The sequence below is a fragment of the Cyrtonyx montezumae genome, unplaced genomic scaffold, assembly GCF_038088225.1.
Source record: "Cyrtonyx montezumae isolate F1298 unplaced genomic scaffold, pur_monq_1.0 scaffold_21, whole genome shotgun sequence".
NCBI lineage: Eukaryota > Metazoa > Chordata > Aves > Galliformes > Odontophoridae > Cyrtonyx > Cyrtonyx montezumae.
The window spans coordinates 6483567-6606640 of record NW_027071948.1 but is presented as its reverse complement, the minus strand read 5'-3'; the positions used below and the strand labels follow the sequence as shown (position 1 = coordinate 6606640).

The window sequence follows — 123074 nt, the reverse complement described above, 5'->3', positions numbered from 1 at the left end:
AGTCCCAACACAATTAACTTTCCGTTGCAGCCTCAAAACTAGTCTCTGCTTTCCAAGCAGGTACTTCTATTAGAACCAAGCTGTTCACTGCACTGGTGAAAGCAGCAGTCGTTCACCTGCTCTGTCTGTGCAAGCTCTGTATCAGTGACCAAGCAAATGGAGCATGAGACAGGGATGACCTTGGCATGTACCTCGACACTGTCTTTGGTTACTCCTTGCTAAAAAGCCACCCCGGAAGGCCCTTGACACCTGCTAATGTCCAGAGGAGCAGCAGCACTCACCTCAGGAGAGCTATCACTGATAAGAGAACTCGACAAAGAGCAAGACTGCCATCAAGAATAAGATGCTGGCTCAGAGCAAGTACATTAGCCATCAGGTGCACACTATCACTTCCCTGCCCCTGGAAAGGATGCAGAAAGGTAAGGAAAATCCCTCCTCAAAGTGACCATTGTTACCAGTAATCTTCCAAGGCATGGGTGTTTTCTGGAAGCTTACCTTAGGTCAGCATAACATGCCCTGAACGGCCAAAAGAAGATCTTTAGGATACTTCAGGAGGTGCAGGCAGACTGCTATTGTGGGGTGGAGAGGGAAAACTTCAGCCTCGGTGCCTGCAACCTGTGAGCAACTTGCTGCAGAGCTTCCTTGGAAAGAACAAGAGAGTTAGAATGGAATCTTCTGCAGAGAAGACAGCAAACTGGCTCAGGTTTTACCTGGATAAAAAAAACGAAATGGTTACAAGACTAAATCCGGCTTGAGCCCTAGCATCTTTGATGTTACCATACAAAAGCAGTAGACGAAAAGGTTATTCAGATGATATAAAATAAACCAGTTAAATTCTCATGCATATACAAGAAACTTAGAGCCAAAGTAGATTTGAAAAACTTCCCAAAATGATAACCACAAAATTTATTCAAAAGACTTGCAAATTACTGAGGGTGATTTCTTGAATCTATTATCAACACAAATGTAATGTATGTGCATCTATGCTCATAGACTGTTCTGAGTTTCTGGCGGATTAAATCAATTTCTTCTCCAGCTGAAGTGGTTGTCTCCGACTTGTTATCCTCTCGAGCTTTTCATTTCTTCCTATGCAGTTAATCTACCAAGGTCTTCCTAGTTGATTCCAGCACTTCAGCTGTGATATCCGTCAGGCACAAAGGTCTGTTTCAGACAAACAAAAAAAATATCATCATGACATCTACTGAAAAGTGTTATTAATTAGAACAGTAGACTAGAAAGGAAAAAAGGTAGAAGATGCTGGATCTGCTGAGCTTTCTTACACAGAACAGGCTACCCAGAAAATCTGTGGATGCCCCATTCCTGGAGGCGTGCAAGGCCAGGCTGGATGGGGCCCTGGGCAGCCTGACACAGTGGGGCACAACAAGCCCATGGCAGTGGGTTGAAACTAGATGGTCTTTGAGGTTCCTTCCAATCTAAGCTATTCTATGATTCTATGATTAGAAGGTATTGCAGAGTGACTTCAGATTCTGATTTATAAAAACGTCATTCTCTGGATTACTGTAATGAATGAGGAGTAATTGTGATAGTTTTCTGGACAGGACCACTACACCTAGCACTCAGACTTCGGATTCTACTCACTAGGTAGACCACGTTCATTAAGATTCACATGTATGCAATATGAAGACCTGTGAATTTGGTGTTAGGCACTCTGCTTTTCCAGATTGACCTTTCCTTTCCTCTGTCTCTTCCCGTGTGTGTCCCAAAATATACTCCTCGAACCCCCTAGATACATCCCATAGTTATTACATATTCCCTGACTGCTCCTTCCTCTGCTTACTATTAACCCATTAGTTAACAGCACCTTACAGTCTGTGTATTGTTCTGGTGAGATTAAGTTTACTCTCTTGACTTTTGTCTGGGTTTGAGTCAGTAGTCAAAATGGGTGAGTCCCTCTTCTTTGATAGCTTTAGGAGCAGCCTATTCCACATGCTCTAAAATTCACTGATCAGGTCACTAAGCTTCTTCCAGCTGCCGAACGTCTTCCATTTCTTAACAAGTTCTTGTGTGGAATGTCAGCAGCCTTTAAACAGACATCAGGAGTGACCACAGAAACATCACATTTGATTGTGTTATTCCACGTGAGAAAACGGATGCTTTGTAGCAGCTATCAACAGGTTACATTTGAGTCACTTGATGTCAGCTGTGTGCTCTTCATAGAATAACTGTCAAATTTCCTAGTTCGCGGTCAACATGTGAATATAAGAGGCACAATAGGTCCCTTTCCCTTGAAGGAACTTAAGTCTTTATGAGCAGAGAAAAATAGAAGAGACTATTACTTAGCCTGGAAACTTCAGAAGGTTTTATATGAGGAGAGAGACTTACAAAGATGAAGGTAAGGCTTTTACAGTTTAACAACAAAATAGTGAGTCAATGACCTCCTGTCTCCTCTGCATTCTCTCTTCACTACAGTTTATGTTTGGCCATGAGAAGTGTTTTAGATATATTCCACATCTTCTTTTAATCATATTTCACATCTGTTAAACGGCTTGGCTTTTTACACACCTTGTGAAGCTTTGGCCGTCGTGAGACAGGTTAGTTTTACCCTACTGATGATGTGTTGTTGCGCTAGTAATCCTGCTTTTCAGGATGATGACCTCATTATTTTATTATTTTGTTACTTTTTGAAAGTCAGATTTACATTCACAGTTAGTTATGCTGATGTTATTTAAAACTATAACAAATTGATTCTTTTAAAGTTCCATGCAAGCACATTCATGTTTTATCTATGTTTACAGGTTCATAGGCTTGTAGGTACATTAGGTTGGAAAGGACCTACAAGATCATCTAGTCCAACCATCCTCCTATCACCATCCCTACCCACTGAACTACTAAATCCAATCCCTTAGCACCTCATCTAAACGCTTCTTGAACAGCGCTAGGGATGGTGCCTCACCCACCTCCCTAGGCAGGCCATTCCAGTGCCTGACCACTCTTTCAGAGAAAAAATGTTTCCTCAGGTCTAATCTGAATCTTCCCCGGCGCTCGTTTGTGTGCATGGATTACATTTATGCAGATGACGAATATTAATGTACAAGCAATTTTCATTTGAAGGTCAGTACTTCATAGTTATCTGTCAGAGTAAGTTTTACTAGCCTGTATGTGTGGTATTAATCTCATAATTAATAAACTTATTCTCTACAGAAGGTTTAATTGATGCACAGGATGTTTGAGAAATCCTGTTGAGTCGAGTCAGCTACATTGCCGTTTTTCCTCTTCATTGTTCTCTGAAAGATCTTGCAGAAGCATTTAACCTTATTTTGTACTGTGGCAGTGCTATTTTACACTCTGATCAGAACACAACCATTTTAAAAAACCGATACCAGATGTAATTTCCATAACTTCGGATAAAGCAAGATCAAAATGCATGGTGGAAAGATAAATTTTACTGTTATTTATGATAACATATGAGGAATACTTCAGAAGTAATGCCTCCTATGTTATTATGTTGGTCCATGACATCAGAGGTGGATGTTGGGGGTATGGAGGTAGAAGCTGAACCTTCTCACCAATATTTGGTTACATTTTGTTGCTGCTCAGCTGAGGGAAGCAGAGGAGCCGTCTGAAAGAACGGTGTCTGATATGGAAGTGCACATGAAGCAAAGGTTTCTCACTGAATTTCTCCATGCAAAAATAAAAAATAAAAAGGCTCCCACTGACACTTATTGACATTTGCTGAATGTTTATGGAGACCAAACAGTGGACAAGAGTACAGGGAAGTAGCGGGTGATGCATTTCTGGAATGGCAACAGCAACATGCAAGATGAATCACATTCTGTATGGACAAGCAGAATTTTGCAAGTGCTGGCATTCAGGCTCTTGTTCACCACTGGAACAACAACAACAACAAAAAAGCAAAGCTAGTTCTGTTTCAAAGAGAATGTTTCATAGCTGAGAATTTGCTCTACCAAAAAGTGTTATTGTGCTCTGCTTCCGTTTTCCTGGAGCTAAAAAGGAGGCATTACGTTTGGAGCAACCTACAATGAAGTCAGTAGACCTCAGAGAAAGAGAAGAAAGATGAAATTAAGCATTTTCATGTTACAACTTAGGCTCTGTTAGCGAACTTGTAAAGTTCCAAAATCTCAATACGGCCATCCCAAAAGTTACATTCAAGTAACAGGTATTCCTCTATTTTTGTTTACTTTCATTGGGATTTTTTTTTCCTTTTTCTTCCTTCCAGTTCATATTTTGGTAGGGAAAGGTCCTGTCTAGCAAAATGAAATGAAAACAAAACAAAACAAACAAACAAACAAAAAACCCCTACCAACTAATCAACCAACCAACAAGCTTGCAAAAGCTTCACTTTTACCATCTACGGGCTCAGATCACTTACTGCATTTTGCCTATTTTTCATTGGGTATGACTTCCTACAGACAAACGCTTTATTTGCTTCTACTTTTTAAGCTGTTTTCCTCATTTTGTCTGTTATGATGTAGTATCACACAGCAAACTTATGATACTACAAAATGACAAAACTGCATGCAGTTTTGTTCCTGGTCAGTGGAATTTATAATATAAATTTCGAAGGTGCTTTGAAGGCCTCTCCGTTAATCCCACTTTGCATCTTGCTGCAGAGTGTGCCGTGCCTCCTGCAGAACCCCAGGGTGACAGAGCTCGATGCTGCCTGGCTGGTGATGCTCTGTGCCTTGCACTATGAGTGGCACAGCAGCAGCAGCAGCCTACCAGGACTGATGGCAGATCTCAAGAACAGGGGTGTTTCAGAGAGATATCGAAAGGTAATGCAGTATTTCTCCTTCTGCTGGACGAGTGACTGGGGCAGAGGGGCACAGAGTTGTCAGATCATTCTTAGTTGGTGGGGAGTGCCTGTTGTTTGCCTGGACGTAGCACAGTACCTTTTTCTGTTGAATTGCACTACACCTCTCAAAAGGAGCACGGAGCTTGACTGGGGCCTGTAGGTGTTAAAGTCATAAATAATTGCTTAATTTCCATTTCCAAAATCAGTGATATTATGAAGGATTCAACGAAGCAGAGATGGTGTGCTTGCCACGAGTCTAGACCTGGTGTATGGTATGCAAACGGCCTGGTGCACGCTTCCTTTCTCCCTCCTCCACCTCCTGCTGAGTGCGCAATAGCTGTAGCAAGGAACTTAACCAGAACAGTAAGGGGGGCTTGGCTGGGAGGGAGAGGGTGGCAGAGCTTGACAAATGTAGTGAGCAGCTGGAGAGGAGGTGGAGAGGTAGAATGATGTCTGTCGCTGTATAAAAGATCTGCTATCATTGCAGAGGACTGTGGAAATGAAAGCCTCTCCTTATGCAGGCAGAGCCATGGCACACACTTGCTTCTTGTATTCAGAGAATAATTCTCTTCCCTTGTTCCTCTCTTTGGACTGCGTCAATCTCTCTGACTTCTTGGTCATTGTTACAGTGCCTCTACTGAACCTGACTGAACAACTGCCTGGCATTTTGTTTCCCAGATTAATAGGACTCTGGTTTTACCTCTCTCTGTACAGTTAGTATCTGTTATTGTGGAATATGGAGGGAAATGGGTCCAGGGCAGTGACCTGTTTGGTCCCAAGGATGCCGTAGCCATCACCGAACCGCTTTTCAAAGGACTGAAGGTATGGATCTGCCCTAGATGAAATAGTGACAGCTTTAGTCAAAGTTACAGTAGTAGGGTTCTTATACCATGTGTTCTGGCTTTCAGAGGTGTCATGGTCTAGACCTAGGACTGTCTTCTTGACAGGGGGCCTACGTGCTCCATGGCCAGAAGGGTGGCGGTGGGGGGTGGGCTTAGGTAGAAGAGGAACAACAACAACAACAAAAAACAGTGGCAACGATCTGAGGGGAAAAATAAACCTTAGTTACAGTAGTGAAATACAAATTAAGTGGGATTGAAGCTAATAAATCAAATAAATGAAAGACAGTCTTTGATACTGAGTATCTGATGCTGCATCGATGACAGGGGAGCCGGAAAGAGACAGAGATCATATGACCTCTCTGCTCTTTTATCTTTTCCCTCCTGCCGGAAGACAGAAAATAAATGAAGTCTTCTGGGAGCGCCATTCTTTTCCTGGCCCATGGAGGCTGTAGTTCATTCTTCTCTTCAGAAGGTGGGGCAAAAGGCTTTGCATTTTTTGATCAAAGGGAGGCAGTTGCTTGAACAGCAGAGAATTTAAAAGGATTGTTTTTAACTTTTTCTTTTTGTATTAAACATCACGCTGTTGCGAGGGAAGAAAAGTTCATGGTCCAAATCTATGGAAGTGGGCAGCAGTGAAGGAGAGGGAATCTTTGCAAAATGCTGAGCAGGGCTCCTAGGAGTGTAGTAAGCAATTCTGCTTTCTTTTGCTTCTCTTTTCTTTCCTTCTGCTCCAGTCACCCCTCCAGCAGAAGGAGAAATACCGCATTACCTTTTGAGCCATACAGTTTTGATACTGGAGTTAACAGAAGGAAAAACACTGGAGCCAAATTGGTAGCTTAGGTGAGCAGTGGGGAGCAATAAGCTTCTTAATGCCAAGCCTGGAGACGGATCTCAAGGAAGAGGCGTCACTACTGACTGCGCCTGCAGGCATCTGGCTAAGGACTGGACTGGCACAAACAGTCAGGGTACAACAAAGCCTGCAGCTCTTTACAGAGGTAAAGAAAACATGCATTTAAAATCTGTTGAAATTTTTCATTTTTATGTTCTAATCAAAGTGTAAATAAGACCATTATATGGTGTCACTTCTATCCCAGATATAAAAAAATGAAAGATTTGCTTTCCAGTACTGAGTCAGTGATTGAACTCTGCTGTAGTACAGTCACTCACAACAATACTGCTGTTCTCTCCAAATAGCCAAATATAGTAACAATACTGCTATTCTCTCCAAATAGTCTCCAAATAGCAGCTATCTTTCATCATTGCTGACATACTGTCAGATATTAGGTCAGGTCACAGAATCTAACAAGCCAGCATGGGGTCAAAACTTCAGTCTATACTCAGCTATAACAGAAGTCTCTTCTAGGCTTTTTGAGTCCTCTCTGCCAAAGACATCTTCTACCTAAGAGGCTTTTCAGTGTTTATATTTAAAAAAGTAAAAATCATCACTTTAGGGAGCAGTCTGGTTTAGCCATGGATTTAATTTATTCTCCTTCCCAACAAGAAGCTTCTGCATAGGGGCCCAGGTTTTGTTTTACTGGTGACTGTGCTGGCAGCTTGTCAGATCCCAACCAACTACATTTAATGTAGGCATGTTGTATTGTGAAATGTAAAGACAGAATTTGCAGAGATGTTTCTCAAGCCAGTTATTAACTGTGGTTCATCTCCGTCTGAACTGAATGGGTAGGAGAAGAGTAATCCTAACATCTTATGTCCCTACCCTGTAGGACATCTGCATGCAAAACTCCCACTGATTTTCAGTATCAAACTTCCATCAGCAAGAGTCTTTCAGGAACCTCAAATTCAGAAAAAGACTGAAAGACTGGAGATTTTTGATTGTACTTTTTGTTTACACTCAAAATAAAAGGAAAAAAGTAACTCCAGAGACACTTCCAGGATACTTTAAATCTTTGGTAGTGACTAAATTAACAGCCTGTGCTGTGAGCAGCTGCCAAGCGACCCACCTCAGGTACAAAGTCCACACAGCCACACTGGGTTAAGCCAAGTACCTGGACGAGAGCTCATCGATTCAACTGTGGGGCTTCTGGAATCCAACAGGCTCTAAACAGTGGCTCAGGGAGCAGTCGGAATGAGCAGGCTTCTAGGCTGTGCTGCAGTGGTGCAGAATGGCCTACTGCAGGGTCTGACCTCTCCATGGAACTGTCTTTGCTCAGGGACCTGGGTCCACTTGGTGGGTGATGCAGAAGAATGGGGATGTTCAATGCGTACCACAAGGGAATTTGATGTTGGGGGAATGCAGTCAGTAATTCCATGTATATACGTGTATATATGTGGTGTGTGTGCGTGTATTTAATGCATGTTAATCATTGTTCTTCTGTGTATTTATCAAGCATGATGTAGTGATGTGCACTAAGGGGTGGAATGTCATGGTTTTGGGATTTTTGGTATTGGCATTCCACATCATAGCGTCATGTAGTGCATTAAGAGTTAAAGAGTTAATGCTCCAGCTCCGTGGATCATCGACAGTTATGGGTATGCCTGTCTCAGAAGAGAAGAACTACATTCCACAGAGGACTGTGCGATTTTTATGTATTTTTGTGTATTTCCACTTTGCATTTTTATGTATTTCCACTCAGAGGGAAAGATAAAAACTGTCTGGGGCCACGGGACAGTCTCTTGTGACCTCTTGGGTGTTGGAGCTGTACCAGGTGGTGCCTGCAAAGGTTATGAGATTTTGTGGAATATTTACTGGAGGTGACTTCTTAAAATGTCCACCTCTGGAGAGAAGACAAACCTCCAGGGAGGAATGTACTGGGTAATCCCTTCCATGATACTTCCCTAAGCAACGTGACCTGCAGCCATATCTGTTAGTCAAAACCAGAGAAACTTGGTAAGCTGACTGAGAAAAACCGTTGTGCAGTTCACATGCTTTGCAGACTGTGTTTATCTCAAAGAATCTGCAATCTGTTGCCTTAATAAACTGCACTACTCCCTAATCTAGCCGTGAGTTCTCATTGGGTGTGGTCGAACTCCTGACGTGTGGTCGTGAGAGCCCATCCCCGCATCCTAGAAACCCAGAATCCTGGAATCCTAGAAACCTAAGAAAACTGTACTTCTAGAAACCTAAAAGCCTTGAGCCTAGAATCCAGGAATTCTATAAATCCTAGAAACGTAGAATCCTATAAACTGAAGATACCTAGAATACCAGTATCACAGAATCCTAGAAACCTAAGAGACCTACAATTCTAGAAACCTCAATCCTGGAACCATCAAATCCTATAATCCTGTAATCCTAGAAACCTGGAATCCTATTAGTATAGAAAACTAGGAAACTAAGAAACATATAATCCTACCATCCTCCAAATCTAAGAAAAGTAGTAACCTTGAATCCTACAAAACAAGAATGCTACACGCTTGTATTCCTAACTCCTAACTCTTGAATCCTAGGAAGATGGAACCCTAGAAAAGTAGAAACCTAGAATGCTAGCATCACGCTAGAATCCTAATGTCCTGGAATCCCAGGATCATCCAGGTTGGAGAAGACCTCTGAGGTCAACAAGCCCAGCCAAGGCCGTGCCGTGCTGTGGAAGTCCCTGCACCTGCTCCCCAGCAGGGTGACACACCACAGACACGGTGACATGTCACAGATATGGGCTTAGTGGTGGACTTGACAGCACTGAGTTAGCAGTTGGGTGACCCGAGAGGTCATTTCTAACCTAAATGGTTCCGTGATGCCACGATGGGGAGATCGCTGCAGAGGAGGCTGCTGACTGAGCAGCCGGAGAACTTAGGCCTCATCACGTTTTACTTTTTCAGTGTTCTGCTGTTACAAAGCCTGAGTATTTCTTTTTAGGTGTCATCAAACCAGCAAAGGGGTTTTCCTGGAGAGAATCTTTAATGAGACACTTGCTATCAAGTGTCATCCACCTGCTTCGCATTTATCACAAAGACAGTCTGTACTGCACCTCTGTCAATATTTCTCCGTGAGGCAGCACGGACAATTCATTAGTTCTTGTAACAGTAACTCCAGAGTAGGAATACTGCGTTGAAATACAGTATTGAAAGACAGGCCACACTGCTTTGAAATACAGTGAATAATGCAGCACTGATAAGCTCTGACAAACACTGCCCAGAGCAGAATCAGCCCGAGGGAAACTCTTCCAGCTGACTGCTCTCTGGGCGATTCCCAAAGCAAACATTCAAGTGTTCTTGTCAGAGATGACCCACAACAGCTCTCTTATTTATGGGAAATGCCCCGTGAAGCTGTTACCAGCTGGCTGTTCTGACAGATGTATCCTTGAGTCGTTTGCAGTTCGGAGCCATTTATCAGTGTTCTGTTCTGTCTTCCTTTTCATCTGGGCAAAACAAGACTCACTTTCTTTGAAGCCATGACAGGAGGCTGCATCATCAAGGGAACAAAACCGGTAGGACACCTTTGCTCTGCTGAAGCTCAGGCACACAGCCCAGAGGCTTCAAAGCCAATTTTCACCCCTAGCCTTGGATTCCCTGCCTGCATGTCCTATTGACAAACTGCACCTATGGACAGAGGCAGTACTACTGCCATGTCAGGCACACTATACAGATTTCTGGATGTAACATGGTGTCTTCTAATGCGAGCGATCTAAAGAGAACAGAGAATGCATGACACATCTCCTGATGTGACCTTAGGGGCCTTATAGCCACCTAAATGATTCTACGATTCTATAGTTACAGTGGTGCTGTGGTTTTATGATTCCCTGACTCATTGGTTCTGTGAGTCTGTGACCCCATGGTTCAGGTATTCCATGATTCTTAGAGTCCATGATTTTAGAAGTTGTGGTCTCTGGGTTTTGCAGAAAGAAATAAGGAGGAAAGCCATCTTCCACAGCCAAGGTCTGTTATTCTCTCCCGACCTCCTGCATGACGACAAGGGCACTGAGTGGACACACTGCCAGCCTCCCTGTGTCTATGCGTCCCCGTCACCCGCCTGTCCCCACTGCCCATCTATGGAATTCCAGGTCCCTGTCACCAACCAGTTCCCATTTGTGCACACACCCCCATGCCCCCATACCTCCATTTTCCCATGTCCCCATATCTCCATGCTGACTCCATATTGCCATGATATTCTCATGTCCCCATGATGTCCCTGTATCCCAGTGTCCCCTTGTTGTCCCCATATCCACACAGTGTCCCCACTGCCCATGTCCCCCTTTGTCTTCCCTCTTCCCAGTGTCTCCAGATGCCATGTCCCCATTTCCCCAAGGGATCAGCCCAGCACTTTGGTGCCCCACAGGACTGGAGAGAACTCATGGATGACTCTTGGGACAAAGCCTTGATATGGGGATGTCTTCATCTCTGGGTGATCCTGGGTGACAGAAAGGACGGGGTTTGCTGGGTTCTTGAACTTGGTGGCTTTAGGCTACATGCCATTGGGATCCCAGCAGAGAGTGCCTGCCCGTAATCCCTGGCTCCTTCCTGTTCCCAGGGGCCAGGGCAGTGGCTGGCTGCATGCTGGGCTTAGCCCGTGCCAGGGGACTCTGTCAAGGCCAGGGTCATTAGGGATGGTGTAGGAGCTTCTGAGAACACTTCCCCGTGTCCCCAGATGCCAAGTCCCCATTTCCTCAAGAAATCAGCCCCACATCTTGGTGCCTCACAGGACTGGAGAGAACTCAGGGATGACTCCTTGTAGAAAGCCTTGATGTGGGGGCAGTATTATCTCTGGGTGAACCTGGGACACACATGGGGTGTGCTGGGTGCTGGCGGTGACTTTGGGGTCAATGTTATCAATGTCCCAGCACTCAGTGTTCTTCCTCTGATCCTTGGCTTCTTCATGTGCCCTTGGGCTAGGGCAGGGTATGGCTGCATGTCAGGCTCGGTCCATGCCAGGGGAGTCTGCCAAGCGCAGGGGCACTTGGGGTTGTGGGAGAAGCTCTGGGAAGATAAATGCAGCCCTGTCCTCCTGCTGCCTCACCCAACTCCCAGAGCACGGAGGAAGATGAAGGCGGCTGTGCTCAGCCTCGTGCTGCTCCTTGCTGCCCTGTGCCACACAGTGGAAGCTCAGGTGAACCATCCATGGGGGATGAGGGCTGGGGCTGGAGATGTTCAGTCAGGGGGGTCCCTGAAGCCAGGGTCTCTCTCACTCCCTCTCCTACTCCTCTCCCCACAGCCACTGCTGCGTCTGCAGCCCAAGGAAGATGATGTTGTGGTGAGTGTCTGGGCAGCCATGCTGAGAGCACCCAAGGGTGGCCCAGCAGGGAGTTTCACAGGGACAGGTGGGGTCTGGTCCTGCCTGGCAGAAGCCACCCCTCAATTTGGAGCTTCCAAATTTCTTCCATTTGCACCCTACTCCCCATTTCTTTTGGTCCCCAAATCTCCTGTCTTTGGGGTTCCAAATGCCCTCTCTTTTTGGTCCCCATAGCCCATCCCTTTGGCACCAACAAATCTCCTTTCTTTGACACTCTGATTCTCATCTCTTTAGGTCCACAGTTGATATGGGGACCTGTTTCATTTCCCCCCATTCTCCTCTTTGTGATCTCTGTACTTATCCATTTTGGACCCCCAAATCTCACTTCTTTGGCACCCCCTTGCCCCTCCCTTTGAGCCCCCCAATCTCCTCTCCCCTTCCCATGTCCGTCCCCAACCCTCGGCTCCTCCATGGGCAGAGGTGCACACAGACCTTGGCAGCCATGAGGCTGGGGGCAGCCCCGGGGCCAACTGGGGGGCTTGGATGGGGACACCTGGTGATCCCCCAGCCCCACAGTTCCCTCATGGCTGCCCCATGGCTCTTCTTCCCCAGGTGCAGCCACCTCCCATTGATGTCCATCCGCCTCCTGTGAGTTGTGGGGTGCCCCTGGGTTGAGGACGGGGTTGGGATGTGTTGCTGTCCTCTCTGTTTCCCTGGGACATGGGGACACCCCTGAGGCCCTAAGGCCTCTGCTGCGCTCCCTCCTGCTGTGGGCAGGCAATGAGCAGGGGAAGGAGGCAATGGGGGGCAGATGGGGCTGAGTAGGCTGCAGGACTGTGCCTTGGCCACGGTGTTCCCGTGCACACAATGGGTCCGTGCCTTCAGGGTGTCCCAGTATGTCCCGTTTTCCCCAGTGCTCCCAGTGTGTCCCAGTGCATCCCACTGCCCCCAGCGTGTCCCATTGTCCCAGTGCCCTCGGTGTATCCCTAGCATCCCCTTTCTCCCAGGTCGTGCTCAGCAGAACAGAGGAGAATCCCCTGCGTGTGGGACGTGCGGTCCTGGATCTCCATGTCTAGGTGAGCAGCACGGGGATGTCTGAGACTCCACAGGGCACCTGGGGGGAACCTGGGTGTCTCCAGAGCCCTGAGGACCAGGCATCAGGGGCTGCGGATGGATGCTATGGAGGGCAGTACCCGACCTGTTCCAGGTGAACCTGGGCACTGTCACCTCGAGACCTTGTCTTGCGCTCTATGGGGATGTGCTGAGGAGGGCATCTGGAAGGGGCAGGCACAGGGTGCCTTATGGATGGCCCAGGGTCACCGTGCAGATGGGACAGGGGCTGTGGCTGCTGTCCCCAGGGGACCCACCTCCTGCCCTGGGCCTGTTGGCTGCTGCCAGTCTTTCTCCTGTGCTAAGTCCTTGGGGACAAACCCTGCAGGGACAAGGCTTCTTCTCACCTGTGATGCCCTTTGACATCCTCTGATGACCAGTGCAGCCCTCTGATGACCAGTGTTGCCCTCCAATGACCAGTGAAGACCCTGATGATCAATGACACCCTCTGATGATCAATAAAACCCTCAGCAAAGCCAAGCTCTATGTGTCTGTGTCCTTGTTCCCATGCTCAGAAGGGACCCCTCTGATCTCTCCTTGCCTGGCTTCCCCCACCTCCTTCCTCCCACCTCCCTTTACATACTATGTATTTAGATACCTCGTTACCTTCTTTGGGTCTCTACCTCCACCCCAAATCCCCACATTCCAAGGACTCAAGAGGACAGGCTGGAATTTTCAACCCAAAGGCATTCTAAGATTTTATAATACTATAATAAGTGCCACCAAGTAGGGAGTTCTTGGGCCAGCACTCCATCCACTTCTGTGATTATTTCTGGAGATCTCCAGAAAATAAAAGAGCAGAGAGCGTCTCCTTGGCTGCATTGCTGACATCAGCTTTGGAAGAGACCCCAGGTCTCTGCTCTGAGCAGCCCCTTGTGTTCTGGCAGTGCTAGCTAGTGAGGTCAGCTCTGGCACATTGCTGCATACTGCCTCCTCCTGCCTGCTACGTCAGGGATGCCACTGTAGAGACAACAGGACTGCTGTGAAATCACAAGACCCAAAAGTTCCCAGGAGCAGAGAGGGACAATAGGAATGTACAGAAGTGGAAAGAGAGCAGCACTCAAAAGCCCAAATCCTGACCGTGCACATCACCATGGCCCCAGGAAAGAAGCAGCCCTGATTCCAAGGCAGCAGAGAGCAGAAGCCCACTGAGTAGTGAGGGGCAGCCCCCAAGCCCCCCCGGGGCTGCTGCTCCACTTGGCAGCTGAGTTCTTGGCCCCTGAAACCCTGCTTCATAAGGAGGTTTCTCCTCCATCTCCAGAGAAGAAGGGAAGAAAGGCTGAGATAAATGATTTCCTGCTGGCATCTTCATGTACATAGGAAGCCCGGTACTCTAGGCACATGAGATATCTGAGTCAAAGTACATAATTAACAAGAGGCTAAAAATATCTATATTTAAAACTAAAAAAAAAAACTAAAAATCAAAGTTTCAGGAAATACAAAACAGGAGTTTTAACAAAATATTGTCCTAATGTTTTCTGACATAGCTGGGGATTTCCCTAATTTTTCTCAGGGCATCCTTGAGCTCCTGGTTCCTCATGCTGTAGATGAGGGCGTTCACTGCTGGAGGGACCACCGAGTGCAGAACTGGCACCACCAGGTCCAGGGATGGGCAGGAAAGGGAGGGCGGCCTCAGGTAGTCACACAGGAAAGTGCTGACAAACAGGGAGAACACAGCCAGGTGAGGGAGGCACGTGGAGAAAGCTTTGTGCCGTCCCTGCTCAGAGGGCATCCTCAGCACTGCCCTGAAGATCTGCACATAAGACAGCACAATCAAAACAAAGCACCCAAGCTCCAAAGGGACACTAACCACAAGAAGCCAAACTTCCTTGAGGCAGGACTGTGAGCAGGAGAGCTTTAGTATCTGGGGGATTTCACAGAAGAACTGGTGCACAGCATTGCCATGGCACAGTGGTATTGAAAATGTATTGGCAGTGTGCAGCAGGGAATAGAGGATGCCAGTGCCTCAGACAGCTGCTGCCATGGTGGCACAAGCTCTGCTGCCCAGGAGGGTCCCGTAGTGAGGAGGCTTGCAGATGGCAACAAAGCGCTCATAGGACATGACTGTGAGAAGAAAAATCTCTGCAGAAAATAAGAATAATGAAAAGAAGACCTGTGCAACACACCCTGTGCAGGAGATGGCCCTGGTGTCCCAGAGGGCATTGGCCGTGGCTTTGAGGAGAGTGGTGGAGATGCAGCCCAGGTCGAGGAGGGCGAGGTTGAGGAAGAAGAAGTCCATGCGGGTGTGCAGGCGCTGGTCGCAGGCTACGGCTGTGCTGATGAGGCCGTTGCCCAGGAGGGCAGCCAGGGAGATGCTCAGGAAGAGCCAGAAGTGCAGGAGCTGCAGCTGCTGTGTGTCTGCCAATGCCAGCAGGAGGAACTCGCTGATGGAGCTGCTGTTGGGCATCTGCTCTGCTGTTCCTGGGCATGGAGTGCTGTTAGGAGTGCAGAAGTTAATGACAAATCAAGACCGTCCTCAGAGACATTCAGTTTCCAAGTCCCATACCTTCACCCTCTCTGCACTCAAAGCCCTCCTCCCAGACTCTGTGCACTTAGGTTTGTCATAGAGAAAGCTGCCTGTTGGCAGGGTAAGTGTGTGTTCATGTCTGCTAAAAATGACAACAGTTTCAGCCGGTGCTGTCCTTTGGGAGAGGAAAGGCTGAAAGCACCTTAGGAGATTGTTCACGTAAGGGCAGACTGAGAAAGGAACAACGCAGGATTGTCAGAGATGTGTTCATATCTCCCAGCTCCTTTCAGATTCCTGACTCCAACCCTTTTCCCTTTCCCTAAGAACAGGAAATGGAAAATCCCTGCCTTGCCTCTCCTCTTGCAAAGCACCATTGGAAACATTCTGGGGTGCAGAGGTGCTGTGATGCTCTGCCCCAGGCAGCAGCTGTGGCAGCAGAAGGCCCCTGCCCTGCCGGGGTGCTCCTTCCCCCCACATGTCTGCTCGCAGTGCCCTGGGCAGCTCCCCGGGCAGGCTGAGTGCTGAGCCTGGCAGGCGGCAGAGTCCCTGCCCCTGCACACAGCCCCTGGGGCACAGCAGGGCCGCTGCTCTGCACGACAGCCCCGGGCACCTGCTGCACCCCCGGCTGCACAGCCTGCAGCCGTCCTGGGACACGGAGCACTCAGGGGCTGCACTGCAGCAGTGATGCCCGAAGATGAAGCAGGTCTTTTGCCATGATAAAGGAACACAGAGCACATGCAGCCTGGGCTGCCATGGGATTTAGTGATCCCTCCAGGAAAAGCAGCTTCAATTGCTTGCAGCAGGAGATTTACCGTGTTAAAGGCCACGATAATTCTCCTCCATTAAGCTCACAGCCTGCTCACATCCCACACATCCTCTAAGCTCTCTCTCCTTTCTCTCTTCTTCCCCTATCACCTGCAGATCATACCCCCAGCCTTAATACGTGGTGCACAGGAGCTGCTCCTGGGAATAACTGTCTCTCTGCAGCGCTGCCTGCTTGTATGAGCTCTATGTGTCCCAGGGGACCAGTCCAACTCAGCAGGAGAGGATGTGATTTTCTTCTCCCCTTCTCCCTGGAGATGTTCGTAGTCGCCCTGGCCAACAGCTCCTGAAAGGCTGCAGAATCATCATAGAATCCTAGATAATTGAATTGTAGCACGGCTTAGGTTGGAAGGGACTTCAGAAGTCACCTACTCCCAACCCTCCTGCCATGGGCAGAGTTGCCAGTGACTAGATCATGTTGCTTAACAACCCATCCAACCTGCTCTTGATTGTCTTAGTGGATGGGGCATCCACAATCACTCTTGAGCAATCTGTTCCAGCTCCTCACCACCTTTCATGTAAAAATTTCCATTGGAGTCACTTGCTCGAGTACAGACACTCGCTGATGACCAAGATGCCTGAGGTGCTCCTAGATGTAGGCAACATTGCCTGCAAACTGTGGTAGATAACCTCAGAGATAGCCACTTCCTTTCTGAGCATCAGCTGGGGGGCAGACAGGGAATGGGAGTATTCTTGTATCTCATTCCAAAAGGATGAGCTCACCTGAAGAACCAGATCTTCCTCTCTGCTCCATCTGTGGCATATTCTAGAGTTCAAGGCATTACAAAGCTAGGACACACCTACACCCTTTCACTGATGACACCTGAGTTTGCTCTGGGCTCTCATTTGAATGGCAGTTCCCTGGGGTTTCCAGCACATCCACAGACAGCTAGCAAATGCAGCACAGGACCTTCAGGAAAGCCATGCCCTAGGAGTGTTGGTGCTGGCTGGACAGCTCCAAGCCCCACTATGGTTCATTTAATGCCTGCGTGCCACCTTCTGAGCACCATTACCATGGGGTAGGCACAGGATCCAGCCAGACTACGTCCTGTGATGCTTTGGGAATGGAAAGATTTCTCAAGTGTCTTTACACTAATGAGAACACCAAAAATATGACTCAATGAGCTAGAAATCTTTTTGCATTTGGAGGTCTAGGGGTCTTCTTGGGTCACAGAGACATAGCAGGAGAGTTCCCACCTCTGAATTGTAAAAAAACAGGGATATGGACTCTTCACAGAGGGTGGTCAAATAAAACAAGGATAGGCTACTGCTCTCTGTATGAGAGCACACCAAGCTCTGCCTGGGGATGGTGGAGGATCCAGCTGAGAACTGATGGAAATGGCTTAAAGAGGAGACCATTGGTGTCTGCTACTGGCTTCCTGATTAGGAAGAACAAGAGGAAGGGGACCTAAAAGGGCAAACAGGAGCTTCACATTTTGAGGCCCTGTCACAGTCTGGGACCTTACTCACTCTAGCATTTTCTGGAGGGACAGCACAGCAGGGCATAAGCCGTCCAAAAGACCCCTTGATCTTCTTCAAGTGTCTGCGGTGCAGACACACAGTCTGCACACCTTGACTTCTTCAAGTGTCTGCGGTGTATAAGGCAGCAGGGTAAGGCTCTAAGAGGAATAGGAACAAAAAATGTGTTAGCTACTTGAGGACGACAACTTCCATGCACAGTATTCCAAGTACTCCAGTATTCCAAGGAAGAGGAAACCAAGTAGCAATGTCAGAAGTGCTGCAGGAATGAGAAAGATTGCCCTGGCCAAACCCAAACACAGAAAAGAAGCATAAAGGAGGTGGAAACAAGAGGTCACCTGGCAGCAATGCAGAGATTTGTGCTAGTGTACCTGCTGAGGTGAGTTTAGCAAAGCCAGAGTTGCACTGCAATTGAATGTGCCCAGGCATATCAAAGCGAGGAAGAGCTTGTGGAAATATGTAGGCAAGAAAAGGAAGATTAGGGAGACTGTGGGCCCACAGTAGAATGGAGCAGGGAACCTGGTGAGGCAGGACATGGAAGAAGTCTCTGATACTCATTTCCTTCCTGATCTCACTGTTTATGAGTTGGACTGGGCTTCCTTATACTTTAGGTGCCAGAAACAGAAGGGAAATGATGATGCAAGAAGTGGTGAACTCCAAATACCCAAGCAAACAGGATCCTGAGTTGGAAGAGCCTGATAGAAATCACAGAATCCTTGAATGGCTTGGGTTGGAAGGACCTTGGACATCATCCAGTTCCAACTCCCTTGCTGTGTGCGGGGCTGTCACACAGTAGAGATGAATGCTCGGGGCCCTTGACATCTTGAACATTTCCAAGGAAGGGGCATTCACAACTTCCTTGGGCTGCCTGTTCCACACCTGTTCCATGTCTCACATCATGATATTAGGAATGCTAGGAATTCCTTTCAAACAGCTAATGTTCTCTTTCAGTTTATTAACATTCACCATTGTCCACTTATTCAGAAATGATGTAAGCAGTCAGTCTCCACCTATTTTATATGAACAAGACCATGGCTAGAAGATGGAGGGAAAGCATTATCCAGAGTAGTGCCTCCACATTTCAGATCCTCAACACAAGAAAGATGTCAGCAAGTTGGACTGGGTTTGGCAAGGCTCAAAGCTGGAACACTTCGCGTGCAAGGAGAGGCTGAGGGACCTCGGCTTGTCCAGCGTGGAGAAGGGAAGGCTGAAGGGGATCTCACTGCAGCCTGCCAGAATGTAGAGGAGGTGATGGAGAGCACAGGCCCTTCCCCATGGTGCGTGTTGGGAGATAAAAGTGAATGTGTAGAGAGGTTCGGCCTGTGCATCAGAAAAGCATCTTTTTCATCACCAGATGATACAAGAATTGGTGCAGGTCACCCCATGAGGCTCTGCAGTCTCTGCCCACAGAGGTTTGCAAAATCCATCAGGAGCAAATGCTGAACAACTTGGTGTGTCCCTCTTTCTGACAGGTTGGACCGCAGACATTCCCCTCGTTCCCTTCCAGCCTGGCTTATCTCATGATCCTACGTCCTCATGGCCGATGGCTGATGGGAAGAGAGCAGATGTTTTTACAGGACATGAAGTGTCATGTATGCGCTGCATGGGTCCATCTAAAACAAGATCAGAGGAAATGAAAAGAGATCAGTACCACAGTGTGACTCAGTCAGTGCAAACCCTGAGGGTTGTCATGGGCAGCTCTGGGCAGGGAAGTTTTGGTGGGCACTAGGCTCTGTGCGAGACACAAATGGGTCTTCTTTCCTTTTAGAAGCTGCAAGTCTGAAAGATGATCACCTCAGTAACATTGGGAAAAAAAGAATTGAAGACAAAGATGGAAATCAGTGAAGATGTGTTAACAGACTTCCCAACTCCGGATATGGCCTGTTTCCACTTAAGCTGAAAATACTTTGAGGGACTTTGGGGGGATTTGGTGGCTTAAATAACAATGTTTCCCAGAACAGTGTTTTGAGGACACAAGTGCCTACAGGTACTGTGACACAGACAGCGGTGTTTCTGCAATAACTGCAGGTCAGAGGTCCCACTCCATTTACAATGGCTGCGGATGACAAAAGCTGCTGCTGCTAATTGCTTCCCAAGGCTGCAATGCACAGCTGTGACACAGACCTGGGCTCCTTCATTTGCACCCATCACACGGTGCCTCCCTCTGCCTTGCAGGTCAGCTTATGCAGCTGGTGGCACTGCAGGAGCAGCTGCTGCTGGGAGGATGAATCCAGGCGGATGAGCTGTGCAGCAGCTCCCGGTAGGGTGCCAGAGGAGGCAGGAATGATGTTCCTCTGCAACGTGAGAAGCTCCCCTGCAGAAAGCCACAAACCCTGCAGAAACCTGCAGGAGAGTCAGAGCACGTGTGGGTGCCCAGTAGGAAATCCAGCCCTAGTGCTGGAGCAGCACCTGGCCGTGGAGAGCTGTGGCCCTACAACAGAGCTATTCTGCCTTAGCCAAGCTGGCTTTGCGAAGAAGGACTTGTGTGTCCCCATCAAACCCAGAAGGCTGGTTCATCCGAATGCTTGCTGATTGCTTGGTAGCACAGATCCTTCTGGCCTCCAAGCTGGAGGCAGCCCAGTGCCAATGTCTCCTGGGTCCCATTGTGCAGTGCCTGAGCGAGAGGATGACCTGAGCTGGCTGCACAAGACTCATCTGAAATTTCTCCATTATTTTAGTTTAAATAACCCCATTGGGTGACGCTGGTGTTGGTTTCCTAAACTTTGGAACTGAGAGGTGACCATGCCCTTTGCTTAAGATGAAGGCACAGAAGCGATGGGAGAACCCACTCAGGTCACAGTCATTGCTGGGGTGGGAGCATTTGTTCCCCAGGAGCACGGGGATATCTGAGACTCCACAGGGCACCTGGGGGAAACCTGGGTGTCTCCAGAGCCCTGAGGACCAGGCATCAGGGGCTGCGGATGGATGCGATGGAGGGCAGTCCCTGACCTGTTCCAGGTGAACCTGGGCACTGTCACCTCGAGACCTTGTCTTGTGCTCTATGGGGATGTGCTGAGGAGGGCATCTGGAAGGGGCAGGCACAGGGTGCCTTATGGATGGCCCAGAGTCACCGTGCAGATGGGACAGGGGCTGTGGCTGCTGTCCCCAGGGGACCCACCTCCTGCCCTGGGCCTGTTGGCTGCTGCCAGTCTTTCTCCTGTGCTAAGTCCTTGGGGACAAACCCTGCAGGGACAAGGCTTCTTCTCACCTGTGATGCCCTTTGACATCCTCTGATGACCAGTGCAGCCCTCTGATGACCAGTGTTGCCCTCCAATGACCAGTGAAGACCCTGATGATCAATGACACCCTCTATGATCAATAAAACCCTCAGCAAAGCCAAGCTCTATGTGTCTGTGTCCTTGTTCCCATGCTCAGAAGGGACCCCTCTGATCTCTCCTTGCAGAGATAAGACTAAGTCTCTAGTCCGGCTCAGTACTTTGCATCGACCCTGGGGCAGCAGTGATGATCTGAATCCCTGCGTGCATGCATGAGGCTGATGGTGATCTCTGCTCTACCCCATGCCTACAGCAGATCCCGAATGTGCACGGAGTCTGGGTCTGTGCCCTGGCCTTCATCCCTGGCCACCCCATGGTGCTGAGTACCTGCTGAGGAGGCGTGATCCATGTCTAGAACTTCACCCCGCTTGGGGAGACTGGTGCTGCACTGGTGCTGGCCCATGGCCACGCGCCTGAAGGACAATCTTGCAAAATAAAATATGATAAAACGTAATGAGAACTCAGTGTTAAACCTCCTTTGCATCGACTCCACCTTGCTGAACATGGAAAAAGAAAGATTTCTCTTTTTTTTTTCCAACAAACAGAAGGAAAGATGCAATTGAACGAACAGTAAAACACAGTTATGAACTGCATGCTATATCCAAGCTGCATTTCATGAGGTTTGTCTTTCACAGGGAACACTTGTTCAAGAAATGAGTTAGACAGAGATAGGAAAGGATAGATCTAAACACAGTTAAGGAGTTGACAAAAGAGTTCATTACAGATTGGAGAGAGAGATGGAGCAATTTCCAATCTCCCTGAAAGTCATGAAGCATCCACAGAGTTGGGATGTATCTGAGTGAAGAAGTAGCAAGGCATGGGGACAATCTGGAGAGCAGCGGGAAGAGCACATGTCCAGATGTCCTGCTGAAAACATGCCCTGAATCATGGTCTTTTATTTAGGAGAGCTGGTGACACCTGGAGGATGAGGGAAATCAAACACGCAGAGGGGTGGAACAGCGGTGGACGCTGGGCATTACTCACAAGGCACTGGCACCGCTGTCTGTGTCACAGTACATGCATCATCCAACCATCCATCATTTCAGCTATGAAAGGTCCTTTCATCATTTCAGCTATGAAAGGATGTCCTCTTGCTCAAGCAAGTGACAGCAATAAATCACCCCCCAAACCCACAGTGCTGGGATGGGAGCTTGGTGGTCCTAAGCTGCATGGACACTACTCCGGACCAAAAGCTGAGCAGCAGCTTATGGAACACTGCTGGACAAATTGGGCCATGGGCTCTTGGTGAATCCATAATCCAGGGCTGATTAGAGGGGGAGGATCACCTCCCGCGACCTACTGGCCACACTCTTACTGCACCCCAGGATCCCATTGGCTTTCTTGGCCACCAGGACACCCAGGTCCCTCTCCTCAGATCTCCTCTCCAGCAGCTCATCCCCCAGCCTGTACTGGTGCACATGCTCACTCCTCTCCACGTGCAAGACTCTACTCTTGCTCTGCTTAAACCTTAGCCGGTTCCTCTCTGCCCAAATCTGCAGCCAGTCCAGGCCTCGCTGAATGGCAGCACAGCCTTCCCAGTGTGTCAGCAGTTCCTCCCAGCTTTGTATCATCAGCAAACCTGCTGAGGGTGGACTCTATCCTCTCATCAAGGTCACTGATGAAGATGTGGAAAAGGACTGGACCCAGCACTGACCCCTGAGGAACACCACTAAGTACAGGCCTCCAACTGGACTCTGTGCTGCCAATCACAGCCCTCTGAGCTCTGTCAGACAGCCAGTTCTCAACCCACCTCACCATCCACTCATCTATTCCACACTTCCTCGACTTCGTTAGGATGCTGTGGGAGACAGTGTCCAATGCCTTGCTGAAATCAAGGGAGACTACAGCCACTGCTCTCTTCCCCATCCACCCAGACAGTAATGACCTCATGAAAGGCACAAGGTTAGTCGAGCATGACTTCCCTCTGGTGAACCCGTGCTGACTTCACAGCTGGGTGCTCTTGTATTACATCACTTCCCTGGGGTTTTACCATTTATTTTGTGCACTGAGAACAAGCAAGTGTGTGCCTGTGTTCACCAAGGACTCACCTCCACTCGTGCAGCAGCAGCTCTCAGAGAAGCCTTCATCATTTCTGCTCTCCTCTCTCGTCTTCTTTGTCGCTGTTGTCTTCTCCGTGCTACAGAGTGAGAAAACAAGATACATTCACTTTATCAACGTCAAAACTGCAGGAACGTGGGTACCGTAAAAACAGATGGCAGAAAAAAGACAAAGGAAATTGGACTAGGAAGCCTCTAGGGCAGGTTCCTCAGCACCTTCTCACCTCTTTGGAGATCTGTGCTGGGGCAGGCCCAGGGCGTGCTGCTGGAGCCGGCATGCTGTCACTGCTTTGACACATCCTCGTGATGTTCTCCCTGCTGTGCTCACCCCTCGCTCTCTTCTGGACAGGGAGTCGCTCTGCTGTTTCTTTCGCTTCCTCCAAGTCCTTGCGCTTTCTTCCAGACAGGTTCTTGGAGAGAGAGTGGGGGTTCACTGCAGGGGAAGGTCTTCCCCCTGGGCTGGGACCTCCTCTGCAAGGAAGCCCTCTGGTCTGGATGTGGGCTTTGGATTCTGCTCTTTGATGAGCTTTCTCAGAACAGACTGCATTCACATGGCTCTTTCTATTTGTCTCAGTGCCTCTCCCTGTCATCATCAAGAAAGGAGAAGCAACAAGGTTGAAAGAGAGTCCAGCACTGCAAAAAGCAAAAGGTCTGCACAGTGGGCCACAGTACTCGGAAATCCCATCTTGAGCATTCACGGTTGTGGATCTAAGGATCTTGGCTGAACTGTGAGTTCGCTTTTCAAATCAGAACAGGAAAGGTAACTGTAAATCCCAGGGATTCAGACCCCAAGCAACACGCAATGACAACAGTTCCAGGAAGGAACAGACAGAAAAAACAACGAGAAAGACAGTGCACAAAACCCAGATGCCTGCTGTGTATCTGTACCTCTCTTGGGGGCTGTGCCACACTCCATAGTCCTCCCCTGCCTTTCCGCACAGCTGCGCTTCAGAGGAAGACCACTGACATCAGCCTCTGACAGAAAGAAGACAAGAGTTATTTGAAGAGCATCTCTTGGGAGGATGATATTAGCACAGCCAACAACAAAATTCTCATCTTCAAGCCTAGCGTCTTCCATGTGCCTTTCTGCTGCTCCAGCGCTGCTCCATTTCTGCAGTCAGCACAGATCTGCAGGGACCTTTCCCCTCTCCTCTGTCACACACCCCTTCATGCAGCCCTGTTTAGAGGCAGGTACCCACACCATGGCTCACCTGCAAAAGCTTTCCGTTTCCCTGCTTGCCCAGCACCGTGACATGGATGCGCAGGCTCCATCCCTAAAACAAAATATCATTTGCTGATGTAACAGAAACCAGGAGGCAGTAGCAGTATTGTCCCATTAGCCCAAGGCCACCCCCAAAGAAACAGACACTGCTTTTACGGCCAAAACACAAACTGATGTTTAAACCATAACACGCTTACAAAAACCACTACGAGTCTCATTCCTGCTCAGGTGGCAGCAAAGGAAACCCGGTTTACCTGACAGCTCTACACTCTGCAGAGCAAAGGTGCATCAGTAAACAAAATGCTCTCGGGTGCACAAGTTGAGGAACGTATTTTTTTACTCTACAAAGGATTCACTCAACTCTAAGCACCACAGTTTATACACAGATTTCTGTCTCACTGATGCCACCAACTGCTGCTGTCAGCATCTCACTGTTTCTACAATGGTTACTTGACATCCCCTACAGCACTGCACCTGCTCAGAAGTAATACTCAGAATTCATTCTTGCACTCTTCATGTGCAGTGTGCAAGAAGAAACTCACTCCTGTGTGGTGGTAAGTACAGTCCACCTCCATCGCGTCTCACTGTGCGTCGAAAGGTGCAGTTGTGTCTCTGCTGTTCCCAAACACGCGGAACTGCACCACGATGCTTCTGGAGAGAGAAAGCAAATGTTGGTGAACGGGCAGCCAAGGTTTGCAGAGAGGTTGCAGATGGTGCCAGAGATAGGATATGAGATTGCTGAGACACTACTTATCACTAGGGAAAATACAGGCTGAGACACGTCTGTGCTATTAGCCCAGGCTGTGTGCAGCGAGTACACAGTCCAACTGGTTATTGTGCCATTGGGATACCCATGTGCCATTGAGACACTCATGTGCCATAGGAACACCCACATGTCATTGGGATGGAGGCCCATGTGCCATAGGGACATCCATGTGCCATTGGAACACCAGTGTGCAACTGGGAAACCAACGTGACTTTGGGATGGACACCCACATGGCATTGGGACACCCATGTGCCGTAGGGACACCCATGTGCCATAGAGATACCCATGTGCCTGCTCCACCCTTAGGGTTCTAGGGTTTCTGCTCCACCCCTTCCCCTTAGAAATAAGGAAGAAAACCCAAGCAAAAGAAACCCGGCCATACCTTTCCACTTGCAGAGCAGAAGCAGACTCCTTGCCGAGCCATGACCACTGAAGTCTCCGAAGAAGCTCAGGCTCTGAGGGCTCTCTTCACAAGAACTTCCCTCGCTCTCGGGTAAAGCTGGCTTCACTCCTTGACTACCTTGCTCCCTGAGATCTCCTTTCAAACGGGGAACCCTGAAGAAAGTATCCACAAGTGAAAAATCATGAGGAACGAGCATTTTCCCAGCTTTCTTCTGTCATGTAATTTAGCCTCTGGAGGAGGGCAATGTCTGCAAATCAGCTGGCTGCGAGAGCTGCCCGACACTAGATCCAGTTTATGTCTGACTGCCATGGCTTCCATCAGCAAGTATCCCTCCCCATCTCCTCGGCAGCTCTGCACACAGCTGGTGTTGCTGTCGTGAAGAAATCTCGCTCTGTCCTCTCGCTGCAGCACTTTGGGAATCTGAGAGACCTCCAGCTCTGGCTTACCAAGGCTCAGCAGCACTCCTCCCTCCTGGCTGACACACAGCACAGTGGCTGTGCCGCACGGTCAGCACTCATCAGCCTCCCCCTGCTCTCACCACTAGCCGGGATGAGGGCTGATGTAGAGTGCCCACCCTCGTGCACAGCTCACAGCCGTGACACTCCCTGGTGGCAGCCATGGCCCAAAGCACACAGTGCTTGACGTGTCCTTGGACAGTCCGTGTCCCAGCTGGGCACCTGGCTTCCTGCCATAACCTCAGAGAGCTTTTGTTCAATATCTCTTGGATATGCACACCCATGCATCACTAAGGCACAAGTTGCACTTTAGGAAGTCAGCGCTCTCCTTCCTTTTTAACACCTGACATGAAGGCGGGGCACTGGCAGCAATTTTCCCCAGGGGAGTAACGATAAGTTTCATCATCCTTAGTGAAAATGTGGGATGGGATCTCAACAAGAACCCGTTTCCCCTGGAAACAGCCATACAGAAGGGTGCTGCTGGAGCTGGAGCTCCTCCCCAGCCCAGCTTCTCTTCTGACACACCTCGTGGCAACCTCCCAGCACCAAGCCCAGCTCACCTGCTCGGCCTGCTCAGCCTCAGCTGTGCCCAGCTCACGCACACGCCGCAGCGCTGCTTCTGATGGGCTGTCCCAGGGTGATCACTTCCAAGAAGGCCCAGAGCTCGGTCTCGCTGTGCAGCACGCTCACCAGAGCACCAGCTCTGCTCACCTCCTGGGGAACAAATGCTCCCACCCCAGCAATGACTGTAACCTCAGTGAGTTCTCCCATCGCTTCTGTGCCTTCATCTTAAGCAAAGGGCGTGGTCACCTCCCGGTCCTTAATTTTAGGAAACCAACACAAGTCGAGCGGATTCTGGAGTCGGGCGTACAGGGGGTCTGAGGAGCGCTACACTCCAACTGAGAAGGAGATCATGGTATGGTGTTACCACTAAGACGCAACTTAGCTTGTAATTGTTCCTAAAATATCCTAGTTAATCACATTTGAAATTTGGTATTTCTACAGCAAAGGGGCGCTGAACTGAAAAGGCTGGAAGCATTGCTGGGAGAAAGCAACAAACAGCAGCACAACCTCAAGTGATGAGTCTTTAAAAAAAGAGGTAAGATGAATTATTTCCTATGATCAGTAACTTTCCCAGTTAGTGGTCACAGTGTGAATTGTTTGAACAGGATGTTTGCAGAACTGCTGGTTTTGTTTTTCTAAGATGTTCTGGTTTTCTAAGACATTTTTCCTTGTCCTGCTGTTATCTACCCTTGCAAAGAGTTGGCTCCCCTCCTGATTATAGGCTCCCTTTAGGTACTGAAAGGCTGCAATGAGTTCACCCCGCAGCCGCCTTTTCTCCAGGCTGAACAAGCCCAGCTCCCTCAGCCTGTCTTTGTAGGGGGGTGCTCCAGCCCTCTGATCATCTTTGTGGCCCTCCTCTGGACCCTCTCCAGCAGCTCCCTGCCTTTCTTGTACTGGAGACTCCAGACCTGGACGCAGTACTCCACATGGGGCCTCACAAGAGCAGAGTAGAGAGGGACAATCACCTCCCTGTCCCTGCCGGCCACTCCTCTCCTTTTGGAGCCCAAGATCCCATTTGCTTTCTGAGCTGCAAGAGCACATTGCTGGCTCATGTTAAGTTTTTCACCCATCAGGACCTGTGGGTAATGGCAAGAGTGTGAGCCAGACAGAGCTGCTGGCTATGCAAAAATTTGACCACAAGCCCTGGATGCAGGCTGTGTAAAGATAAGCTGACAAGGTCAAGATAACCGCATTTGAGGAATGAAAAGAAACAGGACACTGTAACAGAAGGCGATAGGGAACTGCTCATTTAGACGACCAGGAGTGCTTTGTATTGTTATGACGTTTAACCTTAAGGAATGTAACCTTTGCCCAATCAGATCTTAACAGACATTGCCTTTCTGTGTATATAAGTTTTGAGTTGTTGCTTAATAAACGAACATTAGCTTTCATCAAGCTGGGTTCCCATCCCTTCATTGCAGCAAGGACTCCCAGCTCCTTCTCTACAGGGCTGCTCTCAAGGACTGCTCCTTCCAGTCTGTGTAGATGCCTGGGATTCCTCCAGCCCAATTGCAAAACCTTGCACTTTGCCATGTTGAACCTCATTAGGTTCACCCAGGCCCAACTTTCAAGTCTGTTGAGATCTCTCTGGATGGCATCCCTTCCTCCCACCGTGTCACCCGCACCGCTCAGCTTGGTGGCATCAGCAAACTTGCTGAGGGTGCACTCGATTCTGTCATCAATGTCATTGATAAAGATGTGAAAGAGCACTGGCCCCATGACAGGCCCCTGGGAGGTGCCACTCGTTACCAGCCTCCACCTGGACACAGAAACATGAATCACCACCCTCTGTCTGCGGCCTTTCAGCCAATTTCTTATCCATCAAGTGGTCCGCCCATCAAATCCACATCCTTCCAATTTGGAGATGAGGATGTGGTGGGGGACTATGTCATAGGCCTTGTTCAAGTCCAGGTAAATGACACTGGTTGCCTGTCCTTTGTCCACCAGTGCTGTCTCTCCATCAGTGAAGTCCACCAGACTGGTTAAGGATGACCTTCCCCTGGTGAAGCCGTGCTGGCTGTCTTGGATCACACGCTCATTCCTCGTGTGATTAAGCATGTCATCCAGGAGGATCTGTTCCGTGATATTCTCAGGTACAGAAGTGAGACAGCTGTTCCGTGATATTCTCAGGTACAGAAGTGAGACAGCAGCTCTCTTCGGTGGTACGTGCATTTCTATGGTCCCTGTGTTTCTTGCTGAAGTTACCTGTTTGCTCAAGCTATGAGGCCTAGTTTTAACAAATCTATAGATTCAATCTAATTCAATTCCTTGATTCAGGATCACTGAGAAATTCTGTGATGGTATTGGGGTTGAACTGGGAAGCATTGGGAACTAGGGCTGAGGAAGGCACTAGGAGCGTGTGTGGGGGGCACCAGGAGGCACAGGGGCTCCACTGGAGGCAATAGGGAGGCAGTGGAAGCATATGTGGGGTAGACTGGGGGCTGCTGCGAGGCAGTGGGACCACTGCAGCAGGGAGCTGGGAGTGACTGGGAGCCCCTGGGAATGTGGCTGGTGATTCTGGGAGGCACTGGGATGACAAAGGGGTGGTTAATGGGAGCCACTTGGGGTAGCTGGGAGGCAGCAGAAGGCTGCCTTGTCCGTTCCCTTCTTCAGATCACATTGTATGCAGCTGCATACCACAGGAGTGTGTTCCCTTTGCTGGCCCTGTCAGTGTACCACACACCCTTTGGTATTTGCCAGGTGACGTATTTTCCTTCTTGTCCAGAACCTCCTGGTGGCGGAGGTAGCAGCTTCCGGAGAGCTGCTGTGAGGAGTTACTGGCCCTAATATTTTCTGTAATTCTTCTGTTAATGGAGAAGAAGACAAGTGAGTGCACTGATAGCAATGGGTGAGCCAGTGTGCTGCTGTTTGAGGTCAGGCTGCCCTGGCTTAGGAATGCGTGTCAGGGCAGGGAGATGGGCCTAGAAACAAAACAGTGGCAGTGAACTGAAGAGGAAATCTAATTTACTAAATAAGATATTGGAATGCAATAGCAGCTGCTGCCTTCTGCCGCTCCTCCCCTCAGTCCTTCAGTGGCAGCAGAATTGTGCATGGTCTCCCCCAGGCTGTTCACTGGGCAGGACTGGAAATAAACTCCGGCTTGTCGGGCGGCGAGGAGCGCAGGGTTACGGGTAGCCGTACTCGTCGGCTATGGCCATGTCTATCTCGCGCTGCACGAGGAACTGCACGGGGCCGATCTTCATCTGGTGGGCCGCCTGCTCCCGTCGGTCCCGGGCCAGCTTCTTCAAGCGCTCCCGCTCGGGCCGCTGCTTGGCTGTGATGGGCAGCGACTCCTGCAGTGGTGTGGGTGCCCCACGGCCACCCAGCCTGGGCCCCACGCAGGGCACAGAGTCCACGGAGCGCTGTGGCCGAGGCTGCTGCTGGTGCAGCTGTGAGGGTGGGTCCCTCGGCAGCGGTGCGCTCCTCAGCAGGCAGCTCGGTGCCGTCCTCTTGGCAGCGTCCTGCTCTCTGGCCTTGCAGCCTGCTGGTGCCGGCGCTGCCCCATCTGTGCTGCCGCGTTGGGGCCGGGGGAAAGTAGGCCCAGCGCTGGGTGTGGGTTGGGGCTGCACGGAGGGTGGCTGGCGCACCGGCCCCACCGCAGTCCCCCTGTGCCCCAGCGGGTGCACAGCCTGGATGGAGTCCAGCAGGTGTCTGTGCAGCTCGCTGGCAGGGCCCGCTCGCCCACTGCTGCTGCCTCCTGCGCTGACCCCAGCCAGCTTCGTTTGGCACGGGTGTTTGTGGCCTTTTCTTTCTTCCCTTTCCTTGCACGGCGACAGCTTTCCTTTCTTGGCTGGGGTGCTGCTGGTGGGCTGCTCGTGCTGGGAGCTCTCCCCTTTCTGGGGGCTGCCAGCAGGTGCAGGGCACTTGGCCCACTTGGTGCTGCCCCTGTTTTCCTTTTCTGCCGCCTGGCAGGGGACAGAGCCCGGTGACAGCAGCGAGTGGGCCTGAACCCCCTGAGGCCGCCATTCCTGCACCTCCTCGATGGGCTGCGTTGGTTTGACTGAGGGAGGTATGGTGATAATGAGGGGGGTTGTCTGTGGGCTGAGCTGCGTACCCACTGGTGGCACGACGGGGTGCAGCAGCGACAACCCACAGTACAGCTCAGACAGGACCCTGGGGGATGGTGGAAGCTCCAAGAAGGGGTCAGTGGGGGTCACGATGGCCTCCAGTCCCTCCATACTGAGCTCTCTGTTGTCCGTGGGGATGTGAGGGAGCTCAAAGATGAAGCATTCAGGGGCAGGGCTGCTGGGGTTCTCCTGAGGGACCTCGACAGCTCTTGCCACATCTGAAAAGGCAAGCACATCCCCTAAAATGGCAATGATAGCCTTACCACGTTCAATCTGGGCAATCACACACCTGCAGGCTCTGCATCCCCCAAACTCACTTTTGATCCAAGAGAACAGACCGTGAATGTCCTTGACATTGTCCGGCACATCCAAACTAGTCGTCACTGCTGCAACAGCAAGAAAATCCCCAAAGGGTCAATGGCAGCTCTCCCCTACTGTGTTCCAGGTAAGGCATCTTAGGGTCTTGGGTGAAAATTGGGTTCACATTACAGATCAGAACTGGAAAGGTAACTGTAAATCCCAGGGATTCAGACCCCCAACAACACACAAGGACAACAGTCCCAGGAAAGGACAGGCAGAAAGCCTAACTAGGAGACCGTGCACCGAGCCCAGATGTCTGTTGTGTGTCTGTACCTCTCCTGGGTGCAGTGTCACACTCCGTGCTCCTCCCCTGGCTTTCTGCAAGGCTGCGCTTCCAAGGAAGGCCACTTGCATCAGCTTCTGACAGAAAGAAGACAAGAAATACATGGAGAGCATCTCTTTGGAGGACGATGTTAGCACAGCCAACCACAAACTTATCGTCTTCAAGTGTAGTTCATTCAATATGCCCTTCCACTGTTACAAAGATGTGCTATTTCTGCAGTCAGCACAGATCTGGAGCATACGTTCCGCTCTCCTCCATCGCACTCACCCCTTCATGCAGCCCCATTTAGAGGCAGGTACTCACACCACAGCTCACAAGAGGTTCTTACCTGCAGGAGCTTTCTGTTTCCCCCCATGCCCGGCACAATCCCACGGACGTGCAGGCTCCATCCCTACAACAACAGATCGTGTGTTGATTTCACAGACACCAGCAGCCAGCAGCAGCCATACAGAAGGGTGCTGCTGGAGCTGGAGCTCCTCCCCAGCCCAGCTTCTCTTCTGACACACCTCGCGGCGACCTCCCAGCACCAAGCCCAGCTCACCTGCTCGGCCTGCTCAGCCTCAGCTGTGCCCAGCTCACGCACACGCCGCAGCGCTGCTTCTGATGGGCTGTCCCAGGGTGATCACTTCCAAGAAGGCCCAGAGCTCGGTCTCGCTGTGCAGCACGCTCACCAGAGCACCAGCTCTGCTCACCTCCTGGGGAACAAATGCTCCCACCCCGGCAACGATTGTGACCTCACTGAGTTCTCCCATCGCTTCTGTGCCTTCATCTTAAGCAAAGGGCGTGGTCACCTCTCAGTTCCAAAGTTTAGGAAACCAACACCAGAGTCACCCAGTGGAGTTATCTGAAGTCAATCAACGGAGAAATTCAGATGAGTCTTGTGCAGCCAGCTCGGGACATCCTCTCACTCAGGCACTGCACAATGGGACCCAGGAGACATTGGCACTGGGCTGCCTCCAGATTGGAGGCCAGAAGGATTTGGGCTTCCAAGCATACTGCAAGCATTTAGAGGAGCCAACCCTCTGGGTTTAATGGGGACAGACAAATCCTTCTCAGGAAGCCAGCTTGGCAGAGGCAGCAGCGCTCCACGTCCAGGTGCTGCATTTCCTCCTGGACACCCACACATGCTCTGACTCTCGTGCAGGTTTCTGCAGGGTTTGTGGCTTCCTGCTGGGGAGCTCCTCACATTCTCTTGCAGCTGCACCCCAGCATCGTTCCTCCCTCCTCTGGATACTGGGTTGTACTGGTGTGTACTGGTTCAGACTGGGTGGCACTGGTGAGTGTATTGGTGGAGGAATGGGTTCTCCCGGTTCCTCCTGGTTCCTCCTGGTTCCCACTGGTGTCTAGTGGCCAACGTGGATCCATACTGATCTTTACTGTTCCATACTGGTGTGCACTCCTACTGGTTCCCAGTGGTTTCTGTTGCCCACTCTTGGTCCATAATGGTGTCTACTGATGCATACTGGTTTATACAGGTCCATACTGGTTTAGAGTGGCCCACACTGGTCCAGTAAAATGTGGTGAAGAAATGGGTTCTGATGGTCCCTTCTGGTTCCTGCTGGTCCTTATGGATCTCCATTGCCCACTGTGGGTCCCAACTGGTTCGTACTGGTCTATAATGATCCTGTAGCCCTAGCCTGGAGAAATGTGTACTGTTGAGTCCTACTGGTTCTTACAGGGTTGTACTGGTTCATACTGCCATGTACTGGTTCCTATGGGTCTCTATTGACCACCGTAGGTGCATACTGTTCCTTACTGGTCCGTACTGTTGCTTAGTGGTCCGTACTGGTGTGCTAAGAAAGGAAATGATCTCCAAGGGAGATTTCTGAGTTTCACAGGGAAGCACTCATCACAACAGAGTGTTGTTTCCTCTGATACTGTCCCACCGAGTACACGGAAAAGGATTGTCCTGCTTTAATCTGGGCCAGATTTTTCCTTCCTAATGTCTGGCATGACGCAGTACTTTGGCTGCACGAGAAGAGCAGGGTCAGTAACACCGCGACGCTTCAGTTCCTCAGCTTCTCGTACTGCACATCCACCAAGGGGCTGGGGGTACAAGGAGCTGGGAGGGGACAGAACCAGGACAGCTGCCAAAGGACTATTCCATACCAGATGAGATCATGCCATAAAGCTGGAAAAATGATGGAGAGTTGGCCAGAGAGAAGCAGCTGCAGTTTGGGGATGGGCTGGGCATCACTCAGTGGAGAGTGAGCAAGAATTTTGTAGAATGTGTGTGTATTATATTATAAGCTGTCATTACCATTACTATTTTTTTTTGTCTTAGTAAACAGTTTTTATTTCAACTCTTGTGTTCTACTGTTTTTTTTTTTGTTTGTTTGTTTGTTTTGTTTTGTTTTAATTCAGTCCTGCTCCTCATCAGTGGGACAATGAAAGTTTCCAGCAATTCCTCCTGCATTCGAAGAGGAATGCTTTCTGGAGTGCACTCAGTGCCCTTGCCCAGGTCATCAGTAAAGGTATTGGACAGGATGGGCCCCAGTACCAACCTCTGGGGAACACGGCCTTGACTGGTCGCCAGCTGAGAGTGACTCCATTTGCCATCACTCTGTTTACCAGTACAAGCTTACCACTGCTTCCTACTGGTTTCCATTGGTCTCTGTTGACCACTATGAGTCCATTACTTGTACATACTGGTCTGCACTGGCTCATACTGGTGAGCCTTCACACAGTGGCATGCTGCCTGTCTTTTATCAGCCATTCCCAGGCCTTGCAGGAAGACTTCCCCTTGCCTGCACACAGACCAGTCCAAATTAAACTCTTTCTCCCAACAGCCTAGCTACATTAAGGATACCTTATCAAGACTAATTGGTACAGTTTAAGGTCCAGATCGTAAGCCTTTTGCCAGCCTCAGAAGGAGACCTTCAGCAGGGAAAGTTCTCATGCCAGTGTGGTAGCTGCATATTATTTGTGGGATGACCTAGGGCTTCCTTCCCCAGAGCTGCAGGCCAGGAACGGCTGACATTGGTTGCAGAGCTGTAGCACTCACACCCATGCTGGAAAAGGAGGGAAGGGGAAGGGGAGAGGAAGGCAGGGGAGGAGGAAGGAAAAAGGAGAGGCCGCAGTTTATCTTTCTTTATGCTTTACAATCAGGGAGAAACTGGTTTTCCCATCCTGCTTTCCCATCTGACAGCTTCAACCTAAGGGATGCGGGGCTGTGAGAGGGAACTGTGGGAGCGCGGCTTGTTCCTCCCTCTGACGGGGGCAGAAGGAATGGGACAGAAGAGGAAAGCAGAGCACGGCTGCATTTTCCGCATGGCTCTCACACCCTGCGTTATGCTGAGAAACGTGCTGAGCCACTGTGCCTATTGATGATGGTTAGCTCTGCACCTCTGCCATCGTCTTTATTCCCAGCTGTTCCTGTGTGTAATGCTCCACACTGGGACCCTGCAGAGCCCAAAGTCCTCCTTGGCTGCTGTCGCTCACCTGGTGGATGCAGGGTGCTGTGTGTATGAGGTGGTTCTTTCACTGAAAGAGATGAATTGGAATTTGCATTTCTCTGCTTAGAGAATGTTACCTGTAAGGCTGTAACTCCTCTAGAGCGATGCTCTTCATCTTTGCTTTTAGCATCTCTGTGTGCTGGGGCCACAGCTGAAAGCTATGGTGTTTGAAAGTACACCCTGCACTCTGTGCTGAGGCATGAAGACTTGGTCACATCTTCAAAATATGGTTGGGTTTTTTGTTGCCTTTTTTTTTTTTCCTTTATGACGGTAAAAAAATGTTTCTTCAATTTTTTTTTTTCTTCACAGTCATCTTGTTTCCTGTAAGCATCAAGGGGATCTTCACCTCATTTCTTATCCTTGTGTATGACCACAGACAAAATCTGTGCAGAGGAGGCAGCACGTGGTGTGTTCATGTTTAAAAATAAGAACAAAGCAATGAACAGGGATGTGTTTGAGAAGCTGTCCTTGCTAGCTGGTTGTGAAGATGAGGTAACAACTGGGGGAAACAAGTAACAAAGGGAAAAGATACTGAAACGTGCAGTGGGTAACAAAAGTTGCTCTCCAGCAACTGGCAGCTGGACCCCAGCGTGTGCATCTCCTGGGGGAAGAAAGAGCTGTAGGGACAAGGAGGTAATCCTTGGTACTGCTTTGGGATCACAAACAAAACAGCACAGGGAAGGAAAAGATGAAAGCCATGGAGTGCTGATGATGTGCTGGGTTTGGTTTGTCTGTGTGGCAGTGATCCAGGTGATCCCGGGCTCCTGGGGCTCCCTCCACTGAGGTGCTGCTGCCTCAGCACACACTGCTCTTCAGCTCTAGCAGCTGTGGATGCTCAATTAGTAAACAGTATAGAAAACACTTGAATAGTAAACACAAAAGCAGGAGCTGCTGTTAAAGGTTCTCACAAACGCACAGCACTGTGGTTGGTCTCCTGTGTGGATGTGCCTGTGGAGCTGAGCTTGGAGCTGCTTCTAAAGCCCATCCCACATTCAGGGCACCTGTACGGTCTCTCTCATGTGTGGATGTGCCAGTTGAGGTCAGAACTGCTTTTGGAGCCCTTCTCACACTCAGGACATTTAAATGGTCTCCCTCCTGTGTGGATGCGCTGGTGTTGGATGAGGGAGGATTTCCATTTGAAGCACTTTGCACAGTCAGGGCACTTGTACACTCCTTTGAATGTATGCTTGGAGTTTCAAGCAGACAGAATGCCTGTCACAGCTCTTCCCACACTTGACACATGGGTTCTGCCTTCTCTTCTGGCACACTTCCTTGCTCCTCGGGTCTTCATGCTGATTTTGAGCTGTGCTGGAGTTTCAAGGGTTCCTCGCTCTCTTTCATACATGGTTTCCCAGTGGCTTCTTGAACTGCTCTCCCTGTTCCAGGGTCCCTTGGACACCCCTTCTGGTTTCTCCCACTGAAGCACAACTGCTCTGCCTTTCATCCACACCACTTCTCTGCAGATCCTCCTTTATAGCTGTGCTCCTATCTCCTGCTGGAAGACAGAGGGAATGCAGGAATAGCACACACAACCCAAAATACTGCCCAGCCAGAGATGGCTTTTGCCAACCCCAACCTCCTCCTTTTGCCCCACCCCACCTGGGCTGAGGTCTCCTGCCATCTCCTCCTGGTTACACGCGTCTGGGATCCGAGACTCTTCCCCTCCTTTAAGCAAGGAGATCACTATGGGTTTGGGGCCTGAAAGAAGAACTTAGTTGATAGCGTGGAGATGAGAGCATTTCCATTATTTTTGCACAGCTACTTGTCCAGTAAATCCAAAAAGTGTTCCTCCCCTCTGTGAAACTATTATTAGGATCTGATATCTAGGACACTGGCCAACACAATATCTCCTCCCTTTGGAGCCCAGCACACCTTAGAACATCTCAGAAAATAATGCAGGGACACCTTCTTTAACATTCCCTTCGGAATGTAGTGTTTAGTTCTTTCCAAACTACTCAGTGCTCGAGGTTTCAAAAAGGTGGATGGGATTGGAATAGGAAAGCACATCATGCTAAAGGAGTAACCTGGTGTCAAAGGTTTAAGGGCTGGTTCGGCTCTGCTTTGTGACAATTGGTGCAGGGGGTCCATGGACCCACACCCCAGGAAAGGGGAAGGGGCAAAAGGAGGAAGGGAGATGGGCCTAGAAATAAAACAGCGGCAATGATCTGAGGAGTGTCATGAACGCTCAGAGTCCAGTTGGAGTTTTTGGAATATTTTATTACAACCAAAGTAAGTAAGCAGCGCTGGGTGTGCTGGGAAGTCTCTGTTCTGCCAACAATGCACACCAAGAAGATGGTTCCCTTTTCTTTTATACAGTGTCTTATTTAAAATTCCCTGAAATCTCCTCCTCCTTTCAGTTAATCATTTTATTCTTCTATGCTTGTGTGGCTAGTCACTAGGGGCTCACACGTTCCTTCAGGTGGTCTTTAGGATGAAGTCTGTTAGTCTTCCTCAGTGCCCTCTGATTCATCCCTCTGGGCTCTGTCTTGCAAGGTTTGTGTTTGAGATGCTTATCTCTGCCACCCCTTGGTTTGAGGAACACGCACTCCGGCTCCATCTTGCAAGGTTTTGTGTTTGAAATGCAGATAGAGTTCTGTTCTCAGTTTATCCTTCCATGCCTTATAAGGAAATTTTACTCCTTTAAGCAATTTTCTCTGCCAATTGTGGTTAAGGCTAGTTTACAGTTATTGTATCAGCATCCTTGACACTGTGTCTTTTGACACGAGTGACATCCACGTGTTTTACAGGAGGAAAGCTAATTTACTAAATAAGATATTGGAAAGCAAAATAACACAGTATAATACAGTATAATTAGAATTAAAGCTAATAAATCAAATAAAATGAGCATGAGAGACTGTCCAATAAACCAAAGGCCTTATACTAACACTGAAGGCAAGACAGCAGCAAGCACCTGCTGCTGGGTAGATCCCCAAAGGAAAGAGAGTGTCCCATGACACGCAGTTTTTATTTTTCCCTCTGAGCTGAAAAATGTAAAAATACAAAGCAACGCAAAGTCCTCTGGGGAACGTATTTGTTCTCTTCTGAGACAGGTATACCTATAACTATCGATGATCCACGGAGCTGGAGCATTAACTCTTTAACTCTCAGTGCACAACATGATGTTATGATGTGAAGTACCAATACCAAAAATCATAAAACCATGACACCAAAGCCCCAGGCACCAGGCCGGGGACACCCTACCCACACTGATCTGGCCATGGGGTGCCCAGAACAGACAGAGCTGTGAGCTGGAGACTGTCCCAGCTCTGAGCTCCCGCATTCGCTGTGGGTTCCTACAGGAACTCAGGAAATCCCTTCCATTCTCCATGTCCTGCTTTCAGCCAGGACAAAGTTGGTTTTCTCCATTGACTCTGTTATGATACCGTGCTATGGTTTTAATGAAGACAGTGGGCAGGATGACCTGAAGGAAGGAAAGAGGAATGCAGAGGGAAAGATAAAACTGCACACAAGTTCCAAGATTTCTTCAATCGCTGCTCATGGGCGGTGGGAGCTTCCTTGCTGTCTCACCTTCAGCTTTAGAGGAAGGCCTTCAATTTCGGACACTTTCTCTCTCTCATTTTATTTGATTTATTAGCTTTGATTCCACTTATATTGTGTTATTTTGTGTTCTAATATCTTATTTAATAAATTAGTTTTCTTCCTCAGATCTAGCTAGAGGAACTAGGGTAGAAGGGCTAGGGCTAGGGCTGTGCTAGGGCTAAAGGGCAAGGGCTAGGGCTGGATTAGGGCTAGAGGGGATAGGGCTAGGGCTGGGCTAGGGATAGAGGGGAAAATTCTAGGGCTGGGCTAGGGCTAGAGGGACTAGGGCTAGAAAGACTAGGGCTAGAGGAGATAGGGCTTGGCCTGGGCTAGTGCTAGAGACACTAGGACTTGGGCTGGGCTACAGTTAGGGCTGGGCAAGGGCTAGAGGGGATTTGGCTAGGGCAGAACTAGGGCTAGGGCTGGGCTAGAGCAGAGCTAGAAGGAGTAGGGCAAAAGCGGCTAGGGCTAGAGGGATTAGGGCTAGGGCTAGAGGGAATAAGGCTAGGGCTGGGATAGTGTTAGGGCTGAGCTAGGCCTAGAGGGGCTAGGGCTAGAGCTGCGCTAGGGCTAGGGCTGGGCTAGTTCTAGAGAGGCTTGGGCTAGGGCTAGAGAGGCTAAGGCTAGGATTGTGCTAGGGCTTGGGCTGGGCTTGGGCTAGGGCTAGGCTAGAAGTGGAGGGGATAGGGCTAGGGCTGTGTTAGGGCTTGGACTAGGGCTGGACTAGGGCTAAGGCTGGGCAAGGGCTAGTGCTAGGGCTGGGCTAGGGCTAGAGCTAGACAGGCTAGGGCAAGAGGGGCTAGGGCTAGGGCTGTGCTAGAGGTAGACCTGGGCTTGGGCTATGGCTGGGCTAGGGCTAGAGGGGCAAGGGCTAGTGCTGGGCTAGTGCTAGGGCTGGGCTATGGGTAAAGGGGTTAGGTATAGAAAAACTAGAGAGGGGCTAGGGCTGTGCTAGGGCTAGATGGGCTAGAGATACGGCTAGGGGGGCTAGGGCTAGGGCTGTGCTAGGTCTAGAGCTGGTCTATGGCTAAAGCTGGGCAAGGGATAGGGATGGGCTAGGGCTGGAGGGGCTAGGGTTAGGGCTGGGCTAGGGCTAGATGGGATTGGGATAGGGATTGGGCTGGGCTAGGGCTGGACCAGGTCTAGAAGGGCTAGGGCTAGAGGGGATAGGGCTAGGGCTGGACTAGGGCTAGAGGAGGTAGGGCTAGATGAGCTAGGGCTAGATGGGCTAGGGTTAGGGATGGGGCGGGCTATGGCTGGGCCAGGGCTAGAGGGGCTAGGGTTAGGGCTGGGCTAGGGCTTTAGGGGCTAGCTCTAGGGCTGGGCTAGGGCTAGAGTCACTAGATCTAGAGGGGCTAGGGCTAGGGCTGTGTTAGGGATAGGCCTGGGTTAGGGCTAGAGTGGCTAGGGCTAGAGGGGATAGGGCTGGGGCTTGCTAGGTCTAGAGCTGGGCTAGGACTAGGTCTGGACTAGGGCTAGAGGGGCTAGAGATAGAGGAGCTACAGGGACTAGGGCTAGAGGGGATAGGGCTAGCTCTGGGCTGTGGCTTGATGGTCTAGGGATAGGTCTGGGCTAGGGCTAGAGGGGCTAGGACTAGGGCTAAGGCTAGGGCTAGAGGGGATTGGGCTAGAGTGGCTAGGGCAAGCAGTGGGCTAGGGTTAGGGCTAGGGCTAGGGCTAGAGTGGCTAGGCTAGCCCTTCTAGAACTATCCCCACTAGCCCTAGCCCAGCCCTAGCCCTAGTCCTGCTCTATCTCTAGCCCCTCTAGCCCAAGCCCAGCCCTAGCCCTAGCCCCAGCCTAGCCCTAGCCTCTCTATCCCTAGCCCAGCTCTAGACCTAGCCCAGCCCTTTCCCTGTCCAGTCTAGCCCTATCCTTTCTGGCCCTAGCCCAGTGTGACAGACAGCGGCCAAGTAATCACATGTACTGATGCAGTTAATGGTGATCCTCCATTTATTTCTAATCGCAGCTTACATTTATACCATTCTATATTACAGCATTCACTGAAAATAGCCTGTGCATAATCACAGCATCTGATTGGTTCACAGTATACAATCTTGCGCCTGTTACGTTGCTTACAATCATCTCATCTAGTTGTTACTTTAGGCGAAGGTGCTGTGTGTTACAGTTGCTTCATCTAATTGTTACTCTAGCCCAAAACCGACATCTTCTTCCATCGGGTATGTGCCTTTCTGCTGATATGCAGTTTTTGTTCTGTTCTTGTCTTGTTCTACTTTTCATCCAATAGCAAACTTTATGGCAAGGATTGCTGACGTATTCTTAAAAATCCCCTATAGCTCAGTGCTAGCAATAGTCCAGTGCTACCCCTAGCCACTCTAGCCCTAGCTTCTCTAGACCTAGCCCAGCCCTAGCAAATCTAGTTCTAGCCCAGCCCTAGCCCTAGCCACTCTAGCCCTTGCCCCTCTAGCCCAAGCCTAACCCTAGCCCTAGCCCCTCTAGTTCAAGCCCAGCACTAGCTGGGCTAGTAGCCACTCTAGCCCTAGACCTAGCCCAAGCCCATCCCTAACCATAGCCCAGCCCTAGCCCTAGCCCCTTTAGCCCTAGACCTAGCACAGTCCTAGCTGTAGCTCAACCCTAGTCCTAACCCCTTTAGCTCTAGCCACTCTAGCCCTAGCCCATCCCTAGCACTAGTCCTGTCCTAGCTCTAGCCCCTCTAGCCCTAGCCCCTTTAATTCTAGTCAAGCCCAAGACCTAGCACAGCCCAGCCCTAGCCCCTCTAGCCCTAACTCAGCACTAGCCCTAGCCCAGGCCAACCCCTAGCCCTTCTAGCCCTAGCCCAGCCCTAGTCCTAACCACGCCACATACCTTGCCCCACTAGCCCTATCCCAGACCTATCCCTTCTCCATCTAGCCCTAGCCCCTCTAGCCCTAGTCCAGCCCTAACCCTAGCCCCTCTACCCTAGGCCCTCTAGCCCTAGCTCAGCTCTAGCGCTAGACCATCAAGCTCTAGCCAAACGCGAGCCCTACAACCTCTGGCCCTAGCCCTTCTAGACCTAGCCCCACAAGCCCTAACCCAGCCCCAGCCCTAGCCCCTGTAGCCCTAGCACCTCTGACTTTAGTTTGGTACCATATGTCTTCATCTAGAGGCCCCACTCACCCCCTTATAGAACCCAATGTTGGGTTCATAATTGCCCCCACACAGTCCCCCATAGCCTTATATCCTTACCTATAGCCCCCACACAGCTCCCTGCAGCCCCCTTTAGCCCCCCCGCTGTGGCCCGCTATGGCCACAGATCCCGTTTAGCCTTGGGGTCCAGGGGTCGCACGGGGACCAGGGGCACCGGGAGCAGTGGTGGAGGGGTCGAGGGCACGGCCCGGGTGCTGGCATCAGCGCTGTGGCGGTGGGGGACTCAAGTTCTTGATCAGAATTGATTGAAAAGATCAACTGGGCAGTCCTGAAACAAGAAGCACGGAATGCCAAACCCAATTTCTGCATAACGCACTAGTGAAAAATCTACAGTTTACTGGGGAAGAAACAGAGGAAACACATAATGAGTTAGAGCTGCTTTAATAGGAGCAAAAGAAAGACCCGCACATTAATGTCAAATGTAGAGCATAAATGGTGAACAGGAATGAAGGGGAAGGTAGAGCAGACTTGCAACAAGAAAAGAAGGCAATGTGTGAAACATGGGCAGGTGCTGTGGGGGGCGGACAGCTCATAGTGATGTCCCCGAGCAACAGGCTGTGACATCAGCAGGCAGCAGACGCTGACTGCTTAGCCCTCAGTGCTCATCATGGGATGTCGTCAGAACCTGGCTCATTCTGGCTCGTTCCTGGTCCCTGCTGAGCAGCTCTGCGAGGCTTGTCAGTCGAGCGAGGATTTGGTTGTACTGTGCTGGGTTGTGCCTGGGGCTGCTTGCAGCATCTCAGCACCTGACCCCACAGTACTGCTTGTGTTTCCCTGGCCCTGCCTAGTGCAGGCAACCAGGACTCTACGGAGCACACCCACAGCAGCGGACGTGAGTGGTGTGGGGACATGTGGGGCAAGCATGGGAAGACTGGCTCTGGGCCAGCAGGGAGCATGAGGCAGCCCAGTCAAGGGCTTGGGAGGGCTTCCTGTGAGGGACTGCCTGAGGACTTTTATACTCCGGGGCAGCAATTGAGCGTGACCTCTGTTCCTCTTCCAGATTGCAAAACCACAGCTGCAGCTCTGGTGAGGGAGAAAACTCGTCATCCTCAGTTCTCCCAGCCCGCTGCAGCGAGGGGATCATGGCCGCGGAAGAGGCGTGGACGTGTGGCATCTGCTGCAATGCGCGGGGCGACATCGCATACGCGGTTCCATGCAAACATATGTTCTGCCTCGGCTGCATCCAGCGGTGGGCAACGATGAAAGACAGCTGCCCACTGTGCAGGACAGCCATGGAGACCATCTGGGTCTCTGTGTGGGGAGACAATGAGTACGTGGGGTGCATCATCTCTCTGTCTGCAGTGCCCATTGTATTCAGCAACACCGCTGGCCCCAGTGGCACTGCAGCAACTGCTCCACTGCTCCCTGAAGAGATGGCTGTGGAGCCAGAGCAAGTGGGCAGCATCCTGCCAGAGGACCGGGCAGCACTTTTCAGGATGAGTCAAGGCATCGTCGCCCCTGTGCTGCTCTGCTGCTGCAGGTATTTTGCTGCAACCCGGAGCTGCGCTGGTGGGAGATCAACTGGGTCAAGAGCATGATCCAGGCGTTCCTGTGCAAGGCAGGGCCGGACAGAAACATAATGATAGAGCGTGCACAGGACATCCTGGGTCCCTTCACCGCACGACTTATCGACGCTCTCATCGAAACCATTGAGAGCCAGTGCCGCCCAGCTGCTGGGCCTCCAAGAGCACAACACTCAGAAGCAGGAGGGCGGCCCCGAAGAGCCCAGGAGCAGGAGCAGGAGCAGGAGCAGGAGCAGGAGCAGGAGCAGGAGCAGGAGCAGGAGCAGGAGCAGGAGCACGGCCCCGCGGCCCCATCCGGTCCTGCCACCTCTCCGCCCTCTGGCAGCTCCGCGGGTCCCGACGCGGAGGAGCTCCCGGGCACGTCCAGTGGGGCCCTGGGTGGGAGTGCCGGCGAGCTCCACGCCGCACCCAGCCCAGGGGAGCAGGAGCGGCCCAGCGAAGAGCCAGGTCCCGAGGCGGCCGGTCCCTCGGAGCAGGGCCACAGCCGCGGCCCCTCCACTCGCGGCCGGGGCGGGAAGCGCTCGGCCGGCAGGCCCCGGCACCTCAGGAAGAGGAGGGCCGGCAGTGCCCAGCCCCCCCCCTCCTCCGCCCTGCAAGAGGCGGCCCCCCCGGCGCCTCTAGCGGGGCTGACACGTGCGTCCAATGAAAGATCAAAACGCAGAAGCACAGCTCGTTTCTAGCGCCCGTTCTCCAAGCCGGTTTGCCCTACGCGTGCTCGCCCTACACACGCTGGCATTATATCGGCACCACTTTGTGGGAGGGCAGATGCGTGCCGCCTCGAGCCGGCTCCCTGCGGCCGCTCCCGCGCTGCGGCTCAGCCAATCGGAGCCGGCGGCGGCACTGCCCTCCTTGGGGAGGGGGATGTAGCAGTGGAACGCTTGTGGGTGAGTGATGGGGCAGGCTAGCGTGGGGGACGCTGTTGTGGGGGTGTGTTATAGGACCCCTGATCAGGAGGAGGAAGTTGATGAGGCCTTCTGCAAGCAGTTGGAAGTAGCCTCGCGACCTCAGGCGCTGGTTCTTACAGGGGACTTCAATTCTGCAGGTATCTGTTGAGAAAGAAGCATGGCCAGGCTCACGCGCTCCAGATGGTTCCTGCATTGTTCTGATGCAAGTGGTGGAGGAGCCAAAAAGGAGTGCGGCGTTTCTGGACCTTGTTCTGCTTTTGGGAAACGGGAAGAAGGGCGCGAGCCCGCGCGCTATGACAACAAATACAGTCCCACATCAGCCGGCCCCTGCCTGGGTAGCAAACTGGGACCAGCTACCGCCGGCAGCGCAGGAGGGGAAGTGGCCACCGGGGGTCAGTGACACTGACCGACACCAACGTGACTCCTATCCCAGCAGCTGTCACGGGTCCCCCAGGGAACAGGCGCAGAGCACTCTTGTTAGAACGTTCTTCTGTTACATGGATGGGACTTTTTATTTTTAGCAGAAGTCATAGATGCTGACATTAACAACACAGCCTTGCTCAGACATACCATTGGACCACTTTACCACAAGGAATGCTTAATAACCTCCCCCTCCTGCTTAATAGCCCATCAATATGCCCAACGACTGTGGCAAGTGCACTGTGTCTCTCACCGTGCTCTCCCTTATTTTATAATGTTCAGTCACACACTGGATTGCCATAATAACTGGGATTGTGTGTTTCTTACTTACTGTTTTGTAAGTTGTTGTATTGTAAATAACTTATGTGCGCCACAGGGAGTGATGAGAAACAGCTGGATTACCCAACTGGATGATATATTAGTAACAACACTGGTCATGGTATGACAAAAATGGGTGATTTTCCTATGTTTCCAATGGAGCCCTAAGAATTAGAATTATTAGGTATTATTTAGGTTGTTGTGTGCTGATTTTTCTATTTTTAGTGGTAGATTAAATAAATTAAATTGAGCAGGATTTGATGCTTCCACTGCTGGAATCCATGGAGATAACTTTTTTAGTGTACTTTTATCTTTTCATTATTGGTTATGATGTTTTAGCCTATCAGTCAGCCTTTTCTTAGTTTGTCAAGACAAAACCTGGAAAGGAATCCCAGGCAAAGGGATGACCCTGCACTATAGAATGATTCACTCTCTTTCATCCACTAATCAGAATTTTTAAAATGTGACTATGCATCACTCGAGACAAAGGGAGAAACGGAAAGGGAGAGACACTATCTTACCTCAATTCAACATAGGATTCTAATATAGAATTGTGGAATATTGCCCAATGGATATTTTAGTTCACTGATTCTTTCAATTGGCACCTCTATCAGGGACCTAAAGGCCCCTGGCAGAAGAATGATCTTGGGAAGGAACAAAATATTCTGATAGTTTTAAGGATATTTGTGGCTATAAGTATTTCTTAGAGAGAGCTGACCGTAGTAGTTTAGTCTGTTTTGCAAGCAGGTGTTCCATGTGGGCTCTGTATCACGCACTGGCCACGCGAATGCAGTGTACAAATGGAAAAAGTACCCTGAGAAGAGTAAAATCAGGAGAGAATTTGTGATGGGAGAGAGAGGAAAAGTGCACCTTGAAGCAGGGGACACCCTGCTGGCACTGCCTGTCACATCCACCGCCAGCATGCTCCTTCTGTCTCTCCTCTCTGGCGACTTGCTGTTTCTCAAAGGTCAATAGTTAATAGTTTGATTGCTTAGATTGTTTCTGCTTTGTGCTTACACTTATCTAAAATGGATGTCTGTGTGTTTGTGTGCATATGTTGACTAAAACTCTAACCCTCTGTGTTGCTCTGAATGCACAGTTTGCTTGCCTCTGCTCCTGAGACATCCTGTCTCTCAGATCCAAACAAATCCCAAAACAGCGCCGGTCAAGCTTGAGCCACACTCACCAAGTCAGGATGTTAGCTGGCAAAGGAAAGAAGTACCACTAGTGATGCTCCAGGAGGCTTGCCCACTGATGTTGATTCTATCTGACAGGCAACTTTACAAAGTTGTGCCACCATTGATCTTCTATTATTAACCAAAGGTATCATTGTGAGGATTTTAGGGGCACGTGCTGTGTGAATCTTAGGGAACATTAAAAATTCACTACATCAGGGTATAGGAAAATTGAAGATTCTTCCTAATCAGTAACTAATACACACAGAATGGGACCCTCAAGGATTCTTTTCCCAGGTTGCAGGAACTTAAGCCGTAGGTGAAACATATGTTTGTTCTTTTGTTAATAAGCGTAATAGCATTTCTTGTCATTATGATATGGTTGCCTTGTTTCTTTTCTTACATTCAGCATGTTAACTATTGAAGCCTTGACTAAGTTGTGATAACCTAACTGCACCCGTCAATGCTGTTACAAAGTGTTACACAAAATGAAGAATGCTCTAAATCAGGCAGTCGGAATGCTGTGTACAAAGTGTGATTATGCTATTAATACAACTTGTGTTATTATTTTGTAGTAAATTAATAGTTCACTGATAAAGTATATTTAGAGCAGAAGCTGTGGAACAGGATAAACAGCATGAGAAAGGAAGGCTGAGAACCAAGGACGCCTCCAGAAGAAAAGGAAAACAAGTTCAAGTAAGCTGTGGGATGGCAGACCCCTATTGGATTCCTCCAATTGCATGGCTTGGAACGACTCATGGAGCTGACCTTCAGCAGAGATTCTGCAGAACTAAGACCATGTTGCAATCAAAAAGTTACCTCCTCCGGGATGTGCTTTGCAGAGCTGTTAACCACCAGGAGTGTTTTTAGAGTTGTTTTTCTCAAGGCTTTCTGCCCGTGATTGTGTGCCATAAAGAGGGCTTTAAAGTTAGTGTTAGTAGGGCACAAAATGCGCTTAGAAGTATATTGGTGTAATGCCTGTAGTGCCCTGCAATAGCTGCCTTTTGGACCCCTGTACGGCCAAAAAGAAACATCTGGGTTACTACGGCTAACCTGATGGGTCAGGATGAAATCTGTCTCTCCATATCATCCCCCAGGGAATCCCTTTTCTACATGCCTAGTAGGTCAACCCACTGGCACCTGGCCAGTTCCCTCCTCTGTAGTTTCTCTGCAGAGTTTGAGGCCCTCAGATATGCATCAAGTAGTAGACATTTGGGAGGCTTGGGTTCCTTATTTACCAAAATCCAACCTGGAACCACAAGAGATTGAACTTCTAGGATTGGTAAAAATGGATTCTTGTATTTCAATTATATGGGGAGAAATCAGAGCATGGTGCAAACAGTGAATGCCACATTACCGATCCATTGAAATGCTTCAATGTGGTGTGATTATACTACTAAAAGATTTTCTGTTTCTGCCAAGGCCTAATTAGGGATTGCTGACTGGTTGTGAGAGCTACTGGTCCATGGATTAATTACTCTCTTGATTATAGTTGTGGTAACTGCACTCTTGCCTGTAGCATTAGTTGCACTCGGTGTACCATTAACAAAACTGCATCTGCAGTTCCCTTGGCCCAACTGGATCAGAGGAATATCACACAGCTGTATCTGTTCACCAAGGGCCATGATCACCTGCAACGCTTATGAAGTCAACTAGTTTACCACTTCTGCAAGGCATGCTCAAAAGAAAAAGAGGGATCTGTAGGGGATTTTTGAGAAGACAGCAATCCTTGTGTTACAGTTGTTTCATTTAGGTGTTACTCTCTGCAGATTTACAGTTTCTATTCTGTTCTTGTCCTACTTTTCAAACAATAGCAACCTTTATAGAAAAGGTAACACCTAAATGAAACAACTGTAACACACATAACAGTGCATGATTGTATACTGTGAACCACTCAGATGCTGTGATTATGCGCAGGCTATTTCCAGTGAATGCTGTAATTTAGAATGCTATAAATGTAAGCTGCCTTCAGAAATAAACTGAGCATCACCATTAACTGCAACAGTGAAGTGATTACTCAGCTGCTGTCTGCCGCAGAATAATAGATTTCCACGCCCTGTATTCAAAACAGCAACATTTATGTGAAAGAAACTCAACTGCCTTGGGGGAAAAAAAGCCTGACTGTGATGTGAGCACTCCCTGCCACAAAGACAGACAGACCAACCAAGCAACATTATGATAAAGTGTTTATTTCTTTTTTTAAATATCAAATTTATTTTACATATCACTTTTGTTGATAAACAGTCCCCCAGTATTTAAAAAAAAAATCCAGAAAAAAAAAATCAAAAAAGAATCAAGTGTGTATTACTTTGGGCAGAACCACATCCCATTTTCTGATGACACAAGTGCACTTCCCTTCAGTCACCCGCAAAGACAACTGCAGTATGTTCAGCCCAGAAGAGTAAATGACACAAATGCAACCAGCTTTAGGATTCCTGAGAATTGATTCCCTCAAGTTCCTCACATGAGTTTGCAAAACTCTTCAGCTAAAAAGCATCAGTCAAGGAGTAACCCAAAGTGCTATGCATTTGGATCACCAACTAACCTATGTCTGCACAGTGCAGGAAGAAATCTCTTGAACCCTTCAAAAGGGAACAATGTACGCAAAACTGACCCCATTTCCCAAGCTGGCCTCCAGGAGAGGCAGGCAAAAGGCCTCTTTGAGTTCATGTCTGAGTTCTGGGGAGCCGCGTGGCAAGAAGTTCAACCAGTCCAAGTCTGGTGAAGAAACCCCTCGGATGTGTTCCTCCTTATGATCACTAATGCCACTGTGTTTGAAAGAAAACTTACCACCTGGAAGTTAAGCATTCAGCAAGTACATTTAAATATTGCTACTTCTGAGGAAAGGAGACAGAGAGGGGCTGAAGAGAGAGGAGGAAGGAAGGGAACTTCTCTTGGAGGTACAAGGTTAACAGTCCTCGAGACCAAGTGTCCATAGAGAAAGTCAAGCACAACGAGCAATGAGGCAGAGATTGTCACAATAACACCATGCTGCTCCGCTACCGCCAGGAAACGCCAGGTTCTGCCAGGCCTGTCTGTGCCTGGAGACTGCCAGGTGTCATTTCAATGCTCATCACCTCTAAGCTTGCCTAGAGCCTCCTTTACAGGAGTCCACGTTCAGGAAGAAGCCAAGGAGATCCCTTCAGTATCTCTCAGGAAAAGAATACCTCCCAGCAACCAACGGTCAGGTACATCACCGCAGTGGCTTCAGGAAATACCCAGAACCACGCTCAGCGGACCCACAGTGTCACCACTGGTACTGCCCCCTTTTACCAAGCAGGTCCAGTGTTGCTGCATTCCCTATAGGCAGACCTTTCCTAGTGAAATAATTTTGCTAAGCTGATGTGACAGGAAGAACGAGGAAAGTACTAAGAGCCTTATCTGAGCACAGAGTCCATTCACTTAGCACCTCAGAAACCTGAACAGCTTTTGGCATTACACCTTTATACCCACTCCAGCCAAAAAGCTTGAGCAGCCTGCCACACAAACACAGGCACTCCCACTTTGCTGGCCAGAGGAGAGCTCAGCAAAGGGGTTGGTAAGGGCTGGGCCAAGGATGTGCACACAGCAGGGGACACACGCACACAGAAACAGAAGACAACTTCTAGACAGCAATCGCTCTCGTATTGTGTTTTAACTCAGATACTCACCACTGCCCAGATTTTCTCTGATGTAAATCTTGCTTCTGAAAAGCACCATTATCTATCTTAGCAGCACACAGCCATTCACTCAAGCAAGGCTCTGTGGAATTCAGAGATTTAGATCACCAGGCTCGGACCAATTTGATAGAAGTTTTACAAGTATTCATCAGCTGGGGGGTCAGGCTTTGCTTCTAGCAGTTCAGATCAAGTTACACAAGAAATTCTAGCACTATTGATAAATGCTTGAGTACAGCTTTGGCAGAAGGGCAGATTTCAAAACCTGTATTTGACAAAGAATAAAACTGAGCTTTGAAGCAAGTTGGCTGACGCTCTAAAGTATTTATATAGCATAAATTCTGTATACGCAGTCTAAGTAAACGTGGCCATAAAACTAGAGCCTTTAAACAGTTTGGTGCAAAGCAGCAGTATTTCACCTAGCTACTAGCAGTTGCTTCTAAAAACATAAATGCATAAATACAAAAAGGGTATAACATTGAATGGCTAACCTGATGCTTCGAGGAGCTGGCAGTAAACAAACCTGCAGGCTGAGGGTGCAGGTTCAGCGCTCACGCACCCTGGAGGGCCAACCTGCAGCTGGTGCCGTTGGTGTGTGGACCACACATACCAGAGATGGGCTCTCACACTAAGACCCACAGCATGAATCAGGAGCAGAAACGCTTTATGAACCAGATGTGAACAAGTATAAGATTGAACTCTTATTTCCTAAAGCTTCTAAAGAGATCTAATGACACTGTCTGCACTCCTGTTAGCAGTTCGAGAATTACCTTTTACAGAATGGGATTTTATTTTTGGGGTGCTCATTGCAAAGAGTATCAACAAGCTTCACCGGGGATTAGCTCATACTACCTACACGTAGAGATCGCGAAGCTGCAGTCTTGTCTCACTAATGACTCCTTGTGAACACAGCCTGCAGGGATTACTTGATGCTGCTCAGGCAAGGGGTTCCCACAGAGCCAAACACTACTCCCAACACAAGCACCGAGCAACGCCTGCTGCTGTGGTGGGACATAAGTGAAGCGTGTTTGGGGACGCCAAGCCTAGCTGGTACATCCAAAACTCAAGCAAAAGCTGCTTTCAACAGAGGAATGCCTTACAGCTCTTTAGAAAATAACGGATCTACCCAACGCACCTAAGAAGAATCTGACAGCCTCTGCCCACTGATATAACTCTGCAGGCTCACAAATGAAACCAAATTGGTGTTGTTTTCAAACGCTACCACACATGAAAGGAAAGCTTGGCGTACATGCAGACAAACCTGCTAAGGAGCAGGGAAAACAAAACATCTGCGACAACAAATGAAAGCGATGAACAAGTCATGTTTCCAGCCACTGCTGATCCATCACTTCAGGTCTAGCTCCAAAGCAGAAAGTTTAAGATCAATGCTCCACACAAAGCCACTTCAGAGTTTCACAAGTGGGATTAAATAAAAGTTCCTACTTCAGATTTGGTATCCTATTTCGATCATGCTTTCCTTCCCCAGACCCAAGAGTATTTTGAGGCCCTGCAAAACCTCCAAAGTAGTTCACCTGAAAAAAAAAGCATGTGGGGCAAGGGTTTCCTTCAGCACAGCCTCAGCAAGTCCTAATCAGGCAGGCTGCTCCACAAGGAGCTCCTGGAAGGCCACACTGGCTGTAACACAGATGCTACATCAGTGTGTTCCATAAGCCATACCTGGGAGCCCTCAGCTTTTAAGAGGTATTCAGTTAGTAGCCCAACAGCCACTACAGGCTTTCTGCAGTTGCTGACAGGCTGGTCATCCCCAAACATAAAGATAAACTAGTGCAAAGCAGATTTCTTCACTCTGCAGATCACAATCCCATGCAGCACACAGAGAATCCATCTTTCAGGGGTAGATGTGACTAAAAGCCATGACATGCAGTTGCTCTTTTATGCAGTTTCATCATTAAGGTTTTGCCTTAAATGGCTGAGCTTGTTCTTTTGTAGAGGGGAACATGATATAGGCATAGCTAGGAAAAAAGAATGGTAAAATGCTCTTTTCCCCTTTCCACTTCCCCTCCCCCACCTACAACTAATATCTTCAAGTCAGTCAGTGAATCTCTTAGTTTTGCTGGAACCAAATTCTATCCCTTTCCTTTTCCTCTTCACCCCCTATCCCCACGATGTAAACTGAAACACACTGGCACAGGAGCACAAAAGGGTTTGTCAAAAGCAGGCATCAGCTTTCCCTGTGCAAATACAAACCCATGCTTCCAAAAACACTCAACATGCTCCTGTTCCTTCTGTGAAGTTTTACACACCTGTGGGCAAACACGTACCCGTACCCACCATAACTATGGTGCCACAGACACTTGGTTATTAAATGTAGGAGATAGAAAATTGGTACAAACCCAAAAAGCCCATTTAGAAAAGTTCTGCATCTGCACCATACCAGACCCAGTGTGTGCCCTGTAACACCACGTGTCGTGCCTTGCCACTGGCTGCACACATACACACTCTCAATACCTTTCACAATCTGCTTTGTGCTGGACAGGGTGGTGATCTTAATGGCTTCTGCTTTTTATTCATAACAACGGAGCTCATTCAAAACTTCTGCACGTAAATAAAAACATTAATTTTAAACCATTATGTATAATTAAAAGCTATCCCGCCCACAGAATATGAGGACATTTTCTTTCTTTTAAAAGGCCAAATCTAACCAGTGAAACAGAAGAGACAAGTTACTTTGGCTGCAAATAATTAAAAACTCTGGCTCAACATTCTGCTTGTACATTACAATGTGTAATTTAGATACGTCTTTTGTAAGACCCCTTCTTCCACAGTTACGTAGGAACAACAATACTCTTGGCTAGCAAAATGAGAAGAGCAAGATCTGCATTCCCATCTGCTTGTTCCAAGGCCTCCAGAGCTTCTCGTGTGGTAAAGCCAGCACCAAGGATTCGATCAACATCAGCTGCAGGGAAAGCAGGTGGTGAAGAAACCAACAGAAGTTCAGTGGACTCAGCAGGTGGGCTAGGCAGTGGTTCCTCATACCCACCCAATGATGCTGGGCCAGCAGGAGCAGAACTGCTGCTTCTCTCAGGTGCTCTGGTGAGTGGTGCCTGAGGATCTTGAGGTGTACCTTCATCCAAAGCAGGCTGAGAGGAAACAGTGCTCTGTTCTAAAGTCGGACTTTGGAACCATTCTGGCAAAGCCTCTGCCTGCTCAGAGCTCTGTTGTTGGTCAGATGTCCCTGCAATCGAATCACTCTCACCTGAAAATTTTGGGATTTCTAAAGCATCTTCTCCAAGAGCTGATTCCATGTGACTGACAGACCCAACACTAACGTTTTCTATGCCAGAATCACAAGGCTGGCTCCCCTCTGCTTTTCCACCTTCAGATCTCATGTTAAAGGAGGAGCTACTCTGCTGCTGACCATCTAGACCTGAGCCATTCTGCTCATCTTCAGAAAACCCCTTCTGTTGTACTTGCTCTTTGTGAACCATTTCCAGCTGAGAGACTTCAGATGCAAGTTTACATTCTCCTTTACAATTGATCATCAAGAGTTTGTGAAGCTCTTTCAAGGCTGATGCTATGGAGAAACATGGCTCTTCCAAATGTCTACCCAGATCTGTGTCCTGTTGATGAATGATGGAGGGGGAAGAACTGTTTTCAGCTGTTAAACTGGACAATTCATTACACTTGGTGGGGATTTCACTGGTGCTTTTAGACTGCAACACATCAGAGGTGGAAACTGGATCACTCAGGGAAGTTGCAGACTTCAGTGACTCCACCTCTACAGAGCAGGCACATGCGTTCAGGTCAGATGCCTTTCCATTTTCAGCTTGCCACTTCTTGCTTGCTGAGATGTGCACTTCAGCTACAGAATGCTCAGCTGTATCCACTTCCATATACACACAACTACAGGAAGCTGACACTTGGATACTCCCTTTCACACAGTTAAGATTTGCTTTCTCCATTCTATCTTCACTCATTTCTGCAGGAGGACTTGCTGGTTGGCTGGCTGTACTGCCCTCTTCTTCCAGAACAGGTTTTTCAACCCCAACAATATTGCCAGGAGATTCTGGGTCAGTTTTGTCACTTTGTTCCTCCAGATGCTCAAACTTCTCTGCTTCTTTGCACATCTGATGGTCTACGGCAAGCTCGTTCTTCTGTTTTGGTTCCTTTTGTTCTGAGGACAGAGATGCATCCTTTATTTGCCCAAGCTTAGTAGCAGTGTCGGTCAAACTATTTTCTTTTATCACTTCCAAAAGAGGATCCTCACCACAGCCCTGTTCTATAGCATTACATTCCATAAGACTGTCAGCAAGAAATGTTTCTTTAAGTGCCTTCTGTGAAAGGCAAGCTGGAGCACAACAATTCACCTCCCCTGTCCGGAGAGAGTGGTCATTCTTTGCCAAGGAAGAGTCATTGGAAAGATGCTGTAACACGAGAGGATGATGTTTTTCTGGGGTGATTCGGCATTCAGTTGAAGACTCCAATGACTTGACAGCTCTAGGATCAATGGGCTCTAAAAGGCTAGATTTGGATGAGCAAGTTGAGGCAGGGGCAGAGACGGATGGATCAACTAATTGATTTGTGGGATTATAGATCTTAGAACTTAGTCCTGAAGACTGGACTGGGTTTTGAAACCCATCAGAAGCTGGTAACGAGGGCATTTCCAGTGAGGTAGTTTCTTTGTCACTATTCTCTGTATATAAGGATAGGGGAAGAAAAAAAAAAGTAATTAGGACACAGAAGCAGCACTGTTTTCACAGAATCACAGCATTACAGGGGTTGGAAGGGACCTCTAGAGATCACTGAGTCCAACCCCCCTACAAAGCAGGTCTCCCACCGCAGTTTTCAAGTATCCATACCTTTAGAATAGAAGCAAAACCAGTAGTTTATGTATCAGCTTGGCATACTACCTCCACTTGGGAATTACTCACCAGGGCACCACTCTACATCACTAGTTACTGCAAGAAGTTGTGAGACAGTCCCAAGTGCTCTAAGTGTAACCAAGTGCAAATCCAGCAACTACATTCCAGCTGCAGACACTTCATTACTGACAATGAAAGACAAGAAGCCAGTTCTAGGGTAATCAGAGAGCTCACAATTAGAGGGCATTTAAACTTCAAAGTGAGCAACTATATCACTGAGAAGATAATGAAATCCCAACATCCCTGTTTATTTTTCAAAGAAGATCAAGATCTGAACTCCACTTTGCTATACAGAAAGCAGGCTTCAATGGGATACACGCACAGTATTTTATAGGGGTGCTTCACAAATGGCTTGCACAATCTGACAATAACTTCAGGTTTTCTTTAAGCCATAACCTTCTCCTTAATCAAGACCATAGGCTCAAAAACCTCATTATTTTTTTATCAGTTTATCAGTGCAGGTCCAACAATGGCAGCAAAAGACACACAGAAGAGCTGGTTTTCTTCTTCAGCACGTTAAGGCACACGATAATTAGAAAACAAGATATCCAGAGTTCAGCAAACATCCTTCATATGATGTCAGCTTGAACTGAAATTGTGAATACAAAATTACTTGTCATTACTCATTCTTTTTCCAAATTAACCAGATCAGCCTGCCCAGGCTCCTTGAACAGCAAGCTATGTTGAAGCAATTTTTATACAAGCATGCAGCCACCAGGGCTTTAATTACAGAGCCCAGAAAGACCAAGGAGTCCATAGACTTCTGAAGTCAAAAGACTGCAATTTAGCAGATTATCACAAAATTCAAACAGATCAGTGTCAATGCAAGATCTCAAAGTATTATAAATTCACACAACCAAGACAAACTTGGTTTCACTTCAGGTCAGATGATCATGCATGGCAGAGCTAATGCAAATACTCTGGAATTACCAATTTCTGCTGAGGTAACTGGTAAGTTAAAATTTGTTAGTTGTGCACGTGCAGCCACTGCAGGTTGAGCTACATGAGAGCCCACTATCAGGAAATATTTCTCTATCTTTTATACTTATGCCAGAGAAAAGCTAAAGTGACCAGTGCCTTGGGGAAGCTGTAACATAATTGCTGTATTCATCAGTACACTGCTTTGAGAAAGCAGAACACATATATACATATAACAGCACAACGGTATTTTAAGCTCAACAGAGCTACTTCAAACTGGATTCCAGTGGTTCATTTTTGTGTATATGTACGCACATATTGTGTATGAGTTCCCTGAAATGTCTAAGAATTCACTGCCTCTGCTCAACAGAAGCTGAGATGAGGCAACAAAAGTGTTTTAGGTAAGCAACAGGCATCACTTGGAAAGCATAGGATGGAAGGTCAGAACTACAGGGCTCTCCTTTGCATGAAGAGAGGTCTACCTTTCCTCATACATGCAACCCAGGTTTGCTGCCTTTGGCCAAGTGAAGCAGGATGTTCTCCCACACTCTTAAAATGGTAATTTTACATCACAAGGTGGTAATTTCACATCACGTGGGTGTCTCCCTAGTAGTTCAAAGGGAGGACGGTCTTGCTGTGGGCAATGTGAACACTGTAGTGAAAGCTTATGAACTAATGTCTATAAATACCTGGTCTGTGGCCCACTCCAGCTGCAGTAAAGACACACTACATGCATCAAGGCTTCTGACGCTCTGTTCGGATTAGGAAACAAACACACCAAACTCGTGTTAGCATTCAAAGCACACAACATGCATGGTTATAGTCCTGCAACATTGCAGCTCCCCTCCCGACCATCCACAAAACAGCACATGAGCAGCACGAGCTCCTCACATTCCCCAGTTTCCAAAAGCACTTTGCCCAGGTGATTCGCTCTATCAAATCACAAATATCCCTGCTGAAGAGCAATTGAAAGGTTCTTCTGCATTACCTACACTGTAGAGTGAAAGATGCGCTTGACCAGATTTATGCAGCACAAGGCAGATGTCTAGCAGTGTGCTTGTTTATTCCCTGCACAGCCATGTTCAGGAGACATGCTTCAGCGAAATGAGACATGAAATGGCATCTCAGACTGTGCTCCCAGCTGCTACTGCCCTGCAAGGGATCGTGCCAGCACAGGCAAGACAAGATGAGCAAACATCAGCTTGCTTTAAGTGGGAAACAAAGATCTTAAGGCAGAAATCCCACGAAGGAACTGCTCCCTGAGGTACTGAAGAACAAAGCGAAGGAAAACACAGCCGGAAGTCTAAAAGCTCACTGCTTCCTACTCTATGTTCCCACGGAGGACAGATTAATTACAGACCACTACAGTAGGTAGTGGTACATACACACTGGGTCTACGTACCAAGCTAGATTGAATAAGTGAGCTAATATATCAGCTCTCACGTTGTTGTTACATTGCCAACTTGACCTCTGCTGAAAGAGCACCCATTTTTCCATTCAAGTTCTACTCTGTTCTATGTCACATAACCAAACAGCTATTCAAATTGTGCTGTGTGATTTGTTGTATACGGTCCCCTTCCCACCCCAAAGGTGTCCAAACTCAAAGGTCCTAAGCATATGCAACTGCTTAACCTCAAGTCTTTCTCTTTTTACAGACATACAGGAGTACTGGCGAGCGTTAATTATGCCCTTGTACAGTCATGATTTGCCTCCTGTCCTGCGTCATGCCTTTTTCACATTAAGTAGTTGCTTCTCTTATTCTCAATGGGATAAAAGCAGTGCACTAAATGCTGCAATACCACACCTCCAATCAATACACATTGTGCACTTGCTGCTGTATATTGTACCACAGCAATCTTTTCTCTTGGTTATACATCTGACCTTAATGCAGCTACAGTAACTTGACAGTGCTGGAGTATTCAAAATCCAGCATTACCCTGCATATTTTCAGACTGCTCATCTTTGATATAGATGGCAAAGAGGCTTGTGACACAGAACACGGATGAAAACAAGAGAGAGAGTTTTCTGTGCAGTGGTATTATGTTCAAGCTCTCTTCCAAGCCAGCACTTCAGAGAGGAAACAGAACACTCTTTTCACTCTGTATTCAGGGTCTCATCAGCAGGGAGTCACAGCCACTCCAGTGGCAGAAGTAGCTGGTGTGCTGCCAAGCATGCTCATATTGAGACTCGCTGTCATCCTCTTCCCAGGGTACACAAAGGAGCTGAATCCCACCAAGGATACCCATCCAGCTAACACCAGGAACAAACTCTTCTCCACAAAGTGCATCATCAGGGATAGATTCCTCTCTGTAGGAGGAGAAGTCTAAGTTGCACATGTGGAGGTGATGTCTTTCTTACATCAAGGCTGCCTGGATGAGAAGCTGCACAAGTAAAAAGCTGCTTGAGAATGTTGATAGCCTGCAGACATACACAGCGATTTCTTTTATACCACTCAAGCTGCAAGAAAAGATCACAGGCCTCGTGGGAAGCTGAGTTTCCTTGATGCAGCATTGTTCTCTTTCTCCCCCTCTCCTGTTTAAAGCCTTTTCTCTTACTGTTTTCAGCTGCCATCTAGCAGCAGATAATAATTTTGGAAGAGAGCGAGAGTGTCTAAGTTCACATTCTGACATCTCAGAATGCAGCAAACAAAATTCCTGCAAACCAGAGGCTTGTAACAGGTCCAAGGCTTGCACGTAGTCCATCTAAACAAGACCTACTTCAATTATGTTGCATTACTGTTTGACAGGTATTAGGTGAACATTCAAAATCAATTTCCTATTCTCATAAATCTTTTCAATTCCTCTAGGCCTACTAGCAATGGAAATGGTAGATTGCTGATTAGCCTGAGCAAAAAGCCTTTTAGTTTTTGAACTGTATTGGTACAGAAGCAGCTTTAAGTCATTTTCAACACTTTGTTTGCTGAAAGTGCTGTAAATACAGAGACACGCTGTTTCAGGCCGAGAGGTCTGCATCATGAGAGTTTCTGTCTGATCCTTTCAGCAGAGAACTAAGCCCAACCAACTGCTATGTCTGCAACTTTAACTGGAGAAGAGTTGATATCCGCATTTTCTATTCCAGGTTATGTGAAAAGACACGAGTCCAAGCCAACCAGTCTGACCTTCAGGGATGTCAAAACTCAACAGGGAAAGCACAAATTTCATTTTATCCCCTATACTTGCTGCAAGTTAAACCAATAAGCATTCAAAGATTGGTTTTAAAAGTCAAACATGTAACCCATTCCTTGCTGGTATACCCAAGTCTGGCCTTCCTCTGGAGCTTTCCTATCTGTGGGAAGTTCATATGTCTAGAATAGAAGAAAATAATTCAAAAGGATGTGTGCTCTTCTCACGTAAACCAACTTGGTTATTTGCAAAATAAAAAGTCACTAATTACACTTTGGACAATCAAGCAGCAAGTGGGAACTGTTAAAGAAAAAAATCCAGCACCTTTTAACTTTGTTACACTTCTCTATATATGTGTACATATATAGATACACGTGGTTATCAGACTTTGATTTTTAAACATGCTACAGTTAAAAATCAGCAAGAAAATCATTCAGGAAGTCAACTTTATCAGCTAAAGCAAGGCAATGTGTTTTGCATGTTTCTAAAAACTGCCATGAACTTGTGCTGTCTTGGAAAAATAGGTGGGTATAAGCTGCAAGTTAACACGCACTGCTACGTTATAGCTCCTCAGCAGAGAGGCAGCAAGCAGACACTGATGTAGTCTCAGGCACTGCACATGGAACACTCCAATAGCTGCTGAGACTGGTATTCCTCCCGTACAAAGGTCTGTACTTACTGCTAGGGATCATTGATTTTTGCACGCTGTAGCTGTTAAGAATCGGAGTGGTGAAAGTCACCACAAAACTGCCCTTATGAGAGGCTGCCAAAACAAACGGAACTGAGCTGTGTATCTGACTAGGCACAGCGATTCAAACCACGTGAATGGGTGCCAGAGACATCCACTTATCTCCACGCCTTTGAAGACCAAGGTATCAGAGCTGCTAAAAAGTTGCAAGGAGAGCGCAAACTAAACAGCAAGCACACCCAAACGCATCAGTGTGGACAGGTCTTGCTATACAGAAAGGAAAAGACTGGTGCAATTAGATTCCACAAGCAGGAACAAAGCCCCCTTCTCTCCACCTTTTGCTCGCTAGTGGTATATGACACCCCATCTAGAAACTGAGGAAAGGAGAAGGGATCTTCCTGTGACTGTCAACATGCATTCTGATACACAACAAGAAAACTAAGCAGTTTCACATTTCATCTGGGCTCGTTATGGTACCTGCTTCCTCTACAGACTTCTGTATTGCTTCTGCTAGCTCCTGGTCTGCAATCTCCTCTGGCCGCACGTCTTCCCGCCCAGCCCCATAAGCCAGTCTGGCACACTCCGGGAGCTCGCCCTCTGGGAGGAAAGTGGTCTGGGAGCCAGTCGTGCCGATCACCAGTACATTCTTCTTGAGATCAATGGAGCACTGTAAAAGAACACTGACACGTCAGGGGCCTGCATAGAGCACATTAGTTCCCAGAGAAAAAGGAAGAGACAAGGCTGAACAATCCATTCCCAATGCGAGCAGCTCATAGCACTAAGGAAAACAGGCAGAGAGCATCAGCTATAAGCAAAGGCGTCCACCTGACTTCTTTTGCATTTAATCATTCAGTTGAAAAGCTCTGAGCGTCTTTGATCCTAGCAAAAAACTTCAGGGAGCAGACAGACATCCTATACATATATCTGTGATGTATAACTGCATAAATATTTCTGTCATGACTGCTTGAAAAATAATCTACTATTTCCCCTTTCCAGAAAAACCCTACAACATTCCCAGGTGCAGTACTTAAACCGTGCTTAGTGCCTGAATTGGAAAAGCTAATAACTGTTTCAAAACTGGTTTTGCTACCTGATGCCTCTTAAGCATATCCAGTCCAAGAAGCATATCCATGGGTTGCTCCTCAAGGATGGAGAAGGAACACGCCAGGAAATCCCCTTCGATCTGAACCTGAGCTGAAACACAAGGGAGAAGAGTCACCACTTTTGAAAGCTACAGTGCAACACAATGTGTTCTGCTCTTTCAACCCTTGGAAAGGCTTGCACCAGCATGCTGGGTAGAGCTGACATCAGAACTCTGATAAACAGCCTTGGTCACAAGAAGTCCAGCTGTGTGCAAACACCAGGGATTATCAGGCCTACGTTGGTCCCGGGTAGTTAACTACTGTCAAAGCTGATCTGCTCTTAGAGCCCTAAGTACTGCTCATCTAAGCCTCCAAGCTAGAGCTAGAGGAGCTACACACAGTTCATTAGAGCACAAGCCTAAGAAGCGAGAACTGCAAAAAAAAATCCCTTTTTCACACAATAGGGACAACCTTCTCTCATCTAAAAAAAACAGCAAAAAATGCAGACTTCTCCTCCTGGAAGAGTATGAAAATGCTCCACCAATCTGGAACTCCTCCTGTGCAACTCACTGCATAAGTCACAGCCCAGCAGGAAATACCCTGCTCTTTCACATTAACCCCACTTTTGCAGTTGGAGTGAGCAGTTTCTCAACTGCAGGAGCTGCAGGATCCCTCACCTAAAACAGTTACACGAGACAGAAGCCAGATTACTATGCCCGACTCAAATGAACATGCTGCAGATCCACTTTTATATTACTCTGTGAGAGTTTCTAGCATCTGTACCATCAAATCAGATACTCCTTGGTGCCAAGATTGCAGGAAATATAGTCGAATTGTTGCTAAACCTAAGAAGAATGGCAGTACTTACCTAAGTGTACTCTGCCAATTATTTTCTGAGTGCCTACACCTTTAGCAATGCCAGCCCATCGCCGATCCACCAGCCTCATTATGTTGCACCTTTCAGCACAAGCTTGGCTCATAATGGTCATCTGGGCACCTAACAGCAACAGAATTTATGGTAATTCTTGACAGGGCATCACAAATTAAAATACTCTCATGGAAGGGCTTCAGATCTTGGACTCAGTAGCTGGGAAACCACATCACCCGCATCAGGCAACTGTGCCATGGCATAAAAGCCTTTTTTTTTTTTTTTTTTCCTAAGGAAACCCACTGCATTGAATTTACCGTGTACATGCTCACAGATGGGCATGAACAGTAAAGTACATACTGTTGTAGAGATGGAATAGCTCTGAGTACTTTGACTTTAACACAGTGGATAGGGGGTACAGCATTAAGGCTGGCAAAGTTCCCCTATCTATAAACTGAGATAAGACACACACGGCAATGATCGTTTTGGCATCGCAGCCATCACACACCAGAAATCCTCACAGGAGCCCTGACCTGTGCTGTTCAAGCACTCATTTGTGCTGCTCCACAAACCGTCTCCACAACTGGCTGTTTGCCTCAAAGTCCACACTGCTCTGAGATTTTAATTAGGTGGTTTAAAATCTTGTAAAACAGTGCTTTATTACACAAAAGGAATATTTCAGGCAAAAATTCTGAGTGTTTACTCCCTCCTTCAGTGTGGGAAACGAGAATGGACAGAGATGAAAGCAGCAGTAATTCACCTGAGTCAACAAAGGCTTTCACTGGATGTCCGTTGACTTTACAGTTAATATACAGCATCACCACCTGGCCAAAGCTCTCGGGCGCTTCTTCCATTGCTATCGTCATATTTTCTTCAATATTTTGTTGCCTGAATTCAATGGAGAAGAGAGAGAAAAATATCAGATCTCTCATCAGCAAACCTTACAAACATCCATCCAATTTACACATCTGGTAATCCCACCTGCTGCCGTTTGCATTAGCTACAAACAGCATTTTTAAACCACAACGAACACTGCTTCCTTAGCTAAACACAGCCTTCTCAGCAGAGGGATTGCAAGGAATACCATTGGCTTAACCCAGACATACCAAGTCACTTCCCTCGAAGCCAGGAGGACTGCTCCTTCCCACACCTTGCACAGCTCACACTGTAGCACACGTGCACCTGATGACCTGTCTGCAAGAAACCTGTCCTCTCAGAGCTAACAGGGAGAACTTGTAAGCAAAAACTAGCAAATTTATTAGTCGCTCTAAAATGTAAAACATAATATGATGAGGATGTTGCCAGTAGCTGCAACACTGGGATCCCACAGAGCAGCTGAACGTTAAAATCATCCAGCATTTCCCTGTTCCTTTGCCTCTCTCAGGCAAGTAACTGAAGAAACTAAACAGGTTGTGAAATCTGGGGACTGCTAGATGCCCAACTGTTACCCAACAGCTTCACAGCCTTGATCATATTCCCTTTATAGGTCCCAATTACCCTTCATGGACTGAGCAAGGAAAGTGTTCCTTTGCCTCCAAGCAATCATTTGTCTACAAATTCATGCACTAAGCCATTATCCAGCACCAACACCTTGTCAGTCGTAATGCAAGAGTCACTTAGCACAAACTGCTTTTGGTTATGATCAACTGTAAGCCCATATCAGAAAGACATTACCTTCTCGAGGACAAAACCATCAGCCATGTTCCAGCTCAAGGATTTATTGTCCTATTTAAGAAATCATGCCTTACCCCAATGCAAATACACATGGAAGACAAAACAGGGAGTAAGGGCTCATGAGCAGAACATATTTCTATAGACCTCTTCTGAGTGGTCCTCAGGAGTAGAGGTGCAGAGTCTGCAATGGGAGGAGACGCTCCATTGCTGTGCAGAGAGCCCAGATCAAAGGTTCTCAGGTTCAAAAGACATCCAAGGCACCTAAATAACAGCTCTCGAGGATGCAGGCAGCTATTCAGTGAAAAGCAAACCCAAACTCGCTGCTTCCCACAACTCGTTATTGATAGTTTCAGACTGGCCCAACTTAGACAGCTCTGAGACCTCACACACGTGGACAGCAGTGCTGCTGCTTCATCTCTGCACCACCATGTATCCCCAGTTCTCAATCCTACCTCTTGCAAAGGTGGCTCAAAGCACTACTCTGAAAGCAGATTTCTGTATTAAGGCAGGATCTGCTTTCTGAGCACACTCCTTCTAGCCTCCAGGCTGAAGGGAAGCACTCTCTAGAAAAAGAAACACCATGAAGATCTCCAAAGCCTGCCAGCGACTTCAGTTTGCTACCTTATGTCTTCTTCTATCTTGGCCTGTGCCTCAAGATCAAAAGGGTCAGCTGAATACAGTCGGATCCTCTCTTGTTCCCGTCGGGCTCGGTCCTGCTGTTGCTCCAGCAATACCCTGGTAAATTTATCTGCAGTAATAAAGAGATACGAGAATGCTTTTTATTGGAAATTACTCTTAGAAATCACGTTCTGGCACGACAAACACTTCTTTTTATGTCAATGTGCACTCAAGGATAGAAGCAGCAGCGCAAGCATAACAGGCTTCATCTGAAGGCAGCACGGATGGACCTCCAAATGTTGGTGCCAAAGGTGGGAATCTGTCAAGATCAAAAGGAACTGCATAGAGCCAGTATTCCTTGTTCTGCTACTCAAACACAGCAATGCCACTGAGGCACAACCAAACTCAATTGTCTTGTGCATTCTCTTCTGTAGAGAGAAAAAAAAAAGGGCAGTAGTGGCAGGGGGAAAAAAAGAGGCAGCATTTAAAAGTAAGAGCTGCCATTAGAACAGTAATTCATTCGTCTTTTGCAGCAAGGGCTACCTAGGAAGTACTCCAAAAACCTGGAAAAAAAAAAAACACCTGGAACACAAATTGGGAATACAGAACTCTCCCTCAAGCTTCTTGTTTGAATTGTGCATGTGTATTCTGAAAAACTTCCAACGGATAAAGAAGTGAGATTTCTTAGCTCTGAACAAGAGGGCCCATCTACAAGAACAGCTTGCCAAATCTACTGCATTTTCCACTCAGCAATCTGCTGAAAAATAACAGTTTGTAGATTCTGCAAAGAGCAAACTCAAAATTCTAAGGCATCAAAACAACAGAACTTGCTTTTAAGCCCAAGCAACGCAGGTAGTATAATCCCTAAAGATGAATGCCTACTGCTCCAGGTGCTAGGAGGAACACCTGCTTAAGGAGGTTTAGCTGCATGTTTTGCCAGTCTTAGTTTTTCACGTGGCCTCTGACTATTTGTTACTGTTTAGATCTGATCAAGTATATCTCCAAACAGAGCTGGCAATAAATTAAGTTCTGCAAACACAGAAGGTTGTGATTTTGCTTCAAGAAATGTAGTTCCCATCAAGAAACTTGCTGGGTCAGAGAAAGTTACACGCTCAGGAAAGCATTCGGTGGCTGCTTTGGTGGTTTGCTGTTTCCTTTGCTTTCCACACAGCAGGTGCTTTCCCAGGCGGCCGCAATGCATCCAGCACAGCCACGTGGAACACATCTATTCATATATTTGGACACCAGAGTTAGAGCAGAACTGGACCTGTGCCCAAACACTGATAGCAGCAGTACAAAATGCTGAGAGTACAACCAGAGAAAACTGCTTCCTCCTGGCATCTCACTGCAGAGATTTGAGACTTAAAACCCACACCTGAAATAAAGCTGTATGTGCATGACAGACAAAACAGACAAGCGAGTGAGCCAGATCTGGGTGTCCTGGGCTCAGTCTCACATCTTGTGCCAGCAGCAGCACATTCTCCTTAGGGCAACGAGAAAACTTTTTTGCACTACAGATGCAACACTCAAAGGAAAAAAAACGTGAGAGCACAAAACGTGTTAACTACAGGGATATGAGCTGAAGTCAGAAGTAAAAAATGCTGCTGTCATCAATATCCATGTGAGCTTCCCTCCCCAAATAAATAACTGTGATGTAACCTTGAAAGGGAAAAGGTCTCCTCCTATGCATCCCTTCTCTCCATTCATTTCCCAGAGCTCAACCACATTTATTTTCTATCTAAAGGCTTGCAGAGGTTTAGAAGGGCATCTTGCAATACCCAGAACACCAGCCTTCATACTAAAAAGGGACTTGAGATCAAAGAGTTCATCACATGAACAATGAGACGGCAAGATCAGCTGCAGAGAAAATGAGGGACGCCATACTAGAATTCATCTGTGCTATGAGAAGTGCCCACAATACACACTTTCAAGATTATGAGAGATGTAAACATTTATGACTACACCTAATGGGAATGCTCCCTCAAGACACCATCTGCTTGTTCCTTTTCCACTCTCTCTTTGATGTCTGCTTCTGCAGCAGCTAACCACTATGAGGAGAGATGGTCCTAGAGCCTACTGCTGTCAGCTGAGCTCTTGCTGGGCTCTGGGATGCTACAAACACAACATCAGTGGAAGCTGTGCATTCAGAGAGACTTAGCATAAAAAATCAAGAGCTGAGCCACTTGTGCTCATAAGATCTCAGCTAATCCATGCACTTGTATTTCAAAGCAGGGATGGGGCTGTTCAAAAACTCAAGCTGGAGAAACACATGCAAATTGACAGAAAGAGTCTTGTTAGAAAGACAGAAACTCTGCCGTCAGTGCTTCCAACCAGCGCCTTTTATGAGCACCATCAAGAAGCCAGCAGCAAGTATTCCACACAGCTAAAAACCCCTCGGTGCACTGGAACTGAGCTCTGATTCTGCACTGCCTCATGCAGCTAAAAACCCCACTTACCGAGGTCTCCACTGAGCAGTGCCTCAGCCAAAGGTGGATTGCGCTCCTTCAGCAGGGACAGCTCGTGGGGATTTGCAAGCAGCATCTCCCGCAGCAAAGCAGGATTTTCCAAACCCTGAGGGAACGAAGGCGCATCCGGAGGTGACGGGCGAAGGCGCTGTGCTGGTGGCTGACGCTGCTGAGCTGATGTCCCAGGAACCGCAATGCTGCTGAAGTCTATCCTCGGGAGACCTGGAGGGAAAGAGGTCAAATGCATCTGAGCTTCATATGGACAGTTCTGCTCAAAAAATGAAGTAGAATCACTGTGGGAACGATGGGTCGGTCTTAATGCCAGAGATCAGACCAGATCATTTTAACAGCAGTTTGCATCAGAAGCACTGCCATGCAGACAGGTTACTAGGTTAGGAATGCTGACATTTATTTATGTAATTTCTTAGGATCACCAAATGATGAGCCCTTCAGCTAACTCTGGAGGTCCCTCACCCCAGCTGCAGCCACTCTCCCTCCTGAAGTTTTGCCTAGCAAGGTGTTAGAGACCAACAAGATCAACTGCCAGACCTTCAGATCCTCAGAGCAAAAGCATCGCTTCTCACCTGGGAAACGGATCGAGGGCCGTGGTTCTACATTCTCTTTCTGTCGTAAAATCACCACGTCTCCATCTTTCAAGCCATAGGAGGCCAAGGATCTGTTGTTGTCAGTGAGTGGCCTCTCCGCATAGACTATCTGTTCAATGAGAATGCAAGGAGAAAACAACATGCATGACCAAGCAGTTCAGGATCTGACTTTCTTTCTTTTCTGTAACAGGTTTCAGCCCCTCTTGCGGGCCCACCTCAAGCCTCAGAACAGGTTCTCAGCACGTGCATGGACAAGCCCTGCCCAAGCACCTCAACCTCAGGCACAGACAGATCTCAACACGAAGCAGTTGGACAAGCACCCAGCACTGGTCACCCAAAGCCAGCAACCACTTCTCAAAGCCCAGCATCTCAGAGAAAGGCTTGTCTCTTAATTACAGGCCAAGATCTCTGAACAACTTGCATCAGATCTGTTTGCCACACATTTCCAAAATCACATATCTGCTATTACCCAAGGCATGGCTGCCTTCCAAAGCCTTACCTCCCCCCAGCTCCACATATCCTAAGCTAAGACTCTACTGTATACATGCAGACAGCATCCATCAGGACAGATATTGGACTGAATCGGCTACAGATCAACGATTTCTTCCATTACCCAGAATACAGCTCCCCAGAACAACCAGATTTCAGAGAACTCAGTGATTAGCTCAGCCACTTCTGCTTTACTTCCATGATGTAAGTCCAAACATCCCACTGCAACTAGTGGCAGAAATTAATTTCTTTGGACTAGAAAACAGTCAGATCCCTTCCTATTGTGATTTTCTGATCTGACTTAAAATAAGGGTCCAAATATAAAAAGAGACTAACATAAAAAATGAATAACCACTATGGGAACAATTCTACTAACGTTAGATCTGTAATACATAGATGTCCTAAATTACTCCCACGCCTTTCCTGAAATTTCAACAGGTAATTCCTGCAGATGTACACCATCACAAGACTTGCCTGTGGCCAAAATGACATTCTGGACTTCTGATTCCATAAAGCCACTGCCATTTAATTAAAACACAACCCACAAAAACGAAGATGCTCTTCAGAGGAAGAGAAGTGCTGTGGTTTTGCTGCAGGTATTCCACATCAGAACATCACGCTGGGAGCTGAATAGTTAATGATCTGGTGGGGAGCAGAAGAGGGTTGGAGCTCCAGAGCAGACACCAGCCACTCTCTCTGACACGCTTTTCTCTCAGGCTGCAGTGGACATAAAGCACGTGTGCTTCCCCTGCAGTTTTACAACCGTAACATTTCTCAGATTTTGAATGCTTTTGTCTCTCCCAATTTTGTTCGATTTTGTTAGATTGAGTAAAATTACCGTACCTCTTTGAATCGTTGCTGTTGGTTTTGTTTTTTTTTTTTCCTAGACCCATCTGTTATCTGCACACCCTTCTCCCTTCCTCCCCCCGCTCCCCCCTTGGAACACAGCTCTGCTCGGGCAGCAGAGTTGCCACTGACAGTGCATGTTTTTTTCCTTGTGTCCCTGTCATGGATAACTCCATGACGAGAAGCTATGTAGAAAGCTATGTCTTTGGCATACCAGTAACAGTATCTGCTCAGCATTAAAGCTTCTGTGCCAGAACCATCAGGACAGGAAAAACACATGCCATTAGAAACAAAGATGAGATTTCTCTCTCAGTAACTACAGCATCAACAGTATTGCACTCAACTGCCTTGTATTCAGTTTGAAAGGGTCCCACAACCCCATCTGCAACTAAGGCATGCAAACACTGCTCCTTGGTTTGCAAGGCATTACTGACATTATTAAGGTTGGCTTGTGATGGGCACAGCCTCTCATGCACAGTGGCCTAACACTGCTGTCTGCAGAGAAAGCAAACTTCTAGCAAATCCCAGCTGTACCCACAAATCTTAAATGACAGTTTCTCTGTGCAGACACTCTAAGAGACATGAGCTAATCAGTTTAAGTGAGGTTTTACCTCTGTCGTCTTGTAGGATTGGATTTATGAGCATTCAGCCTCAACACCTCAGGCAGTTCTCAGCACTGACTCCACATCCATTGGCAGCATGGCCTAATACACTTCTGACCCATTCCACTTTGCTGCTAAAATAAACTGATTTCATTTTGCTGCATTCCAATTACCCAGTTTGCAGCATACAGTGAGTCAAAAGCCAGTAGGGCACCAAGCACACGCTCCCTCAGAGGTAACCTGGGCAAGCAAGCAGGTACCCAGACCACACACCAGCTGGATTCTGCACAATGGCACTGGGGAGAACATCGTTATGGAGCAAGGAAGCCCAGCCACAAAATAAGCTGGAACCAAAATAAAGTTCATACAGCACACTCTTCTTTCAAAGAAGCACCTGTAAAGCCAACCAAATGCACACATATAAAGAGATGAAGACCCAATGCATACACACAATGAGATGAAGGATATACCATCACTGCCAGAACAACACAGAAAAGTGAGTTTTAACTCTAGGCTCCCTCTTCTTCTCCAGAAAAGACATCTGCTCGATGCAAGAGGGAAAACACAGCTCAATTATTTCCCCTCTGCTCTTCCTGCTCCATCTCCCCTTATCAGGGCAACCCACCTGCAGCCACACACACTATCTTATGCTGCCCTCCAGTTCTCTGTGCCTGAAAGCCATGGGCTTCAGCACTTACTTCCACCCCAAGCTGCAGTGCCCAGAATGAACTTCACCCAATGATAAAGACTCAGACTATCACACTGTGGTTTACATCACCCTGCACAATCCTTGCTATTAAACATGTCTTATTTTTTGTGCCAGGAAGCCATTCATAAAGCAATGAGTGCTATGATTATGGAAGAGGTGCAGTAAAACCAAATTTGATAGGTGCAACACAAGGACCCACCCTGTCACCTGGTTTTGGGGGTAGTTCAGGCATGCAAAATCCTTCTATACAACTACTTTGCTGAGTTTCTATATCTTTCTTTTTAGCGAAGATCCAAAGAACACTTCACAAACACTGGGCAGAAAGAGCAAGTAAAAGGAACAATAATTTTACATTTTGAAAAAATCTTAAAAAAGAAAACATGAAAACGTATAAACAGGCGAACAGAAAGCAAGCAGAAGCAATCATGAAAAGCAGATCCGTGTTATCTGTAGTCCCTGTAATCACAAAACTGCAGCAGTTTAATTGCAGCAGAGCAAAGACTGAAAGGGAGCTCCCAGTAAAAGCAAGCACAGAAGTATGTGACTCCTCCTTATCCTGAAATAGATGCAGAGCTGGCAGGTCACTCTGATGCAAGAGGGGCAGCTCTGAAAACAAAGTCTCTGAGTCACCAAGCACTCACAGCTTCCTGAGGGCTGTCATTTGTCAGGGTAAGGGGCTGCCCTGACACTAGCTGTAAGTGCCATCAGGGATGCTGGTGCCTCACTAGCTGGAGCACTTTATACACTACTGCCGTGCTCTTCACAGTAAAGAGCTTTCTTTCCTAATGCAAAACCCATGTAACCCCTATTGTCTACTCCTGCTTTGGAAAACAAATTAGGCAATGATTTCATTCCTGGGTTAATAAATATAAAAGCCTGCATCAAAACTGTCCCCCTGCACTTAATCAGGAGCTTCTCCCAATTCTCACAACTCAAACCATGCTGTCTACAGCTGTTTCTGGCATATGTAATGTTGACACAGATTCTGCTACACACACACACCAGTGTGCTGGTCTCAGAGACAGAGGGGATTATGCCTCTCATCCCATCACTGAGCAGCAAAATCAAAGCTTCATTGGGGCAGAGGAAAGCAGTCTGAAGCCAGGTAAGGCAAATCGGAACCTGCTCAGCAGGGCATGCAGCTTTTCTGTCTTACAGTCCTCTGTCACTGACTAATACTCACTTAACTGGAAAAATACTTTCTTAAATGCAGAGTGAGAAATAGCTTGGGAAACAAAAACTGCAGGAAACAAAACTTCACAAACTTTGCCAAGCGTGCTGAGAAAAAAAACAACAGAGCTGATACTGCCCCATCCAGCAAGGCAACGCCGGAGAACAAATGGTTACAAAAGGCAAAAAGCAGACAGAAAATCCCTCGGGGGCCCAGAGGCACACCCGGCCCTCCGCAGCCCGGCCCCCAGACAGCTCTGTGATCCCAGAACCAGGCTGGATAGGGTGGGAGAAGCACCGTGCCCACAGGAGCCTCCACAGCTCCCGGAAAACGAAGGAAAAGACACAAAATCCCCTCTAGAAGGCGGGTGGGACCGCGAGGAGCCCGCAGCCGTCCCTGCCTTCTTCGCTCCCGGGTACTGAGGCGCGAAGGACGCGTCCCTCCCCGCGGAACCGCCGCCCCCCAGAGGGAGAGAGGGCCTCGGGAGGACACCGCGCACCCCGAGAGAGTGCAGCGCGAGGGAAGCGGGCCCCGACCTGGCTTTCGGCCGCCGGGATGCCGGACTCGAGTTCGCAGAGGGCGCGAAAGTTCTGCAGCTCGAAGTCGGCATCCACCTGCAGGGAGAAGGTGAGCTCGCTGCGATCGCGGCGCAGGCAGAACACGGTGAGCAGCATCGCCGCCCGCCGCCACCGCCGCCGCCCGTCGTAAAGCGCCGCCGTCGCAACGCGCCTGCCGCAAAGCGTCCCGCCCCCACCGCCAAGCAGCGCCATCCGTCGCAAAGCGCCGCGGCTCCGCGTGCGTCGCGGGGACGGGCGCTGGGGTATCCCTGTCCCGATCATTTGCCTTCTGGGGCACAGCGTTGCCCTCGGGAGGTATCCCCGAACCCTCCCGTTTGCTTGTGGTTCATCTGAAGGACGCTCAGTGCACCTTTTGAGTGCACTCTTAAGACCTTCAGTGTGTTCCGAAGCAGTGGTGTGCACATGGGACACGCCTGTCCTGTCATCAGTCCCTTCAGGGCTCCACGGACCTCTCTGTGCGTCTGAGCACTTACCCATGTGCATTTAAGGTGCCCCAGAACACTCCACATGCATTTCAGCTGCAATCCGTGTGCTTTTCCAGTTGCCTCTCAGCCCTCTGAGTGCTTTTTGAAGCACCCAAGAGTGCAGCACGGGGTCAGTATTCAGGAAGGCTGGTCTGCCTCAAAAAAATGCACATAAAGGTTGCCCAGTGCCATCCTGGGGAAGGTTTTGGGAATATGGATAAACACAAAGGCCCTGACTGTCGCTAGGCAGTGGTTGCTGTAAGAGCTGGGGGTGGTGTGGGCAAGAGGTGATACTTTACAACCAGAGACTGGTGTCAGCCACAGCACCATGAAATGCAACAGAGGCAAAATACTGTTCACAAAGCAGTTTTATTCATGTTTATCCCTTATGCCTGAAATCACAGGCATGGAAGAAGAGCCCAAGCTCCAGCACAGAACTAGGCAACAACAGGCATTTCCCTAGCATTTGACTTGTGTTACCCAAGTTTCTATCACTTACTGAACTTCAACCCGCCCACACCTCCCACAAGGCTGCAGGGCCAGCCAGAAAGGCTGCAGGTCTATTGCTGCCACGTCAAGTTGCTTCTTACTTCCCCCAGCAGTGTGAAATAATGATGTTAATTTGCTTGAGAGACATAGAGGAAGGCACAGCAACTGCAGAGGGGTGTGCATATAGGAAGGGAAGGGATGGTACCCTCAGGGAGTGGTGGTGAAATCCCCACCTGTTCTGTATGTGCACCACTCCAGGAGTGGAGCTGATTCATGGATAGATACCAGCCCCAAAAGCAAAGCAGTGGATGAGGAGATGGGACCTGTGTGGTACCACCTCTGCTCACTACACTTATTTCCCACACAGAATGCATTCCCCTCTGATACCCTCTATGTGCTCCTCACCACACACAGCAGCCTCCAGCCAGTGCTCCAGAGTAATCAGCTTGCTCCAGTGCATGGTGAGAGGACTAAGACTTTATTTCAACATCTCAAACCAAAATCATTGCAACCAAGGGGCCAGGCAAACAAGACAGCAGCACTGTGAGCTAATCAAGGAAAGACACCAAAGTCATCAGATCTCCGCATCTGCAAACATTTCACCAACAGATTTCCCACAAATATCTGGTTTATTTTCTCTATTATTAGTCAACTCACATGTGGAAAAAAAAAAAAAAAAAAGAGGGCTGGCACCTACCAGTCCTCAGTTACAGTAAGGGCCCTAAGTGCTGCCATCTATGCACAGCGCCAGGGAAAAGGCTCTTCCTCCCATAGGGAGCTCAGTCGGATTTCTCCTTCTCCTTCATGTGCAAGAAGACAATGCTGAACATGAAGAGGCCCACCATCATGGAGAAGGCCCCGGCATAGTATGGGTACGCTGAGGGGATGAAGCGTTCATACTGTGTGTGCTGGAGGGGACGCACAGACACCTAGGGGAGAAGCAGGCACTCTGTGAGTCTGGCATGACACAAGGATAGATACAGTATGCTACACCCACCTCTGACTCCCTCCAATCCCCAGCACCTGTTACATTATTGAAAATTCAAGAGAATTCTTCATTTCTAGGATGAAACCACATTCTTTAGCCAAAACAGAAAACCATCCTCAATGTCCCATGTACTTTCACAGCTCCAATCACTTGCACAGTTCAAGCCTCAATGACAGTAAGACTCTCTCTTGTAGGCATTTACTGTAAACATGTAACACTGGCCCAAAGAAGAGGTAACCACAGCCATTTCTTTGTGGAGCTTATTTCCAAATCTCAAGCAAATTAAAGAAAAAAAAAACAGAAGTATCTAAATTCATTGTATATCCAGATTCAACACAGCTCAGCAGTAATAATTTTTTTTTCTTGCATAATTAATCCCCACCATACTTACCTGGGTAGAGGAGTAGAGGTGAGTATAACCCAGGCGATTGTAGTCCACTTTGAACTGGAACACTCCATAGACATCTGGGAGCTTGAACTGCACGCTGTACTTGCCACCTATGAAAAAGACAGTGACACCGTTTAACAGACACAAGCAATGGGAGAAGCTGTGAAAGCTACAAGGCTATCACACCAAGAGAGAAAACATCCCAACGCAAGGCATAAGAGGTGAGGGAAACTTACTATTTCTCTTCAAGAAAGTTCTCACAAACGGATCAATGCGGACAAACTCCAGCTGGATATCATCTCCATCAAAGGGGATCCACTTCCCGTCAGAAAGCTTTTCAATTACAATGCTGTATTCCTGGAACAAACCCACAATACATCAACAAGGTGCAGGAGGAATGGCTGAAAACAAACCTCAGGCTCAGCATATGACTACAGAAAGGATACAGCTCAAAGTGATCAAGGAATTATGTGATCAAGGAATTCTCCCAGTAGTTAAATTTCCCCTCTGATAAACACACTCCAGGTATCAGTAATCAAAGCAGCTCCCAGCATTTGAAGAATAAGTATGTATGAATGTTACAGGAAAATGAAAATGGACCCAGCTACACTATTCAGCTCCATACTGCCTCCTGCCCACACAAAAGATGAGCACATTTGAGCTTCCACACAAGCCACCCCATGTGCAGCCTCACCACCAGATCAGTGACGGTGTAAGCATTTGGAGGTGCAAGCTCTCCCACACGGTGGTGAGACACAGCCCCAACACGCAGCACGCCTTCCTCCTTGAACACCCAACGGGACAAAGCAACAGCCAGCTCGTAATTACCAGTCTGTGAATACCTGTAAATGAGGAAAGGCAAAAAAAATATGATAAACATTCCAAAAAATAAAACTACATACCAAAAAGCAAGCCGAAATAAGAGAAAGCTATCCTATGTTTAAAAGAATTACTCTCCAAAGCACTCCAAGGCCAAAGGAACCTATCACACGCTATTTGCTGTTTTCCATAGCATGAATGTTTGTTGCCTCTTTCCTTGATCACACAGCCCCCCCCAGACACACCTCATGAAGGGATACCAAGGAGCTATCATACCGTTTTGAGCCAGGAGTGGCTTTCTGCAAGGCAGAATTAAAGAAAGCATCACTAAAGAAATCCAGAGAGCCACTGAAAACAACACGAGCATTGTTCCTTGCTTGGAGTCCTGCGATCAGAAGGGTGTTCTTCCCAACTGCGTGTGGGTACTGAAAACGAACACATTTAAAAGAGCATTTAGTCAGTTTAGAGGTAAAGAAGTTTTAGACAGTCTCCAAGTTATCTGATTTCATTACTGCCACAGTTTTGCTTTGAGATGGAGAAGTCTGACCACAGGTAGCATACTTCACAGTTCAACAGAAACCAAGAAACAGCTTACTACCCAGAATAACCAGGAAAGGAATTCACAATGTTTTGCCTCTACCCTCTGCTTGGAATGAAGCCACTTGATAGAAGTATACTTTGGGAAAAAATCAGCCTAGAGTAAAGTATCATTCATGCAGCACATTTTCCCAACAAAAAACAAAAAGGAGGAGGATTCTCAAGGAGAGATCAGAAAGCCTGACACTTTCAAAATCAAACAACAGATGAACCATGCAAGCACTTTTCTCAAAGTTGCTGAAATCTGAGGGACATGACTGAAGAAGTAATAGTGTACCTGAGTTATGGGTTTATCTGGGAAGAAGGAATATGAGGTAGAAGAGCCAGTCAGGATATCCAGCACAAGTGGGTTGTCAGGATCAGCCACCATCCTTGTGAGGAGAGACACAACAAGCAGCATCAATACCCAGAGGGAGGTGTAGCCACTGACTAAGCTGCACAAAACTCCTTATCCTTAGATGCAGTTACACAGCTGCAGAACTTGCATGCTTACAGAAAAACTATTTTCTTGAGATATTCTGTCAAGCTTCATTAGTATTAATTAAGAAAGAGGCAAAAACTAATCTGTTTTGGAAATTTTCTTTCAGTTACATCCAAAATGAAGACGGATTGCTCGCTCCAGGCTAACCCAGCCCTTAGCTCATGTTAGCAGCAAGGTCTTTGCACTGCTTCCCCAGAAGCAGCCATCTGGCCATGGCAGGTCACTTACCCAACTCCTCGGAAGAGGATGGGGTTCAGTGTCTTTTTCCCCACGATGGTGGGGGCCTTCAGGAGATTTTCAGCATCTGCTACTATAAGTGTGTGCTTGGAGGAAACAAGAGACAACTGTATAAATGCACTGCACAGACAAATGTATTTATATATACTTCCAGTAATTTTCAGGTTTTAGAACAGCAAGCAACAGCTTCTTTCTACCCGAAAGTCAGCTTCATTTTTACAGGCCTTCAAAACTAACATGCTACTGCATAAATGTTCATAAAAATCAGAAAAACAGCTCTTTTGTTTAAATAAGGTAAATTAAATGTGCTGATACACCAGGAAATATAAAACACCCTTTTGATGAAAGCAACTTGGAGTTAGTCTTGGAGACTATTTTTATCTTCAAAATCTGACATCCACATACTGCTTTAAACAGTTGCTTTGAAATAAACAATTACCATAGTAAGTTCAGACCTTAACGGAGTTTTCACGTTTAAGCACTGAACAAGATGAAAGAAAACACAGAAACATACACACTTCTGCAGATCTCTCTCAATAGCATATGGAACTAAAAATTACTCTTCCCACATCCTGAAGTGTCACATGTAAAGTTCTTCTAACCTAACACAGATAAACCAGACACACACTTCAGTAGGTGAAACAAACACAGTGACACTGAAACTCTCCAGCAGTAAGATCAAATCCAGGAAACTCAGGGATGGATTCAGGGCAGAGATCCCTCCCTCCCCCCCTTCCACACGCATACAGTGTGAAAGTATTGCACCAGCACTCTGACTGCTGCACCACTGAATGCTGTTCAGCAACACTACTCATAACTTTATTGGGAACAGTGGAGAAGGGATGGAAGTAAGGAAGGAAATTAAGAAGATTCACCTCTCAAACTGTACATACATGTTAACAAAGCAAAAAACCAGCAGACAAAGATGCTCACCTGGCCTGGGTCTGATATATCATAGTTGTGATGGTCAATGACAGCTGTCCTTTCTTCATCAAACTCTATCCCACACTCGCTTCCTAGCTCACGCAGTGGGTCACCTGAAAGGAGAATAGGATTCCATTATGTGGCAAGCTCAGAAGGATGCAACCCAGTCTCAACACTCAAAATATGTTTAGCTGAGAGTGACACATTCAGCACTCTACCAGCCAAACTCTGAGCATTGTGTTGACCCTCTGCTAAATTCCCACTTGAAATGGAAATAAAAGTCTGGTTTCATTTCTCAACTCAGGTCAATCATCATTTTCTCAGAGCAAAAACCCAGAGTTTCATAATGAGGAACTGTGTACACAAAGCACATCTAGTTGAGGCTCTCATCCACAAATAACCAGAAAAGACCTCTTTTCAGGCGTTTCTCCAGCACATCTAGGAGGTGCAAAGTTGAAGGACACTGCCCTACAAGCTAATCAGGTAATGTGTTTTTCCCACCACACTTATATTGCAGGAGCTCCAAGGAAGATGACTGCACTGCCTGCTTGCTACAGGTATGTGTAACAGAGGTGATACGTGGTGATGTGCCCCATGGTCCAACAGGCATCACACTCACCAATGTCTGAGCTGGCAGCCACCAGTACACTGCCACCACCGTCGATGAAAGCGGTAATGGTCTCCACATTGATGTTTCCTCCAAAATCTGCAAGTGTACACCAACAGCTCATGATTGTCCCATACCAGAGCCTGGTTCTCCAATACCACCCCATAATGGCCTCAAGCCCCTCCATGAAGTACTGCCAGAGCACTTCCCCAGGTCATACCTTCAATGGATGGTGAGAAGATGATCAGGTTGTCATAAAGGAACTCTCCATACTTGATCAAGGAGAGGCCAGCGTCATCCGCAGTCCGGAAGGTGAGCTCAAAGCCTCTGTCTGCAGCCATAACATACAGAATCATTAAGGTTAGAAAAGACCACTAAGATCATCCAGTCTGACTGCTAACTCACCCCCACCACACCCACTGTGTCCCTCAGTGCCACATCTCCACGGTTCTTGAACAGCTCCAGACACACTGACTCCACCACTTCCCTGGGCAGTTTGTGCAAGTGCAACACCACTCTTTCTGAGAAAAAAATTCTCCATCATATCAAACTGGAACCTGTACTGGCACAACTCGAGGCCATCACCTCTGGTCCTATCGCCGTTACCTGGGAGCAGTGGCTGACCCCACATCACCACAGCCTCCTTTCTGGAGCGATGTGGTCTCCCTTGAGTTTCCTCTTCTGCAGACTGATCCATCCCAGCTCCTTCAGCCGCTTCCCACAGCACTATGCTACAGACCCCTCACAGCTCCGTTCCCTTCTCTGAAGCCCCGTGCCTCGATGCCTTTCGCACAGCGAGGGGCCCAACCCTACACACAGTATTCGCCGCAGAGCCCCCACAGCGCTCCGCCTGCCCCCACTCTGCCCTACCCGTCAGGCTGCGGAAGAAGAGCGAGTGAGTGTCCCGCAGGTTGCCGTTCTCCAGCAGCACCAGGGTCCGCGGCCCAGCGCCGGCCGCCGCCACCGCGGCTAACAACACCCACAGCCGCGCCGCGGCCGCCGCCATTTTCCCTCCGTGCCGGAAGTCCTGGCAAAGAGGCGGGCACAAGGAATCAGCCAATGGGCTCCAAGCGCAGCGCGCCGGCCGCCCAATCAGCGACGGCCAGCTCCTCTCTGGAAACGGGGGGGAACGAAGGCGTCGCAGCCGGGAGGAGGGCAGCCCGCAGGCACCTGAGCACCTCGCGTTAAGGCTTAGAAATACCGCAAAATGCAATTAAAAGCATCGTATCCTGGGCACAGCGCGACAGCGAGGTCTGCGTGGCAGGGACCAACCTGGTTTGGATAAAGCCCTCCCCAGCGGCTGAGAGCACTGTAAATTTAGGACAACGAAAGCAATTCTGCTACCCAGAAGGAAGCGAATGGCCTAAAACTAGCGATTTTAGGAGGACTAAAAGACCTGCTTGACACAGGTCTTCAGGGCTCCTCTGCTACAGCTGCTGTCTGGCACCGGCTGAGCAGGTACCTGGGCATCCCGCTCCCTGCCCACAGCACCCAGCCCTGTCCCCGCACGAGTCCTCAGAGCCCAGAAGGACGAATGCAGCTTAGGGCCGGTTCTTTGCTCTCTGCCAAAGGGCTCTTTCAGGCAGGGCTACACAGTAGTAGTAAAAAAAAAAAAGCAACACCGCGTTAAAGGGCTGTCCTCCGCAATAATAGCGCGTTTCTCCTGTCCCCAACACCACCAGGTTGCTAATGACTGCGCTGCCTCAGGGAGCCACGCTGCGATGGGTCTCCAGCGTGTGACTAAGGACGTGGATCAGCCAGAGCAGTTACAAGAGCTCTTGGGAGCCTTGTCTTGCAGGAGGCAGTCATAGACGGTTAGAGTCACACGAAGACCCCAAATCCAATCAATTAAAGCTTGCTGTGAAGCTTCAGGGAAGTCAAAACTCCTAAGCCAAGATGCTGCCTTGCCTTATGTCATGGTTTTATGATTTTTGGTACTGGTATTCCACATCATAACATCATGTAGTGCATTTAGAGTTAAAGAGTTAATGCTCCAGCTCCGTGGATCATCGATAGTTCCAGGTATACCTGTCTCAGAAGAGAAGAAGAACTCCATTCCCCAGAGGACTTTGCGATGCTTTGCGTTCTTACGTGTTTACGCTCAGAGGGAAAGATAAAAACTGTCTGCGGTCACGGGACTCTCTCTTTCCTTTTGGGATCGACTCAGCAGTGGGTGCTCGCTGCCGTCCGCCTTCAGCGTTAGCGTAAGGCCTTAGGTTTATCGGACACTCTCTCTTGCTCATTTTATTTGATTTATTAGCTTTAATTCCAATTATATTGTATTATATTGTGTTATTTTGCTTTCCGATATCTTATTTAGTAAATTAGCTTTCCTCCTCAGATCGTTGCCGCTGTTTTGTTCCTAGGCCCATCTCCCTTTTCCCTTTCCCCCTTCCCCTTTCCTGGGGCGTGGGTCCGTGGGTCCCCCGCACCAATCGTCACGGAACCGGGCCGAACCTGCCCGTAAACCGTTGACATTTTTGGCGCCCAACGTGGGGCTCGAACCCACGACCCTGAGATTAAGAGTCTCATGCTCTACCGACTGAGCTAGCCGGGCAACTGAGGAACAACAAAATAACCATCAGGTATTGACTGGCAACACAAGAGTGAATTATTTTTAGCTCGATGGGCCCATGAGACCTCTGGCCATCAAGGAAGAGATGCAACATATAAATGGGCTAGAGACCGAGGGGTGGACTTAACTATGGATGCTATTGCACAGGTTATCCATGACTGTGATACATGCGCCACAATTAAACAAGCCAAGAGAATGAAACCTCTTTGGGGGGAAGGGCGATGGCAAAAGTATAAATATGGGGAGGCGTGGCAGGTTGATTATATCACCTTGCCACGATCTCGCAGTGGTAAGCATTATGTGCTCACCATGGTGGAAGCAACCACTGGGTGGCTTGAAACATACGCAGTACCCCATGCTACTGCCCGAAACACCATCTTAGGGCTCGAGAAACAAGTCCTATGGCGACATGGCACTCCAGAGAGAATTGAGTCAGATAATGGGACTCATTTCAAAAATTCTCTTGTACATACTTGGGCCAAAGATCATGGCATTGAGTGGATTTATCATATCCCCTATCACGCACCAGCTTCTGGTAAAATTGAAAGGTACAATGGGTTGTTAAAAACCATGTTGAAAGCAATGGGTGGCGGAACATTTAAGCACTGGGAGAAGCATTTGGCAGAAGCCACCTGGTTGGTCAACACTCGAGGATCCATCAATCGCGATGGTCCTGCCCAATCCAGATCTCTACCTACTGTAGAGGGAGATAAGGTCCCTGTAGTACATGTAAAGAACATGTTGGGAAAAGCAGTTTGGGTCCTTCCAGCTTCTGGAAAGGGTAAACCTCTCCGTGGAACTGTTTTTGCTCAGGGACCTGGGTCCACTTGGTGGGTGATGCAGAAGAATGGGGATGTTCAATGTGTACCACAAGGGAATTTGATGTTGGGGGAGTGCAGTTGGTAATTCCATGTATATACATATATGTGTTGTGTGTGTATTTAATGCATGTTAATCATTGTTCTTCTATACATATATATCAAACATGATGTAGTGATGTGGAATAAGGGGTGGAATGTCATGGTTTTATGATTTTTGGTACTGGTATTCCACATCATAACATCATGTAGTGCATTTAGAGTTAAAGAGTTAATGCTCCAGCTCCGTGGATCATCGATAGTTCCAGGTATACCTGTCTCAGAAGAGAAGAAGAACTCCATTCCCCAGAGGACTTTGCGATGCTTTGCGTTCTTACGTGTTTACGCTCAGAGGGAAAGATAAAAACTGTCTGCGGTCACGGGACACTCTCTTTCCTTTTGGGATCGACTCAGCAGTGGGTGCTCGCTGCCGTCCGCCTTCAGCGTTAGCGTAAGGCCTTCGGTTTATCGGACACTCTCTCTTGCTCATTTTATTTGATTTATTAGCTTTAATTCCAATTATATTGTATTATATTGTGTTATTTTGCTTTCCGATATCTTATTTAGTAAATTAGCTTTCCTCCTCAGATCGTTGCCGCTGTTTTGTTCCTAGGCCCATCTCCCTTTTCCCTTTTCCCTTTCCCCCTTCCCCTTTCCTGGGGCGTGGGTCCGTGGGTCCCCCGCACCAATCGTCACGGAACCGGGCCGAACCTGCCCGTAAACCGTTGACACCTTAATTTCTCGTGCTTTAAAACAAGTCCTGTAATATCCCTGTTGTAGGGCTTTTTCATCAACATCAAAGTGATTTCAGATCTCAGGAGGAGCACCTTTAAAAAAATACACCTGACTTGTTTAAACACTAATGGCAAATTCACTCCCTGACAAAGACACACAGAGAGCGGGCAGCTTAGCAGGGAACCCTGTGCGGGCTCTCCAGTTTGTGTCACCTACTCACCCACATTTTTTTGTATAGACAGTAAGTTTTGTCCTTGCTAAATTGTTATTCACGCTTGCTGGAAAGGCAGTCGCCTTCACTGTACACAGAAGAGCATAGAAGTGAGTGTGATCCATTTGCCATTTTTTGGCCAGGAGAAGCCATGGGTTGGCACTATGACCCCAACACTCCTCTTACCTCTGGGCAGGCAGCTTTTTGGAATGACAGCTCTAGAATTTTCCAGCAGCCAGATTCCTCATCCCAGGTACACTTACGCTTGATCTTCTCCAGACTGCTGTAGTTGCAGTCCCACCAGATGAGAGACTGCACCTGATCCAGCAGCTGCTGGAAGAGCATCACATCTCACTCCAGACAGCAGTTGGTGCTGAGATAATTGATCTTTTCCAGCTCAAACTCTGATTGCAGATCTTTGATCTCTGTCTCAGCAGCTCACAGCTGGGTCATAAAAACAAAACAGCTAGTTGGGGTTATGATGGAGAGAGGAATGGGGGTTACTACAAGCACAGACATTGGTTCGACACAGAAATGGGATTTAGTCAGATGATTTACTCAGAGGGATGTGGTAAAACCAAAGCTTGGCAAAAGTAGATCAGCGATTCACACTTTCATTGTCCTGTTATGCAAGAGTGAGAAAGGGCTTATAAAAGAGCAATGGTGGCAAATCAAGAATGTCAAAGAGGTTCTGTGATCTGGATTTATGCTCAACTGAAGCCAACAATTTAACAAAGTTCAAAACATAAGGAAGTTAATAAGTTCTTACTGTTACTTCCCACTCTTAAAAACAAAAACTTCAGTTCTTTCTAATTTATAATTAGGCTGAGATTTTATCTGGAGAGATAATTCTATGCTGGTTTAAATGGAAGAATCAATACATCATCCCATAAATTACTGAGGCTTCAAGTGGGCTTAAATTTAATCTCACTGTGTTCTGTACTAACAAAGTCATGGGATTCCTATCTTAGATGAAAAATGATAGCCTAATGCAATCAAGTTCTTAACGTGGAGATTTCTCACTGTACAGGCACATGTTTTTGAAACTCCTCTGATTCTCCTCATATTATCAGAGCAAAACTGACTTTCAAGCATGCCTAAGATGTAAGAGTGCTGCTTATATATATAAAAATAATATACATTTTATATTTGAATATATTTTTTCCAAAAAATCTTTTCAGAGCTAATTTTCTTGAGTGGTCAGAACGGGTGCTGCTGAGGATGTAGCAAGCTGCCTAAGTCAGCAGAGGGAGCCATATCCTCTACCATAACACGTGTTCATCTGGGTGTCCCATCACACAATAAGGAGACCAGCTTTTAATACCCTCGGGGGGACTTTGAGAAGGCTGGAGTTGTGGAACAACTTAGTTCCTAAGCAGCAGTTCCTAAAAGTGCAAGCAGTGGAGCTGGACTCGATGATCCCTGTGTGTCCCTTCCAACAAAGAAAATTCTATGATTCTAATCAACATTGTAGGTACTTATGCAGGCACACGGGTGGCACGTTAGACACAGATGCATGTGTCATTCTGTAAACATACTGCCCTAAGGTATTCTATTAACATAAAAAACATGGATAAGCAGAGAAGGAAAGATGGATGAGAAAGTATTGATCGAAGGAGTGAAAAAGCCATCCTGAGAATAACCCTGGTGGATGTTTCCTGAATTGCAAGCAGGGAGCTGTTTTTGCAGGCTCGCCTTCTTCTGCATCTTCTTCAGAAGTTTGCTTTTGGCTCAAACCTTCTCCTGGGCAGGATCATAAACATTAAGCAGAACCCAATTGTCTCTCTGTAGGGTGAATGTAGGGTGAATACCCTGAATGAATAGTACCCAAACAATATAATGAAGGTGGACAGCATATTTTTTGTATGGCTTATCCAGATGGTATAAAGACAACCAGTAAATTAGGAGAGGCTCACCTGTCATTGACAGTTGAGGCTCACCTGGAACTCCACAAGGGAGGGATCTCCAACAAGAGAAGCTTCCACAGTGGTGATTAGCCCTTGAATGGGGTCTGGGAGAGGTGAAGCCAGACTCCATCCCTTCTGGTCACTCAAGTAAATTGCTTTCACCTTTGCTCCTGTGGCTGACTCAGTGCTCACCTCAGGTGATCAGTCAGTGGCTAAGGCCATGCTTCAACAGTTCCCATACACTCTCAGTGAGAATTCTCTCATAATTATGACATTAGGCATCAAACTACTGCGCCTAACAGCTATTTACCTGCTCCAAATGGGTGCAGTTAATTTGGAGATAAAGAATGTACATCTGCTTGATCTTGTGTTGCACAGAACACAACTGAAGTCAGCAGTCATACTGCCATGCAAGAACAGGATTGCTTCTTGCCTGTGTGCAACAGGAGGCAGCTATCGGAAGCAGCTGCTGACCTGGTAAGCATCTGCTGATAGTCCACAGGTGCTGAAGTCCCCTCTGCTGTGACAGCCAACTCTGCTTCAGCATTTCCATCACCAGCACCTCGCACAGCTTGAGGCATTGCTGAGTCCTGAGGACAAGAAGAGATTAAAGGCTGCAGCTCTGAAAAGATGCAAGGTGAGTCTGGGGAGAGGTGAAGTGTGACACTGCCCAAGTGGGTAGTGAGAAGTAGACTGAAGGGAACCTTGATTGATGTTGGTTCTTTATCTGCTGCAACAGGAGAGTCCTCAGGCAAAGTAGTCTCAACAGGATTAGTCCCAGAATTCATGGCAGCTGAAGAATAAAAGAGCAAATACCCACAATGTAAAATAATGAACTCTGCATAGAACATAGATCTGTGAAAACATCACAGAACCTTCCCCAAAAGCTGATAGCTGTTGTTTCGTCTGGGAGGAAAAGTCTGTTATTTACCTTAGGCTGGTAAGTAAAAACCATCAGAGATCCAAGGGCATGTCAGGCAAGGAATACAGATCTTACAGGGCTGGGAAAGCCCTGACCCTCATATTCACATGGAAATCTATTTTGGAGGCCTAGGGGGTACACACCTGTAATCAGAGGGGAAAAAATTGAACCTTTCATCTTAGAAAGCTGTAACATCAAGAATTAAGAATACAGTTTCAAGAATTAATATTGGACATTATGTGCTGTGTAAGCACATTACAAAACATGCTCTGAGGCACTGCAGGAGTATAAATGAAAAATGATAATGAATAGGGTAGCTGGCAACCTTTTATAGGTGCGTGACAGGAATACCTTCCCTCCAGCAAAGTGATGGTGTTGATAATCCACCAGGAAACCAGGAGCTGCATCAGATTTGTATGCAACAGAAGATACTGCTGCAGCCATCCTTGTCTGGAGCATGTGGGTTGTGGGAAGCCAATCAGATCAAGACAAAGTGCTGCTGCCTGCTGAGACATCTCCGCAGCACAAACCTCTGTTCTAGAGGAATGCTGCTCTAAGGCAGAGAAAACTCATAGCTGCATGGACAGAACTGCATATTGTCACCTCAGGTCTTGCAGGGTAGGGCCAGGCTGGTCTTGACGTGGAAAAGAGCTCAGGGAAATAGGAAAGTGAACAAAGTTGGGACAGAGTCTTGCAACTGGCCCAGAAGGCAGAGTCACACTCCTGCTGTCAATAAGGGAGAGGTGGAGCAGGCACTGCAACACTTGCTGCAGTAGTAGTCAGTGCCAATTCAGAGGCTGCAGTAGCAGCCACATATCTCAGTTTGCAAGAAACCCTCTGTTTCAGCCCATTCCCAAAGGCAACCCTGCAGTGTATGAACAGCACCAAGGCACTATCACTCTGTGTTCTGCATCCTGCCTAATCCACACTTGCTTCCTTTCTGATGTTCTCCTCAAGGACAGACAGCTTGACACCACAGCAGATCCTCAGGTTACTGGTGCCCTCTTCGAGGCAGGCATGTAACTCCTGCTCTGCTTCATAGCTGGCCTTTAGCTGGGCCAGCATCTCTTCATCCTCCTGAAGGGCACAGCATAAAGCCTGGTACAGCAGTATTGCTCCTGACTGTTCACAAGGTCACAGCTTATGTCCGTGACAATAAAACTTCACTATACTGTAGTCACTGACATTTTTCTGTGACCTAACTGAGTGCAGTATTGATGAAAGGTAACCAGCTAGCCCTACAAACTGCTGTTCAGGCAGATGTAGTGCCATGGAAAGTGCTTTGTAACAAGCGAGGACAAAATTCACATCCGTCTGGGCCCTCTTCTTTTATTCTCTCTACCAACTCCTCATTCTTCCTCCTGGCTCCATCTCTCCTCCCCATCTTTCTTTTATTCCGAATGTCCTACTCTGCTGCTTTCCTCCCTCCATTGATGGAACAAATCTAAGCTTCACATGTAGTTCACTCTTCTTGTTTTACGCACTACAGAGAAATCCTGGAAAGCCCCACTTGCCTGGAGTGAACAGAGTGAACAGTGAACTTGTCTGGAGTGTTTCTGAGAGGAAACAGCATTGTAAATAAGGCCTCCAAGAACATACATTCTGAGCATAAGAAAAGGCCAAAGACAAAAAAAAAAAAAAAAAAAGATGAAAAGTATACTGGAAAGGCTGAACTACACACCTCTATATCCTATTTGTAGTATGTACTATAAAAATCCACAAGCTTCAGTCAAAGACAATAGGACATATCCCCTCCTGACTTCTCTGATCAGCTGCTTCTCTGCTTCAACATCTAACTGGGGCTGGAGGAGGGGAGCTGGCTTCCCTCCCAAGTGAGCGGCCTTTGCAGGTGGAAGCCCTGCAAAGCAAAGCAAAAATAAATATGATACAGTTACTGGGTAGGATTGTCTGTGGAATGCTTGGAAACAGAACAAAGCAGCTGGCTGCCAGTAACGAATATTGCCATCCACGTGCTCCTTTGCACTTCACTCATGTGCCAGGATCTGTGCTGCTAAAACACCCACTAGCCTCCAGCTCCAGAGGTGTGGGGAGAGGAATCAGTGCCAAGCAGAGCAGGAGAGGTTTAAGCTTCAGATATATGAAAGCAAATACAAGTCTGATCTCTGTCAGAGTAACAGATCTATTTCCCAGGCTATGCTAACAGATTTGGAAGATAAAATGCACTGGGAAGGAGATTAAAAAGTGCAAGGAAATTCCTGTTTTTCCCAGCTGTTTTTGAAAAGTGTCAGAAAGGGGGAAAAAAAAAAAATTCAGCCTCTGATAAAAGTTGACCTTTGTCAGGGGACAACTCTCAAGAGATGACCAGGTCCCTAAAGACTGCTCTTAGTGATTTGCTCCCAGGTCTCCTACTCCTACTTCACAGAAGCGTGGGTCTGCTGAGCGTGAATCCTTGATGAGAGAACAGGGCATTCTGTAAGGAATGCTGTTAGCAAGGCAGAAACCCTTCCTGCAGAGCCAAAAATTTGCAGTTCAGAAGAACAGGGGCTGAATGCTAATTTTGAAAACATATAAATATCATTTCGTTTAATTGTATTTAAATTTACATTGTTATTTCTTCACCATCTTCGTTCTGCCAGCTGAAATCCCTCTACTGTGGTTCCAAAATCCTAGCCATCTTCTAGCTAGATTGACCAATAAGAATCAAGGATTAGAATCCCATCAGCATTTTCTAACAGAATTTGTCATTATTGAGAACTAGAGAAAATACTAGAGAATTTAGATGTTCTTTACTACTGGAATAAGGTCAGTTTGGCAACAGTAAAGGAAAAGCACATTACCAGAATGGAGACCTCTTCCTGCAATGGGTGAGGTGAAATCTGGTGAGAATTTTACTTGCAAAAAACACTTTTTTTGGTCAAAGATAAAACAGTTCTGGAGCTGCTGAGGTTTTCCTACCTAAGAAGTTATTTACATTCATCTGTTCAGCTAGAATGACCTTCAGCTTCTTAATCTCCTCCTGATATCCCTTAGCAGAGTATCCTTGGGATCCTTATTGATACAGGGCTTGTTCTTGATGTTTTTCACTCGGTTTGCATAGTGCAGAGTACTGAGGCTTTCATCATAGTTGTCAGCTGGAGATAAGCATGCTACCATCAGGGCCGTGGTATTCCCTCACAGAGAGCCTTGCAGCAGCCTGGTCAGCTTTGATGTGTTTGCACCTGCCTGCAACCAGAGCTGAGATGATGTTGCTCACAGCAGAGAGGGAAAGGTTGATTTTGGTGTCTTCTTTGCACTGCTCTCCTGTAGCTCCAGGTTTTGACTGTCTTCTGCTTCCTGCCAGGTTCACTAAATTAAGTTTTGTTGACCTAAGGTGATCCTGCCCTTTCTCATCTGCAGGAAAATAATTCCAAGTTAGGCTCTTTTCAGGCAGCAGCATCTCAGTGGTCAAGAACTGGAACAGGTGCTTAACATGATGACACAAGTCTCCTGTTGTTAAGGCAGGCACTTTAGGAACCCTTCAATTTCACCAGCTCCTTAACATACTCAACTTCATAATGAGCTTTCATCAAATTGCAGCATACTACCTGTAGCACTTGGATTTCCATGTCTCAATCATTCCCTGTGATTGCAATTCCCTTGTTCAAGTGAACTGCTTCTTCAGCACTCCAAGCACCAATTCCCATCAGAGAACACCACAGTTTGAAGCAACTCCTGTTTCTTCCAGGCAGACTTCCATAAAACCTCAGCTTAAATTTAGTCAAGAGTTAAACTTTATGGAAGTGGAAGACAACTAAATGTAAATGATGAACAATCTGATGCATGGGGAAAAGTTAAAAGTAAGAAAACCTACCACCCTGGGATATTTCACTAGTTGCAGCAATGGATCTTCAACAGCAGAACTTACCATCTGCAGCAGAGCACTGTTTTTCACACCACATTTTCTGGTACATTTAGACATGGAAGAACTGGGAAATAAAAACCTAAAAAAACAGAGCTTAAACAGAGCACTGTCTCACCGTTCTTTCTGATTGCTGGGGTGAGCAGAATGCCACAAAACATCGGTTTTCTAACTCTTTCCTTCCCTCTTCCAGCTTATGTAGACATTTAAGAAGTTGCTTTGGTTGTTGTTGGTCCTTTTACCCAAGGAGGCTGTTTGCTTCCATCACAGAGCTTTGTGGTTTGTTTGGTTTTTTGTTTGTTTTTTTGGTCTTGTCTGTCTCGTTCCCATGCAGCCCATCAGCTGCTCCTGGTGGCTGAAGCACTGGCTTGATCTAAAATGTCTTTCTGCTCACCAAATCAACCTCTAAGCACAACATAAAGGAATAAAATATCTGCTGCTCTCAACACCCTACATATCAGATGGTACCTCGTGCGTTTTGTACGCCCTGTTCAGGGCCTCAGCTGGGGTCAAGGATGAGACAGAATACAGGAGATAAATTCCTTTCTTAGTCCCTGGGAAAACCTTTCAAGGTCCTTGTCCAGATGTGGTGAGGTCGCTTTCACAGCAAAAGAAATACTAGCTGAAATGAGATACTTGGGAAAGGAAAAGTAGTCACTAAAATGTTTTCCAGGGAGACTTTTATTCCATTATTAAACCCAGATTAGCTGTTTGCTTTACAGACATGCCCCAAAATTAACCCAAATGAAGGAATCCTTGGGTGATTTGTAAAGAAGGTCAGAAAAAGGAGATAAGGACACAAGTTCCTCCAGGCTTTGCAATGTCTGAGCTCCAAGCCACTGTATGGGCTGTGAGTTTTAGCACACTTAACTGGAAATAAATGCTTCAGAAGATAAAAAGGGGAGAACAAAATATATTTCCAGACTGAGTGCAAGACATTTCAGCACTAAGGGGAACGGAGGAAAAAAGATTTTGAATATTCAGTCACCTCACCCTGCAAAGCATCCCAGTGTCAGGGCACGATGCTGATTTCTAAGGACTAAAGTCATGTAGGATCAAACTTCTGCTGGGGGTCAACTGGTCAGCTTCCACAGCTCCTGTGGATACAGGACAATCCAGCACCTACCTATGCTGCAGATTTCCATACTGTATGGGAACTGTTGAATTACAGCCTGAACCACTGATGGATCACATGAGGTGAGCACTGAGTTAACCACAGGAGCACAGGTGAAGGCAATTCACTTGAGTGACCAGAAAGGATGGAGTCTGGCTCCACCTCTCCCAGACCCCATTTAAGGGCTGACCACCACTGTGGAAGGTTCTCTTGTTGGAGATCCCGCCTCTGTGGAGTTCCAGGTGAGCCTCAACTGTCAATGACAGGTGAGCCTTTCCTAATTTACTGGCTGTCTTTATACCATCTGGATACAGACCATACAAAAATATGCTGTCCGCCTTCATTGTTTTGTGTGGGTACTATTCTTTTGGGGTATTCACCCTACAATTGGTGAGGCAGGCTTGAAAAAAAATCATCAACTGATATGTCTTTCATTTGAAATATTTTTAAATGGGGCAAAGGGGAGAATGTTACCCACCCTAGAACAAATGCTCCTGGGTCAAATCCTGGGACTTAGGGGGTCACCCTGTTATGGCTTAGCCGCTATCCCCCAAAAATAGGAACCCTGTGGATTATGGAGAGTGTTTCTCCTTCTCTGGCCCGTTTAATGGATTGTTTCCAGGGCTTAGATCAAGGTGCACTTATTACAAAGGAGTGCTGGCTAGCTGCATCCGCTGTGGTTTGGCCCCTGGTAATGGTGTTACACCAACTGGAAGTAACAGATAACAATATAGAATGTGAGAACCAATTATTAAGAGACCATATCAAGAAATTAGAGCAGCAATTAGGCGCATTAACAACTGAAAAAACAGGACTAAATGCCCCAACAAAGCAAATACGTAGCATTTCAGATGAGGACACTCAGATCCTTGAGAGAATGGACCTGGATACCTCGGAGGCCAAGGTCTCTAAATCAGATCTCGAAGCTCCATCTATGATGGATCCATTTGAGATCTGCCCAGTTACAGCACAGAAAACAAAAAAGTACAAGATGGACTGGCAGGGTTGCCTCCCAGCCAATGGCCCCCTGCTGAAACACACTTGCATGTAACAGCTTGCCCATATGCAGCAAATGAGCTGATGGACCTAGTACAGTGGTTCTATCAAAAGCTCAGGGAAAACATACCATCACGGCTCCTAGGACTCCCTCCCCTGTGGAGTTCCAGGTGAGCCTCAACTGTCAGTGACAGGTGAGCCTTTATTCATTTACTGGTTCTCTTTATCCCACCTGGATAACTCAAAAACATACCGTCCACCTTCATTATTTTGTGTGGGTACTATTCTTCTGGGGTATTCACCCTACACATAGAGACAGTAAAGATGGAGCGGGAAGAGTCCTTGCTCATCATGGTGTTCCTCCAGCCTGCCTCCACGATCTGTTCATGTTGCACCACCCTGTGCATGGGGTGCAGGGAAAGCTCGTCTGTGCACACCCCCTTCCCTGAGTGCTCCTTCAGCTGCAAGCAGGGACAGCATGACACAGGTCAGAACAGGAGCAAGGCTTCAGGAAGGCATGCAGAGAGCTGCCCACTAGCTTTCAGGCCACACAAAAAGAGGGAACCACCTTTACAGGCAGGAAGAATTTCTGTTATGAGTTTGCTGATTGATTCAGTCATCTCCCAGGCCACAGGCAGCACAGCTTCTCCACACCCAGGTGCCTTGTACCTCCCCTATTATTAAGCAGCATATTTTAAGAAGAACTGAATTCACTATTATGGCAAAATCTCTAATATATCATCAGTCATAGGGAGCTTTTTAAAACCAAAACTGATTTAATAATCAGAGATATTGTTACTGGTGCTTTATGGAACCCCTCTGCTCTGAGATGGCGTCTTATTCTCACCAACACAATTCCCCAAATCACATCCATCACACACAGGCAGACTATATATATATATTTTCCCTCCAGATGAGTTCATTTTTAGATGCTCTAAAACTGTATTCAGGCATCTGGACAGTGTTCAGCAACTAACAGCATCTTTTTAAAATCATCAAAGAAATCACTAATTTGTGCAGAAGAATACATACAATGTACTGAGAAATGATTGAGGTGTTCAAAGCATTGAACAGTCCATCAAACCTACATTAAAAAATCCACAGAGCACAAAACAGCACTCCCACACAACCCCCTTCTGAAACTCCCTCCATGTTGGGAATTTTAAATGAGAGGAATTCATTTCCACCAGCTATGTTAAACCCCACATCCACTGAGCTCATAACCACAATTTGATCATGTCAGCTGGAATATCAGGATACGATTGTCATGACTTGGTGTCAGGGATGTGAGAGATCACAGAACGGTTTGAGTTGGAAGGGAGCCTTAAAGGCCATCTGGTCCAACACCCCTGCAGCAAACAGGGATGCCTAGAGCTCAGGTGGTGGTGGGACATATGAAGACCTCTAGATGTTTTAGTAATGCTACAAGAAGGGATGAAAAAAAACCTGTGCATAACAGAGCAAAAACAGCTGATAACTCAATTTAGCAGAATGTTAGTCTTGCTCTACGTCACTGGAAAGCTGTGCCCACACAGAATTAACGGAGTTACAGAACCACAGCCAGACCAGTTGTACACTGTGACTTCTGGCTGTGTTACAGGAGAATCCCATGATTGGCACAGCTCCATTTGAGAGTGCCACGAAGCCCTGGGGGAATACCTATCCAAGGGCTGCCTAACAGCCTGTCCGGCTGTGCTCCTACCAGAGCTCCTACCACCTGCTTTTTGTCACAGCATTTCATTTCACAGCAGGCAACCAAGCCTTGGGGCCAAGCTTGGTTCAACCAAGGCTTGAGACTTGATAAAATCGCTGATGTTAAAAGGCAAAGGAACAAAGATTTCAGAGGAGAATCGTGGCATCTGGGACTCAGAAGAAAGCTGTGGGTCAGCCCAGGCTTTCTGTCTTCAAAGGACATGGCTGGACTCATTGCTCAGAGGAGGCAGTGGGAGCTGGTGGCTGTCCCCAGAGTGCTGGTGTTTCCCTGGAAACTGCTGTGCCCAAGTCCTGCCCTCCTGGTGCCAACTGCAGTCGTCATGGAAACCTGTGTCACTGCTGATGGGGAACAAAGGATGGGGATCTGCAGCAAGCATGGTCGAAATCAGTACTGAGCCCCTTTTCTCCCTTCTCTCTCCCAACCCAAGTATGCTCGGAAAGCAAAGCAGAGTGCTGTCTGCAAGAGGACTTGGCTCCATGAGGGCAGGAGCCCATGCAACCCCGCCCTGCCAGGCTGCAGGGACACTGCGGGTGCCTTCCACTGCAGCACTTCCATGGGGCACATGGTGCTGCTGCTGTGGCCTTCCCCTGGTGAGCGGTCCTGCAGGGGAGCAAACTGGGGCAGAAGATTTGCAGGTGCCCCCAGGAATAAATGTGAAAAGATCTGAAAATCCTCCAAGAGGTGTGTTTTATAAAAGCCTGCCCTTTGGATTTCAGCATGTTTTTCCTCCAGCCTTCCTGGCCTCACCTCCAACTTCTGCTGGTATCAGCTCCTAGAAGGTCTCGTATGTCCTCACTGTAAATCTCCAGGTAGGAAGCTCTCACCAAGAACTTGGTGCTTTCAGCATGCTGTACAAAAGGAATGAATTCAGGAGGAAGTTCGCAGCACTAAAGCAAGCAGGCAGCTCACAGAGATCTGCAGTGCCAACTGGGCACCCATCACCCTGCAGCACCTGCTCACACCTCCTGTAGCATTTCATGCCCAGGTATGAGTACTGAACACACTTCCAGGCAATGTCTCAGAATGTCTCAGATATGCAGGATTGTATTTCTGTAGTCTTCAGTGATACAGAGGTGCCTGAAATACTGCTCTCGGAGTTAAATTAGCACACTGCTCTGAGTGCAAATATCACAGTACTTTGCAACACCTGACACTGGAGCTCCACTGGAACCAAATCTTATGCTGCTCTGATGGTCACACAGCACAATTTTGCTGCAGCTGAGATGGGAGGAAAAGTTACTTTCAGAAGTGAGAAACAGATAAGTAAATAAATTCACTGAGAATCCAAATCCAAAGCAGTCTGTCCCCACTCTTGCTCCCAAGTGCAACTGGCACATCTTCCTTTGGATATACTCCAGCTCTCTGCCTGCTACTGCCCTGATGCTTTCAGGGTTAAAAACAGTGATTTGGTTAAAGCACTTAAATGGGATGAGAATACTATCACAGCTCTGTGACAACCGTGATTTTGGGAGAAAAGAAGAGCAGAACAGTGTGGCTATTACTCCTCCACTTCTCAGAAGGACTGCCAGCATAAATACTTCAATTCCTTCACATCAGGGAGTAGTACGCTGTGGAAGGTGCAAAAATTGTCTTTTTAGCTACCACACAGCATTACAACAGGATCTCTTCCACATCATTGCATACCTACATGTACGCTCTCAGAAACGTGTTCCAGTGAGAAAAATAAAAGAAAACCACCAACAGAATGGTCTGCAGGGGGTGAAACCCAGCGGGACAGCTGTCAGCACTGAAGGCCGTGATGAGCTTTGCCATACAGCAGGAAATCCTAAGGAGCAGAGATTCAAGTGGGATGCTGGATGAGCACAGGGCAGCCGAGGGGCCGGCTGTAAGCACGCATCACTGCCGGTCGTTCCAGGTTTGGAGAACCATGGTAGAAACAGAAGGCACTTGGAACTGCCATTCCACCCTCACCGCTTCTGCTGACAGCATTAGTTGGGTTGGTTGGCTGGTTTTCAGTGGTTTGATTGTCTCACCGTGCTGACACCAGTGGGCAGCGCACGTCCCCCCCCAGCTACTGCTCTGCTTTCTGCAGCAGGCAGAGATTCCCCATCTCCTCCAAGGCTTCCTGCTCCGCCCTAAGAATGCCCCTACACCCATCAGCAGTTCTGTGGATCACTCTTCACCCCAACCGTGCTCCCTCACTGGAAAAGCTGACCCCGTTGCTCGGCGTGCCAGAGGATGCATTTCTCCCTCTTCCTTGCCGCGAGCCCCCGGCTCAGCCCTGCCCCGGTGGAACTGCAAAACCCATCCCGCCCCGCGGCTCACGCGGCGCAGAGGGCGCGCGTGGGGGTGCACGCGTGCGTGGTGTGCGCGGGATCGCAGCTGGACGGGTGCAAGGAGGAGCCCGGAGCCGCGCGGTTGCACATTGCTGTTTATTCCCGAGCTGGCCGTGGGGCTCCGTTCGGTTGGAGCAGGGCCCGGGTCTAGCCCCGCTCGTGCTGTACCAGGGCCGGGCTGGCCGCGTCCCGCTGCTCGTAACCGGGGTTGCAGCGTCCCGCGCTCAGGCGGCAGAAGCAGCCCCTGGGCACCGCAGAGTAGTACGCGAGCAGCGCCGGCATGGAGCGGAATTCGGCGTGGGAGTGCTGCCGGAGAGAGGCACTGATGCAAACACGAAGAGGACACAGCGGTGCACCATCATGCACTGAAGAGGTGCACTTAAGCACGGTGTGCCTAAGCACTCGTGCACACCCATGCACTGAAGGACCAAGGAACCGTGCACCCACCCACTCGTGCACCTGTTCGGCTCTGAAGCAAAAGCACTCACGCACCTGTGTCTCAATGACTCACATTGTGTGCGCCCTGATGCACCAAAGCACCCGCCCCGCAATGCATCAGTGCACTAAGGCACCCACACTGCAATGCATCGCTGCATTCATGCGCTGATGGTGCAACTGTGTGTGCACGTTCACACTGATGCACGAATGCAGCTGTGCACGTGTGCCGTGATGCAGCACCATGCCCACGCTCCTATGCATGCACCCAGCCCTGCTCCTGCCCGCTCACCTCCACGCAGAACCGACCCTGCTGTGTCCGCAGCACGCAGTAGGACACGACCCCGCAGGGCACGTGCACCCACAGGCACCAGCGTGGGGTCCCGCCGGGCTCGGGGCGCAGCAGGAAGGCTCCCAGCGCATCCCCACGCAGCAGTGCGATGCCTCCAGCCCTGCAGGGACGCTCGAGTGGGTGGGGGATGGAGTGGGGAAAAGCTGTGGGGCTGGGGCAGAGGGCACTCACCTTGCGATGCCGGTGAAGGCCCACACGCTCTCAGCCAGGGCGGCCTCGGTGTCAGGGAGCAGTGCCAGCCCCCGCGCACCTCTGCTCTCCCATGCTGATGGGGCTGAGGGAGGTGGGTGGGCGCATGACCCCAAATCCCCTCCTCTACCTCCAGATCTTCTCTTCGAGCCCCAGATTCTATCCCTGACCCCAAATCCCTCCGTCACCCCCAGTTTCCTGTTTGACCCTGAATCCGCTTGTCAGCATCAAATCACCTGATGACCCCAAATTTTCTCCTCCACACCGAAGCCTCTCCTTGATCCCAAATCTCCTCCTTGACCCCAAAATCCCCACAATGTCCTTAAATCCCTTCCCTGACCAGCATATCCTCTCTTTGACTCCATAATCCTATCCCTAACCCCTAATCTCATCGTCACCCCAAATCCCCTCCATGGCCCCAAAATCTTTTCCTTGAGTTCCAAATCCTGTCCATAACCCCAGATCCCCTCATCCCCCACACCCGAGTTCCCTCTTTGGCCTTACATCCTCTCCTCAACCTCCAAATCCTCTCTTCAACCCTAAATCTCCTATTTGATCCTCAAATTATATCCTTCAAATCCCCCACCTTGGCTCCCAAATCATCTCTTCAACCCCAAATCCCCTCACTGACTCCCAAATCCTCTATTTGACTCAAAAATCCTAACCCTAATCCCAAATCCCCTCTTTGACTCCAGAATCCACTCAATCATCCCCCAAAATCCCCTCTTTGACTCTCAAAATTCTCAACCCCAAATCCTCTCTCTGATTTCAAATCCCCTCACATAACTCCAAATCCCCTCATTGGCCCCCAGATGCTGTCTTTGATCCCCCAAATCCTCAACCTCCGATCCCAAAATCTTCTCCTCAATCCCAAGTCCCTTCTCTAAACCCAAATCCCCTCCTTGAACACCAAATCTCCTCAGTGATCCCAAACTCCCTCCTTGACACCCACATCCTCTCTGTGACCCCCACATCCTCTTCACAAATCCCCTCTCTGACCCCAGAATCCCCTCAACATTCCCCAGATCCCCCTCCTTGACTCCCAAATCCCCTCCCTGACCCCAAAATCCCCTCCCCGGCCCCATAGCTGCCCGCCACTCACCGCCCTCGCGCTGCTGCAGTTGGCTCTCGGCCCCACAGTCGCGGTAGGCGCCCGAGCGCAGCACTTTGCTGCGGATTGCTTTTTTGCGTACCAGCACTGGGGAGCAATAGGGGTTCCCCGGGCGCCAGCCCCCAGCGCGGCCCTCGGCCTCTGCCCGTCGCTCCTGGAGCAAATGCTGTGCAAAAATGTGCTGTGGAAATAGGCTGAGAGTTAAACGTGATGCAGGGAAAGGACGTGCAAGGAAGGGCTGTGGAATACGCTGTGCAAAAAGTGCTGTGCAAAACGCTGTGAGAAAAAGCCATGCGGGGTGGGATGTGCAAAATGCTCTGTGCAAAAGTGTGCTGTGTACGACTGCATGCTGGAAAAGGCCACGCAAGGAAAGGCCGTGCAAAGTGCTGCACTAAAAGCAGCAGGGAAAGTGCTGTGAAGGCAGCCTGGAAAAAGAGGCTTTCCTGATGCGCTCTGCAAGGTATGCAACACACCGTGGAAAGTTCACTTGTGCAAAATATGCTAGAAGAGGCTGTGCAAGACATGATGGAAAAGTGTGCTGTGCAAAGATGCACCATGCAAGGATGGACTGTGCAAAGATGCCACATGCAAAAAAGGAATCATGCAAAAATACGTTGTGCAAAAATGCTCAATGCGAAGTTGCACTGTGCAAGCATGTCCTGTGCAATGTGCTGTGATGCGTGCAGTGCTGTGTGGCAAAGGTCTGCACCCACCCCTGCACCCAATGGGCCGAGGGCAGGCAGGCGCCGCAGGGACAGGAGCGCGTTAACGTTGCGTGACACCTCCTCGGGGTTAAGGGGCTCCCGCAGCACTGTGGGGGGGTCGGGCTCGGCTGCCTGCAGCTCAGGGTGTGCCTGGAGGTAGCAGAGCTGGAAGGAGCGGCACAGCAGCAGGTGCAGCATGTGCACCTGCAGGGAGAGAGGGAATGAGAGTCAGAACAATAACGCAAAAAGAATCGTAGCGTTCAGGGTCTGGGGGTGGGAGGCTTGCAGCCACACACCTCGCCTGGGGTGCCCACAAAGAGGTGGCAGAACAGTGCGCTGGGAGGGCTGTGGGGATTGCGGGCCACAAAGGCAAACTGGCGCTCAGAGTGCAGGCAGGTGCTGTATAGGATGCGGCGCAGCGCGTGCGCCATCAGCAGCGTCTGCAGCGACAATGGGGCCTGGCTGGGACCATGGTATGAGCAGAGCCCAGCCCGAGCCTGGCTGCAGATTCTCATTTGCAAAGCACACAGCTGTGTTCCGAGTGCTGCAGAACCCCCAGAGCACTTCTTCCAGGTGGCACCCAGCACCCTGTGCATCACACCCAGCACGTCACATTGCACCCAGCACCACGCGCATTGTACCGTGCACTCTGAACCCATCACCCACCTCCCCATCAGCGCTGTAGACCTTCAGACCCTGCAAGCTGAACCTGAGCACCACAGACCTCCTCCTGGGGCAGTCCTGGCCAGGAGAGAGGGAGTGGTGATGGGGTCCCCCTGCTGCCATTTGGCATACCCCCTGGCCCTGGGGATTTGAGAGCAATGGGGATGGCTAACCTTAAGTGCCTGCAGTTGCTCTTCCAGCTGCCCCGCATGCTGCTGCAGCTCCAGCTCCTTCACCACAAAGGAACCCACGTACTGGGGGTGCAACAATCCCATACTGTGTCAGCAGCTCCCCATGGGATGCCCCAACCACATGGGGGATGCAACACTGCAGGGTCACACCTGCACCCCATGGCCTCACCTCTGCCAGCTTGGTGATGCCCCGGGAGCGAAGGGGTGGTGGTGCCAGATCTGGTGCCCTCCCGTTGGCTGTCGTCTTCTTCATGGCAGTGGCTTCCTAAATCCTTACCTCAATGCAGAGGTCCCCAAATCCTCACCCCGATGCAGAGGTTCCCAAATCCTGAGCCCATTGCAAAGGGCATCCCAGATCTTTACCCTAATACAAGGCTCTAGAATCCCAACATCACCCCAAGCACCATGCAAAGGTCCCCATGTCCCAGCCCCAGTGCAAGGATCCCCATAGGACACCAAATCTCTACAGCCCCAGCACTGTGCAAGTGTCCCCAGATCCAAACCCTTTCCCCAGTGCAAAGTGCCCATGTCTCAAACTCAGCACCATATCAACATAATGGGGTTCTCATTCTCTGCCCCTAAGCTCCATGCAGGGGTCCCATCTCCCCAGCATGAATGAAGGCACTCATGTCTTGATCCCAACCATGATGTGGGGAGTCCCACACCTCTGCCCCAAACAAGATGCATGCAACCAAAATGAAACCCAAGCAAGATCCACAGGTCCCCAAATCCCAACCCTAAGGCAAGATGCTGGGGTCCCCACACCTGAGGAGCTCGGGGGAAAGGGAAGGGTTTAAGCCATAAGAACGTGCCTCAAAGGGGCTGTGGGCTGAGACGCGCACAAATCGTGACACCATTGGGTGCAAAAAGCACGGGGAGGAGGAGGGGGGGTCCAAGCGCACCCCAAGTGGGTGCGGGCTCAGGGTCGCACCATCCATTCCGGCACCGTTCGGGGGTCTCCCCCCCAACCCGGCCAATCCGCAGGCAGGAAGCCCCCAAGCCACGCCCCCTTTTTCCCACGCTCCATTTCTCAATGGGGCCCCCGGCCCACTACCACCACCACCCCCCTGCAGCTCCCCAAGGGAGGGATGCTGACCCCGAGATAAGCTCGCCCACCGCGGCGTGCCCCGTTCCCCCTCTCACGGACAGCTCCAGAGTAACGCAGGCGAAATTCCTCCGGCTCTCGGCCTTAGCCCGGCGCTTTCCTTCCCGGGGGGCTCCGCCGGGCGCGATGCGGGGATGCTCTGCAGGGATGCTCTGCCCGGCGCTGTCAGGCCCCCGCCGCACGCCAGGCCCCGCCGAGCCGGAGCCCACGGCGGGCACGGGGCAGGCAGCGAACTCCCATTTCCTGCCTCCGATCTGCCCGCGATGAATCACTGCAATTTACCTCCCCGTTTTCTCTGTCTCTTGGAAGCGACGGTGAGCAGAAAGGCTCCGGCTTTTTGGAAAACGCAGCTGCAACCCGGTGCTTTTTTTTTTTTTCCCTTCCCTTAGAGAAGTGATGCAGAGCCCTCTCCCCACACGTGGTTGCACGCTCACTGCCCCTGCCCACCTCACCCCAATTCCCAAATTCCCCTTTGCCTGCTGTTACCCATCCACTCTGCTTTCAGTGGCATAGCTGAATAGAAATAATGGGGGACAGCTCCAAGCTCACTGCAGAGAAAGGGATGCAGCCATGTAAAGCCAACATCAGGGTCTAAAGGCCTCAACATCCTGCCCCCCAAATCCCACTGTTACATCCCCAAATACTTCCCTAAATCACAACGTTGTGCCCAAATCTCAACACTGCACCCCAAAAATCTCAATGTTGTGTCAGGAAAACCCCAAACCCCATAGCCAGAGGAGCACCTACAAGGGGAAAGCAACTTTTTGGGAGAAGGTACAGCCCTTGGAGTGCCCAGTGCCTCACTGCACCCAAGGGGGCAGGGAAAAGGTTTCCCATGGGAGCACACAAACTTCGGGCTGCCACCAACGCTAACTGCCTCGAGACACCACGAAGTGCTCCATCGGAACCAACAGTGGAAAAAAGGACAGATGGGACCGAGGGAATAACACAGCAGAGGCAGTCTGGCCAGGAAGCAGGCTGGGAACACACAGCAGAGCTGGTGCAAAACTTCCCAAGGAGAGATGCTGCTTTCTACTGGTGCCCTAGCACACTGCTGCTGGAGGCTGCTGCTCCCCATCCAATCCTCGTTGGAACTCGTTGGAAGGCGTCCCGTGCTCCAGGCTGCCCTGGAAAGACCAGTGGCCCCACGAGCAGCAAAAGCCACAACTAAAGAGTTTGGAGGCAACTAAAAGAACTGATGGCAGCTTCTAGCACAACCCTTGCAGCAAAATTAAGCTGTGCTTGGGTGCAAAGCTCAGAGCTACCCAGGTGGCTTAGCAGATATTTCTGGGGTTGCTGGGGTGGAAAGATTACTGCAAAGAGTACAGAGGTGCTGCAGGGCAGCAGCTGGGAAGGGGGCTCTGCACCCCCCACAGCCATCCTACAGAGAAGGCTGTTGTTCAGATTAGGCACACTCCAGTGCTTGCTTGGAGGAAAACACCAACAAAACCCACTGCTTCAGTACACACAGCAGCAGGAAAGCCACTTACCAATGTTTCTAACTGCTTTACAGCCCCATGGGGTTACTCGAGTGCCCTCCACTCTGTTTCATGTTAGCCACAGCTTTCAGGAGCCTGCCCTCTGCATCCTTGCTCCAGGGCCATGAACAGTTGAGGGCATTTCTGTAAGAGCTTTTTCAACTCTCACTTATTGGAGAGAGCACACTGAGACTGCCCCCTAGAAAGGGTAAATTGAGTAAGGCTCCTTTTCCATTTTGCATTTGATTTCTGGAGGTACTTCCACTACTCCTAGCGTGGAAGATGCAAAGCTCTTTCCAAAAGCACGTTAAGCAAAGGGACTGTCAGGTCACATTTGAATCATTCACACTGCCCCGTTCAAGGGAGAGCCCAGGATGCTCTGATGACAGCAGCGTGCTTCTAACAGAGGCTTGCCTCTGCAGCAAAGCACACTCCCTGTAATTCCCTCCTCTCTGGGCTTCCAGGAGGAGAAAGCTGTGATGAGGAAGATAAAGGACACAGAGCAGGCACAGAATCTAGTTTCATTTTATTTTAGCAAACTGCATGTTCTTCACTTATCAACATCTCTACATTAGCAATTGTATAACTTTCCAACTTTTCTTTAAAAAAAAAAAAAGGTAAACAAGAAGTGACAAAACTTAGGCTCTTCATCTCTTAAAAACATTTGAAAGTTGGATTAAAGAAGACTTTTATATATTTTGGTTTTAAGGTAACAGAAGTAGCATGGAAACACTAATTCAAATCACCTGCCCGAGAACCACACCTCTTAGAGCCCCTCTGCTCTCAGATGCTCAGTACACACAGCAGCCTCTGCTTACTGAAGACCTGGACCCACTCTCACACAAACCATGCAGGTCTACAAAAACCAACACATCTCCTCAACCCACCACCACCACAGCTGAGCAGAAAGGAGCACCTCCAGGACTCAGTGCAAGTGCTGTATATATACACTGCTTCTTCAGAGAAGCAGGAAGGACCTCATCATGCAGGGGATCTAAGGAGGACTCCAGTGCTGTTGTACCTTCTCAATTAAGAATCACATTTCCCCAGTCATCATGTTCCTGCTGCCTAAAGATACAAATAACTTCTCTGAAGAATTATTAAAAGCTGTTCTCCCCCCCAAACCCAAGAGGAACACCATAAAATGTACAGATTACAGGTCCTAGAAAAGTCCTAAAATTATTGCAGAAACTATAGATGATGTTGCAGGGGAGGGGTAGGCACAAGGCACAGCACTGTGATCTAACAAATGCTTAGGTTGGTTTGATTTAGTTTTCAGCTTTTTCCCCATCATTCAAGAAGGAAAAAAAAAGTGTTTAAGCATCAGAACTAAAATACAAATGCACGTTGACTTTATAAAACAAGATTGTGGATTTGATCATGGGATTCCCTGACAGTGGAAAAATTTACTTTTTCACCCGGAGAGATTTCCTCATGGCAGATTTGCCCTTGGCAGAGGGTTTCACTTCCTTCCTCCCACTAGCTGCTGGTTTCTTGGAAGAGCTGCCACCAGAGGATTTCTTGATAGCTGGGGCTGCTGGTTTGGCTTTCTTTGCAGGGGTTTTAACCTTGGGTGGGGGCTTCGCTTTTCCCCGGCGAGCTGCAGGGGTTTTTCTGGGCTTGGGCTTAGATTCTCTTCGCTTCATTGGAGGGGCCCTGCTCTGTGATTTTGGAGGAGGTCTCTTCTGCATCCTGTCAGAAAGGCAGCACAAGATCTCAGTGGAGGCACAAATGCTACTCAGAGCAGAGCTGCTGTCATCAATTTACATAAATGAAACAGATCTTGGCATCTTTGTTCTTTACCACAGATGTTCGCTCCTTCATGTGGCAGTACATTTCATTAGCTAAATCCCACAGAGCAAGAAACCCTGTGGTGGATCTTACCACGCTCTGCACTTCTCAATCCCCAAAGACATGTCACTGGCAGAGCACTAGCTCCTTTGTTAGATTAACTGTCATTATTTGTATGTTTATATGCCTAAGTCAATTGTCATAACAATTTAGCGAGTTCAGCGCTCTCTCGGCCCAAGGGTGATTTTATTACTTAACGAACAACACTTATCTTTAAACCCACATTCTGAGCGAGACAGATTTCCTGTCTGGCTACAGGATTGCAGACAACACTGTAGGAAAGTCTTCTTCAGGAAACAACGAATCCAAGCAGTGCCACATGAAGCATTACTCTTTCGTAGGGCACAAAAAGCATTGAGGAGATCAAAAGCACTACAGAGAACAAATATTCCTCTCATCTAGAGGAATTCCAGCTATGGAGTGATTATCATCTCTGGAACAGAGCATTGCTTCTGCAGACACATCACAGAGAAGCCCTGATCCTAACAGATCCCCCAAGAGTTCAAAACAGTATTGGAAAATAAAGTTCTAACATCTCCTGAGTGACAGCCTTGTGGATGAGCAGCTGCAGCAGCAAACACGTGCACTCTGCAGCTCCAACTGTCACATCCAAAGGTGCCTCTCTCTCTCTTAAACTACCATACCTCTTCTTTGGTGGTGGGTCTTCCTCTTCAGACTCTTCCTCTTCAGAGTCTTCTTCCTCCTCAGATTCTTCCTCCTCCTCCTCGTCAGATTCTTCAGAGTCCTCATCCTGCTGCTTCTCTGGGTAGAGCACATCTGGGCTACAAGAGAATTCTCGTCAGAGCATGACTTACTTCTGTGGACACAATTCCAAGGTAAGCAAGCTTTGGCTGAACTGAATAGCTCTTTCTGGGCAAACAATGAAGGGACAAGATCAGACTTCAGTGACTCTGGATGAAGGCCAGAGCCACTGAAGACTTTATATGTACATCATAAAAGAAGGTGGGAAGCAGAAACATTAATTACTGTGTTGTTATTTGGCTCTTCATAGGACACTAAATCACCATCCCTGGGCTCCGCATGGCCCAGCACGATGTACACTCACAGCAGCAGAGAAAAGGCTGGTTTTAATCTCATGGTGACTAACCTAAGCCACTTTTCTCTCCTTCCACCTCTCCTCCACATTAGCACCATAAGAGGCTGGATCCTACTCTCTATGAGCATCCTTGCATTAAGTACAACACACCCTACCTGCTCATGCAAGTTGTTTTTAACATGGGAACACTTAAATAGCTACTAGCTTGGGGAAAACAAAAAGCAAACAGCTGTCATGACAGAGAACGTGAGAGCTTTTAGCCCAATACTTTCACTGCTCTTAAAAGTCTCCTTTAAGAATGAAGTCATCTCTATGTCCACTTACAGACAGACACCAAGTAATATCATTATCTAGAACAAGACAGGTGACAACGCTGTGGTTTTCCTGTTATTAAACCCTCCACAGACCCTCCTATAAACAGGAGGTTGGCCTATCTTCAGCATCATTTTACAGCCAAGTCCTTTACCTAGGATAATAAGGGAAGCAAAGCTGAAAGGTTCCACTGAAGCCCTTTCCAGAAATCTGCTCCAACCAGCCATTCTTCTCACATCTCTGCAGGGTTCTCTTCAGTAGATGCACTGTGTGTGTGGGGGGAGGAAGAAAAGAAAAAAAAAAAAATCAGAGGAAAGGTTGCATTACTGCCTTCATCCACTTGTCTACTCTTACTGCTCTTAGCAGCACCTTCAGAAATCAGAGATGGGGAGGCAGAATGAAGTCTCCTTTCCCAGGACACCTGAAGGAAAATGAAATTGCACTGAAGAGCTGAAACTTGTGAAGACATCACTTCTTTCTACACTCAGCAACAACCTTTGTGAAGGGACCCAGTGAGACCACTGAATTTCAAAGCTTCCTCTTTCAATAAGACACACTAAATCATTTCACAATTAATTTTCCCAAAGATTCAAGCAATTGATAAGACTCAAGTGTTGGCTCATGAACCATTAGCAAATAAGGCTTTAAATTCACTGAAGGAAGAAGTCACGAACAGGGCAGGTTTTTCTGTCCTGATTAGGGCATCATTCTTTCAAAACGCAGTGCACAACTACTTCTGCCCAAATGTAACCCAAGTCTCAGCTCTCCTCAGCACATTCTCCAAAGTGTTTGTTAAAATAAGTCTTCACTCTATTTTTTAAACAGGAGCAACACAAACAGTATCAGCCTATTTTTATCCAGGGTACCAAAGATCGACAGCAGCATGTTAAGGATCTGACTATATATGTGAGCTGTAAGTGTGAGGTACAAAACAGGGAAGAATGTAGAGCACTGACACTGCTGTGTGTACCTGCCTGCTTTTGCATCCTGCCAGATCTTTCTCTGGTTGCTCCTAAAACAGAGCAGAGAGCAGCAAAATTCTTTTTAAGTATTGGAAGGAGAAAGGGTAACATACTGCTAGTTGAAATTTCCTTATCTGACTTGAAAGACTGACAAACACTTAAGACTGGCCAAACACAGGCCTCTAAGGGCCAGGACAACTTCCAGCAGTCCTGAAGACAAATAAGCCTGGGAACTCTCTTCCCTGCCCCAAGATTAAGTTGTCACACTTAGCATCAACCTCTCATTGGCAAAAGGCCACAGGCAACTTCTTCAGCCCACACTGCTGGGAGGGAGGCTGCACTCCTCTACAGTTCCTTCAACCTTGCATTAAAGAACACTGCTGATGCTGAGTGTCAGCTTCAGGTGATGACTGCAAGATCAGCAACCTTCTCTCTGGCCCCAGCATCACAAAGCCACAGTAACAAGATGACCTGCCTTTAAGTCTGATACTACTAGAAACTGCTTGCAAGCTCACACTGCTCCAAATGACCTTCAGCTTGGGTTAAACAACTATGTCAGTGCTCAGACCAAAAAATGCAAGTGAGACAGAAGATCTACTGTTAATGCTTCTGATCATCCAAAAGCCAAAATATACACTACTGTCATTACTGGAAACAAAGATATGCCAAGTCTTATTCCAAATACAACTGGATGAGTTTTTTCCCCTCTTCACTCACTTGACTGTAACCTCTCCAAATAAAAAGCAAACAGGGACTGTGTTTATGTCAACCTGCAGCTTTTCAACACAGCAAAAGAATACCATTGGCGGTTCAAGAACAATAAAATAGTTGTAATACTGTTCTGCCATTGCAGGAAAGAGCTACATACAAGACAAACGTGCATTACACCTCACAAAGTGGTCAGGTTTGAAAGGAACTAATGGGAATTAAAAACACTGAGCATCCCTGTGGCACAAAAAGCAGCTGCCTGTTCCCCAGCAAGCTCAACCAAATGGCTTAAACGTGCTGCACAAACACATCTGCAGCTCCTGGGCTCTCCTTCAGAGTTTGGATAAAAACACAGCCAGACAGGTTGGGACTTTACCTTGGAAGTTGGAGTTGGTCCCTGGGTGGTTTTCCAGGATATACTTCTTCAGTGCTGTGGTGGAGCAGGTCTTCGGTTCATTCATGGCCGCAATAGCCGACAGGATGGCATCTTCCATCAGAGTCCCACCCAGCAGGGGCTTCTCCCCTGACTTCTTCAGCTATTTTCCAAGGAGGAAGAGAAAAGCATCAAGACAAAATTCTCCCAAACCAGGTCAGGACAAGCTCCTCTGCACCAGGTGGGTCGGCGCTCCTGCATTAGCACAGATATGTTTTACATTAAAAGACTGCAGAGAGAACGCTGTTCTCCCAGCTTTAATGGTAGGACAGGCCAACTGAGTCAGCTGGCCTGGAGTGCTTTTAATTGCTAACACAATGTCCCATCCCAAAGCACACTGCAAGTATGTGGCAATCTAAGGGCCTGTCACTCAGGGAAGGAAATAAATCACATCTTCCTCCATCTCACAGACCAAATGTACCCAAGAGACATATATGGCACAGACACGAGGAAAAACACTGCAGACATCTGGGGTACCCACTGCTCTTAACAATTAGCAATGGAAAGCTTACCCCACCATCTCCCCTGCTGTGCTAATGAGTCAGAGCTGAAGCAGTGTGAAGAGCATGCTAAGCAAGGAAGGCAGGGGGTGCCTGTTCCACAAATGTAGACCAAGAGGAAGAGTCCTACTGCTTCACAGTTTAATAACTGCTGAACATGGCAGGCTGCTAAAGAAAGGGGTACCCAATGAAACTGGGGTGGGGAGGGCACGTTAACTTATATCCAAGGTGCCTGGTTATTACAGACAAGAAAAGAAGATGAACTCTGGCTCTGACCTGGAATGTCCCAGATGCTCCTTTCCCTGTGATCTGCTCTAGCTGGCCCTTTTCTACAGCTCTCTGCAGGGCATTCTTCAGCAGCTGGGGTCTGAAATACATTGGGATAAAGCTTTACTGACACACACCGACAGCTTAAAAAACAAACAGAGAAACAGTGCTCAACAGAGAACGTGAGAGAAGCTGTACTTACAAATGGTATCTGCCTACATACAGACGTTTTAAATGGAGACCTGTCAGCAATGCTGGCTGCATCAGATGTACAATGTATGTTAGCAGAAATTCAACTGCAGTGCTTTTTGGGTGCCACTGCATATCCAGAAACAAACAGGCTTCACTTGGAAGGATTTGTTCATTTTGAAACAAGCATCCATCGATGGGACAGTGGGCAATGAGTTGGTCAGCTCACAGACAAATGAGGCTGAGTGCAAGCCCCACTAAGAGGTGAAGCATGAGGCTCCACTACATTTGCTTCCTTCCTGACCCTGACACGTTCCATTTATGCAGATTCTCACATTATTTTAAGTGATGTCAGTTAAAGCATTCAGAACCATCCTGGAAAAAAGTCCCAAGGAGAGGCCCTCACATCCACAAACTATATTTAGCCTCTGCTAAGGGCAGAGATGCGTACAGCACTGCTAATGTCAGCATCAGGAACAAAGACTGGGTGTGGAGGGATGCAGAGAAAAGGCACAGCTCTTCTCAAGCTTTCCTGCAGGCTGCACAGTGCAGAGCACCACCTGCCTGCTGCCTGATGAAATACTGAATGGAATTACTGTGGACGGAGGCAAACCCAGAGGAAGGCAGCATCTCAGGGCTGCTCAGGAGCCCTACTTCAAGGGCTCTGCACCTACCTGATATCTACTCTGAGTTTGGGATAATACTGAGACACGTATTTCTTGATCAGGCTGTAAGAAGCTTCTTTTGGCTCACAAAGGCGGGTGAAGGCCAGTGGCAGGATGTCTTCCAGCTTGACCTGTTGCTCTGGAGTCGAAACGGAAGTGCTTTTCTGAAATACATACACTTTTATGCATCAGTGGGGCCTACACCTGATTCTTTGTGAACCAGCAATGCACAGGTGAGATGCACTCCTGACACTGCCACAGATCTGGAAAAGCAAGTTCTGTAAGACAGACCTTTAAATTTAGACAATTTAGCAGTTCAAGTAAAAATCTAGCAATTCAGTTGGAACTCTCACAGGAGTCTAGAAGAGTCTAGTAAACAAATACACAGAGTATTTAGCAACACTTCTATTTCCTCATTTCTTTCTTTTTGTTTTTCCTAATAAACACTTTCCTTTTTTTTTTTTTAATAGAGGCTTTTTCTTTGTTATTTTTCAATGAGAGTCAGGTGAAAATGACTCATGCTGACACAAAACAGAAGCCATCAAAGACAAGACCTGCATATACAGATCAAATCTTCCCAACAATAAACAGCACTTTTGTTCAACTGACAGCATGAAGTTTTGCTTGAAGGTAACATTTCTTTCTTCTGAATTTTCCTCCATAACTCTGTTGCTAGCAGGAGGGGATGATCCCTTTTATGTAAAGGAGAGAAAAAACAGACAGGAAATCTGCTGAAGCTTAATAATTTTGATACTAAATAGGAGCTTTGCAAACAGTCAAACAGGTGTGGGCATTGCACACCCACATAAGTGTTCAACTGCCACCTAAAGTCACCAAGACCAAAAGCCATCTATGAGTTCTGCTGTGGCATGGAGAGAGCAACTAAAAGCAAACACAAATACGTTGCAGACAATAAAAGTGATGTGTTCATAGTTATCAGGTGCCTTACTCAACTTGCCATGGAGCCCACTGTTCTATCTAAAAAGAAGTTACATCTAATTAGTTTCCTTCAGAGTGCTGGTATTGAATGTGTCACAATTACTGCCAAGTTTAGGCCCTGGGGTCTGGCACGTAGTCAAGAGGTAAGCACCAAAGTGCTTGAAAAATCTCCAGGATCATCTGTGTAAGCTGGCAAGTCCAGCTACACATTTTGTAACTGTGGTGTTAGAAATGTGTTTCATACATCTAGAGCAGTGGGGAGCAGAGAACAGCAGTGCTAGAACAGAACTGATTGTGAGGACTGGACTCAGACATGACACTACCTCAGAACAATATACACTCAACATCTGCAGCTTCCTTCCAGAAACCTTAGGACACTTACTACTTCCTCCCTGTGCCCTCTCAGCTAATGAAAAATGTTCATCTGATAGATAGTGCTGAAGACTGAAGTTGCCCATTTATCCACGCAACAGATATAACAGAAACAGCAGTTGCAGAAAGTTCTCTTACAATACCTGAGAGGCATCTCTCTCTACCAAGTAGAGACAGAAGAGGAACTTCAGGGTTATTCAGTTTTCTGCCTCAGAACCAAAGCCTAGGGGTTTAATGTAAATATTTTAAAACTAAGATTCTGATTAATCTACTTAATTTCTCATACTAGCTTTCTGATTCTGTTTTCAGTGATACAGATGTTTCAATTACTGTAATCAGGGAGGAAATGTATAGCAAGGAGGAGGAAATTGTTTGACTTGGTGTTTGAGTTGGGGTTAAGCTGTATTTCATAAGATGCATGTGTTTCAGAATAGTGTTTAAAGGTCCACCTTACCTTTCTGTCTCTGGATTTTTGAACAGTTTTTCCTGCATTAGACACCACCATGAAGCTTCCAGAAGCTCCCTTCCCTTTCACCTAGTTCAAAATGAAGTCCATTTCAGCCTTTAGCAAAGTAACACAGGATAATAACTGCTTGAAGGAAACTAAGCAACATCATCAGACAGATCTGGAATGAATGTTCATTCTGGTGATTAGCTGTGAGGGGCAGAAGGTGGATTTGAACCCACCTCAGTAGACCAGAAGCCACAGATAGACATGACAAACATACCCCTCCTGCCCTGACCAAGAGGTCCTAACAAAGCTGGCATCACAGGTGTAAGCTAACAGTTGAAGACAAAACACTGCTGCAGAAGTGATGGTGCTAGACTCAGGTTGAAGACATGTCATACAGCATTGCAGCAGCGATTTCTCACTGTGGAACAGTCACCCACAGCACACAAAAGACAACAGTGCACAGCATCTGACTGACAGAACAATGCTGAAATTCTATCAGTTTCTAACAAAGTGGACACAGAGACCGAAGAACCTCCTAGAAGAACACGACCTCCCCAGAGGCCAGTTAATGGTTTCTTAAATTCCTGTGCAGCTCAGTAACACCACCAGCAGCACAGCTCCACAAAGCAGCTCTTACCTGCCTGATGATCCCTCTCTCCAGCTCCCTTTTCAAGGCTTGCTTTAGAAGATAGCCTCTTCTCTCAAGCTCCAGGGAAGGGTATTTGTGGATGATGTATTTACGTATTGCAACAACTGATGCACCACTCTTCTGAAAGCATGCCTGCAACGGGATCAAAAAGTTAGTAATGAAGATCTGGCCTAAACTACAGGACCAGGAGACTGAGCTGATGATGCACACGTGCCAGCACAGGATGCCCTTTTTCCTATAACAACTCAATGGTATAAATTATGAGTAAGAAAAAACTCTCTTTCAGAGTGGCTGAAAAGCAGACAAACAAATGCAGAACAGCAAGCACGTCAACTACTCTCCTATTCTGAAGCACTTAAGTAATGACATATACATATGTGCTATTACAAAAAATATTTACATCTGGGCAAACCAGCACTGCCCAACCAGTGAGTCATTAGCCATCATACTGACATCAGATAGAGCAATCATTAACACATTAATCAGAACAAGTTGCTGATATCTTTTGAAGGAGACTAAAGACTGTCACAAGCAAACCAGTAAAACAACAATTTGAAGTTCATATCTTGAAGATTATTGTCTTTGAAGATTCATGACAGCCTGTATCACTTGAGTCCTCCAATAAGAATTCCTCAGAATGGGACAAAACAAGTGTTTTATAGAGTTGATGTACTGTAGAAAGCCCCAACTGTGACTTGATAAAGCTCCATTTAAGCAAATTACCAGATCTAGATGGCTTCAGAAAGACTATCCAAAAACCACAGCTGCACAGCACAGGAAAAAGTTTATTTATGCACACTATAATAAAGCACTGAACCTCATTATCTACCTTGGTAACCCTATTACATCGACAGAAATGTAAACTTCAGGTTACTCTAAGCTTTATGGCATAGCTTCTCTCAGTCTAACAGATTTGGATGCACCACAGTGTGCTTCAGGGGCTCCAAAGGCCATCTTGTAAGTAAGGTTGGTGGAGTTCAGGACTACAGGGAAGGCAATCTGTGTGAACCAAGTCTCAAGGTGAGGACAGCAGAGTTGCTGAGCAATGACAACAGCACAAGTCTCTTCTTACAAGAAGAAGGGAGTATACAGTCAACAAAACCCAACAGCACTCAGAATGCTAGCTCAGAGTATTTCCATTTGCTCTCAATTAGGATAAGAAGCTGAAAAAAGTACGCATCGAACAGGTGGATTAATCAAGGCAAACCAAGTTAACTATGGGTAGGAGACACATCAAATTAAAGGACTATCACCTGCACCATCACAAAGCTGAAACTGTAAATTTTAGTTATGTCCTTTTGCTTCCTGACAAGTGAACAGAAGAAACACTTGACTCCTACTTACCTTGATGGCCTCAGTTAAAATAGCATCCATCTTCGGACGTGAAGTAGCAGCCATCTGAGTTTGCTTCTGTGCTCTAGCCAGCTGGCTAGCAGAAAGAGTAGCCCATGCAGGAATAGTCTTTTTCACCTTCTTCTCCTTTTCCTTAGACTGATCCTTCTCGCTTAGGAAAAATGCAAAGCAATAATAAGACAAGAGACGCTGTAAAACAAGCCAACAAGTAAAACAACAACAAAAAACATGCCTAGAACATTAAAAACTGAAAACACTTTCTCCAGTGAAAAACAGGCACATTTCTCAGGGACCCATCCTATTTTCTCCCTCCCTCCCATAATCTTTTCCACCTACAGAACCAGCCTTTCTCCTACCCAAATTCCTAAATTCAGCACTTAGAAAGCCTTACTCCTTTTTGGTTTCTTCTGAGGATTTGGTTTCCCCCTTCTCTTCATTCTCAGGTTCCTTTGGCTGTTCCGCTTCACTGGGTGCAGCAGCAGGCAAGGTTTCATTCTCCTGTTCTTCTCCAGCAGAGGCAGATTCCTCAGAAGTGGCTTCTGCATCTAAAATATATAAAAATGCATCAGGTTACTAGATAAAACTAGCCCCTGCTCTTTGTGAAGGATTTAAAAAGTGTACAAACATACCCTAAAAATGATTTCCAAGCTATTTCTTTGCTCTAATTTTAAGGAATGTTTTGAATGTAAGTAAGAAAGTGAACAAAGGTACTGAAAGAACTTCAGTATGATGCAGCCAGCCATCAAGTGCCAGAACCAAACAATATCACACATTTTCTCAATGAACTAAACTTCCATAGATTCATAGATACGTTAGGTTGGAAAGGACCTACAAGATCATCTAGTCCAACCATCCTCCTATCACTATCCCTACTCAACTACTAAATCAAATCCCTTAGCACCTCATCTAAACGCTTCTTGAACAGTGCTAGGGATGGTGCCTCACCCACCTCCCTAGGCAGGCCATTCCAGTGCCTGACCACTCTTTCAGAGAAAAAATGTTTCCTCAGGTCTAATCTAAATCTTCCCTGGCGCAACTTGTGGCCATTCCCTCTCGTCCTGTCATTATTTATCAGGGAGAAGAGGCCCACCCCCTCCTCACCACAACCCCCCTTCAGGAAGTGGTAGAGTGCAATAAGGTCTCCTCTGAGCCTCCTTTTCTCCAGACTTTCCCATCCTTCTCTTAACTCCTGGAAGTTACTGTTGCAATCAGCCTCCCATCACAGATGTCTACAGGTGAGGAAGGGAGGAAGAAGAAAAACACTACCATGGATATGGAAGTTTTTCCCCATAGGTCAAGTTTTATGCATTTTAACTCAAAAGGGTGCAAAACCATACTATTCTAGAAGAGATTAGAGGAGGTAAGTATAAGCAGCTTTGTTTACAACAAATGCATCTTTAAACATTGCTTTTACAGCACTACATGCTGTGGCAAATGAAGGACTTTTTAAACTATTCAATCACGTTTTGCCAGGTCTGGACAAATTTCAGACTGCATGTGTATCAGCAGTAGCACTCGTCTCTCAGCAGGATCAAATCCAGACAGAAACCAACTTCCAAAGCAAGCTAACTCAAGCACATCTAGCCAAGAGCAGGCCTTAACAGACTGGCCTGCCTAATGGATAACACACAGACAGAACTGTAGAATCACAGAATTGCTCATGTTGGAAAAGACCTTAAGATCATGAAGTTCAACCACAACCTAACCAAATATAAACTGCTGTTACCCATTGCTCAGCTAAGAAGCTGTCTGTCATGGTGTCTTTGTGCACTGCACTGGTTTTCTGTCCTTGAGAAGCTTAAGCACTACTGCTCCATTCCTGCGCATCGCTTTCCTACCATAAAACCGCCGCGTTTAAAATTTATGTGTTTATTAAGTTATTTTCCCATGTAATGTACACAGCCATCCCATCAGTGAGGACAAACTCATTGAAACTTAATGAAAATGATACTGAAATGACACATCCTGAGAAACCATGGCAAAGCTGCTCGAGTCAGACACCCTAATACCAGGCTTTATGAGATAGTGTGGTAAAATACTTCTGTCCAGGAAAATAAAAATATTTAATTATTTGCTCCATTTTCTTACATCACTACAGGACCTTCTCAATTTCTACCTTTATTCATAAGAACATGTGAACCTAAAAGAGAATATCTAGCTACATTTTCACATTTGGAGCGTCAAAGCTTTGATACAAGGTACAAAGCACAAAACAGATGATTTCCCACTGAAAAGTATACAACATTTCCAGCAAGCCAAGAAAAACCTGTAAGAAAAGGAGGCAAGCGTTAGGATTTTAACCACAGCTGTGAGATTTTTTTGGGGGGAATTTCAGCATACAAGTCCATGCTTGGATACAACAGTGTGGTTGGATACAGCAACCCAGTACAGATTGTTACAGTACCTGCTTTCACCTCTTCGCCACCTTCAGCAGGTTTGCTTTTGGGAGGAGTCTCTCGAGAAGCATTCACGGAGCGGCGGATAGGCATCGTGTCGTCTTCAGCTTTCTACAAAAAGCATTTGTCAGTCAGTACAGATGCTGGGAAGACTCAGAATGCTTTTGAGTCAGGACTCAAGTAAATCAAAGCAGCATGTGTAGGAATATTCTAGTTATGTCCATGTTTTTCAGCGTTTTCAAGACAGTAATGTCCAGCCCAGCACCTCTGAAGCATACGAGGAGAGGATAGTTCCACATTTTATAAATACAAAATAAATTTTCATTCCAATATAAACAAGATGAGTATTTGAGGATTTTGACAACTGCAGCATCTCAGGGCAAGCAGGGAAGGGGAAACATAGCACCTAGAGGGTTTACCGGGCTCCCAACGGAGTTCCCTAGAACCAGGACAGAAAGAGTATGAAGAAATCTTCAGCAGGAGTGGAAGTCAATGACTGATCCAAGGGCAAGCCTGGAGAATGGGTCAGCCCCTACCTCACTTAACTTGTCCGTGTGGATCAGCTGAGTTCCCGTTAAGAGTGGAAGCGCCTTATGATGCACGGGTTCAGCTTCAGACAGATCAGTCGCCATTTAAAATTATTTCTAGCCCCAAGTGCACGTAACGCTGTGGAGCCCCAGGTTTTAACCCCAAGGACTTTTTCCTAATGGCTTTCACAGTGCAGTGAGGAGTCAACCTAAAGTACAGAAAAGATGCGGTGTGAAAATTAACACAATGGAAACATCTAAGTGCACGCATCTAACAAACTGAAGACTGAAAAGAACAAATGACTTACAGCCCGTGGCTAACGTAACTGACAATCAGCACTGGCATTCAACAAAGATGCTAAAACACATACACAAACTCGAGCACTACGGATGTAGCAGAAATGGCAAAAGTCTAAGCCAGACCTGCAGCCTGCTCCATTACACATACTTGAAAGAATAAAGACACTATTTAAATTAACAGGAAGCATTAATGAAGAGCAGTTATTGCACTGTGCTTAAAGCCAAGCATTGAAGTAACTACTAAGCCATCCCCTTCAGGGAAAAGCATGCCCTGATGGGCTAACAGAAGCTGTGTCAGTACAAGGCATTAAACCATCTAACCTGTTACGCACAAAATAAAACAGAGGCCTTCCCAAATTAAACCCCATGCAACTTAAAAGAAATGCATGAATGAACAAGAAAACAACTATCAAAACCTTTGACAAAAAATGTTAAAGCTTTGCAAGACTCTCCTCCAAACACGTGCACAATCATGGGCGCAGTGGATTACGCTGACCAAGCCTCACTCAGCCCTTGTTACCGTGTGACTCCTGCTCTTACTGCTGCCCATCCACCTGGCTCATCTTGTCCAAAGGAGCAGTTATCCCCCATGTGCACTGCCAACCAAAGGACTTACATCCTCACCCACTTCTCCTCACCACCTCCTTTAAAAGCCTCAAAAGCAACACTTCTGTCAAACCAGGGCTGCACCCACTCTCAGCAGAGCAAGCTGCAGAGTGCCCACCTCCCTTCCTCATGGAGAAGCAGCCAAGCACTCCCAACCACTTATTCTCCATGGTTTTTTTAGCTCTTGTCCTCTCATCACTCAGCAGCAGGGAGTCCTCTCATCACTCAGGGACACCCCACGGGCTGGAGGGATTCTCCCTGCATTAGTGACTGTCCCAGGCAACCCCAGACCCAGCAGAGAGCACTGCTGTCACCCCCTGAGCCATGGCTGCAGTTCCCATTCAGAAACCAGCAGCAGGGAAAGAAGAGTGGAGGACAATGCATGTTAAGGTAGGATGGCTTTGTGTGGGCTGATGGCCAACAGGCAGCAAACTGCCCTCCCCAAATAATCCCCGAATAAACTGATAGGTTAATAAACTTGAATGCTGACTGCATGTGCCTGTGGCGCTAAGAAAGCAAAGCATACTACATTCCAAAGACAAAATAAATGAGATGAACAGAGCTTTCTGATGAAATGTCAGGATGGAAAAAGGAAAACTTAACAGCCAGTTTCAACATATGAACCCAGTACTTTTTTTTTTTTTTTTTTTGCTTATTTTGGAACCTTCCTTCCTCATTGGCAGAAGAGAACAGAATGAAGAATTCAACCAGGCTTCAGGCTGGAATCAGATGTTTCTTCTAATATAGAACAGGAGACATATATAACAACCCAACCTCACACACTATGGCATCAGGAAGTGTCCCAAGCACCACTTTTAAATAATTGGAAAGTATTGTGCATGTTTTGTAGTTGCACAAATGTCAGACTGCACTCAGGAAGCAGAAAGAGGCCAAAAACCCTTCTGGACTCCTAGACGAGCTGAAATGATGGATTGCATACGGTCTCTCAGCTCAAGGAATGGAAAATCTGGGCAAAGGTGCAAGCAGGTTTCCCATGAACCAATATGAAAAACATCCCCACACCAAATTCTTCCTAATCTATCAGCAAGCTGTTAAGAGGAAAAAAAAATAGCATGAAATACCACAACAGAATCAGAGGTATCAGGTAATACATGTTCATTTTGGACACTACTTCAGAAGAGTGGAACTACCTTGCCATATAACAGAGGAACTATAACCTGAATAAATTCAAGGCACAGCCCAACTGACTCCTTGAATTCCTGCTGGCCTTAAGACTTTCCAGCTTATCTCAGACTGCCATCTCAGTCAAGGGAAAATACTTTGGGAGAAAATCAGGAATGTGGCAAGATGACCGCAGCACTGGCACAAATACCAAGTCACAAGACTCCTGATGGGGTACCTAGGCCAGGCAGCCTGAAAGGAAATATGCCACATAGAAATGAGAAAGCACATCCAACACTGCGCTGGGAAGAGTGTCCACTTACTGTTACACAACGTGGACACCGTGGCTGACAGCTCGCAGGCACAGTGTGGTAGTATGGAATACCCTGTGCAAGGTGTGCCCAGAAATCAGGTCAAACAGGGGTAGAGAAAGCCCTTGCTTTTGCAGATTTGAAGCTGTCAAAGGATGCAGTGTTGGCATCCTTAGCAGCAGAGCAGACAAGAAGGGCTGTTTATCACCAAAAAGGCTTAAGAAAGCAAAGTAACTGGATTTCAAAACAAGGCTATTGATTATCATGCAGTTATCTACTACTTCCTGATGCTGTCTTGAGCAACTGAGCATTTAAACATCACAGAAGCTGTAGGGAAAAAAAAGTACATGAAAACATTACTATTTCAGCAAAGCAGAAGGGAAAACCCAAACATTACCTTCTGAACTGCAAGGCAGCCCACAAAAGCAGGCTTCTGGCCCTCTGAAATCCTCACAGCTCTTCCCTAGAAGCCCAGCCCAGATGAAAGACCCTAATGTGAATCCCTCAGCATAGAATATACCATCTTTGATATAAACTTGCTCTACAAAACAGATCCATTAAAAGTTCTCAGCTGGTTGCCTCTCTCAGCCTGCTTTACAGAGATGTTCCAGCATTTACTAATCTCACTTTTCTTTTTGCAGCTCACAGTGCAGCCTGTTGCTCTGATTCAATCAGACCAGCAGTATGAAGTCACGTTAAGCAACCTAAAAATGCAGAGAGAAATAAGATATCTGACTGCACGCAGAATATGAGTTAGTCCCACTTCAAACCCTTTTTTGGCAGCCTGCTCAGAAATACACTCCTGTTCCTCATCTGGCCACATGCCCCTTCAAGACACCGCACTCCCACCACTGCGCTCCATCAGAGCTCTGCAGGCACCATCCCCCTCCAGAACCAGTTGTTGCTCCTTGTGGTCATTTCACTGTCCCTGTTTCCTGGGAGTGTCCTACTGAAAAGCACACCTCAGTTAAGCTACAAAGGCTGTGCTTGCAGCTCTCCTGTGGCTGAGTCTCCCTGAGATCTGTTACAGGTTACCTGAGCCCCTTGCTGCTAGCAGCATTATAAACCATCTTGTTTCAATTAAAGAACTGCACTGGTCCAATGCAAAGATCCAATAGTTCACCTCTTGGCAGGCAAGAAATTATTTGGCTTGACTGCAGCTACAGCTTCTACTTCTGTTGACTCTGTGTTAAAATCCCAAGCACGTTAGGGTTTGAGGGAGCATGGAGAAAGGCTTCTTCCTTTCTATCACCTTCTTACACATGGATGCAAGAGGAAGTCTGAGGATACATTTTCATGTCAGGGTAGTAGCACTGAATTAAGCCCACAGACCCCAGACACTGCTTAACAATCTGACTTGCACCTTTCTATTTTGTTGAGCTCTACACATCAACACAAAGACTAAACGCTGCCATTCTGCACGCACTGATCCTGCTTCCATTGCAAAAAGAAGCACGTTCCTGCAGTGAGACTGATGCTCTGCCTGCCCACCTGGGGCTGAGCTCAGTGCCTCGCCCTCTGGGATACACCAGTAACTCTGTCTCAACTGATGCTTATTAAAACAGAAGCCTCACCTCTGCTATTCTCCACCATCAAGAATGCAAGCTCAACATAAAAAGAACTATGGGTTTCACATTTGTTTTCCATCCCACCTTGAACAGAAGATGGGAACAGAAGATTACTTCCCTGGATTATCTTTCTCCTTATATCCAGCAATAATTCTTCATGTCCAAACGCACACACACACGCACTGAGAGACTTCAATTATGTCACTACCATACCTGAAAACTTGAAAACCTCAGCAAAACAATTAATACAAAACTGAGCTGCTCTCTGCAAAGCTGCACCAAAACAACCCCCCCCGCACTGATGTTCAGGACAAGGTTCCCAAAAATTTTTGGGTCCACGATCGAGATTCTCTATGCACTGCTGCTGGAGAATAGAGAATGAAGCAGCCTGCATCAGTGCACATAATGTTCAGCTTTCAGTTTACAACAGGTGTAGCTCACAAACTTAAAGCTATTCCATCATTACATTTGCTGCCGAGTTCCACCTAAGAGGACAAAACTTCTTACTTCTAAAATCTAACATTATGAACTTTGACAAACCACTCACAACCAAACGGAAGCTCAGGCTGCTAACATTACACACCAGGATAAAAACCTTTTATAGGCAACACCCTCCACACTTACAGGGTCTTACACTACAACATAAATCTTTATAAGCTGTGACCTATTCAGCCATCACTTATTATATGGTATCAATGCTACCTGAGCAAAGCTAGGAATTCCTGGTACTCTCTCTAAAATCTACTCACACGTCATATTAGAGTCCATCAACATAAAACTTCCCATGTTCCCTCCCAAAGGAAGTTAAAACCCTTAAGAACAGCCTGGCTTATTTCTAACAAAAGACTGGCAAAAGAAAACACATCAGGCTCTACTGAAAGGGAAAACCAGAAGAAAAACAAACACATATCAAAAATAACTCCAGCAGCCACGACCTGAAGGAAGCGCAGCACCTTCCCCTCCTCTCTGCCCCGCGCACACAGTTCTATTAACAGGAGCACATCTGAAGGTCTTCAGCTCCATCAGAACTGCTGCCGGCCAAGCTCTCCTTAAAGACACCAAAAACACTATTTACAGTAAAAACAAACCAAAGAAACCACACGAGCGCTAAGGCCTGATAACAGCTCATTAACCCAAAAATCCCTCAGGGCGCGGGAGACTCCCGACAGTACCCTCGAAACATCCCAGACACGAGCTGTCAGCCTCCAAACCGCCCCACGTCACCCAGCTTTCCCTCTCGTCCAGCACAGGCTGCTGTGACCCGTGGGTGCAGAACGGCTGTGAGCACACGGGCGGGAGGAGCTCGCTCGGCTCTCCGAGCAGGCAGCGTCCTCCTCCCAGAGCTTATGGGGGGGGACCCCGAGAGCCGGGCAGAGCCGCCCGGCGACGCCGCGCTGTTAGGGCCGGGGCAGCGCGGCCTGCCGGAGGGAAGCACGGCCGCGGCCCCGCTGCTCCCATCGGGCACGGAACGCAAAGCCCGCGGCTCCGGAGCGCGGCGCTCCTCGGGGAAGCGGACCGGAGGAGGAAAATAAACGGGACGGGGGGGAAATCAAACAGGCGGCGCTCGGGGCCGGCCCGAGGCCTGCACGGGAGGAGCGGGCCGCGCCGCGATACCCCACCCCCACCCCCACGGCGAGGACTGTCGCGACATGGCGCGGCGCCGAGGGGACTTCATAGCGGGCCGCCTTCCCTCCCCGCGGCGCCGGGCGGGGCCGGCCCTCACTCACCAGTGGGCCCGGCGGACACAAAGCGGCCCTCTAATGGCGGCGGCGGGGGAACCGGCGGGGGAGGGGCGGGGGGGGCCGGGGCAAAGGGGAGGGGCCGGGGTGGAGGGGGCGGGGTCGCGCCGGGCTGGGGGCGGGGACAGGGAGAACCGCCGACCAATGAGGAGCCGCGGGCATTTTTCGAACGCGGGGCGCTTTCCCCCCTCCCTCCCTTGGCGGCGCTGTTTCCCGGCGCGGCCTGCAGGGGGCGCTCTGGGCCCTCCGCCCGCTGTCCGTCCGGGTTGCGGTTCCCCGTTTGTTGTTTGTTTGTTTGTTTTCTCACGGCTCTCCCCCCGTTCTCTGCTCACACCTCACGGACAGGTCTCTGAGCACGGCTGGCAGGCCGCGGTGTGTCCCTGGAGCATTGCGATGCGTGGTTCTCCGTGCCACAAAGCTGTTTCTCTCTCCCAGGCTGTTCCTTAGCTTTGTTTCCTACACCCAGCCCCCCCTGGCACCATTGCGACTTGGGGAAGGCACCCAGGCCTTCATTTGGGCACCAGCACCCAACAGCTGTGAAGCCACACCATGAGCGCTCCTAAGATGTGCTTAAGTTGTCCACACAGCAATGGAGGCGTTTTGTTTTCACACTGTGACTCTTTCTTGTCTAAGCTTCTTCCTCCTTTCTCCACTTAGGTGGCCGCTACACCTGAGAGCATCTCCTCCCAAAGCTGGCTGCCGAGACCGAGGTCATCTTCTCCACCCAGAGCTCCTCCCTGGTGTTCCGCTTTCTCCTTTGTCTCCTGCACTCAACAGCCTCGGCCAGATGGTTCCACTTTGCCAAACATTCCTTCATTCCTTGTGAGCGCAGAATAACCACAGTGCAGCTGCACAGCACTGTGTTCTTTGGCCTTCCCCCCCCCCCCCGAGCGGTGCCTCTCTGGCAGGAGGGAGGGGATTGGGAGGTGGAGAAGATGGAGCAAGAGGGAATGTGCTGCTTCACTGCAGACTTTTAAGAGATGATAAAGGAAAAGATGAAATCGCTCCAGCTGCCCTTGCTGACTGCAAGCCTTTGTGCAATACTCCAGCACCTGTGCTTGCTTACCACAAAATTGCACTGAGACACAAGCAGAGGAGGAGAAAGGCTTTTGTTATTTCCCTTCCTCTCTCTTTCTCTCTTTTTTTTTAATATCTCTAAATCTTCACCAGAGCAGAGCTGTGGGACCTGTGCATTCCTTACAGCCACATGTTTACCCAACCACAGCAGGCTGGGAAACCTTCTGCAAAAACACCGTGCCTGGGCAAGGCAGCTGCATCTCACATGCTGGCATGTGAGCATGGCACTGCTCAGTCTCCTCTCCACCCCACTTTCTGGGTGGGTTGATGTCGTTTGTGCCCCCCTCCCCCACTCATATGGTGTATTACACAAGAGTGAAGTTTTAGGACCCAGGGTGACTTTCCATGCAGAAGGGAGCAGTGCAGGACAGGGAAACAGACATCAAACCGTGATTATATACAGCACTATCATCATCAATTACTTTTAATAAATACTAAGCACTTTCAGTCCCTTTTCTTGCCCTCCCAAGTGCTGTGCAATAGTATGAACCCCAGCTGGTTCATGGATTATTTTTTTCCCTAAAATCATTCAGTTTGATTTCAGCCCTAAAACTTCTACAAATTTGTCTGGAGCTTTGCCTGCACAGTCCAGCCTGCAGTTTAAACCAGGACAGTTAGCTACTGCTAATGGTTAGATGAGTCCATAAAATTTGTCAAGTGATTTACCATTTCCACCCCATATCCTTTAGAGACTTTCCAGACTGATGCCACGTGTTCTTGTTCTACTGAAAACATGAAACCCGTTGTACTTCTGTCTCAGTACCTCCATTCCAGGGGTCACAAGCTGTCTTGTTTACTTTCTTGTTGTACACCAACTAATGTTTTCCCCATTTTGCTGCATTTTTTATCTATATATATTTAGTCTAATAAACACATCACCCATGCTGTTAAACAGCCACCCACCTCATATAAAACAAAACTACTGTATGGGAACTGCTCAATCACGGCCTGAACCACTGATTGGTCACCTGGGGTGAGCACCGAGTCAGCCATGGGGCCACAGGTGAAGGCGATATACCTGTGTGAGTGGAAGGGGTGGAGCCTGGCTCCACCTCTCCGAAGCCCCATTTAAGGGCTGACCACCACCAGGGAAGGATCTCTTCTCGGAGATCCCTCCCATGTGGAGTCCCCTGTGAGCTTTGACATCCCAAAGGTGAGCCATCTTCTCTTTTGTATTATTTGCATCACATCCTATCTATATAGAACTGCTTAAAATATACCATCATCTATACTATTTCATTGTGAAGTACCATCCCTGGGAGTTATTTACCCCACAACTACCCATGTCATGGCATGTGCTGCAGTCAGCCTCTGCTGACTGTCCATGATCCTACTGGCTAAGCAAGGATAGTGTCTTTGTCACCAAATTCTGTTTTAACACTGGCCTGCAGATTCAAACTTCAATGTTGATTATATTTAGGCCTTGCCTCTGGTATCCTTACCCCACCTTGGCAAACTTATTTTCCACTTTTAACTTGACTTTCGCATTTGTTTTATAAAACCTTTCTCAAATGTTTGACCTGAGCCAGCTGGCTCAGGGAGAATGGGAAACTTTTTCCATTTCATTCCACATCTAACTGTAAGCAGGCTGGGGAACTCCTTCCCATTGCTTCATTCTTTCATCCCTCAAGCTCCATGGTCTTCTATAGCTTCTTGTGCTTTGAGAAAAAAATCAAAGATTCCCTGAGAAGCCTTCCTCAAATTGGGCAGCACCTGTCTACTGTTTCTTCTCTTAAATCCTGTTTCTCCTTGAATGTGTATCTGAGGAAGGTAATTTGGGGTTTGATGTAACCTTGAGACTAAGACAAGCTGTAACAGAACCAGCCTGTTGTTGCTCACAGCCTGATTGTGCATTTGATGGGAGTCAGGCTGTGCCTTTTTAAGTGTATAGCCACAGCCGTTAACTTTGCCAAAAACATTCCATGGAAACTTACAGAGGCTCTGAGCAGGAACCTTGCTCTTCTGCCTCAGAGTTTCTGTTCAGCAAGTGCCATGCCTAGCTGTGAAGGGAGAGCTGATGTTCTCAACACAGATAACAGGGAATGGTGTTGAGTGTAACTATTCCCAAACCATGGCAGCATTTAACTAATCTGGGTCTCACATTAATATGTGAGGGACCACCTGGGCTGAATGAAGCCCCGCTGCAGCATGCAGAAGTAGGAGGTGATGAAGGGTTTGTCTGCTTTATGAAACTGTGTCACTATTCCCACAGGCCCTGGGAGGGTTCCTGACTTTTAGAAGAAATGATGTCATGTTCTTTAACCACAGCTTTTCACTTCGTTGCCATTCTGTGCATGTTGGGCTACTTTACCAACTATACATCTGTAAGATGGCCAGAACAGCTTAGAATTCTCTTCCAACTTAATGTGTGTGCTGTAACTCCGTGCAAAAATCACTCCATTTCTGCTTTCCAAAAATGCTGCTTCTCTGACACTTTGTGGCCGTCCAGACAGTACCTTTGATCTCTTTATTATTTATCAGCCTCCTAATTATTTTTTCTCCATGCTTTTCCAGCGAACTGTTCCACATCCATGGCCACACCGTGCCATCTCCATGACCTCTGTTGCTGCCCCTGTAAGAGCTACCATGCCCTGTCCAATTTTCCAAATATTCTTTTCATCTGTTCACTTTAAAACTTGCCCATTAATTTTCATATTAATTCCTAACAAATGAATAAAAATATGCTTAAAAATAGCAAAGCGTGCTCTCTTCTGGACCCATAGTGGATTTTTATGCGTGGCAGAAATGTACCTGCCACTGAAACTGGCAGAAATTTGACCATAAAGG

At 47.8% G+C, this 123074-nt stretch overlaps 6 protein-coding genes, 1 long non-coding RNA gene, 1 other non-coding gene and 1 pseudogene across 15 annotated transcripts; all 9 read right to left on the bottom strand.

The window, feature by feature from the left end:
* Nucleotides 1–14315: 14315 nt before the first annotated feature.
* On the bottom strand, nucleotides 14316–15254 carry LOC136049757 (olfactory receptor 14C36-like; annotated as a pseudogene).
* Nucleotides 15255–23280: 8026 nt separating this feature from the next.
* On the bottom strand, nucleotides 23281–26620 carry LOC136049754 (uncharacterized). 2 transcript variants are annotated; one of them, XR_010622334.1, is made up of 4 exons: nucleotides 26354–26620; nucleotides 24159–24221; nucleotides 23836–23922; nucleotides 23281–23530 (listed from the first exon to the last, which is right to left on the bottom strand). It is a non-coding gene; the product is annotated as an uncharacterized LOC136049754 (long non-coding RNA). The 2 variants fall into 2 exon arrangements; XR_010622333.1 differs by lacking the exon at nucleotides 26354–26620 and having other exon boundaries at nucleotides 24159–24530.
* A 2862-nt stretch (nucleotides 26621–29482) lies between these two features.
* Nucleotides 29483–30792, bottom strand: LOC136049529 (nematocyst expressed protein 3-like). Its single transcript, XM_065737832.1, is given in 4 exon segments — nucleotides 29483–30120; nucleotides 30123–30393; nucleotides 30395–30730; nucleotides 30733–30792. Coding segments are annotated over 4 exon segments (1305 nt in total).
* A 20723-nt stretch (nucleotides 30793–51515) lies between these two features.
* LOC136049749 (protein DDI1 homolog 2) lies at nucleotides 51516–70632 on the bottom strand. Of its 3 annotated transcripts, XM_065738249.1 has the most exons (10): nucleotides 70480–70632; nucleotides 66106–66235; nucleotides 65513–65743; nucleotides 63060–63186; nucleotides 61525–61652; nucleotides 60765–60893; nucleotides 59905–60008; nucleotides 59292–59481; nucleotides 55694–55756; nucleotides 53773–53857 (listed from the first exon to the last, which is right to left on the bottom strand). In XM_065738249.1, exons 1-9 carry the CDS (start codon nucleotides 70615–70617, stop codon nucleotides 55740–55742), a joined length of 1194 nt encoding a protein of 397 aa, XP_065594321.1. In that variant the 5' UTR covers nucleotides 70618–70632; the 3' UTR covers nucleotides 53773–53857; nucleotides 55694–55739. The 3 variants fall into 3 exon arrangements, with proteins under 3 accessions (XP_065594319.1, XP_065594320.1, XP_065594321.1); XM_065738247.1 differs by lacking the exon at nucleotides 55694–55756 and having other exon boundaries at nucleotides 51516–53857; XM_065738248.1 differs by lacking the exons at nucleotides 59292–59481; nucleotides 59905–60008; nucleotides 60765–60893; ... (3 more) ...; nucleotides 66106–66235; nucleotides 70480–70632 and having other exon boundaries at nucleotides 51516–53857; nucleotides 55694–55753.
* Nucleotides 70633–71933: 1301 nt separating this feature from the next.
* On the bottom strand, nucleotides 71934–77532 carry DDOST (dolichyl-diphosphooligosaccharide--protein glycosyltransferase non-catalytic subunit). The gene is made up of 11 exons (XM_065738245.1): nucleotides 77386–77532; nucleotides 76736–76846; nucleotides 76528–76614; nucleotides 75918–76021; nucleotides 74976–75070; nucleotides 74544–74637; nucleotides 73946–74094; nucleotides 73545–73692; nucleotides 73087–73207; nucleotides 72854–72960; nucleotides 71934–72403 (listed from the first exon to the last, which is right to left on the bottom strand). Exons 1-11 carry the CDS (start codon nucleotides 77519–77521, stop codon nucleotides 72254–72256), a joined length of 1302 nt encoding a protein of 433 aa, XP_065594317.1. The 5' UTR covers nucleotides 77522–77532; the 3' UTR covers nucleotides 71934–72253.
* A 1467-nt stretch (nucleotides 77533–78999) lies between these two features.
* TRNAK-CUU (transfer RNA lysine (anticodon CUU)) lies at nucleotides 79000–79072 on the bottom strand. Its single transcript has one exon. It is a non-coding gene; the product is annotated as a tRNA-Lys (tRNA).
* Nucleotides 79063–92344, bottom strand: KIF17 (kinesin family member 17). The gene is given in 14 exon segments (XM_065738280.1): nucleotides 79063–79074; nucleotides 81080–81337; nucleotides 82589–82678; nucleotides 84656–84799; nucleotides 85483–85542; nucleotides 86521–86574; nucleotides 86622–86707; nucleotides 86710–86891; nucleotides 86893–87073; nucleotides 87534–87550; nucleotides 90001–90152; nucleotides 90724–90775; nucleotides 92153–92253; nucleotides 92315–92344. Coding segments are annotated over 14 exon segments (1419 nt in total).
* Nucleotides 92345–93799: 1455 nt separating this feature from the next.
* SH2D5 (SH2 domain containing 5) lies at nucleotides 93800–98794 on the bottom strand. Of its 3 annotated transcripts, XM_065737826.1 has the most exons (10): nucleotides 98444–98794; nucleotides 97517–97675; nucleotides 97330–97410; nucleotides 97160–97234; nucleotides 96790–96951; nucleotides 96503–96697; nucleotides 95781–95970; nucleotides 94661–94763; nucleotides 94430–94589; nucleotides 93800–94008 (listed from the first exon to the last, which is right to left on the bottom strand). In XM_065737826.1, the coding sequence occupies exons 2-10, from the start codon at nucleotides 97598–97600 to the stop codon at nucleotides 93850–93852; spliced, it is 1209 nt and encodes a 402-aa protein (XP_065593898.1). In that variant the 5' UTR covers nucleotides 97601–97675; nucleotides 98444–98794; the 3' UTR covers nucleotides 93800–93849. The 3 variants fall into 3 exon arrangements, with proteins under 3 accessions (XP_065593898.1, XP_065593897.1, XP_065593899.1); XM_065737825.1 differs by lacking the exon at nucleotides 98444–98794 and having other exon boundaries at nucleotides 97517–97909; XM_065737827.1 differs by lacking the exon at nucleotides 98444–98794 and having other exon boundaries at nucleotides 96790–96933; nucleotides 97517–97909.
* A 1650-nt stretch (nucleotides 98795–100444) lies between these two features.
* HP1BP3 (heterochromatin protein 1 binding protein 3) lies at nucleotides 100445–119262 on the bottom strand. Of its 3 annotated transcripts, none has more exons than XM_065738250.1 (13): nucleotides 119199–119262; nucleotides 113574–113773; nucleotides 113046–113148; nucleotides 111033–111186; nucleotides 110633–110792; nucleotides 109277–109420; nucleotides 108640–108720; nucleotides 106884–107038; nucleotides 106030–106120; nucleotides 105197–105356; nucleotides 103305–103416; nucleotides 102426–102563; nucleotides 100445–101622 (listed from the first exon to the last, which is right to left on the bottom strand). In XM_065738250.1, the coding sequence occupies exons 2-13, from the start codon at nucleotides 113667–113669 to the stop codon at nucleotides 101337–101339; spliced, it is 1680 nt and encodes a 559-aa protein (XP_065594322.1). In that variant the 5' UTR covers nucleotides 113670–113773; nucleotides 119199–119262; the 3' UTR covers nucleotides 100445–101336. The 3 variants fall into 3 exon arrangements, with proteins under 3 accessions (XP_065594322.1, XP_065594323.1, XP_065594324.1); XM_065738251.1 differs by lacking the exon at nucleotides 119199–119262 and adding an exon at nucleotides 116301–116917; XM_065738252.1 differs by lacking the exon at nucleotides 113574–113773 and having other exon boundaries at nucleotides 119199–119250.
* Between the last annotated feature and the right edge of the window lie 3812 nt (nucleotides 119263–123074).

Excerpts from the sequence above, each read along its gene's own strand:
- DDOST (XM_065738245.1), bottom strand. The coding sequence starts at position 77,521 with ATGGCGGCGGCCGCGGCGCGGCTGTGGGTGTTGTTAGCCGCGGTGGCG. Across the intron at positions 76,847-77,385 it reads CTTCTTCCGCAGCCTGACGG|ACAGAGGCTTTGAGCTCACC; the intron begins GTAGGGCAGAGT and ends TTATGGCTGCAG. Across the intron at positions 76,022-76,527 it reads GGCTGCCAGCTCAGACATTG|GTGACCCACTGCGTGAGCTA; the intron begins GTGAGTGTGATG and ends TTCTCCTTTCAG.
- HP1BP3 (XM_065738250.1), bottom strand. The coding sequence starts at position 113,669 with ATGGCGACTGATCTGTCTGAAGCTGAACCCGTGCATCATAAGGCGCTT. Across the intron at positions 108,721-109,276 it reads AGAGAGGGATCATCAGGCAG|GTGAAAGGGAAGGGAGCTTC; the intron begins GTAAGAGCTGCT and ends ATTTTGAACTAG. Across the intron at positions 102,564-103,304 it reads TGCTTCCCTTATTATCCTAG|CCCAGATGTGCTCTACCCAG; the intron begins GTAAAGGACTTG and ends ATTCTCTTGTAG.
- SH2D5 (XM_065737826.1), bottom strand. The coding sequence starts at position 97,600 with ATGAAGAAGACGACAGCCAACGGGAGGGCACCAGATCTGGCACCACCA. Across the intron at positions 95,971-96,502 it reads TCGGCCCATTGGGTGCAGGG|CACATTTTTGCACAGCATTT; the intron begins GTGGGTGCAGAC and ends CTATTTCCACAG. Across the intron at positions 94,764-95,780 it reads ACTGCAGCAGCGCGAGGGCG|CCCCATCAGCATGGGAGAGC; the intron begins GTGAGTGGCGGG and ends CACCTCCCTCAG.
- LOC136049749 (XM_065738247.1), bottom strand. The coding sequence starts at position 70,617 with ATGCTGCTCACCGTGTTCTGCCTGCGCCGCGATCGCAGCGAGCTCACC. Across the intron at positions 63,187-65,512 it reads ACTGCTCAGTGGAGACCTCG|ATAAATTTACCAGGGTATTG; the intron begins GTAAGTGGGGTT and ends TTATTACTGCAG. Across the intron at positions 59,482-59,904 it reads ATATGCTTAAGAGGCATCAG|TGCTCCATTGATCTCAAGAA; the intron begins GTAGCAAAACCA and ends GTTCTTTTACAG.